The sequence below is a fragment of the Apodemus sylvaticus genome, chromosome 12 (assembly GCF_947179515.1).
Source record: "Apodemus sylvaticus chromosome 12, mApoSyl1.1, whole genome shotgun sequence".
NCBI lineage: Eukaryota > Metazoa > Chordata > Mammalia > Rodentia > Muridae > Apodemus > Apodemus sylvaticus.
In genome coordinates, this window is record NC_067483.1 from 57,677,941 (window position 1) to 57,822,119 (window position 144,179).

The following is a 144,179-nucleotide window of genomic DNA, read 5'->3' on the forward strand; positions in this document are numbered from 1 at the left end:
TTTAAAATATTTTTTAAAAAATTATATTTGCAAAAAAATAAAAAATGGAAAGAGACAAGTGGGGCTTCCGGGCAGCCAGCGGGGAGAAGTCGGTGTGCTCCAGTGAATCCAGCGGACCCCAGCAGGAGCCTTCAGGCGCCTGCTTTGGGATCTGAACAGCCTGGGACACAGCACTCAGTCTCCAGGAAGTGCTGGAGACCTGGTGTGCACCCAGAGGCAGTCTGAGAGCTCACAGCACAGCTCCTTCCTGTGGCACAGAGCTTAGGCTTCAGTCCTGAGGCCTCTGGTGGTAGCCCTCGGACCTCTCCACTTCCAGATCCAGATCAGCCTGAGCAGCAACACCACATCTCCAGGTCCTGAAAGAGGCAAGTGGGGCTTCCGGGCGGCCAGCGGGGAGAAGTCGGTGTGCTCCAGTGAATCCAGTGGACCCCAGCAGGAGCCTTCAGGTGTCTGCTTCAGGGTCTGAACAGCCTAGACAACAACACCCTGTCTCCAGGCTGTGCAGGAGGTAAGCTGTGCACCAGAGGCCACCTGGGAAGGGGCAGCTTGCATTGGTGAGTCCAGCATTGACAACACCAACTAACACCAATGAGAACTAGATGGCAAAAGGCATGGAATGTCACTAACAGAAATCAAGGCAATATGGCAACATCTGAACCCAATTCTCCTTTACCAGCATGTCCTGGATACCCCATCACACCAGTAAAACAAGATTTGGATTTAAAATCACTGGTCATGATACTGGTACAGGAACACATGAAGGACATACTTAAAGAAATCCAGGAGAAAATGGATCAAAAGTTAGAAGCCCTTGCAAGGGAAACACAAAAAGCATTGAAAGAAATCTAGGAGAATACAAAAGCCAATAATGAGGAAACACAAAAAACACTTAAAGAAATACAGGAGAACTTTGGTCAACAGGCTGAGGTCATGAAAGAGGAAACAAAAATCTCTTAAAGAATTACAGGAAAGCACAAACAAGCAAGTGAAGGAACTAAGCAAAACCATCCAGGATCTAAAATCAGAAGTAGAAACAACTAAGAAAACTCAAAGGGAGACAACTTTGGAGATAGAAAGCCTTGGGAAGAAATCAGTGGACAGAGATGCAAATATCAACAACAGAATACAAGTGATAGAAGAAAGAATCTCAGATGCTGAAGATACCATAGAAACCATGGACTCAACAGTTAAAGAAAATGCAAAAAGCAAAAAGCTTGTAACCCAAAATATCCAGGAAATCCAGGACACAATGAGAAGACCAAACCTAAGGATTATAGGCATTGATGAGAGTGAAGATTTACAACTTAAAGGGCCAGCAAATATCTTCAATAAAATTATGGAAGAAAACTTCCCTAACCTAAAAAGAGAGATGTCCATGAATATACAAGAAGCCTACAGAGCTCCAAACAGACTGGACCAGAACAGAAATACTTCCCATCACATAATAATCAAATGTACTACACCAAATGTACTAAACAAAGAAAGAATATTAAAGGCAGTAAGAGAAAAAGGCCAAGTAACATATAAAGGAAGACCTATCAGAATCACAGCAGACTTTTCACCTGAGACTATGAAGGCTAGAAGATCCTGGGCTGATCTCATGCAGACTCTAAGAGAACACAAATGCCAGCCAAAACTACTATATCCAGCAAAACTCTCAATCACCATAGATGGAGAAACTAAGATATTCTATGACAAAACCAAGTTTACCCAATATCTATCCACAAACCCAGCCCTACAAAGGATAATAGGAGGAAAACACCAATACAAGGAGGGAAACTTCACCCTGGAAAAAGCAAGATAGTAACCTTTCATCAAACCCAAAAGAAGTTAACCAATCAAATTTAAAAATAACATCAAAAATGACAGGAAGTAACAATCACTATTCCTTAATATCTCTTAACATCAATGGACTCAATGCCCCAATAAAAAGACATAGACTAACTGACTGGATACGTAAACAGGACCCTACATTTTGCTGCTTACAGGAAACACACCTAAGGGTCAAAGACAAACACTACCTTAGAGTAAAAGGCTGGAAGACAATTTTACAAGCAAATGGTCTCAGGAAACAAGCTGGAGTAGCCATTTTAATATCAGATAAAATTGACTTTCAACTCAAAGTCATCAAAAGAGACCCTGAGGGACACTTCTTGCTGGTCAAAGGAAAAATACAACAAGAAGAACTCTCAATCCTGAACATCTATGCTCCAAATGCAAGGGCACCCTCTTTCGTAAAAGAAACTTAATTAAAGCGCAAAGCACACATTGCACCTAACACAATAATTGTGGGTGACTTCAACACTGCACTTTCCCCAATGGACCAATCAGGAAAACAGAAACTAAACAGGGACATAATGAAACTAATTGAAGCTTTGGACCAATTAGATTTAACATATATATATATATATATATATATATATATATATATAGAACATTCTATCCTAAAGCAAAAGAATATACCTTTTTCTCAGGACCTCATGGTACCTTCTCCAAAATCGACCATATAATTGGTCACAAGACAGACCTCAACAAATATAAGAAGATCGAACTAATCCCATGCCTCCTATCAGATCACTATGGAGTAAAAGTGGTCTTCAATAGCAACAAAAACAACAGAAAACCCACATACACGTGGAAATTGAACAATATTCTACTCAATGATACCTTGGTCAAGGAAGAAATAAAGAAAGAAATTAAAGACTTTTTAGAACACAATGAAAATGAAGACACAACATACCCAAATCTATGGGACACAATGAAAGCAGTGCTAAGAGGAAAAGTCATAGCCCTGAGTGCCTCCAAAAAGAAAATGGAGAGAGCATACACTACCAGCTTAATGACACACCTGAAAGCCCTGGAACAAAAAGAAGCTATTTCACCCAGGAGGAGTAGAAGGCAGGAAATCATCAAACTCAGGGCTGAAATCAATCAAATAGAAACAAAGAGAACCATACAAAGAATCAAGAAAACCAGGAGCTGGTTCTTTTAGAAAATCAACAAGATAGATAAACCCTTAGCCAGACTGACTAAAGGGCACAGAGAAAGTATCCAAATTAACAAACTTAGAACTGAAAGGGTAGATATAACAACGGAAACTGAGGAAATCCAAAAAATCATCAGATCCTACTACAAGAGCCTGTACTCAACACAACTAGAGAATCAGGAGGAAATGGACAATTTCCTTGACAGATACCAAATACCAAAATTAAATCAGGACCAAATAGATCATCTAAACAGTCCCATAATGCCTAAAGAAATAGAAGGAGTCATAGAAAGTCTTCCAACCAAAAAAAGCACAGGACCAGATGGTTTCAGTGCAGAATTCTATCAGACCTTCAAGAAGAGTTAACACCAATACTCTTCAAATTATTCCACAAAATAGAAACAGAAGGAACACTACCCAATTCCTTCTATGAAGCCACAATTACGCTGATACCAAAACCACACAAAGATCCAACAAAGAAAAAGAACTTCAGACCAATTTCCCTTATGAACATCGATGCAAAAATACTCAATAAAATTCTTGCCAACCAAATCCAAGAACACATCAAAGCGATCATCCACCATGATCAAGTAGGCTTTATCCCGGGAATGCAGGGTTGGTTCAATATATGGAAAACCATCAATGCAATCCACTACATAAACAAACTCAAAGAACAAAACCACATGGTCATTTCATTGGATGCTGAAAAAGCATTTGACAAAATTCAGCATCCTTTCATGCTTAAAGTCTTGGAAATAACAGCAATTCAAGGCCCATACCTAAACATAGTAAAAGCAATATACAGCAAACTGGTAGCCAGAATCAAACTAAATGGAGAGAAACTTGAAGCAATCCCACTAAAATCAGGGACTAGACAGGGCTGCCCCCTCTCTCCTTATCTTTTCAATATTGTACTTGAGGTACTAGCTCAGGCAATTCGACAACATAAGGAGGTCAAAGGGATACAAATTGGAAAGGAAGAAGTCAAACTATCATTATTTGCAGATGACATGATAGTCTACCTAAATGACCCAAAAAACTCCACTAGAGAACTCTTACAGCTGATAAACAACTTCAGCAAAGTGGCAGGTTATAAAATCAACTCAAGCAAATCAGTGGCCTTCCTATACTCAAAGGATAAGCAGGCTGAGAAAGAAATTAGGGAAATGACCCCCTTCACAATAGCCACAAACAGTATAAAGTATCTTGGGGTGACTCTTACCAAACATGTGAAAGATCTGTATGACAAGAACTTCAAGACTCTGAAGAAGGAAATGGAAGAAAACCTCAAAAAATGGGAAAACCTCCCATGCTCATGGATTGGTAGAATCAATATAGTTAAAATGGCCATTTTGCCAAAAGTAATCTACAGATTCGATGCAATACCCATCAAAATCCCAACTCAATTCTTCACAGAGTTAGAAAGAGCAATTATCAAATTCATCTGGAATAACAAAAAACCCAGGATAGCTAAAACTATTCTCAGCAACAAAAGAAAGTCTGTGGGAATCAGTATCCCTGACCTCAAGCAATACTACAGAGCAATAGTGTTAAAAACTGCATGGTATTGGTACAGTGACAGGCAGGAGGATCAATGGAACAGGATTGAAGATCCAGAAATGAACCCACACACCTATGGCCACTTGATCCTCGACAAAGAGGCTGAAAACATCCAATGGAAAAAAGATAGCCTTTTCAACAAATGGTGCTGGTTCAACTGGAGGTCAGCATGCAGAAGAATGCGAATTGATCCATCCTTGTCTCCTTGTACTAAGCTCAAATTCAAATGGATCAAGGACCTCCACATAAAGCCAGACACTCTGAAGCTAATAGAAAAGAAACTGGGGAAGACCCTTGAGGACATCGGTACAGGGAGAAAGTTTCTGAACAGAACACCAATAGCATATGCTCTAAGAGCAAGAATTGACAAATGGGACCTCATAAAATTACAAAGTTTCTGTAAGGCAAAGGACACCATCAAGAGGACAAATCGGCAACCAACAAATTGGGAAAAGATCTTCACCAATCCTACATCAGATAGAGGGCTAATATCCAATATATATAAATAACTCAAGAAGTTAGACTCCAGAAAACCAAACAACCCTATTAAAAATGGGGTACAGAGTTAAACAAAGAATTCTCACCTGAAGAACTTCGGATGGCGGAGAAGCATCTTAAAAAATGCTCAACTTCATTAGTCATTAGGGAAATGCAAATCAAAACAACCCTGAGATTTCATCTTACACCAGTCAGAATGGCTAAGATTAAAAATTCAGGAAATAGCAGGTGTTGGAGAGGGTGTGGAGAAAGAGGAACACTCCTCCACTGCTGGTGGGGTTGCAAATTGGTACAACCACTCTGGAAATCAGTCTGGCGGTTCCTCCGAAAACTGGGCACCTCACTTCCAGAAGATCCTGCTATACCACTCCTGGGCATATACCCAGAGGATTCCCCACCATGTTATAAGGATACATGCTCTACTATGTTCATAGCAGCCCTATTTATAATTGCCAGATGCTGGAAAGAACCCAGGTATCCCTCAACAGAAGAGTGGATGCAAAAAATGTGGTATATCTACACAATGGAGTACTATTCAGCCATTAGAAACAATGAATTCATGAAGTTCTTAGGCAAATGGATGGAGCTAGAGAATATCATACTAAGTGAGGTAACCTAGACTCAAAAGGTGAATCATGGTATGCACTCACTAATAAGTGGATATTAACCTAGCAAACTGGAATACCCAAAACATAATCCACACATCAAATGAGGTACAAGAAGAAAGGAAGAGTGGCCCCTGGTTCTGGAAAGACTCAGTGAAGCAGTATTCAGCAAAACCAGAACGGGGAAGTGGGAAGGGGTGGGTGGGAGGACAGGGGGAGAGAAGGGGGCTTACAGGACTTTCTGGGAGTGGGGGGGGGGCTAGGAAAGGGGAAATCATTTGAAATGTAAATAAAAAATATATTGAATAAAAAAATAAAAATAAAAAATAAAAAAATTATAATTGCAAATACTGGCTTCAGAGATAGTTCAGCCATTAAAGGTTCAACTTTTTTCTACAGGGCAGGATTTCAGTTCCTTGAATACATGTCCTCAAACACTGTTTCTCTAGCTTCCCTTAAAAGAGGCTGGCGGGACACAGTTAAGGGTAGTAGTTAAGAGTCAACTGTTCTTGCATAGGATCTGAGTTCAGTTCTGAGTGCCCGGGTCTGTGTCCTGGTTCCCATAACCCACACCGATAATCGAGCTATAAGGAATCCACTCTCACTGGTACCTGGCCCTCTTGGGCACCTCTACTCGCATGTTCATATTCACACAGACATACCCATCGCAGGTATCATTTCTTATCAATAGATTTTTCTTCAATTCCTTCCTTCTTCAAGTACTTCAAGAGACAGAGGCTTTGTAAAGTTTTTTGTTGTTGTTGGATTAGGTTGTGGCAGTACAAAATGGGGGCAACTTGTAAACTCTATTTTGTTCTTCCTGAAAGAAGGGAAGTGCGTTTTTGTCTGTTTGAAACAAGTTATTTTACTACTTTTATCACTTCTAAGTAAAGGTCTTAAGTAGAAATAATTCTAATCATAGTAACAGTGACAAAGACATGCGTGATTTAAAATTTAGTTCACTACTTTAAAGCCCCATAATCAGACTAATCAGACTTTATAATAACCCCAGGGGCTTTTATTCAAAAGAAATTAACTTAAAGCTTAATGATACAGAAAAGTAGGACTAAAGTACAACAAAGTGTATATAAAGCAAATAACAAATTTTAAAAACAATTATCACTAAGCTAAGATAAACAATCTTAAAAAAGAAAGAAGTCTTCTTGAGTATAGAAAGGATGATTAATGATGATGATTATAAATAATGATAACATGATACATGACACCTTGGATACAACTTCATACACACCTGTACCTAATGAAATGTTACAGAACGCATGCACTAATAATTACCTGAGTTTTAATTCTTGACTGCTGATGCAATGTGACCTTTCATGATGTGTAGACTTCCCACCATGCCTTCCCTCAAACTATAAGCCACATAGCCCTCAGACTACAAGCTCTTCCTTCCGTGAATTGCTTGTTGTTAGGTATTGTCATAGGAGCATGGAAAGTAAACAATAGGTAAGTTAGTGCTGGGATGTGAGCTGTTGCTATGATAAACCCAACAACATGGTACTTAGGCTTTTCCGACAGCTTACCAAGAGCAACGTGAAAGAGTTTGGATCTTGGGTTAGAAAAGTCTGTCAGTGTTGTAACCATTTTGTTTGCTCTGGTGATAAATACCAAAGTGAAAAGTAGCTTGGAAGGAAAGGGTTTATGTGGCTTACATTTCTAGATCACCACAATCCATCTTCGTGGGAAGTCATGGCAGGAGCTCAAGCAGGAACTGAAGCAGAATCCAAAGGATTCACTTACTGGCTTGCTCCCTCTGGCTCTCTGTCATTCAGCCGGCTTTGTAGGGAAGCTCATGGTTCAAGACACCCCAACACCAAATTCTTAGCTTAAAGGTTTAGGAAGTGGTTCTGATGCTCTGATTGGAAATGAACGCTATGCGAACACTGTTCCCCAATGGCTGGGCAGAAGAGGTGGGACTTCCAGTTTCCCAGAGGCCGGCTAGCAAACAACAGCAGAGAAGAGATTCGGCATGCTTATGAGGAAGAACCATCAAGCCATGGGAGATGCGGCGTGGGGTGCGTGGTAACCATTAGCCACTTCTCTGACCCGGCCTGGAGTAGCAGGCCAGAGATTAGAAACGCAACTAAGATGAGGGCAGATTTAGTTTGCTGAGCCAAGAGCAGCTAAAGTTGAGGGAAGATTTAAAGGTGTTGAGCTGGGAGTGAAAAAAAAGGGCATGCTAGCTGAGGAAGGCTTAGAAAAGCCTGCGCATTGAGCTAAAGCATATTCAAAATAAGTTAATGTGAACATGTGTGTGTGTCATCCTTGGATCCCAGGTTGATCCTGGGCAGGGTCTGGTAGAGCAGTCTGCCTAGAGCTTAAAGCGGGGTAGCAGAAACTACAGGCTACACAAAGGACATTTCTTTGCCCCAGAGGGACAGAGGAGAGGGATAAAAGACAAAGCCAGGAGATAGAGGAAGACAGAAGGGGAAGGGAACAAGAGAGAGGGGAGAAAGGCGGCACGGGAGAGAAGGAAGGATATTTTCCACAGAGTGGGACAGAGGACTGCCTCTGGATACGAAGGAGACAGATATGGCCTGTAGGCAAATGGCAATGATTTATAAAGGTAAAATGGGAAAGCGTGTTTTAACAAGGCATGGGGGTCAAAGCCATGTTCGTGAGCTGGTTAAGGACCCTTCAAGCTTTCTTATGGAACTCACACCCACTTCCCGGGCACCGTGCCACAGTGGGCTGGGGCCTCCCACATCAATAAACCATCAAGATAATTCAATCCGATCTGATGGAAGTGATTTTTCAATTAATCAGTTTCCCACTTGACTCTAGGCTGTGTCACCTAGACAAGAGAAATTGACCAGTGCACGAAGCTTAGTGGGTTATTCTGGAAGACGTTTTGGAATACCATAGACTGAAATAAATGTGGACTATGGTTTCAGGGAAGAACAAGCACTCTCTGGGGTACCAGGTTAGAGGTCATGTAGGTTACATTGTGACAAAGAAACTAGTTGCCTTCTGCCTGTGTCCTGAGACTGGAGGCCAAACTTAATAGACTAATGTGTTTAATGAAAGAAGTTTCAAGGCAAGGCAGCATCCAGAATGAGGCACGGTTATTGATTGCCACTCTTATCTCGATGAAAAAGATCAACAAGTATTGTAGAATTTTAAAAATGCAGTTTTTGAACATAGTGGGGCACGTATCCTTATTACATGCTGGGGAATCCTCTGGGTATATGCCCAGGAGTGGTATAGCAGGATCTTCCAGAAGTGAGGTGCCCAGTTTTCTGAGGAACCGCCAGACTGATTTCCAGAGTGGTTGTACCCTCCACTATGTTCATAGCAGCCCTATTTATAATTGCCAGAAGCTGGAAAGAACCTAGGTATCCCTCAACAGAAGAGTGGATGCAAAAAATGTGGTATATATACACAATGGAGCAATAATTACATAATATATACATAATGGAGAAACAATGTTTCTATTCAGCCATTAGAAACAATGAATTCATGAAATTCTTAGGCAAATGGATGGAGCTGGAGAACATCATACTAAGTGAGGTAACCCAGTCTCAAAAGATCAATCATGGTATGCACTCACTAATAAGTGGATATTAACCTAGAAAACTGGAATACCCAAAACATAATCCACACATCAAATGAGGTACAAGAAGAATGGAGGAGTGGCCCCTTTTTCTGGAAAGACTCAGTGAAACAGTATAGGGCAAAACCAGAACAGGGAAGTGGGAAGGGGTGGGTGGGAGAACAGGGGGAGGGAAGGGGGCTTATGGGACTTTCGGGGAGTGGGGGGCTAGAAAAGGGGAAATCATTTGAAATGTAAATAAAAAATATATCGAATAAAAAAAGAAAAAACAAAAAAATGCAGTTTTTCTAAGAAAAGAATTGAGGCAAATTTAAAGTTGCAGTCAAGGAATGTGCTGAAAAGAAACTAATTCTTTTTTAACAGAAGCCTCCTGCTCTGCAGAGGCAGAGAGGAAAGGTGCCTGGAGGACAGGATTCCGCCCAACAAAGGCTCCAACTTGTGATATTGCAAGCCTGTTTGAAAGAAAAGAGCCTGAACTCAGAACAACTGCCTAAAAAGTGCTTCCCCAGGGTCAGCACTCAAGGGCGGCTACAGGTGTAGTCCTAGTGGGACACAGTAGATCTTGAGCTGGCAGCAGAATTTGACAGTGTCATCTGCATGGTACTGGTTTCATAAGCATGAAAAATGCTACATTAGTGTGGCTCCATGGTTCCAGAAAGCCTATGAGGTCGAGCTATACAGGGACAGAGATACTGCAAGAGTCCCTGAGAGTGAAGGTAAACATGAGTTGGCAAGAAGGTCCCAGGATGCCTGGTAGACCCATGGACTTCCGCCAAAGAAATCTGCATTCATGGAACAGAGCCAAGTCAAGACAGAATCATGTGTTATGGAAGCAGGCAGAGCTGGGGGTGGAGAAACAGAGGCTACCTAAGCCCTTTGGAGCTAATATGTTACCATCTGTAATCAAAAATGGGGCTAGACAATTTGATATTTCTTCTGGATTTCTGTCTTGCTTTGGCCCGATCTTTTTGCTCTACTCCTATTGTTTGGCCATTTTATGTTGCTTGTCCTTTGAACAAGAATTAGCTTGTCCTTTGATCTCATAGGAGCTCACAGGTAAGAGATTAGTTTGGTTCTCAGAAGAGACTTTGGGCATCTAAGTAGTGTCAGTCTTAGTCATTAAAGGGACTTCAAAAGTTGAGATGGATATTTCACAACCAGATAGCAATAAACTGATGGGTGCTATAGGTGGGATGTTATAGTTTGAATGTGAAATGTCCCCCACATGCTCATGTTTGAACACTTGGTCCCAGGCTGGTGGTACTATTGGAGTGTAGAACCTTTTAGGAGGTGGGTTCATGTTGGAGGTACTTGGAGGTGTGCTTTATGACTTTATAGCTTGACCCATGTCCTGTCCACACTGCTCTGTTACTGAGATGCAATGAGACCAGCTGACTCATACTTCTGAACATACTTCGTCACTCGTGCCAGAGAAGAGAGGGTAAACCCTTATTAAAAATAAGTTACAAAAATTGATGCCTCCACTTCTTTTCTCATTCAGCTTCACTGGAATTAGATTCACCATTTTTATGCTAGAATTCCTAGCACATTAGTTTTTAAATTGTTTATTAAACAGGGCTCCCAAATACTGCTTGTTATCTATCTATCTATCTATCTATCTATCTATCTATCTATCTATCTAGTCATTGATTTAGCTACAGTGGATTTATAGTATATCAACTCACATTTTAAATACCATTCTCAATTTCTACATTTGAATCCAAGAAGATGGACTCTTGAGGGAAAGCAAGCACTTTCATTCATTTATAATAAATAACCTCAGAGGTAAATTTGCCATCTGGCAATCCCACTGTTTATGTGTTCATCCTGGTGACCCATTCTTTGCAACAAGTTTTCCAGATTTCCTTTTTTTTCATTTCTCAGATGCCTTTGGCAACTTCATCAAAATCTGAAGGTATCAGATGATATCACCTTCAGTTTATCATCGGCAAGTCTAACAGACCATAAACATCAGCATCAGCTTTCTCCTGCCTATGAACTACTGTGTCAGAAGCAGCATTCCTTCTCTTAACGCCAGTATTTATTCTTTTTAAAGTCTCCCTTCCTCACTGTCTGAGGAAGTTTACATGCATGTTTTCTTGGTTTGAAAGTTGTCCCTTCTTGATTCTACATTCTCAATCATTCTGTTATCTCAGGGTCTCCTTAATATAAAATCCATACATTTTTCTAGTTATTAGCCATTTGTAATTATTTATTAACTATTTAACAATAGCATACCTTTCCAACAGTACTAAGTTGAAAGTACAGAAAATGTTATTTAAAAATCAATGTGACAAAGGCAGCCTAGGATCTCAGCTATTAATATTCTAGAAGATTATCATGGGGTTAGGCATCTGGTATACCTACAACCAGATTGAATTTGACTAAAATAGAATCTGAGACCTGATTATTTTCATCTTGATTATTAAGTTCATTTCCCAATTCCTTAAACAAAATATCTTAAGGAACTGAACTAAATGAAGGATCTTTTCTAAACTGTCATGTACTAATTTAGAATTTTTAAATAGAGCTCTATGAGGACCATTATTTCAGAAGTTTAATAGCACAATATAAGCATCCAGCTTCATCTGATGATGCTAAGTATTTAATTTAAAAACATTCTTAAACCAAACCCCAACAGTATCATGGATGCCAAGAAATTCTTGCTGAAAGGAGCCTGATATGGCTGCCTCCTGAGAGGCTCTATCAGAGCCTTACAAATACAGTGGCAGATGCTCACAGCCAACCATTGGACTGAGTGCAAGGTCACCAATGGAGGAGTTAGAGAAAGGACTAAAGGAGCTGAAGGGGTTTGCAACCTCATAGGAAGAACAATATCAACCACTCAGAGCTCCCAGGGACTAAGCCATCAACCAAGGGGTACACATGGCTCCAGCTGCATATGTAGCAGGGGATTGCCTTGTCAGGCATCAGTGGGAGGAGAGGTCCTTGGTCCTATGAAGGCTCCATAGATGCCCCAGTGTAGGGGAATCGAGGGAGGGGAGGGGAGAGTGGGGTGGGTGGAGGAACACCCTCATAGAAGTAGGGGGCAGGAGGGTTGGATAGAGGCTATCCGGGAGGAGGGAAACTGGGAAAGGGGATAACATTTGAAATAAATATAGTATAAATATACTAAATATAGTAAATAAAGAATATAGCCAATAAAAAAAAGAAAGAAGAAAACTGGAAAAAAAAAGTTTTTACAAAGATGAAAACCAGGAGTAATCTATTTCTGATCACTGAGACAAAAATAAATTACTTGTCTTAGGGTTTCTATAGGCGTGATTTAAAAGAAGAAGAAAACCAGCCAAACAAAGACACCATGACAAAAAGCAACTTGGAGGGCAAATGGTTTATTTCATCTTCTAGTTTACAGTACATGATCAAGGAGAGTTAGGACAGAGACTCAAGACAGAGACGGATGCTGAGGCCATACTTGCTCACTCAGGATGCTTTCTGACACACCCCAGCACCACCTGCCCTGTGACGGCACTGCTGACGGTGGACAAGAAAATGGCTCATAAGTTTGCCTACAGGTCAATCTCATGGAGTTTTGAAGGGAGGTTCATCAAGTTGACATAGATAACACTAGCTTTTCTAAAATTGGCATAAAAACTAGCCAGCACATTACTCAAATATTTACTCTTCCTAAACAACAATCCTTCATCATATTAGAGTCCTGTCAACAAGCCTTTGTCCCACTTACAGCACAAATATTTTGTATAAATTAATGAGACAATGAATGCAAATATGTTTTCAAAATGATGAAGCAGAAACAGATCCCAGTCACTTTTATTGTTTGTCCTTAGTGACAAATAAATCAAAACCTATTAACATTAATATACCTTTACTACAGTATTACTTTTTTCCAATATATTTGCTCATCAGGCTAAAATCAGAAATGAAGAACAATTTCCTAGTTATTTGTTGTACTATATTTAGATATACAAACCCCTAACCTATATTTAGACAAACCCCAAAGGTAAGAATCAACCAAGCTTATGAGTCTGCCATAGAGCCTGTGTTAATCCCCAGGTGTTGGTAAGAACATAGTGAATTACAGATGGCTAGAACACCTTAGGGCTCATGCAAAGGGAAGAGACATTTTATGGGTCCACAGATTAGCACAACAGAGGAAGGCAAGCAACAGATTAAAAGTCAAGCTGTGATCAGTGCATATGTCATATTCCCCTTCTGAATAAAGACTTTCCTCCCCTTGTCTTTTGTTTTTTGGGGTTTTTTTGGGGGGGGGTTTGTTTTGTTTGGTTTGGTTTGGGTTTTTTTTGGATTTGTTTTTTTTTTTAAGACAGGGTTTCTCTGTATAGCCCCAGCTGTCCTGGAACTCACTCTTGTAGACCAGGCTGGCCTAGAACTCAGAAATTCGCCTGCCTCTACCTCCCAGAGTGCTGTGATTACAGGGGTGCGCCACCACCGCCCGGCCCTCTTGTCTTTTGATTTAGGCTTCTCCTGGAAATTAAGTTGACCGATACATGTAGTTAATATCATGCTCAGGAACTTCCAAGCCAGGGTTAAAGAGGAGTCTGTCTCGGTTGTTCTCTTGTTAGAATGTTCATGTTGGTGTTACTTCTTTGACCTAAGTAAGCATCATAAAAATGAAGAAACATAGCCATTAGGATGGAACTCCAAGCCAGATGCAGGCCTTACACAGGACTGAGATGTGACAGCTGGGTTCCCAGTTGAGAGCTACCATCAACTGTCAACCAGGTGATTGGCAATAGGAAAGTTATATTGCCAGAATATAAATAAAAACCTGTGTGCCTGTTACTTAGAAATACTGTTTTCAATGGATTTGTTACACATTGCTTCTCTCTTTGGCCATCATCCTTAACTTTTGTACCATAAAAAGAATTTCACTAAATTAAAAAAAGAGGGGCTTCACAAATCTAAAGGAACAGAGGTAGCTATACTGTGAACCAGCTGGTCAGAAAGATACAGTGGCAGATGGATTCCTGAGTTTCAGGTCAGCCTGGGGCACAGCGAGTCCAGACCCAGGTATGCTAGAAATAGTAATTTCAGGACGGGATCCCACCCAGTTAGCTTATCGTCTATGCTTAAGAGGCAGGCAGATCTCTGAATTATTTTGCAATATTAAAAGACAAAAACAAAAAAAAAAACTAAATGTGCTTACTGATGTCTAAGAATTAAAGGCTTTGATCACCAGATACCGATTCTTAAGATAATCAAAAGAGAACATGGGATAAATAAGTAAATAAAAAGCTGGGCTTTTGGTCTGCATGAGATGAGATATTTCTAGTGAGAGCTGAGATCTCTCTAGAGATCTCTGGAGAGTGAAAACAACTCAAGGATTTTTTCCTTAATAGTATTTCTGACTTGGTCAGAAGATGCAATAATTTTTTTGTAGCTGTTTTTCTGACTTTGGTCAGAAACTCCTGAGCTATCCAGACAGCTTTTAGATTAACCAGCAGAAAGCTGTTTCAATAAGAAAGTTTTTAGAATAGCAAGAAAAAGCTGTCTAAAGCAGAGCAGAACAGAAAGAGGGAGAGGGGTAGAGGAAGGGAGGGAGAGAGAGGGAGGGAGGGAAGGAGGAAGGGACAGAGAGGGAGGGAGGGACAGAGGGAGAGGGAGAGGGAACAGGAAGCCCAGAAAGCCATCTCAGCAGAACCTAAGCTTGGACCCACAAAAAAAAAAAAAAAAAAAAAAGAAAAAAGAAAAAATTCACCATGGAAAACTGTAATATAGCTTAAAACTTGCTTAACTTTACAAGCGGTACTATATACCATGGGTAGAGATGGCATTTACTTAATCATTTCTAAATAAGTTTTATTTATTTGAGAGAGTCTCACTATGTAGTGTATACTGTCGTTGAACTTGCAATCTTCCTTCCTGCTTCAACCGCTGGAGCTGAAATTACAGGTTTGAACCACGAAGCCTGAGTTAAATTCTGTGTTCGCATGTATGTCTGTTAAATACAATTACATCCCCTAAAATGTACTTATTTTTAATTAATAAATATTTAGATTATAGCCATAAACATTGCGTTCTCTTATAGTTATATCTTTGCAAGAATTTACCTAAGGAATATGCATGTGGAGAATATAGTTATTTAACTCTACAAGGCCAGGTGGCTTTCTGAGCGCCTACAGTGTGACAGTGTGAAGTGTGTTTTATCACACAGTTTTTTATTAGCATAGCCATGGCTTACTTAGCTTTTCAACCAAGTGAAGGTAAAATAGTATTAGTTATGGCCTTAATCAATGTCTTATGCAGGTAAATATTTTCATATGTCTAATCACCATTTTTTAAATGCCTTGGGTTTTTCGGGGGGGGGGGGGGGTTGGTATCTTTTTTTTATCAGTTTTTTTAAAGGATCATGAACAGAAAGTTAATACACATGCTCGTGCTCTTGGTATTTAACGCAAACATCTTTTTAATATAGTGCTGAGTTGACTTTCACATGCATTAAGGAGTGTTATTAACCTGTAGTTTTGTTTTCTCTGGCTAGCCCTGATTTTGACAAGTTATATGAGCCTCATACAATGACCTAGGGAATCTTCCCTCATTACATATGCTTTGAAAGTTTGAATAAGATTTTGAATAGTGGTATTGTCTTTAAAAGAGGGGTAAAGGCTGAGGCCGGTGTTGACAAAAAAAAAAAAAAATCATACTGAACAGTTCCACTTAGCTTCTGTAATTCAACTAAAATTTGACTTTGGAGAATTTAGTCTGTTTGATCCACTTTGTCCATTCATTTTCAGGGCCTCAGGTGTCTTTGTTTTGTGGTGAGGAAGCAGCCCAGGGCCTTGCAGCTGTGAGGTATGCAGCCACTGTTAATCTACCTTTCTGTTGTCCTGTCATGTCCCCCTTTATTTGTATTGCGACACTAAACTCCTTCTCGCTGGGATGTCTCCCCACCTATGTATTCTTTGAGAAGGTGGCCTTGACAGTAATTCACGTGGATAACCACATTTAAGCCTTAGCCTTAGGATCTGACGTGCTAGATCCTAGCAGAAGCTCCTTGAACGACTGGTTTAAACCACCCTCCTCCTATCTCTTGACCCAGATTTTTCCCAGTTATATCCTTATTTTAAAATTCCACATTAATGTTGTATAACAATATTTATTCATTGTTACATTTGTTTACAACTTCTATTACAATTTCTTTAAATACGTCATTATAATTGTTTTATACAAATAACACTTTAATTTACAATATTGATTGTTTTGTCTGCTCATTAACACTTCACTTTCAAATCTTGCTTGAGTAATTTTTCTTATCAAGGACCATCCTTGCTCAGTTTCTGTACTGAAGGTTTGTTTCTGAGTTTCACTTTGCACTGATTTTCAGTTCCCCTCACAACTATGGAGAGATTTACCACCTTCCCCTATACAGTTGCTACGGGGGTCTACTGCGTATGACTGATTTGGCTTTGCCGAGCATCCGTTTAGCCCCTTCCGCTTTTTAGGAACCTTGTTTCATACTTGTGGTTCACCTGTGGATGTTTTTATTTCTTTGTTTCTTCAATTTTAAGTCTGTTTGGTAACGAGCGTGCAGAAGCCTGTTGTCTAAGTGCTGCCTCTCTCTTATTCTCCCCTCCTGGTTCTCCTAGACCTTCACCCTCCTCCCTCCTCCCAGCCTTCCCGATGCTCCACCTTCCATTCTCTGAGTTTCCTCTCCTCATTCCGAGGAGCACTACTTGGCTTTCACTCCCACTATGGCTCTGCATTGTTGGGGTGAACCTTGGGAAATAACTTCAATGGTTCTTTTTCCTATAGTTTATTTCTTCCTGTCTCACTGAATCTTGTACCTCATGATATAGAATCAGGAAAAATATTGCTTGATTGTAACTTATGGGAGTCTTGGGCCTAAGTTAGGAGTTTCTAGTTTATTTCTGTACATGGGACTACATGGGAGAGCCGCTGAATATTAATTAACTGCCCTAACTTGGATAGCAGCTCAGATTCACATTTCTTTCTGGTCTGAGGCAAACAGCATGCTGCAGTGCTGCGGCTGGCATCTGCCATCCAAGAAACCACGGTCTGTGGGTATGCTTAAAGCAGGATCCATGGCCTCCAATTTAAACACTGCCCATAAAGTACTGCAAGTGTGTGCATATCAGAAAAGTCCTTTAGGATGAAGGTAATTCCTGATGATACATCAGCCATGGTTACCACTGACTGCTTAAAGTTTTAATATTCTAATCAATGTGTGATCCGGTTCAATAGCACTAAACTCTTTTTTTCTTTTTCTTTAGTACTAAACTCTTAACTAGCTCACATTTTGATCCTTCCAAAAATACATAATAGTGATTTGTTACATACAGTTCCATTTAGATGCATAGTTTACTTTTGCAAACCAAGGCCGGATAATAAAAGCAGGGCTAAACAAGGCAGCTGGTGATTTCATGTAAGTCAGAAATACATGTAGCAGACATTATCGAGCAGAGCTCGCGGGTAGCTTCAGTGCAGGTGGGCATGGACGTCTTTATTTCCCATAGCTGTCCATCAGTGATGTCTGGATGATCAGGCGCTCGCTGGGCCTCCCCCTAATCGCTGAAGTAATGGAAGGAGATGCCCGCAGCAAGCACTGCCACTGCCAGTGCGGCGATCACACCTAGGAGGGAAGCCAACAGAACAGTGCCAGTGGGGTGAGCAGGAGAAAGAAGCGCCACTGGCCCTTAGGCTCTGAGACAGGTAACATGGCCTAGACGATGGCACACGCAGAGATGTACACGTTTGCACACACTACAAAAATGTACGGATATGTACGGACTAAAATCCAGGGATGTCTTAAAGAAAAAGATGGCAGTGAGTAGGAAAACTAAGTCATAAAGATTGGACAAAGTATCTCTCTTACACAATTGCACACTAAGAGAAAATAGAAATATTTAAAAAATCTTCTGTAAATATATGTACAGACACATACATACATATAGGTACACAGGAACATACACATATACACACATACCCAGTATGCCAGCTGTCACATGCTCAGATTACATGGAAACACAGCTCCAGCAGGTAGTACTTCTCAATCATTATAATGCAAATTAATTTGTGTAGTTATCAACTTTGATAATACTCAGTAAATACTGTCTTAATCTAACATTTTGGTTAATTGAAATTAATTTTAAGATAAAAAGAAAACTCAAAATCAGCTCATTTGCAAAGTCATAAAAAAAAAAAAACACAAATACCTATGTTTTGCTGAATTTTCCCTCCTATGGTTTTCTTTGGTTGTTCTGGTTGTTCATCACTTGTGTTGGTCTGTGAAGCCTCACTAGTCACAGAGGAAGTCATACAAGCTGCAAGAAAGCGGGACAAACTCTATATAACTTGAAAACGGCCATTTAAAAATAACATAATAAAGAATATATACAATCAACAGCATTTTCCTTCCACTCACCTATTTTAAAGTATCTCTTTATTTTTATTTTAAAATGTTTATTTTATATGCATATGTGCATGTGTGTGTGTTTGTGTGTGTGTGTGTGTGCGTTTGCCTGTGTTTGCCTGCATCGATGTCTGTGTTGTGTGCCTGGTGCCTACAGATATCAGAAGAGGGCATCAAATCCCCTTTAGCTGGACTTAAAGACAGTTGTGAACAGTCACAGGGGCGCTGGGAACTGAACCTGGGTCCACATCTAGAGCAGTAAAGTACTCCTATCCACTTAGTGATCTTTCCTGATCATCTTTTATATAACATGAATTTGTTCATTATTCAATATAGGGGAACTAAATTTCATGGAATGCATAACAAAGTGACTTAGTTCTCAGTCGAACTGAATGAATACAAGTATGTAACTGAGGTGAGTCTAAGTACACATGTTCCAAGGTAGGCAGTGGGGTCTGAGGACAACCTTTAGGAGTTTGTGCTCTCCCTTAACCAAGGATACCTGAGATGGAACTCCAGTCATCAGACTTTTATTGAGATATCCCCTCAGCCCGAATGTAAGTTTTAGCATCATTATGCTGACAATAATTTATATACATCTCCCCTATGTGAATTTACTTAACTTTAATTAACAGAGAGTTCTGGAGACTCATTTGATATCCAAAAGTGATAGGGCAGTAACTGTAACAAAATTCTAGGAACTATGCTTTAAAATAAGTATTTCAGATTGATCCCTTATTAACAACTAGTATAGCTGTGTGTGTGTGTGTGTGTGTGTGTGTGTGTTAGAAAGAGAGAGAGAGAGAGAGAGAGAGAGAGAGAGAGAGAGAGAGAGAGAGAGAGAGAGAACATTAGAATAGGACACATTAAAGTATTTGCTTAAATTTAATTATTGTTTAAATTTAAAATGCCACCATGTGTGCATCTCATTACACTAGTATTGGTGCATAAGGATGACACATTAAACTATTCAAATAGGTATCTATGACTTAAGTCATAAGTATTGACAGCAAGTGCCATGTCATCAACCACATAGAACTTGAATTCTTTAAAGATAGATGAGCTCCCTATCCCTGTAGAACTATAGTCAACAATTTATTCACAAATATACACCATTAATTGCACATAGTGGTGTCACACACCTGCAATTTCAGTACTCAGGAGTCTGAGGCAGAAAGACAGCATACTTGAAGAAAACCTGGGCTACAGAAGCAGATTATGCTTTACAAAGGGACGGACAGTGGCTTGAGATGTAACTGAATGGGAGCCTGCCTTTCTGCCAAGCACCAGGCCAAGTTTATTCCTAGCACCACAATAATCAATCGGTATTATTTATTCCTCTGAATTACTACTGCTTCCCAGGCATGTGAATATGCATGGAATCAGGAAAAAGGAGTCCAAGGCCTGCCTGAATCACATAACAAGGCATGTCTGAAAGGCTAAGACATGGGGGTGTGGCTCAGCAGCAGAAAGCCTGCCTGCCAAGCGCAGAGCCATGGGTTCAACAACAGCATGGAAAATAATAAGTGAGTAAGTAAGGAATATTTAGGAACAAAGAATAATTGGATCCAATACCAGGACAGATTGACAAAGATGAGTTTCAGCATATTTTAAAGGTGTGTCCTCAATTTATTTTTCTTTGATACTCCAGACAGAGTACATGTGAATTACTAAGTTAATGTCTAGATGGCTGACACACATCGTCTCGATGCCAGGGTTATCCGTCACCATTGGTGAGTCAGTTTGACAAACAAATTGTATTTTTATCCCTTAAGTCCTTTAAAAGTATGTTATTTGAAGATATTTGCGTGGTAAAATATGTATTTTTAAACATAGCAACTACTTGACAACTACACTATGATCAAAAATAATAGTAATAGTCAAGAAAATAATTTCAAAACCTTAGAAATAATACCAAATACTTAGAAACTTTACTCGTCCTAAATGTGTAACATTTCCATTTCTGAATCAACGATTTTCAGTGATTTATTGTATATAGAAACCCTGCTATACTTATGCAAATCTGAGTCCATTACTAAATCTTATGTTCATACTTCACCACTGAGACTTTTGTTACTGTGTAGAAGTCCACTGAGAAGAAATTAATTATGTGATAAAGCACTGTACCAGCCTTCATTTATTATCTATTTCTTTTTAGAAAATACTCCAAAGGAAGTGGGGTTTAGAAGGGTTTTAGACAGGTTATACAGCTATTAGTGGCAAGCCTAGACTCAAAGCAAATCACAACAAGGCTTTCATTATCCATCTGAAAGAAAAAATAAATTTTGTTTGGGTAAATTAAATAAATGAATGGACAAAAGAATATAACCCCAAATAAATAGGTAGTTTAGCTAAAAACCCTTATTATACCCATCAAACCTGTGATTTTATTACCCTACCCCACAATAATAAAGACCACAGTCACTAGTGGTGGGAGGCAGAGCTCACCTAATCCTAGACAACGCTTACGCTTGACACACCTCATTCAGATCAGGGCTCAGCTCCTGAAATGCCTGCTCATTTTTACTTACTTCTTCCTTTAATAACAACTGAATTCAAGAAGTGTCGCCGAGGCCTATTGTGCCATTGGTGCATATCTGGCAATCTGTCCACTTTTCTATTACAGACCTAATTACCTTGTTCACGACAATCTATTTCTCTGGACATTCTACTTTGCTGCCAGAGTCTTGAGAAGTACCACTATATTGTACCTTTATAGTCCTAATGTTCAATATATTGTAGGCAATCAACACATAATAATGAATTTTATTAGCTTGATTATAATTCATTCCAGTTTCAAAAGATGGGTAGAGTCTAAAAGGTTATATTTACTAATGTGAAAGGTAATATTGTCAGTGCACGGTTCAATTCCAGAAACAGAAAAATAAGCACAGTCTACAAAGTTATAGTTTCCCATCAGTGTGGTTTCGATAGTAACATATTACACATCTAGGTATCCACACCTATCTGACAAACTACTTCTTTGTTCCCTTTGTTCCTGTAATATTAGTACCTTACTATATTCTCTGATTCTTTCTTTAAAATCAGATTATAGAATATCATTGTATTTTAACTCATTTTGCTCAGACAATAGAAATATTTTTTTCCTCCCAGTTCTGGAAGTTAGAAGCTCTGAAGAGCAAGGTATTGACATTTTTAGTCTCTTCCCAGTACAGCCTCCTTGGCTTACAGATATCCACTACTTCCCTTTGCCCTCACTGGCCTTTCCTTGGTGTGAAATCTTTCCTTGTGCCCCTTATATGTGAAAATTTCCTCTTGTTATAAGGATGCTAGTACAGTTTGATAAGAGCCTATGCTAATGATATCATTTAACAAAATCATCTCTTAAATATATTCAAATACAGCCAGACACTAAAGAACTTGAAATTAAAGCATCGATATACTGGTGAGAATGAGTATATAATTTTACCCATTCTGGTAATTAATTCTTGAGATGGTCTAGTATGTAGTATTTGGTAATGGTAATAAATAACTGTTGTCTTATGAATACATTACATGATGATATACTTTCGGTAATTATTTTATTTATTTTCTTTCTTTTTTATGACTCCAAATTTTTTGGTGTTTTTTTTATTGGTTATTTTATTTATTTACATTTCAAATGTTATCCCCCTTCCCAGTTTCCCCTCCACAAGCCCCCTACCCCCTTCTCCCTCTCCACTACCTCTATGAGGGTGTTCCCCCACTCACCCACCCACCTACCCATGCACTCCTGCCTCAGTGCGCTATCATTTCCCTATCCAGGGTCATCAAGCTTCCACAGAACCAAGGGGCTCCCCTCCCAGTGATATCTGCTACATATCCAGCTGGAGCCATAGGTACCCTCTATGTACTCTTTGGTTTGTGGTTTAGTCCCTGAGAGCTTTGGGGGTCTGGTTGGTTGATATTGTTGCTCTTCCTATGAGGCTGCAAACCCCTTCAGCTCCTACAGTCCTTGCCAGCTCCTACAGTACTTCTCCATTGGGTTCCCCGTCCAGTGTTTGGCTGTGTACATCTGCATCTCTATTGGTCTGGCTCTGGCAGAGAAAAACTTCCCTCACACATAAATAAGTGTTTGCAAGCTACATACTTCCACATATTTAAGGCTGAAATTGTCTCATAAAGATTCACTTGCTAGACTCAAAAAACATTTGATGTGTTTTAAGTTTGGGTAGTTTCCAAAGAGAACACTTACTGGTTTCATTGGGTTTTGTTTGTTTGTTTATGTATAGAAATCTGTTGTGTGTGTGTGTGTGTGTGTGTATGTGTGTGTATTTATACATGCCTCAGATAATACTACAAAGTATTAAACAGAATTAGCTTTAAAATCAAGACAGCGTGGTGAGTTTAGGTGTGGCTTAAGCAAATTTTAATTACCTGTGTTCGCTTCCTCTGCAATTTCCAAGTCTTCTATTTGAATCTCATGATCTAACATCTCTGAAAAGTGGTCCCTGATTTCTTCAGCTGATTCATCGTCAAATTTATAATCACATAACATTACAGTAGACCCAGGGAGCGGAACAAAAACTCGCTGAGGAAGTTCATACTCTGAAAAGAAATATTATAGTATTCATTTCAAAAATATAAGAATGTTGAAATGAAGTTTGAAATGACAGTAATGTCTTACTTTCTTTTTTGGGGGGAGGTGAAGACTTTTCTTATGATATTTTTCCTTTATTTACATTTTGAATGTTATTCCCTTTCCTCATTTCCCCTCCCAAAACCCCCTATCCCATCCCCCTCCCCCTGGTCCCTAACCCACCCACTCCCTGTCCAGGAATTCCCTTACACTGGGGCAACGAGCCTTCTCAGAACCAAGGGCCTCTCCTCTCATTTGATGTCTGGCAAAATTGCTTTTATTGAGTTCTTTCTTTCATCAATTCCCCTGGTCTTCAAAGAGCTGTAAGCAATATGCCTATGAAATATACACCCCTCCTGGCCCTTAATGAGGAGATGCTGTTAGTCACATGTCCTATGATGGAATGTTCCATCAATTTTATAACTCCCCAATAAAGAGAAACCTTTTTATCTGTTCTAATCTTGTAAGTATTGTGGATTTTATTGCCAAATTTTTCTCCATTTATGCATGTTCAAAGTCAAAACAAGGGCTTCCCCGCCTCTGCCTCCCTTACCCTGGGAAGAGAAGCCTATGCCGCCACATCTGACCTTATTCTGGCTGGTCATGTGGTCCTGCTTGGGTGCGAGCACTTTTGTCCAGTGAGCCATCTCCCCAGCTACCATGTTTCACCTTTCTTTGGATACTTGCAAATTAAGACTATATATCTCCAAATTTCTAAAATACTAACTACATAACTGCTATTAATCTCAAGATACAGCTCTTACAAACTAACACAAAAGCAGACTTCATTGTAAAGGATAACCACTTTGTATCAAATATGATTAAAAAGCTATCAATATAAAGATCAAGTAGAAAATTGGGGTCATTCTGTTAAGCAATGACTTCTCAACTCTTAAGCAACTTCCTCCTCAAGAAACTAGGGTTCCTTTATATAACTACAAAGAGAAGATGCTGAGGCAATCCTTAAGTTCATGGGGAACACAGAGACATAAACTAGATGATTCTTCCAGTTTCAGTGTACTCTTTGACCACACTGCCTCCTAGTGTTAGCATTATATAACTGCAGTTTGTAACAGCATGCAAAATTAGGATTGTATTATTTTCAACCAAACATACTTGAATCTTAAGTTAAAAATTCAAAGACGGCTTTAATATACATGGATAACTGACGTACAAAACTTTAAGTGCACTTCAAATATGGATTCTAGATTTGCCTAAAGAAAGACTATTATAAAACTGAATGCCAAAGAATTAGTCGCAATACACTTAGTGACTCATTAAAATAGAAAGGGGAAACTACTTAGAATCAGAAATTCACTCACCAGCAGAATAGTAGGGATGGGGACACAAAGGTGTAGTTCCAAAAAACATACTTAATACTACTTTTGAGTTTAAAATTATGTTAATTTTAAAGCCAGGACTAGAAGGTGTTATCCATGCTGCTAGACAGAAGAAAGCTCATCAGTCTTCCCCTGCTGTGAGCCCTGCCAGCCAGTGTCAGCTGGTCTGGTAAGACACGTCTACTATTGAAACAGGCACGAATGTCATGAGGGTAACCAATCAGTTTCTCACTGGACTAAGAGCTTGCTCCACAATTTGAAAGCCATATTCAGTACCAGGTCAAGGCCAAGAACATGTGGCTGGCTAGGTCATAGGCCCCAGGTCAGACACTATTATGCTGGTAAATGGGCATCACATTAAACTGACTGCTAATGACTTATTGTTATACTCTTACATTAGTGAGTCTCTCAACCAAGGAAGCAAGTCTTTTTGGAGTAAATGGCAATTAATGCAGAGACCCACAACTGGTCACGGTGCAGAGAATGAGAGACTACAGAATGCTCAGGGCTAAATGGGGCATCCACACCATAGCCCATCTTCTGACGGCTCTGGGGTTACTGCAGAAAAGGGGCAGAAAGACCGTAAGAGCCAAAGGTGATGGCTGGCTATAAAAACCAGTGTTTTCCAGACACAGCAGAGCAGTTGTGTGGATAAACACAGAGCACCTGTGAGAGCATGCATCCGATCTGTACACTCAAGCCATACAGTTAAGCATGCTCCAGTGGAAGGCAACTCGTCCAAAAACACATGCTCAGTACATCTATATGGGCTGCCAAAACAAATTTGGATGGGTAAGGAGGATATGGGAAAAGGTGATGGAGGGAGTGAATATAATCAAAATACATTGTAAGAAATTATCATGGGGCTGGAGAGATCGCTCTGCAGTTATGTGCACTGACTGCTCTTGCAGAAGTCCTGAGTTGAATTCCCAGACACCACATGGTGGCTCACAACCATCAGTAATGTGATCTGATGCCCTCTTCTGGCAAATAGAAGTACATGAAGATAGAACACTCATACAATGAATAAACAAATCATGTAAGAAAAAAATAGAAAAAAATCAAATAACTAATTTTAAAAATGAGAAAGAATGCGTCACAGAACACTAAATGGATCTTCCTTGGAGCTGACAAATGCTGATAGAAAGTGTTCAAAGCACAGTAGTGGAGGAAGAAGCAACTGAAAAGATTTTATTCAGCAATAAAAGTAAAAGACAGCTTATTGTTATAAAACATGCTATAGAATACGACATACATGCTGAATCTTGACATCTTAATGTATTAAAACTGCTCAAACAAACACAGAAAAAACTTATTTATAGGCATACTTTTTTTTTCTGGAATTTCATTCAAAAGCAGGTCCTCAAAAAGTATTTCACAGCGATCAGCAACTGTGTTCAAAATATCTCTCTTCACTGCCTATGGGGGGAAAAGCAAAAACACAGTAAGAAAGAAAATGCTTCAAACTTGAATTATTTCATTAGGAGAAAACCCATAATGTATTTTTCAGAGTAAGAATGTCCACTCAGTGAGTAACACATCATTCTACTTATGATTATTACGATTATTACACATTTAGCATATTCTTTACTATTATTTTAACACATTTATAGCTTAATGATAAGTTTATATAGCCTGCATTTAAATAGTAAATTACAGCCAAAGAAAGAATTAAATTTTTCATCAATTTTTCTAAACAAATCTTCCCAATATTCCAATGAGGAAAGGTCTACGAGGTAAAAGTTGGTCATCTTTTAAATTTCTGCATTCTGAAACATTACCTAACAACTCTTCTGGTAAATACTTAAGAATCTGAGCTTCAAAGAAAGAATAAATAAATAAAAGAATGAGCTTCCCTCAAAAGAAATATTTTAAAAGTACTGATATATTGCAAGGGTGGAACACTTATTAAGCCCACAGATAGTCTACACATAAAAGTCTAAAAACAGACCGAACCTTTATTAATTAAGGTCAAATTAATAATCATAAAATTAAGATGGAAAGAAAATGAACTCCCAGGATTGTTTAACGTTAGGTTGCGTTGTTTCGGATTCCCCGCCCGTCCGTCACTCTCTTGTACCTGCACAGCATCTTTAACCTTGGGCCTGTTGCTATGGATGTAAGCTCTGCACTTCACATTTCCCCGAAGGTTTACAGAACCACTGCAGATTTGGACTGTGGCTGTGGACCTGTGGTCCGAATTCAGGACCTGAAAGATAAACTCCCTTTTAGGTCTAACAGTTCTAACATTATTAATTATATGAAATATTTAACTATCATGTAATCATTTTATACAAAAAAAGTTTTTCCTGCCTAAATTTTCAAAAAATAATCTCTGTAAGTTACTAAAAGTTCTCTATATGTCTTTTTATAAATTGTATATTATTTCCTGGACATTCTTAATATAGATAGAAAATCAACTATATCTCAATGGTTTCTCATTAACATGAATATTTCAAATACTTAGTATATCCCCTAAAAATACATTATTTGTAGATTCCTCAGATAAGTATTATAAAGATAAAAAGATGCATAAAAATGACAATGCTGCAGTTGGAGTCACAGGGTATGGAATACAGGAAAACCACAACAGTATACAAATTAGGACACCATAAACATGGTAAAATTCTAAACAACAAATAGACACACATTTCTGTGCTTTCAATATGAAACTTTGCATTCCTCATGTAAGGACCTAACGCCATTAGAGCTGCCAGCAGAACGTGCTATCAAGGGTGTCAGAGGGGTGGCATGGCTGCTTCCATTTCACAAGTCCTACTGTCTTCAGGCTATGCTGTGCTCAGTGCCTTGTTTTCCAGATGCCTCAACATTTAAGTTATTATTATTTTATGCAACCGAATACACCTGTGTACATGCATGTGCAAGACTGAGAAGGCCAGAAGAGGGTGTCATAGCTAGAAATGGATGATTGTTAGCTGCCGTGTGAATGCCAGGAACCAAACCTGGTCCTCAGCAAGAACATCAAGTGATGTCTATCACTGCAGCCCCATCTCAGACACTTGAAATCTGATTGTCTTAAGTGCTGAAACAAAGGCAGCATGGTAACAATGAAAGTATTTCTCAAGGCCTAGCATCAGGAGCGAAAGGGGAAAAAAGATTAAAACAAAACCAAGTGTCAGTCCCAGTCTCTGAGCTCAGATCAGCCGTGCTCCTTCCCGGAAGTCATCTACCGCTTCCGCTCTCAGTCTTCCCACATCCTCCTCTGCATAGATAGGAGCCTTGAGAAGAATCTCATTTAGGGCAGAGTGCTCCAAAGACTCTCTTAACATTGCACGACTGTGGCGAGTTGCCATCTACTGCAGAAGGTCCTCTGAGGAGGGTGTGTAAATATGTCATTAGGACTCATAAAGTGATAACTGCTATGCTGCTCCAGCAGAATAATAGCAGGCTGTCCCTGAGGGCCCACGGCCTATCTAGTCTCAGGTCCCGACCTTCCGAACAGTGTCAGGCATGGTTCTATCTCTTGAAGGAGGCCTTAAATCCAATTTAAAAAAGAAGTGGCTGACCAAGTGGGCATACCTTGCAGGCAAGTCATTACTGTAGCTCCTGGGAGCTATGGCGGGGTGATACAGCATCATTTTTCTCCTCTGGCAGCATGTATAACACAGCCTCAGTGCACATTATAAACTCAGAGAGGCAGTGATGGCATGTGTAAGACCCAAACGAGCTCAAGCCAAACAAAATCCCAGCATGAGGAGACGCAGTGAGGATAGAGTACTCCTGCTAGGCAAAAAACTATTTGTAATTGCTAGCTGCTGGAAGAGGAAAACAATTCCGTTTTCTTCAATGGACTGACACTGGGTATATCAAAACACACTCCAGGAAAGGCCTATGCTCAGTTGGCCAACACGAAGCAGACTTAATTTGTATGTGCATGGGTATTTTGCTTACATGTATGTCTGTGCCACATGTAAGGGCCTGGTGCTCAGAGGCCAAAAGAGGGTGTTGCCTCAGAACTTGTGTTAACATGCAGTCGTGACCCTCCATGTTGGTGCTGGGAATCAAACCTTCCTAGATATGTTTAAGAGCAGTCAATGCTCCTAACTAATGAGGCATCTCTCCAGTCCCAGACTAAATTTTGTTTGCTTGGTTTTTTTTTTTGTTTTTGTTTTTTTGTTTTTTCAGTTTTTTTTTAATTTTTATTTTAGAGGCTTTTGTTCATTCATTTTGTTTTGTTTGAGAAAGGGTTTCTCTGTGGAGCCCTGGCTGTCTTAGAACTTGCTTTATAGATAAGGTTGGCCTTAAACTCACATAGATCTACCTGCTTCTGCCTCCTGTGTGCTGGAACTAAAGGTGTACACCACATGTTCACCTATCTTAGACTTTTAAAAGAGAGAGAAATCAGGAATTTGCCCAGGAAGCAGATCTGGAAGGACCTAAGGATAGGGAACAAATAATGTTCAAAATATATTGTATGAAATTCCCAAAGAATAAAAAACAAACACACAAACAAGAATAATACAGCAGCAGCAACAAAAACGAGTTATAAGAATGTAATTTTTGGAGAGAAGAAGGTTTATGGGACATATGGGGAGGGGGGATCCGGGAAAGGGGAAATCATTTGGAATGTAAACAAAGAATATAGAAAATAAAAATATTAAAAAAAAAAGAATGTAATTTTTGTCCCAAGTATACCTGGAATAAATAATTAACAACAAGGTCCATTCTTGGAAAATAAAGGTGAATAATAAAACTTGTGAAAAGTACTATGTGCCTATAAAACTATGTACTCAAGAAAACAGGGGGAAAAATGAAGAAGTAGAAAGAATATGGTCCTTAAAAGGCAGGAGCATTCAAGGTATGTAATTCACCACTACAACCCTCAAAAAAGTTATTTTAAAGCTAATTTTAAATATTTTTTTCAGCCGGGTGATGGTGGTGCACGCCTTTAATCCCAGCACTCTGGGAGGCAGAGGCAGGCGGTTTTCTGAGTTCGAGGCCAGCCTGGTCTACAAAGTGAGTTCCAGGACAGCCAGGGATACACAGAGAAACCCTGTCTCGGAAAAAAAAATTCTAGGTTACTTATTTCACTTTATGTACACAAATGCTTTACCTATATAGATGTGTGTACTGGATGTGTGTATATCACACGTATAACTGTTAATGTCCCTGGCACTGGGATCATTGATAGTTGTAAGCTACCTTAGAGGTTCTGGTTCTCTGTAAGAGCAACAGTGATTTCCTTTAAAGATATTTCTTAAAATTCATATTTAATCATTTTGAAGTTCTTATTAAGAAAAAAACCAAAACAAAACAGAGTCTGTTGGAGCTGGAGATCACTTAGTGTTAGTAGATCTTGCTGCTCTTGGAGAGCCTCAGGTTCAGTCCCTGCACCTACACAGCCACTCAGAACCATCTGCGCCTTCAGTTCCAAGGAATTTGGCACCCTCTATGGCCTCTTCAAGCATTTGACACTCATGTGGTACACATACACGCATGCACACCTCACACACAAAGTAAAGATTTTTAAAATGAAGCAGCAAGATGAAAATACTGATCCAATATTTGTATAAATTTCCCATGGTACATATAGAGTTCGTTGATCAGCTAATAAAGTAGAAAATAATAGGCTTTCCTCCTACAGCTCACAAATCTTTACTGTAGATGAAAACACTCTATTTTGGGAAAAAATATATTTTACATATGTAACATAATTTAAGATATGTTTTATCATATTTTAATAGTTATAATACACATGCATTAGGTACTATTTTCTAAAAAAGTCTATCCTATACAAAATACTTCATACACATGAAGAAGAATTTTAAAGGCTATAAGGACTGACATGCTGCTGGGTTCTACAAATGTCAAGGACTGCTACCTACATTTGAATATAAACTGTCTTACAGTCTTTAAGAATCTAATGGAGGATGGGCAGAGAGGCTGGAGAGATGGCTCAGTGGTTAAGAGCACTGATTGCTCTTCTAGAGGTCCTGAGTTCAATTCCCAGCAACCACATGGTGGCTCACAACCCCCTGGAATGGACTCTGATGCCCTCTTCTGGTGCACCTGAAGACAGCTACAGTGTGCTCACATACACAAAATGAATTAATAATTCCTTTAAAAAAAAAATCTAATAGGGGAAAGACTGAGCCATTGTTCCAGCCTCCTCTTTGAAGATTTTTATCAAATTAGAGTATAAGATAAAGATATACTTTAAATTAAGTATAAGACAATTCTCAGTATATAAATACATATCATCTTTCAGGTTTCTAAGAATTGTAACTTGAATTATCAAACCAACAGCTTAAAAATTTAAATATATACATCCATACTCATGAGATTCTATAATGCTTTTAAAATTGTTACCTACCTGCTTTAATAGCCTTGAGACAAAAAGGCTCAGAATGGGTTAATCAGAACAATGCTTCTTGGGAGTAACTTTCTTATAATTGAGTTCTTATATACCTTTACATCTTCCTATATTTTTTTTAGTTCGTATAATTATATTCACACTATTTCATTATGTTTGATGAAATAATTTATTTTAAATAAGTGGTTTTAAAAATATTTACCAAATGTGTTAGCACTCGGACATCAAAAGAATGAGCAGTTGCTTGCGTATTTCCTCTACTTTTTTTCTAAAAAATACAAATGAAAGCCAGACTGTTAAGGTTGCATACAAAAAATAAAGAACAATTAGGAACTACTCTATATTTTCTAAATAGCAAGGAGAAAATATGTCTTAATAATTTTAATGTTGCTTTTGTAACAGACATAATGCATTATATATTCTATATCAATTAATATCTTAAAAATTATTCCCTACCTCAATTTTTCTAGATTTGAGATTAGTACAGTACTTTCTGCAAGTCAAATTCACATTTCCACCTTTCTCTGTGAATCAAAATTCATTGGAGAGTAGAGATCATTTTTTATCTAAGGTTACTTAATGGGACAACAGCAGAGCTAACAGCTGCACTACAGTAACCTGTCTTCTAAAGCCAAAGCAGTTACCATTTGTCTTTTTCCAGTTTGCGGATCCCTGCTTTACAGGAAAGACTGCCTTCATCTAGGTCACAGGCACTTGAGAGACCCTTGTAGAGCCTTCCACACAGAACTATGGATTATAGAACACAAGCTACTTAGTTTTAAATAAGCTTTTAAAATTTAGAGATTAGACAGACTTTAGGTGCAGATGACATTTCTAATTCCAGGATTCAGTATCTTAAGTAAACCAGAAATAGCCTCTCCCTACCACTTTCTGAGAAACACATTTGTCCTTTACTTTAAAAGATACTGGAACTCAGGATGGTGGCGCTCACCTGTAATCCCAGGACTCGGGAGGGAGAGGCAAGGAGATCTTTGTGAGTCTGAGGCCTGGGCTACAGAGAGACCTTGCATGAAAATAAATTTAAAAACAAAGGATCCTAGAAATGAGTAAGCAAATCTGGTTTTAATGAAAACAAGGACTAAAGATAGATCTATTTTTCCTTTAAATTTTTTTTTGATAAATAAGACATTTTTCCTTAGCTCACCTGTCCTTCCAACAGGTCACAGTCGCTGCCTTTAGCTTGCCCGTTAATCAGATAAACACCATTTTCTATTTGCTTGGCCCAGCGCGTGAGTCCACTCTTAAAAACAATACAAACTTTTCAGATAAGGTTATCCTAAACAAGTCCCCCAGACTGTACTGTTCTCCACCTTCTACACTGAGATCTTGAAAATGTCCAAGTGACAATAACACAATGTGTAAATCCGGTCCTAATCTTTTAGCAAATTATCCATGTTTAATAAGTTTTCTGATCTGTTCCTAAAATGTACACCACAAATTCCAAAGTCTTAACTACATGAGCATAGAAATAAAATCCAATAGTGCCTTTGATCTTTTAAAATGTACAAATATGAGCCCTGTGTATCAGAAAGCAGTATTAAAGAAAATTTAGATGCAAACAAAAGATCAATGAAGAAAAACAAAGGAATGAAAACAGAAAGTCAGGGTCAACAGAAGGTCATCATTAGCTCTATAATTAACATAATTAAACTCTACATATGCTAATTAAGTTCCTGCTATGCTAAGCATATTGGTATTATGATATTAATTATGCTCAAAATTTTCTACTCCAGCCAGAGTAACAAGTTCTTTATGCATACAACAACAGTCATTTAACATAGAGTACAAGTTTTCTAACTTGTAGAAGAGGATTCTAACTGTCCCAGCCATATTATCAGCAGAGTGCCCACTCAGCCATCACTGAAGAAAGCGTATTTTACATTGATACCTTTGTGTTTTTTTCCAGAGTGTAACTGACAGAAGCAGCCGACAGTGGGATGTGAATGTTAACGTGAACAGTACAGTCTAGAGACAGCCATGAGGCAGACACTCTACTCTGATACTTCCAATCTGCAGGTCTTGCTGAACTCTTTATCGGGAAAGAGGTGGGAAAACAAAACATGATATGGCTTTGGTAAAAACACATGCATTAAGAAAATAATATAAGGTATAAAATCAGTAACTCAAACAAGCTAAAATCCTGAACTGCTGACCAAATTCCCTGACTTAAGGAGAACAGACGTAAAAACGTGATCATGCATCAATTTTAGAACAAGCTCAACAACCCTAGCAACTCTCGTGGGTAGGGAGACAGAGGAGGGAAAGCTGTGGAGAACTGACTGCTGCTCTCCGTCCCAGCCCCCGCTGGCCTCAGCAGTCCACTGTAAGGAGGCTGCAGCAGGCGCCCACGAGCTGCCCCAAGCGGCTGTGCCCTCCGTGGGGAGGAGAGGGAAGTTATGTCCACACTACTTTTAAGCAAATGCTGGTCTGGTTTCTGTAGCACACTGGGCACTGGCTGACTATGCCCTGCAGCTTCCCAAACTCCTCAGTCGCCTTTACCACCAGCCTCTCAAATATAAACCAGGAGATTAACAAAACAAAACCAAAAACCTGCAAGTGGTCATACACACTGAAAAGAAGTGATGGCACTGGAAATTAGTAAAACTAAAAACAAAGATGAATATTTACTTTTAAAACAGAAAAAAATCTTTCAAGAGTGATTTTTCTTACCTTTGGATCATGGACATCATAAGTTCGACAAGATATTCTTAAATAATTAAGGACTCCAAAAGAATTCTTGATAATAAAATATAATCCAAAAACTAAAAGTGGTACCTACATCTAAGTGCCTACAAATTACAGTATGTCATATACTTAAAATATATATATATATATGCCTTTATATATATATATGTATATATGCATATATATGTATTTATATATACATTTATGTAAATAAGTGTTTATGTATTATGTATGTATACTAATTGTTGACTATAGTACTTATGGTGCTTAAAAAAGCAAAAATACCCACAAATTTCCTTCTATTTATAAATATTGCTAATCATAATAAATGCAAAGAGAGCACTTGGGTCCTTCCTCCAGCATGCTCTACACAGCATAAAGGAGTGCTGTAGATGAGAACATGTGTTCTTACATGATAAAGAACATTTACTGATTTACTGGGTTGTGATACTTTCCAGGCAAATATCAAATATATTAAACACACATCTTCTGCAGTGAAAGTTTTCTTTTTGAATTTTGTCTTCTCCAAGTCCTAATGTAGAAGGTCCTTGGGTTGTGTCTTGAGCCACAGGGGACAGAGCCACTTGACATACAAAGGCATAAGAATTTCTACACTACCCAGCTCAATTCTGGGTGCTTCAAATTGCACATTTTAGCTTTAAGAAATGAAGGCAAAAATTATATTAACACAGCAAAAACCTTATTTGCTTAAGCTTGACTTTGGGAACCTACAGAAGCAAAATTATACATGGATAAAGAGCTGACAAAGAATTCAGACTCCTAAATCCTTTCTCTATCAAACTTTAGCTAACTCAGCATATGATTAATAGCCATTATTACTATTAATATCATTATTGGCATCCCTAATCAAAACGATGTGAGTTTTTTGATGTTGTTGTTGTTGTTGTTGATTTTGGAAGTAGAGTTTCCCTGTGTAGCCATGGCTGTCCTGGAACTCACGCCCAGCCTCAAACTCACAGAGATCTGCCTGCCTCTGCCTCCCAAGTACTGATTAAAGACATGGGCCACTGCTGACTGGCAACAAGGTGTTCTTTCAAGACAAACTTAATAGTCTTTTTTTTTTTTTCACAAGAATGATTAAAATAAATGTTGAAGGAAAGAACTGTGGGTGTGTGGTTTGCATAGCCCATGATTTTGTCGGGAGGAGAGGAATGGCTGGCTCATTGCAGGGTACACTGTGGGTGGTGTGGATTTGTCAACAACACTAGGACTTGACAGTCAGAACTACACACATTAACCATAAACACCTAAATAAAAGATACTTTTTTGTAGAAGAACAAATGTGAAGTGTCACGCGTTCTGAGACCTCGTCCTCTGTGACATTCCATAGTCTTTTTCTACTCATAGATTTTTCTATAGAAAATATTAGCTGAAAGACAGAAAAATATACATGAATCATTGCAAAATGAAAAGTATGGAAAAAGACAATGCTGATTTCATGAACTACATGATAGATCAACCACTTGTGACTTCACAGCATAATTCACATAAAACTGAGTTTTAACTAAAAAACCTTATTTCCTATAATTAATAGTTAACTGAATATGATAAATTACTTTTGAGCAACTTTTATTTATATGGAATATAAAATACAAACTTTATTTTTTTATAAATGGAATAAATGATATTTTAACCACAAAAATGAAGATGTTGCCCAGTTAGCATTTCTTATTTAAATTTCACAAAGCATGAAAGTAGTAAAAATTAGGAGAAAAAAAATCAGAATGGTTACCTAATTTGTGTCAGAAATATTAACTATAAAACACAGCCTTGGAATGAGATTAGAGGATCATGAATGTGGCTCTAGGCATTCTTACAACACTGTCATATAATTTGTCATCTAATTCTTATGGTCTATAGTCTGAAAACAACCAATCAGGAGGCCCACAGCTTTCCTGATACCAAAGAAAGTGCTTCATGAAATGAAGTATTATATAATGACCACAATTGTAGAAAATTAACAATAATACATTTTATAAAGCTATTCCTTGCAGTATCTCTCAAGATACACTATTTCTTTTCTATTTTTATTTTTAATTGAGAGAGTCTCATTATGCAGGTAAACCATACATTTGGAGAGGGCAAAGAGAGAACATAGAACCCCTGCTTGGGGATGTGCCATTCACAGTGGGCTGAGACTGCACATCACTTAACAAGCAAGATAACCTTGCACAGCCCCAACCACGGGACAATCTGATTTAGAACCACTTCAGTAAGACTTCTTCCCAGGGGATTTTAGGTTGAGGGAGAAAACCAAGCAGCATATGCACAGAGATTCAAAATGTATTCCAAACTGTCAAAAATGGTGAGCATCAGAAAAAGGCAAATTTACTTAAAATGGAAGAGTACAAAAGACTGAAAATATGCCAGGGAGGAAATACATCCTTTTCTTCCAAGGCAAAAACCGTCAAAGGCAAAGGTGAAAGATCTAAAGTGGAGATTACACACATAGAGGTATCCACAGTACAGCCAGTTCTGTGTTTCGGAATGGTATAAGGTCCCTCTGGCTCACAAGGAAAGCGTGTGTGAATCTTGAGCATATAAAGAGATGAAAGCTTCCGAAGACTGCTTTAGGTTTGATTCTGAGAGAAAACAGCTTGGGACTTTTACTCCTCGATCATGCTACCTGACTTTCTTATACAGTACCAAAACAAAACAAAACAAAAAAAGTTCTAAGAGGTGCAGGATATGCACCCCTTCCAGGAATAAAGAATAGTGTGTGATTGTTGTTTATATATTAATCACAGAACTTAAAAAAGATGTGACTAGCACAACTTTATATTAGTGCAATCACTTCCTAGTGAATGGAAAGTCCACAAAAAAAGTTATTGCACAAGAAAAACAGTTAAACCATTCTGACTCGTTATATAATGTTATGATATCATCTTTTGGAAAAATGTTTTAAGGGCCAGTAAGATGGCTCAGCAGGTATTTTCCATGGAAACCAGACAGCCTGAGTTCAACCCCTAGGATCAATGGAAAGACAGGAGAGTACTAAATCTGAAAAGTTGTCATCCTCTGACCTCCACAAGATCATCATGGTGGGTGCATGGCCCTCCCCCTACCATATGTACATGTATAATAAATAAACCTTAAAAAATATTTAAAAATATATTGCTTTGACTGAAAACTAATTTTTACACACACAATCTGCAAGCAAATAGATAGAACAAGCTATTTAAGCATAATTCTAGCATAAAGAGTTATTAATAGCAATATATATGTGCTTAAGGTCAATACATATGCATATAGTCAAGTAAAATATGTAACTTTGACATACATCATTAAGAGCTTCTGCTACACTGTACTTACTCTGCGCAGGGCATTTTGAAAATCACCTGCTACTTCTAAAGTTGAGATAATAAATATTCCGAGAACCGTGAGTCCTCCAGGGAGCATTCTGGACACCTAAGGGTAAAAAGAGAGTATAGCAATCCTGAGCACCCCAGTCTTTTCTATCTGACACAGTAAACTTTAAATCAGCAAATACCTACCCAGGACCAACTATACATAGAGGGCCAATCCAGGCAGAGGCAGCTCAACAACCCTACCCTGAGCGCCCTCAACTCTATAGCTTAAAATCACTTTTTAAATGAAACAATTTGATAACTTGTTTAGGTGCATTAATCCTTTCTCCTAAAATTTTTAAAGTTAGCTACTGAAATTTTTTCAATGTTCTTCCAACTCTCTGCAAAATAAATATTTTATCTTAGACTGAGATTTTAACCTTCCCAGAATCTGGCCAATGTGATGTTCAGAGACACTGCTGATCTACTTTCTCTGAAACATTCAAGCATCCTTCAGAGGTAAACCCTGTTCACCACATACGGCCCTAGGCTTTCTAATTCTATGCTTTCCTCAGGCTTTTTCCTCGGCCTAAATTGACTTGTTTTACCACATCTGAATTCAGTGAGATAACTTAAAGTCAACCTACAGATGTATTCACTGGTACTTCGATCATTGAACTTCCATAGGACTGCCCTGTAAAGTCATACAATCCTTGATATGCATATAGTAATCTGACCTCTATTTATTTTTTCCCTTTACATGATTGTGGCTAGTTTTAAAAGTGGCCCCTTGTTCTGGAAAGACTCAGTGAAGCAGTATTCGGCAAAACCAGAACGGGGAAGTGGGAAGGGGTGGGTGGGAGGACAGGGGAAGAGAAGGGGGTTTGCGGGACTTTCGGGGAGTGGGGGGCTAGAAAAGGGGAAATCATTTGAAATGTAAATAAAAAATTATATCGAATAAAAAATAAAATAAAAAAAAAGAATTCACTGAGACTAAAAGGTAATTAAAAAAAAAAAACTACGTTTTTCTCTGCCAGCCACATTCAGTAATGTGTACTTTCACTAACTTTTATAAATAGACTTAAGGTATAAGTGAATAATCATAAAGTTAAACCTTAAAAAATTAGATATTAAAGCCTAATTGTTAATATATCAACACTTTGTCAGCTCATAAATTTCATTTAATCAGTATAAAAAATATAACAAAGTTCCCATATTTATCATAGAGAACCTATATAGCTTTAAAAAAATCAATACAAAGTTAACTCTTTCTAGAAGTAAAAATATCAATTGCATGTAGAATTATATATTTGTATATATTCACTTTACATGTATTTGCATATAAATTAAGTAGGACACATTGGATTTCATAGAGAAGGTGGAGGTTTGCTCAGTGGTTCAAGCACTTACTGCACAAGCAAAAAAAATTGATGTTCAAATCCCAAGAACCCATGTGAATGCTGAGTGGCCCTGTGAGCTAGCCTGTAATTTCAGGAGAAGGATGGAATCCTTCAATCCCTTGAAGACAGGGATTCCCTAGAGCAAGTTGGGTAGCAAGACAAGCTGTATCACTGGGCTCTGGGCTTGACTGAGAGTCTTACCTAAAAGGATAACACGGCATAGTGATTGAGAAAGATTACTGTTATAAACCCTGAGCCTCTACTTACACATACGCAAATAAGCATGAGCATACACGTGCATGCATGCATGCATACTATAAACACAAGAAAAAAAAAGTTATAAGAAAGTAAAAGTAAATTTAGAACAGAACAATATTTATAAATACCAATGATTATTAAAGTATCTTCTTTAAAAGATAATAGTATTAATTCTTAGAATTTTTTTATAATTGTATACTATTGCCCAATCAAACATATATAACATTTATGCATCTTAGAGGTTTTTTGAGTTAAAAAGGAAATGCAGCATTTCTACTTTTATCTTATTCTAATGATCTTTATTATTATTCTATGCTATAACTAGTTCAAAAAATATTTGTAAGTGAGTTATCATATTTATTAGTTTTTCAGCAACCCCTAAATCCATGTCCTCCTCTCATGACAGCAATGTTGTCCTCGCTAACACCCAAGGGAAAAATCTCAACCAAAATCTCTGCCAGCCTTGGCTATTTGTCTTTTCTAAGTTCCTTTACTGTCAAGCCACTTAGTCACTGATTTTCATGACTCTAGTTCTTTTTCTGAAATTATTATGAAGTTTAAACCAATTTATTTACACAGTTTTAATCTAGTATTTTACAAGTCACATCATAAACCATGGAAATGCTGTGCTAGGCCCTTGGATTACAGCCATAAATACAAGAAATGTAACTCGTGCCCTCACAAAGCTCAGAATCTGGTTCAGGCTCATACTGCCATTGGTTTGAACTACTGCTTTAGATATACAGCTTCTCTCTGTCTCCAGACTCAACTCTCCACTAATACTGTGCCAATATCAATGTTACCTTATAAATTACTGGCAAATTAATCACTTTAACCTTTCCTAATATAAGTAAAAGTTTATCACTGGACTTCTTTATAATACTTTTATTAAAACTCTGAATTGCATGCGATATCTTTGATCATATCCACCCCCACTTTTCCCAGATCCAGCCCCAACACCCCATGTTCTTCCTACTTCCTGCCATTTGTGCTGGTTTGAATAGGTACAGCCCCGATGGACTCATGTGTTTGAATGCTTGGCTAACGCATGAAGTGGCACTATTAGGAAGTGTGGTCTTGTTGAGGAAGGTATGGCTTTGTTGGAGGAAGTGTGTTACTGTGGGGGTATGCTTTGAGGTCTCTTGCTCAAGCTCTGCCCGGTGTGGCACACAGACTCCTGAGGATCCAGATGTAGAACTCTCAGTTCCTTCTCCAACACCATACCTACCATGCTCCCACCGTGATGATTAAACAATAAACTTCTGAAACTGTAAGCCAGCCCCAATTAAAGGTTTTTCTTTATAAGAGATGTCTTGGTCACAGTGTTTCTTCACAGCAATGAAACCCTAAGACAACCTCTCCTTTTTTTTTTTTTTTAATAACCCAGTGAGTACAATTTGTACTGCCCATATACTCACGGGTATGGGATCATACAATGGAGCTGACAGATTTACTGGTGGCCACATACATATACTTTTTTTAAGGCTACATCCCTAAAAACCATGACTCTGCCTACCCTTACCAAAGGGCTTTTGTCTACCAAGTATACTTCTTAGGACTGCATTCCAAAGCCACCCATTTAATTACATTTTCCTACATGCTTTGTGTTTCAACTACCAAACTGCCCAATTGCTTGTTCTTTTTCTAGTATTGTGTCTGTGTCACTTACTCATATTGTATTACCCTTGATGTATTGAATGTGTTCTCTACTTCTTCAATTAGCAAAGTCCTAAGAACCATTCATGCTCAGAGCCTTCAGTAAAACTGTTTTAAATACAAACAACGGCACACATTTAAAGAAAAATACTCTTAAAGTTCTAGTCTTGTGACCCAGGAAACATTTTTTCCTTTTGTTTTCTCCTTTTATAATGAGATCGTATTACCTGGCTGGCATGTTCTGTGACCCATTCTTCATCCAAATTATCCAACTTAGCTCCTGGATGTTTGAGGTTGCCATTTTGTTCCTCTTTGGCTGGTGTTCTAGTGGCAAGAATCACATAATCCTTTTGTGAAGAACACTTTAAAAACAAATTGTAAAAGCTTATTACAGTTATATCTGATAAAAGAATTACATATGTCATGCAAAAACTAAATAGCATTTACAGCAATTTAAATTGTTAATACTCATTATGAAAGCTATACTCTTGGGTACTGATTTTAGCGAACAGCCCTGCAACATGTCTCACATATATATGCTGTTTATCTTTAATGTATGTAATAGCAACCATTGACTTGGATATCTTCAATATAAATTACAGAATGGTCTTTAGAAATGACTCTAGAATGGAGGGTGTAACTCAGTTGGTACAATGATCATCGAGCATGCAGAAAGCCCTGGGATCGATCTTTTGTTTTTGAACAGGGTTTTACTATAGCCCAGGCTGGAAGAGAAGGAATGCAGACAATGAAGAAATAAAGACAGTACGGAGCTGGTTAAGGTGGTTCACATCTGTAATGAGAACAGTAAGTTCAAAGCCAGTGCGGGCTACGACGTCCCAAAATGCCTGGTTGGAAAGGTGCTGAGTGAGGCAGGCCAGCATAGGAGTTAACTCAGCCTGGGACCCTATTTCACTTGGGTCATTGCAAACCTGACCCCTTTTATAATATATTTTGTAGCCTAGTCCCTTAACTGGCAGGAACCACACACAAACACCTCTCTCCTAGCAGCCTCACCCTCAGGCCCCTATCTGCATCAAACTATATAGTTCTTCCATCTCTAAGCAACAGTACAGACTTCCTTGTCCTTGGTAAGAATCACATTAGTCAGTTTCTATTGAAGTGTATTCCCAACATACCTGGTAAGGAGAATAGAAATGTCCAATGCGCCTAGGATGGTTTTAAGTGTGTGTGCAGTTTGATATACTGTCCATCAAGTGAACATTTCAGAAAAGAAATCTTATACCTATGCATTAAGTTGAATTTATCAGGTGGATTATGGGGAAAGGCATATACTTTGGGGAAAATGAGTATCAGACTTTATCTAACCTAGCAACCAAATAGACAGCCACTCAACCTACACTCTAGCCAGAATGCCCCTCTTTTGAACCCCATAAAACTAAGCCACAAATATAATTTGGGCACTTACCTCCCTCATGTGGCTGTAGTGCATCTGGATTCCTGCTTTTCTCCTTGCAAAGTTATCTTGCCACATTTGCAAATGTGAGTCCTTATTTTGAATTATTGGGATAAGAGGCCAAGAACTTGGAAAGAACTGGTCCTGACTTTGACCACTCTGACAGCCACCAGTAACACTGGGGGTGAAACCTAGGGCACTAGTTATGTATGTTGGGCAGATACCAACTGCACTGTGTATCCAGTCCAAACCACACAGAAAGCAAAATGTGAATTATCTGGTCAGGGAAGGCTTAAATTGTGACCTTTTGACATTATAAGTTACTTTCAAAGTACCAAAGAGAAAATGATCATACTTATTCAAGCTTCAGCCAGGCTTTCTACTCTTTCAAATGTTAACTCCAAGATCCACTTTAGGTTAACTTCTTAAGATTATGTTCCTTCTGAAAGGCCATCGAGAGACTGCCCCACCTGGGGATCCATCCCATAAACCAAACCCAGACACTATTGTGGATTCCAACAAGTGCTTGCAGACAGGAGCCTGTTATAGCTGTCTCTTGAGAGGCTCTACCAGCTCCTGACAAATTCAGAGGGTGGATGCTCTCAGCCAATCATTAGACTGAGCACAGGGTCCAAATGGAGGAGCTAGAGAAAGGACCCAAGGAGCTGAAGGAGCTTGCAGCCCCATAGGAGGAATGACAATATGAACCAACCAGTACCCCCAGAGTGCCCAGGGACTAAACCACCAACCAAAGAGAACACATGGAGAGACCCATAGCTCCAGATGCACTGGTTGCTCTTTTAGATGTCCTGAGTTCAAATTCCAGCAATCACATAGTGGCTCACAACCATCTGCAATGGGATCTGATGCCCTCTTCTGGTGTGTCTGAAGACAACTACAGTATACTCATATAAATAAAATAGATCTTTGAAAAAAAAATTATGTTCCTTCCACATCACAACTTTGAATTTACTAGTAAATGGTATACTTAATTTAAACTAATGAGTAATTTGTTTTTTATCAACCTGCAGAGTAGCAGACATATACATACCTGTCCTATCAAAAGACCAGAGACAAAAGGTTTTCCCTGTAGGTTGATGCTTGACAGATACTGGCCAACAGTCTCTTCTACAATGTAGGTTCTTCCCATTATTGACAGCCTTAATTACAAGATATAAAAGTTAGCACTTGGGGTGGGGGGCAAATTTTGATGTTTTAGCATTGGTGGACAAGCAATAGATCAAAAAAAGGGGCCCATTCCCAAAATTGTCCTATACCTTGCAGTGATCATTTACTGAATAGGGCATTCTTCTTTTATACAGCTGAAATGCAGCTTTGGGATTCTTAGTACAGTGCTGTAAGAAACAACCCTGTCGGGGCCAGAGTGATGGCTTAACGGTTAGCAGTGTTTGCTGTTTTTCCACAAAGCTTGAGTTCAATTCCCAGCATCCAAATCCAGTGGTGCACAAATGCCTTTAGCTGCAGCTCCAGGAAATCTGACTCCCACTTCACAAGTGTGCACTCATGTAGTACACTCACACAGATATACACACCAAACAATAATATGTCTAAAAATCCTTTCAGAAAAGAAAGGAAGGAAGGAAAAAGAGTCCCAGTCATACATGGTGGTGCAAGCCTGGAATTCCAGCAGCCCCGAGGCTGAAGCAGACTTGATGCCTTGGGTTGGAGGCCATTCACAGCTATATAGTGAGTTCTGGGACAATCTGATCGAAATAGTGAAACCTTGCCTCAAAAGGTTTCAGGAAGAAAACAAAACTAAAATAACAAATATCATAATTACCAATTAGCCATGAGAGAGCCACTCTTGGGATAAGGAAATAATGAAATCATTAATCAACACATCTAATTTCTTATTTTAGACTTACTTCTTAGCTGCATTCTCTATGACAATTTATTGGTGAACATTGATATTCTCATTTCTAATATATGAAAGCTGAATTTCTGATTAGTTCATTGAGAGGAGAGAGGATTGTAAAATGACTGTTTTCTATGAGACAACTCATAGTAAGAGCCGCTGAGGTAAACAGTAATGTAATGACAATTCTCTACATAGCTTCTGTTCTACATGGGGCATTTTTTCTAAGGACTTCACATGTATTAATATTTAATACAAATTCCAGCAAGGTAAGCACTATTTATTGTCATCTGTTTTATACATAAAGAAATCAAAAGGAAATGTTAAATAGTTCCTCCAAATTACAAAAGTAATGAGTGGGGAAAGCGGGGTTTACCTTCTCTCCATCTGTTTTGCTCACACTGGCAACGAATACTCAGCCCTTCAATTACATCGTTGCAAAGAACATCTCCTATTCTCTTCTTCAGCTTGTGAATGGAAACTAATATAATATCCCTACTAACTTAATCCCTTCCACCCCCTTCATTAAGAGAGAGCCTATTACTAACACAGGCTCTCCTGAAATAATAACCCAATTCTAATGCCTGAGATCACAAGCATGTGCTATCCTTATTTCCAATCAAGAAATTTTTCCAGAAAAGTAACCAGCCATGAAACAAAGTACATGGTCATACTGCTGAATCGTGATCTGGAAACACATGACAAGTGTCTCAATAAAACTGTCGTAAAATGTTTTCTTATTAAAAGCGTCAACATCAGACATTTGTCTGCAATGTCATCTTACTATGTAAACAACAAAAGTCTTCTTAATTTGTTTAAAATATTAACCAGATTACTTTAATTCGCATTAAATCATCCAGTACCTCATACCCACAAAACCATGTAGGTACGAGGTTTGACATAGGCTAATCTCCTCAGAACAGGGCTTGAGTGTGCACCAGAGTGACTGTCCCATATGTTCCCTATATCCTTTCTTTTCTCCCCCTGAAAATGAAGCTGTTGGTGCCCGAGTGCACAAACATTTCTTGGCCGACTCACTTGTTCTCAGAATGTGCACATGTAGCAAATCCCTCGAACTTTCTGTTAGCAAGAGAACTCGGGTTAGGGTACAAGTAGCTACCTTCAAAAGCCAGGTGCCACTCAGGTCCCACGTCCACAGACTATGATCTCATCAGAAAGCGACAGCAGACACTTCCTACTCCAAACGAGGGGCTCGGCACCAACGGGTGCATACTGATGACGCAAGCCGTCCCGCACCCTTCTCCGCAGCTCTTCTACCAAAGCGAGTGAGGCCTGCACCCCGCCCCTTTCCAGGTACCATTGAGATCGTGGCGGTAGCCCAGAGCCTGTCGAGACGCCCTGCCGCGATCCATGCCCTCTAGTGGCTCGGTTTCAAGAAGTGGCCACAGAGAAGTACCCATGACATCCCGGGGTTTTGACGGTAAGGTCGTCTTACTCCTCGGGGAAGGACGAGGGCTGCTGAGTACTTAGGTAGCGCCACCGCGCGGACATTCCTCACAGCCATAGGAGGCGAGCCGGGGGCGGGGAGAAAGAAGGAAGTGGAAGGGGAGGTGTGGGCTGAACTCGCAGAAGCGGATGAGAAATATACTACATTTCCCAAGAGCCTTTGGGTCTGGAAACCGGTGAACCTAAAGAAACTGGGACAGAGGCTGCTGTGAACTCGCATTCCCAGCGTGCATAGCTTCCGGCGGCTGCGTGCGCATAGAGGGCGCGGTGGCGCGGCCCTTACTGTGTCTAACGCGGGACTCTATTTCCCAGGGTCCCGCCGCGGGAGTCTCCGGAGGGCAGGCGCGCGGGAGTCTGCGAGCGAGGCAGCGGACGGGGCGGCTCAGGCGTCTGGGCTCCGCGCTTCTCCTTGCTCCTTCGCTTCTCCTTCAGCCGCTGCTGCCACCACGACCCCGGCCGACATGGCGGCGGTGTTGCAGCAAGTGCTGGAGCGGCCGGAGCTGAACAAACTGCCTAAGTCGACCCAGAACAAACTTGAGAAGTTCCTGGCCGAACAGCAGTCCGAGATCGACTGCCTGAAGGGGCGGCACGAGAAATTTAAGGTGGAGAGTGGTAAGTGAGAGGCTCTTGGCGCCCTCGTTTGGAGCTGTGGCCCGACCTTCCTCTTTGCACGCTTGCACTCTGCCCTGTGAGGTGTGCAGGTAGCATCTTTTCAGGCTCCGTGTGCATTGTAGGCCTTCACTTTTCTCTTCGCTGTGTGATTTTTTTTTTAAGGAGATGGGGGCAGGGATCCTACCAGATCTAATCCACCTTCGTTCACCTTGTTTTCCTTTTACTTAGCGTGGTCTTAGGTACGAGCTCCTTACGTGGGCCCACCGACAGAAACTGGAGAATTTGAGCCAGTTCGCACCAGACTTTCAGGACTATGCAATCCTAATCTAATCGTGTTTTGTTGTACTTTAATGACAGTAATTTCCCCTATTTTTTACTTAAGCTGGATTTATAAGCCTTTACCCATTTCACCTTTTCGATGCCTTGTTAGTATGTATATAACACCCTGTGGTCTGATAATGAGCTAGGTGGTCACATAGATGAATTTGTATACAAAAAGACAGCACTAGAAAAAGCGGTGAAATTGCACTAAATGAGTTGGATATATGTTTCTCTCAGAGCATTGAGACTTGATAGAAAACATATAATAAAAAGATCTACTTGTAAGTTCTCATACTTGCTTTTGTATAAGAAAGTTACAGACTTTCCTTGGAAGAAAGGAAATAGTAGTAATTTAAAAAACAGAATTTTTTGTTATACGTTTTGGTTTATCGTTAATTAAGGGACTGGAAGTCTGTATTTTGGTAGATTAATTAGAAATGTATACCTGATTTAATTTTTTTCTTCAAGCAAAGTTGATAATATCCAGGTATTTTATGACTCTGAGAATTTTGTATAATACACTGTATTCTGTTTATTAATTTACACAGAGTCAATACTGAGTGATTTATATGTCTCTATACTGGGATGAGGTAGACAAATGTCTCTTTGAGGGAAGTCTGTAGGTTTATTTTCACAGAATTTTAAGTAGGTAGCATTTAAATTACTTTTACATTAAATCTTTTAAAACAGTGCACTTTTTAATTAAGTATTTTTTATTTATTACATAACTTATATTTCTCCTGAAGTCTGGAGAAAATGCCAGGATGCATTGCCTGCCTAGATGAAATTAATTTATGAATCCCCTTTTAGGCAATGTGGTCTTTTGTTATATGTCAGTTGAGAATAGTGGAAAAGTCCTTTTCAGTGTTTAATCTGCTTATTGAGATTGTATTTTCCAATATTGTGTCTTAAGTTCTGCAGTCAGTATTAGAAGAAATAAACAGTGATACTAATACTGCTTTCAAGGTCATGTGTGCATGATGTTATTCATAGTGCTTGGACTTGTCTTTTGTAGAACAACAATACTTTGAGATAGAGAAGAGGCTATCCCAGAGTCAGGAGAGGCTTGTTAATGAAACCCGGGAGTGTCAGAACTTGAGGCTGGAGCTTGAGAAGCTAAGTAAGTATTTGATTCGATCTCTATAACTGTTCTGGGATGTCCAGTTACACCTTTGGAAATCACATAGGCAGGGCGCCTGCCACTGTTGGAAACAGGCTTTCCAGGTAGCAAAGCCCTAAACAGGGATACAAACAAGGTAAGAAACACCCAGCTCCTCTGCCTTCAGGCCCAGAGGCAGACCGATCACACTGTAGACTCCAAAGCTGTGTTGTTCACTGGAGAATTCTGATTTTAGTTGGAGTGTGGCTCAGCTATGGCACATTTAATGTGAGAAGCTTTCTGCTTGAGTGTTATAAACAGGCAGAGTAAGCAACCAGTTGACAGGAAATAAACATAGGTTTATTAAGAAAAGAACAGAGAGTAAGAGGGAGTTAGGACAGATAGAAAGACATACAGGAAGTAGAAGGAAGGAACATTTGGTTTGAAAGGTTTTTTTTTAAAGATATCTTGAGAGAGGGGCATTTGTTCTGGGACTTGAGCTGGGTGCTTTCTCTGCCTCTGTGAGCTTGCAGACTTTCACACCAGCATCTAGCCACCCTGCCTTCCAAGGACTCGGATTATGAATGTGAACTTCTATGACTGGCTGTAGACACTTTCGTAAAAGAAATTTTCAAATGTGTATTTTTCTTATATAACTGCATTCTAATTATTAGAGTTGTATACAGGAAGATAAACATATCATGAGTGTAAGACAGCACAAACATGATTCTTAGAGATTTAAAAAAACACATTTATTATAATATATAATGAATGTATTTTATGTAGTTCAAATTGTATTATGTTTATTGGTCCTAATCCGCTCGCTTTATTTTATATAAATTTACCTAGAAAATGGAATTTAAAAAATTGACATTACTAATTTTTCTACAAATTGGGAATAAAATATTTATATCTGATTGTAGCATACTTACACCTTTTAGTCTGTAATATAGTAAGATGGGAACATATTTGGAATATGGTCATAAATGAGTATGTGTGATGGTGGTAGTTGGATAAAGATACAAATTTTAAGTTAATGTATCTGTATTCATTACATCCCTTTTGTCTAGATAATCAAGTAAAAGTGTTAACTGAGAAAAGCAAAGAACTTGAAACTGCTCAAGACCGTAATCTAGGCATTCAGGTAAAAAGCTGATTGCATTATGATACTGAAAGTTTTCTATTCTGCTTTTAGGTATTCAATACTAGTCAGTGGAAGGGGAAACATTCCACTAGAAGCTGCCAACAATACATAGAAATGTGTGCATACATACACTTTCTCTCAGTTGGTTTTTATGTGTCATCTATTGAATAGCAACCATAGCCCAGCATTCATGGTATTTTTATATACTTGGGAGCTGGGCCACTCTACATTGGGGACTGTTCCTTTACTACGTAAGAAAAACATGCTTTCAGTTCTTTATAGGTGCATAATATACCCAAAATATTTTGGTAAGTTAATTTGCAAGGAATAAACAGTGCTTTGAGCCCTTTAAATTTCTTAATTTGTTGTTTAGGTTTTGTTTTGTTTGCCTCGATATTAAAAAGTTAGTTTTCAGAAAACTTAAAATACGTATTTATATGTGGAAGAATAACAGCATGTTGTTGTATGAGGTGGGTTCCAAATTAGTATAGGCTTTAATGTGAGGTCCTGATACACATTGTAAGTTTGATGAAACAACAACAGAGTGAAGTCTATAACCTAGAAAAACTGTGGACACACAAATAGATACAATTTAACAAAACAAAACTGGTAAGAGCTAGGAAATGATGTGTTTAACTGCCTTGTAGGCCAGCTTTCTGTTAGACACTGTAATAAAACATGGAACATACTTATTTAACTATATAAACATAGAGGTTTATTTTCATTGACAATTTTACAGGTTCTATCCAAGATCAGTTTGCTGTATTGTTTTGGGCCAAAGAAAGCCACACACCCATGGTAGGAGGATTTAGTGGAGGAAACTTGACCTCAGAATAGGAAGCAAATAGCAGGTAGCAGAGGGGCTGGTGTACTACTTTTTTCTTCAAAGGCACACCCTCAGTGATCTACAAAAACCTTCTGAAATTAATATCACTTAGCAATAATGCCACAGACTGGAACCCAAACTATGGTCCTTAGATGGCCATTTGTAAAGCAGCTGGTTTCTATTGAAAATAAGTAAACAATACCATTCGTGAAAACATTCTTAGGTGTATTTAGAAGTAAATGTTTTACAAGGTCACTAGAGAACAAAAAAGGGAAATTGTTGTTCTAATGAATAATAATGTTGCTTAGAAACACAAAATACAACAAAATGAATATGGAGTACCATCAATAGAAAATTGGTTTGGTGATAGTGGATTTGGTTTTGTTTTTTAATCTATTTATTTATTTATTTTTCTTTCTTTCTTGAAACTGTAAAACTGGAAGACAACAGGGGCAAAACTGTCAGCCTTTGGATTTAACAATGGTCTTTTTAGAAATCATCAAATGTTTAAACCATAAGAACAAAAATAATTATGACCATAACAAAAGGAAGACCTTGTGTGCTACAAAGGAAACAAAGCAAAACAGTAGCTACCCAGAATAGGGGACAGGGGAATAGCTGTAAGCCACTTATCTGATAAGAGCCTAATATCCAAGTTTTATAAAGAAGTAGTGGTAGAAATAAGTAATTTTCTTTGAAAGTGGACAAAAGACTTATTTTCAAAGAAGACAGAAATCAGGTATATGAAAGAGGTCTCATTTGTTAATTGTAAAAGAAGTAAGTAAAATACATGAACACACTTTGGTGATTACACATGGTTGTTATCAAAGATACGTTGGCAGAAATACAGAGAAAAGGGAACAGTTCTTATTGCTGATTATACATTACTGTGTATATGTACTGTGTACATACATTATGTATAGCTGGATACAACCAATGTGGGGAAAATATAGAGGTTCATAAACTAAATATAGAACTGCCCTGTAACCTAGCAGCCCTTCTCCTGGGTGTCCTACTCAGAGGAATCTCTACATTGTAAACGTAGGCTTACTCACATGGGTCAGAGTATCCAAAAGTTTGGAAACAACCTGTAGTTAGTCACAGACAAATGGATAAAGAAAATTTGCTCTGTGTACACACAGTATAATATTTGGTCTTTAAAAAAAAGTTATATGCCACAGAATGGGCAAATATGAGAACATGTGATAAGCCATTACAGAGAAATGATGTGGCTTATCTAGAGTCAGCTAAGCAATTCGTCAAATATGTGGAGACAGATGAAGCTGGTGGGTGGGGTGAAGGGAATGCAGGTTGGAGGAACAAATCTGTAGAATGAAAAGGTCTCACAATGTATATGAGGGTTCTAGTTAATAAAATTGGATTGCTAGGATTTGGAGAAATAGATATTTTTAGCTACTCTGATTAAAAAAATGAGATTGATTCACTTAACTATAATGATTTGGTATGGTTTTATCTCTATGTTATATACTTTTTTATAAACATTTATTTAAAAGAGGTTTCTAAGTGTGAAAGCATTTTAAGGACTTCGAGTGGAGCTGTGGATGGCTCAGCACTTAAATCACATGCATCAGGCTTGAGAACCGGGGTTTGAATCCCTAGAGCCCACAAGTGCTTGGTGGGTATGGCTGCCATTTTGTAATTTCAAGGACTAAGTGATCACTTGAACTAGACTGTAAAGACAACATGGACTGGCTGTCTTGGTGAACTCTAGGTTCAGTTGAAACATTACCTCAATGAATAGAGACCAATCAAGAATTAGCAGCCCGGCCTTTGTTCCCTGAGCTGTGGCTTTGGCCCTTGTTTTGTTTTGAGGGTGGTCCTAATATTTTTGAGTTAGGGTCTCTTTCTAAGTAAATTAATCTTTTAAAGAAACGTTAGAAATAAAGGCAAAGGAAATATGTATAGGAAATACATACATATATATATATATATATATATGTGGGTGTGTGTGTGTGTTTCTCACCTTGCAACAGAAAATGTAAAACTACATTTGAAGTTTAACATTCTCTACATAAATACTTGCATATAAGCCATTAAGTCTGTATAACATATGTCTTCTTTCAGGTGGTAAGGAAAGAAAAAGGCATGCAAAGGAAGTATGTTGCATAAGTAATAAATGAGAGCACAAAATGTACTAACAGAAAAATGCAGGTTAAAGCAATTGTAAGATAATTGTGTTTCACATCGTGTGTTGGCATGTTCCACCAGGCCCATTCAGAATGCTCAGTTGTTGGTTAAACGATTGGTATTGTTGCTTATAACTCTAAAACCCTCGTAAGGAAGCTTTCAAATAGTAATTTGAACCCAAACACAAATGCGTGATAGTTTCCACAGTTGATCTTTGAAGACATGCAAATTATCTATTACATACTATATGGCAATATAATATAAAGGCAATATAATATAAAGGCAATATAAATAATTAGGACATTTCAGTGTAATGAGTGATAATGTATTTATAAGCCTAGGAACAATGAATTTAAAACTCAGAAAGAGAGGTGTTATGGTTAGGAGTATTTGTTAATTTGTTGATACCTAAGTTATAAGGAAAGAAAGCAATAGTAGTTGAACTGATGATTCAAGTACCTGTATTGATTGTTTAACTTACATTCTTGAACTTCCTGTTTCTTGATATGACAGAGCCAGTTTACAAGAGCAAAGGAAGAGTTAGAAGCTGAAAAAAGAGATTTAATCAGAACCAATGAGAGATTATCTCAGGAAGTTGAATATTTAACAGGTATGAAAAAACATTTGTGACTTTAACTGCATTCTTTGTTATTGTTGGTGCTAGGACTTACCTCTAATGTTATATTTCTTTATTCTGTTTCTTCAGTGTGCAAGTTCAGTTTAAAAATACTGTTGTTCCTTCCATGTCCATATCTCCTAGCCATTATCCAGATGTCAGCCAGGCATCATGTCACCTGCTTTTAAATCCCAGGACTCGGGATTCAGTGGCAGGCAGATCTGAGTTTGAGGCCAGCCTATTCTACATAGCTTTAGGGCAGCCTGGGCTATACAGTGGAAACCCTGTCTTGAAAATTAATAAAAGAATAAGTCAAACTAGAGAATGGGCAGCTTACCTGACTGCATACTGAAGAAAACACCCTCCCTCGGCAACCATTAGCTGTCAGTACTTCAGGGAGGGGTGAGCCTCATGGGCCCACACCCTTCCATGATGTGATTGGTAGGCCTAGTCTCTTGGAAGTGTGGCCTAGTAGCACATGTTCATATTGCAGTGAGTTCATGAGTGGAAACAACTATAATTAAACTCAGTGGGCCATGAAAAGAAGACATGAGAAGGTTGGCAGAGATCAGAGTATAGACATAAACTCACTATAAAGGCGGCTATTAGCAGAAAAAAGAAGGACATACAAATGAAGTAACACTGGACAAAAATTATTAAAGTTCATTAGTCAGGTATAAAATGGTCTTAATTTTTTAAACAGAAACTGAGCTTAGGAGATAGGAATATAAAATGTATCACCATACCATGTTTAATATATTTGTCAAAATGATTCTTGCCTTTGGGCTTTTTTAAAAATGTAATTTCTGTAAATAGAAAAAACATTCACATGCTGTGTAGTAATACTCAACTTGGAACTTATTTTTTGGAAGAGTGACTTCTGAGTGCTTGCTGGTTGTGTTGATTAGCTCGCTGGTGGTAATTAGGATTAAATGAATTAGTTTCATAAAAACATGGTTATTGAAGAGCAGAAAAATATTAAATGTGTACATTTTAATAGACAATTTGTATATTTTCTTTTTTTTTTAAAGATTTATTTATTATTATATCTTAAGTACACTGTAGCTATCTTCAGACACACCAGAAGGAGGCATCAGATCTCATTATGGATGGTTGTGAGCTACCATGTGGTTGATAGGATTTGAACTCAGGACCTTCAGAAGAGCAGTCAGTGCTCTTAACCGCTGAGCCATCTCTCCAGCCCCAATTTGTATATTTTCATTACCTTTTAACTTAAGTACTTATAATAAAATGAAAAGGTTTTAGATAGGAATTTAGTTTATAATTATGACAGAATCAAGCTAAAACAGGGAGTTGAAAAGCACTTTGTGTTAAAGGCTTATATTTCTAATATATTTTCTTACTTAGTTTCTGTGAGTGTTAGCTAGTCATTATTTTCAAATGCTCACTCTCATCCTCCTTTTTAGAGGATGTCAAACGTCTAAATGAAAAACTTAAAGAAAGCAACACGACAAAGGGTGAACTTCAGTTAAAGTTGGATGAACTTCAAGCTTCTGATGTTGCTGTGAAGGCAAGTAATATTGATTCCCAGTAAATGCAGACTCAAATGCCTAAGGATCTATTTACTGTATTTTGTGTTATCTTATTTAATAATCTAATTTTTACTCTGAAATAAAGTCAGTGTCCCTGAGCTACATTTATTTAAAGTAAGTAAATATTACTCTAAAATTTTCTTTTTAGTATCGAGAAAAACGCTTAGAACAAGAAAAGGAATTGCTACACAATCAGAATTCATGGCTGAACGCAGAGTTGAAAACCAAAACTGATGAGCTATTGGCTCTAGGAAGAGAAAAAGGAAATGAAATTCTGGAACTTAAGTGTAATCTTGAAAACAAAAAAGAAGAGGTGAGTAGTGTAATTACCTTGCTTATATTAGAGGTGGCCTTTGTACATCAGGATGTGACATTTATGAGTCCTCAGATACAAAATTTGTGTTGTATGTGACAGCAGAGCTTAACTTTAACCTAGGGGAATGTTTAGAGGATTTTGTAATGACATTCTATACCACCCACTCTAATAATAAACCTTACACTTAAGAAGTAGCACCGAGTTTGTGAACTATGTTCAAACACATTGTTCCATCAGTTGATTTTTCTCTATTTTGACTTACAGTACACTATTAATTTGCATTGTATGACAATGGAAAAATGAACTCCTATTTATTTAATTTCCTTTTTTTGTGTGTGTCAATCTTGTCAATTTGGATAGACAATAAACCCAGAGCCTTTTCCTCTCTGTGTTACTATAGTGATATAAGTTCAGTTGACTGGTCTGTTTTCTTCCTTTATTCTTAAAGTGAGTCATTTGGTGCACTGAATGGTTGCATGCAAACATTAGGAGAATGCAATATGTGAATGACTATGATAATTCTGAAAGACTAAAATATGTTTCATGACAAGGCCATTTAAAGTCAAATAAAAAAAAAATGAGTATCGAGTAAAAGTTGACCAGTAAGAAGAGTCTCCATGTTTTCACCCATTGTTGATTTCTTACACTAGACCCTGTAGTGTCTACAGTTCATCTATGTTTCCCCTGGGGTATCAGGAGCTACTGTTACACACAATTCTCACTGTATAGATCAGAGTCCATAGTAATCATCTTACCTAAAACAGCTTTGACTAGGAGTTTGAAAAATGTTTTTGGATCAGGACTAATCTTTTCAGTAGAGTCAGTTATAATATGTTAAACAAAATGTTAAACAGATTTCTGATTGTAACCTAATTTATAATTGTGGCAAGGAAATATTCTACAGAGAAACCATTTAAAAGCATGTGCACCTGCTGGAAAACTAACAATGTCAAATTTGTGATGGGAACAACACTACCATTAAAATTTCTCAACAACATTAACCTTATTTTTCAACCATTGAGACATTGAGTTGCCTGGATAGGGCTGATTATTGTTAATTCTTTCTTTTCTTAGATTAAAATAAACATCCTAAGAGCCCAAACTAGATAATTCCCTATGGAGTCCTTATTCACTACAGGATGACTAATATGGAAGCATTTTGTCAACCCTGTATTCTAATATTAAGTGATTGTGTGGCTTTATGCTAATGACAACAGAATTAAAATTAAAAGTTTATCTGTTTATGGTTAAAATTATCTTTCACTTGAGTTTTCTTCAATTTTGGGCATAACTTAGCTGAACTGTTGTCTATAGTTTTTGCCAGTTTGAAATTTAAACAAGGAATTTATGAGCAAATCCAAAAGCCTGAAACCTTTAGAAAAACCTAAAGCCTGTCTAAAGGTCCAAGAATGTAATTTGAATGAATGGCTAATGATTTGGAATATCTGTCATGTGGTAAGCTAGAGTATCTCTAAGACCAAGCAAGGATTTGTATTTGGCATAGCATATCCAGTGTTCACCCTAAGCTGACTGAAGATAGTGTCGATTATAAAGTCTTGTTATGCATGAGCAGAGAGATAAGGCCTGTGGAAAAGAGGAAGAAGAGCAAAGGTTTTGTGGCAGAGAATTCTTGTTGCATCATCTCTAGGGCCCGCAGTGTTGCTGACTTCTGAGGAGGATTGCTCCTGGTGGGGTTTACTTTGAGGGTATAGTGAGCAAACACTCCCGATGTCTAGAGCATCTCTCTTGAGAAGCCCTGCAGTTTTTCCATAGTGTAGGTGGTAAGAAACTTGATATGGACCTCCAACAAGGTTCAGGAGTCTTCTCTGAGATGATTTTCAAGAGACTGTGTCCAGGTCACACAGTCTGAAAGGACTGGCCACCATCATGAAGTGATGGATTGGGTTTGCCTTCTTTCACCAGATACTGATCTTAATATTATCTGAAGCTTGTACTTGTATGGGAATCTTTTCAATGGATTTCCTTAAAAGTAAACCATTTTGAGTATATCCACTATCTGAACTACAGATGGTCCTTCTGCTGCTGTGGACCAAGCACTGTCAGTGGCATTGCCTGTATGAAACCAGAGCACTGTCTTCCGGTGGTAAAGGGCACAGTGGGGCAGTCAAGTGCCCTTTCTGGCCCTCTCTGCTCTTTCAGAAATTGTTGTAGCTAGACTTCAGATTCCACTGGGCTTTTAAACTACATACTCAGTAGACACAGTGGAAGGAGGCTGGAATGTATGCTAAAGGAGTTTCACCACATTGCATGCTGATGACAGAAGAATAAGGTCTTATTAATCAGAACCACATTTTCTTAGTCATAGCTATGTATCATAAATTTCCCTTCTTTTTGAAGGGGTTATATTTTACTTTTGACAGTATAAACTTCCTATCAAATTATCTCAGTTGTTAAAGACTCTTTCCCATTTGTTTATAGGTTTTGAGACTGGAAGAACAGATGAATGGCTTGAAAACATCAAATGAACATCTTCAGAAACATGTAGAGGACTTGTTGACAAAATTAAAAGAGGTATTTGATGATCACTTAAGAAAATTTTTGTTTTGATTTTATTGTTGTGGTGGTGGTTTGGTTTAGTTTGATCTCCCTGGGCTGTCCTTACAGCTTACAGTATAGCTAAGGATAGCCTTGAACTCTTTAAGCTCCTGTTTCTACCTCTGGAGTTCTGGCATTAGAGGTATACTTCCATCACACTGGTTTTTATACAATGCTGGGGTCAGCACACTAGTGAAGATTCAGCCAGTAGAGCTATGTGCCAATCCCTAAAATAAGTTTCACTTACAAAATTATAAAAGCATGTATATTTGTGTTATTTGACAAAATATTGTCAAATATTTTTGGTTTTTTGTTATTTTTAGATATCTTACTATGTTTTCCAGAATGGACTGACCCTACTTCAATAGCCTTTAAGCTGGCTTCAAATTCCTAGTCCTTCTCGGTTCATTGATGATAGGATTGTAAGCCTGTACTACCATATCTGTCTGAGACCATGTTTTCGTCTTTTTCCAACACTCGTAAAATGGCTCCAAATGTTTCTAGGCTGATAAAATCATAAATAGCAGTTAAATGCTTTAGACTAAGACTAGGTACAAAGCCAGTGCGAGGTAATTTTAATTTTATTATTGAAAAGCACTATTTGATTCTTAAAGTAATTTACTATCGGAAATCAGTTTTATTTGTAGTCTTTACAAAATGAACTTTCTGTCTTGATGTTTCATAAATATCTTAAATATTCAAGCTTTACTTGCTAGTATACACATATAAAATTGAGCTTTTACTTTGTTTTTAGGCCAAAGAACAGCAGGCCAGTATGGAAGAGAAATTCCACAATGAATTAAATGCTCACATAAAGCTCTCTAACCTATACAAGGTAACTTCTCTAGCACACACGTTAGTACCCTGGGGTTGGGTTCCTGACTGGTGGTGACTTGATGATTCCCTTTTAGAGCGCTGCTGATGACTCGGAGGCAAAGAGTAATGAACTCACCCGGGCAGTGGACGAGCTGCACAAACTGCTCAAGGAAGCTGGAGAAGGTAGGGCTTGCAGGACCAGAAGGTGGTTGTGTTGTACATTTCTTAGTTTAGGATAAGGATTAGCTTTAACCGTGACAGGATTTCATGTAGAAGAAAGAGCCTAGGCTAAGAAGATTGGAATTATATTTTAAAGTAATTAGTATATTTGAAATTAGAGATGCTAAGGTGGTGGATGCTTTTTTCTTCCTTCATCTTTGGGTACTGTCTTGCACTGTCAGTCTGCAAGTTTAGTCAGTCATCCCATAGTGCATGTGCTGTGTTAAATAGAAATCCATATGTGATCTTAGAGGTACTGAACTTGATCACATAACAAACCTCAGGTACTCCAAGTGACTATTTGTTCACATTATATACCTGGACCTTCAGGCTTCCAGGTCGGTGGTAGGCTCTTAGATTCAGCAAGGATTCCTTGTTGAAATTTCAGACTAGCAAAAGCTACAGTTTTGCAATTAAATAGTGCCAAAAACTGAAGAAAACTCAAGGAAGATACCATTTTTAGCATATGTAGATAAACTTATATCTCAAGAATTGGTGGTAGGACCCATCTTTGATACTTAAAGATCCTTGGTTCTCTGATTTAAAGTGGTCTAGGCCTTGCTTGTAACCTGTATGCATCTGCGTGCCTGCTGTCTTAACTCAGCCTTAGGTTTTTCTCAGTACTTAGTGGAGTGTAAGCAGGGCCTGCTTTATTGTTTTGGGGGTGATGGGAAAATGGTTTGCATTTTCAGTTCAAATACTACTTTTTTTTCTCATTATTTTCAAGCCACAGCTGAATCTTACAGGTGGAATCCAGGGAAATGCAAGGCCAACAGGGTTTAGGATCTTTATCTTAATGTTTATTTATCTTTTCCATTCATTTTTTCTGCTTTAAACTAAAGGCCAAAATTGATTCCAAAGATGTACATAGTGGTCCTTCTCTGCTATTCATACTCTCTACTGGTTTTGTTGGTGAGAAATATTAAAAAGAGACTCAAGCCAGGCGGTGGTGGCACACGCCTTTAATCCCAGTACTTGGGAGGCAGAAGCAGGTGGATTTCTGAGTTCGAGGCCGGCCTGGTCTACAGAGTGAGTTCCAGGACAGACAAGGCTATATAGAGAACCCTGTCTCACAGAGAGAGAGAGAGAGAGAGAGAGAGAGAGAGAGAGACAGAGAGAGAGACAGACAGAGAGAGAGACAGACTGAGACTCAACCAGACTCATCAGAATTTAAAGGCCAGCAAGTGAAGCCAGGCCGAGTGGACAGCAGTCCTCAAGCGTAGCCTCTAGAATGTCATGTTGTCTCTAGAAGGAGAAAGGCTTACAGCGTTTTAGTTAATAAACTGCAGTATTTTAATGATGGTTTTCAATATTTTGTGTTTTAAAATGTTTAGCCAACAAAACAATACAAGATCATCTTCTACAAGTGGAAGCATCTAAAGATCAGATGGAAAAAGAAATGCTTGAGAAAATAGGAAAATTGGAGAAGGAATTAGAGAATGCAAATGACCTGCTTTCCGCCACAAAACGTAAAGGTGTGACTAAGACACTTGTTTGTTCCTTCAGCTCCTTGAACCTACCTGTGTGGTAGCTTAAGTTAAAAGGGCGGCGTTTCTGCTTTATGCTTAAGCAGTTATTTGTATTTGTATTTGTTGCCATATATATTTGTGTTATATTTGAAATATAATAAGTAAAAATATATTTAATGTCACTATTCTTCACTTTAAATATTCATTAGTGGTTTTCAGTTTTGTGGTTTTGCAAAAAAGCAAAAAACAAAAACAAAAACAAAAACTTGTGTTTGCACAGGAGCTATATTGTCTGAAGAAGAGCTGGCAGCCATGTCTCCCACCGCAGCAGCCGTGGCTAAAATCGTAAAGCCAGGCATGAAATTAACTGAGGTAAGAATGATGCTGGATCATGTTTCATTATTACAGAGGTGCTCAGGGGTCTCTGAAACTTATCTCCCCCTCCCCCAATTTATCTAATCACCTGATAATTAGCAGGCAATGTTTTAAGAGGTTTTCTTTGGCCAGTAAGGCACTTCCATGTGTAAAACACTTGAGCTGTCATTCTCAAAAACTTATTTCTGCCCTCAAAACCTGTGTTGAGAGAAGCAGCTTACGCAATTGTCATATGACCTCCACATACACACTGGGGCACGTGCCTGCACTCATAGATACATCTTACACACACACACACACATAATTAAAATAAATAAGTCTAAACAAGAAATGAACTTTTTAACTGTTTAGTTTATAGTTTATGTGGCAAATAACAAATAGTTCCTTTTATGTAAGTGGTAAAGGGATGTTCATTATGAGCCCCCCCCAATATGTTGCACTTGAACTTAGTGAAATGACCACCTTTTCTGTTTCCAGCTATATAATGCTTATGTGGAAACTCAGGATCAATTGCTTTTGGAAAAACAAGAAAATAAAAGGATTAATAAGTACCTAGACGAGATAGTAAAAGAAGTGGAAGCCAAAGCACCAATCTTGAAACGCCAGCGTGAAGAGTATGAGCGGGCACAGAAAGCTGTGGCCAGTCTGTCTGCAAAGCTTGAGCAAGCTATGAAGGTTGGTTCCGTTTCTGAACGTGAGCTTTAGGCACAGCTGCTAATGAAACATCTTGTACTGGGTGCTTTTTTCATAACAGTCTTTGCAGTAGAAAAGCTTGAGGCTTTACACTCCCACCATGACAGATTTTCACTCCGACTCTGCTAAGTTGTGAGAGGCTTTTACTTACGTTAAGGCGATTGAGAGGGAACTCTCCTTGGATCACTCTTCAAATGTTCTCATAGTGCATTAGAATATCAGCTAATTTAGCACAACCATTTTTTCCTGAGGGTTTTGATAAGCCTTTCTAGAAATAATCATAGTTTGATATTGGGTTGAAGATTTTTATATCAGTTCAAAATTTAGCCTACCTTAGTATGCATTACTTTACAGAGAAGGCTTGAAGGCTTTATTGAGGAAATGTATATAAATTTATATCGTCTATTCTTAACTGATTTGTTTTATTCTTGGAGAATATGAGTAAATTGTATCCTTAATTCAAAATTAAGTCTTCTGTTATAATATAGATGGCTGACATTCAGAAGTAGCTAATAAAGTGTTTTGCATTAGAGTAACTTTACTCATTGTACCCTAAGGGACTGTTGTCAGTCTGACAAATTAGCCTTTGTATTTCTATTTCAGAGAGGTCTCTTGGGACCAATTAGATCTTTAAGTTTCTCTGTTAATAGGATATTGTCTTGATCTTGGTATGGTACATGTGGGTAGTTGAATGGCAGATAGACTGACCAATTAGAATAGCAGCTTTCGTTTTATGAAACAGTTTTTTTCCTTCATTATCATATAATAATAATTGAAGGGTTTAATGGCCAGTTCTGTGTTTTTTTAATAACTTGGCATTTTCTATCCACAACATGAGTCATGTGTTTTCTAGTGTAAATCTTCAGCTCTTATTTGTAGGGTTTTAATTGCAACTCAACTGCATGTACTTTGCATCTTAATTCACCTTATTTTGTACTTAGTAGATTTATGAGTGCGGTCTTTTGTGACTATTTGTTTTCACATGTTCCCTCTTGTAATTATGCATAGTTTCTTAAAGGTATATGAACTACTGAGATATATTTAAAAGTATGTGAAAATAACTGTGAACCTAAATATGCATAAATTGGAAGAAGACCACAGATTTCCCTTTAAAACATCTGACCTTGTGCTAAGGGGAAGGTTTTCCACCTCAAACCACTAATGCTGTAGTAGGGACTGCAGGGCCTTAGCTTACCCACTCGGTGCCTACTGTTTGGGTCGCTGCTGCTTTGCAAATTACTGCATACTTTTAGTGAAGTTGTCTGTGTCTTACCCAGCATATTTAACTTTGACATCTCAAGTGTTTCAGTCTAACCATCATTACTATTGATCCTTCTGATCATGGAGATTCTTGGGTCATTTAGTAACGCACTGTGAACTTGATATTTATTTGCAAAGTCGTACTTGACAACTTGTTAAGGGTAGAAAATGCTTGTCATAATATATATATTATATTTCTATTGTTATTATATCCTTAGTGACACTGAGTTTTCCCTTGCATTTATATTTTAAAGGAGATTCAGCGGTTACAGGAGGATACTGATAAAGCCAACAAACATTCATCAGTACTTGAAAGGGACAATCAGAGAATGGAAATACAAATAAAAGATCTTTCACAACAGGTTAGAACGTTTTGTATGATTTCCAGGTTTGTTTGTAATGTTGACTAGCTAGTAATGCTTGAGACTGCATCTTAATGTCTAAGGAGGGACCTTCTAGGAAAGGTGTATGTAGTTTAGTCCTTTATTAGGAATGCTCTAGCTCTTATAGTCTTGTCATTGTCTCCTCAGAGATTTTTGATTGATGTGACATTTGTTTTTTTTTGTTTTGTTTTTTGTGGATATAATTTTATTTACATTTCAAATGATTTCCCATTTCTGGTCCCCCCCCTCCCCGAAAGTCCCATAAGCCCCCTTCCCTCCCCCTGTTCTCCCAACCACCCCTTCCCACTTCCCTGTTCTGGTTTTGCCCTATACTGTTACACTGAGTCTTTCCAGAACAAGGGGCCACTCCTCCGTTCTTCTTGTATTTCATTTGATGTGTGGATTATGTTTTGGGTTTTCCACTTTTCCAGGCTAATATCCACTTATTAGTAATGAGCACACAAACAATTGAAACAGGAAGCGTTTTGTTGTTGCTGTCTTCCATCTCCCATCTTCCTAGCCTGCTGAGTCCCAGGGTGTAGCCAATGTTAGCAAGTTGGTGTGTATATGTTTCATGCCATTCATGTATCAATAAGTGCAAATCTGAACATATAAGTGTATTTTTGCTAAAAAGCTAGATTATACTGTGCATTACTTATTACTACTGTTTGTTGAGAAGGGGATTTGTTCATACTTCAACCCTGAATTCTAATCCTCCTTCCTCATCTTCCCGGGTGCTGGGATTTCAGGTGCACTCCACCATGTCTGCTCTTCCTCTACTCTACCATATAAAACAAGCACTAAATAAATTACTTGTAGTTTTGTGTTTAAAAAGTAGTCATGATTTTGAAATTGTACTTTTCTACTTTGTTAGTTTTCTTTATATTAAAAATAACTATTTCATTAAAATTTTTTATTAGTTTTTTTAACATTAAAGTGATAGATTTTGATGTTTTGTTTTTTAAGATAGTTTTGTGGGGGGTTTTGTAAGTGATGCTGTATTTAAAATTTTTGTTTCTTCCAGATGTTCCTGTAACCAAAGGTGGTAATACTATTTTATAACATTAAATTTTTGTTTCTAGATTAGAGTGCTCTTGATGGAACTGGAAGAAGCCAGGGGTAACCATGTAATTCGGGATGAGGAGGTCAGCTCTGCTGACATAAGCAGTTCGTCTGAAGTAATCTCGCAGCATCTAGTGTCTTACAGGAATATTGAAGAGCTCCAGCAGCAGAACCAGCGGCTGCTGTTTGCTCTTCGAGAACTTGGGGAAACCAGGGAACGAGAAGAACAAGAGACGACTTCCTCTAAGTAAGCAGCGACCCTGTCAGCGTGTTCACAATAGTTACTGGGCTTAGTGTGTCCTTAGAGACGCTGGATCCTGTAGGTCTAGAGCCTTAGAAAAACAGCAGTGAGCAACAGTACTGTGGAATTACTATTAATAAGAAGGTAAACTTGGATTTAATATGAATAGTGCTAAAATAGGGAAACTTGGCAGACTTCATTTAAGTTTCAAGAAAGAAGTCTTCATGGACAAGATGTCTGAGCATTACTTAAGAGTACTGAGGTTTTATAAAGATGTGTTAGGGAAGGAAGAATGGCATTAAAAGCAAGAAGATTGAAGTTTCAATAGGCTTAATGCTGAGAAAGTTTTTCAGATGCAGTTGATGAGTACAAGTACTGAAGTCGTCTGTGGTGGTAATTTTAAGAACAATTCTCGCAATAGCGACAGAATAAGAAGTAAAGAATATGAAAACAGTGAGCAGGAAGATAGATAGTATTTGGTTGGTTTATAATAGAAACTGTACTCCCCTCCGAACATGGACCTACAAAGACTTTTTTTCTGTAGGATTGCTGAACTTCAACATAAACTTGAAAACTCTCTCACTGAACTGGAGCAGCTCCGTGAGTCACGGCAGCATCAGATGCAGCTGGTTGATTCCATAGTTCGTCAGCGTGACATGTACCGAATTTTATTGTCACAAACAACAGGAATGGCCATTCCATTACAAGGTAGATTTTTATGTAATTACAAGACAATATTTTGTGAATGAACTAGTGAATAGGTTTTATGACAAAAGCAATTGCTACTCTAATATGGAAATTGAGTTCAGCTACTGTGTGTAACTGATTATAACATTGATTTTTAGGTGTCATTTTGACACTAAGAAAAAAACCAATATTGTTAAAAACCATACTTTTTAGACTTGGTGTATTACAGGGTTTGTTTTTCTGAAAGCAAGCAAAAATATCTTATCGGTCTTTTTTATTTTTCTGAAGCTTCAAGCTTAGATGATATTTCTCTTGTGTCAACTCCAAAACGTTCAAGTACATCACAGACTGTTTCTACTCCTGCTCCAGAACCGGTGATGGAATCCACAGAGTCAATAGAAGCAAAGGCTGCCCTTAAACAGGTAAAGACTGTACCTGCTTAAAGTCACAGCTTAGTTTAAACAGGTAAAGACTATACCTGGTTAAAGTCGCGGCTTAGTTTAAACAGGTAAAGACTATACCTGGTTAAAGTCGCGGCTTAGTTTAAACAGGTAAAGACTATACCTGGTTAAAGTCGCGGCTTAGTTTAAACAGGTAAAGACTATACCTGGTTAAAGTCACGGCTTAGTTTAAACAGGTAAAGACTATACCTGGTTAAAGTCACAGCTTAGTTTCAAGTTGAGTTTTTGGTGAAAATAGTGTCATCTAATGATCTCCAATGTTTAGTTGCAGGAAATCTTTGAGAACTATAAAAAAGAAAAAATAGACAGTGAAAAACTTCAAAATGAGCAGCTAGAGAAACTTCAAGAGCAAGTCACAGACCTTCGCTCACAAAACACCAAAATTTCTACTCAGCTAGATTTTGCTTCTAAACGGTAAATTTTCTTTTGTTCGGGAATTAATGCCATTAAACTCATAGTATTCTGACCAATCAGGTCCAGAATTAATTTACAATGGTGTTGCTTTTCTGTGTAATGTCTTCCATGACGGGAAAGTGTAATGCTTCACTCCTTAACATTGGCTGCGAATTCTCATGGTTAGGGCCAGGAGGGAACTAAAGACAGTGCTGTTAGCTTCCTTTCCTCAGATCAAGAAACATTATTTCTAAAGCTCTTTCTGAAGAAGTGGGAAGTGGGAATTTTTTGAGACAGGGTCTGACTGTGTATCTCTGGGTAGCTAGTACTCAAACTGGTGGCAGTCCTGCCTCAGCCTTGACAGTTTATGTCTCTCGCTATATACCCCTGGGTAGCCTAATAATCAGTCTAGCCGCAAACCTGTGGCAATTCTGCCTCAGCCTCCCAATACTAGTATTGTGTGACCTACCATGGCTGTCATTTCTGGAGCCTTTCTTCACGTGACCGTTATGCTAGGTCTTTACATTATTATTATTATTATTATTATTATTATTATTATTATTACTACTACTATCATTATTATTATTATTATTTTCAGTATGAATTTTTAATAAGTTATTCAATGTGAAATATTTTGTTATTTATAGTTTCAATTTTAACTTGTAAATAAGGGGAGTATAGAAGGTTGGACATTATTATACATTATTCTAATTTTAACCATGTAAAATTAAGTTTCTGTGAAATTCTTCAAAGACCTAAGAACTGGTCATCTTTATTACCAGTTATGAAATGCTGCAAGATAATGTAGAAGGATATCGCCGAGAAATAACATCTCTACAAGAGAGAAATCAGAAACTCACTGCAACTACGCAGAAGCAGGAACAGATCATCAACACAATGACACAAGACTTGAGAGGAGCCAATGAAAAGCTAGCTGTTGCAGAAGTGAGACCAACACCTCCTCACATTTGAAATCGCTAGTTATTTCTTTAATTTTGTTGTTGAAATAGCATGGTAAAGTGTTGTGTAGATTACGACACATATTTTCCAAATAGTTTACGTATATCTAGACAAGACTTCAAAATAAAATCTTAGTTGAACATTTACAAAAGAAGAATGTTCCCAACTAAATATCAAATTAGATTATGATAAAGTTAACACCCATCACTTTTGGCTTTTACTTATAAGCTAGGTACTATTTGTCATCTTTTATGAGAAATAGGTTCATTTGCTTCTTTGACAGTCATGAGAATCAGATCAGTTGTTTTTTTGAGTGTTTTGTTTGTTGTTGGTAGTGGTTTTTTCGGTTTTTGTTTATTTTTTTGTTTTGTTTTGTTTGTGTTTTTTCGAGATAGGGTTTCTCTGTGTAGCCCTGGCTGTCCTGGAAATCACTCTGTAAACCAGGCTGGCCTCCAACTCAGAAATCTGCCTGCCTCTGCCTCCCAAGTGCTGGGATTAAAGGCATGTGCCACTGCTGCCTGGCTGACACTGGGTTTTTTGTTTGTTTGCTACTTGCATTTTATGTTGCTCTACTTCTTGATGGGAAATAAGATTTATATGACTCAGGACTAAATCCAAATACTTTGAAAATATTGCATTTTTAACTCACTCTTGCATCTCTCCTGAGACTTAAAGATTGCAATCTTTAAGGAAGAAAGAAATTCTCACTAGATTAGTTATTGCTTTAAAAGAAGTCCTTAGAAACTATTTTGGCCTATAAATAAACACAATTCATAGACTATATAGTTACACACTTATATTTGTTCTAGTGTTTTCGATTTTGTTAAGGATTTTGCTTTCTTTTTTTTTCTTTTTTTTTTTTAATTGTTCAAGATGTGTGTCTTCATATAAGTTCAGATGCTTGAGGAGTTCGAAGGCATCGTGTGACCTTGAGCTAGAGTCACAGTCAGTGATGAGCTGCCCTTTGTGGGGGCTCAAACATCTGGAAGAATTCCAAATGCTTTTAACCACTGAGCTGTTCTCCAGCTTCCATTATGTTTTTAAAGAATACTTTGCTAGAGCTAAGTTATCCTAAGTATTGATGTTAAGTCCAATCATTTTAACTTTATATTCTAGTTCATAAAACAGGGAATTATATTTACTTAAACAAGAGTTGTAATCTAAATCATATTAAGAAATATATAGTAAAGAAAACATTACTTTAATTTTGTAAATGTATTACTTTTGACACAGTATTTCCCAACATTTATTTTTTCATTTATATTCATTTTAAGGTAAGAGCAGAAAATTTGAAGAAGGAAAAAGAAATGCTTAAATTGTCTGAAGTCCGTCTGTCTCAGCAAAGAGAGTCTTTGTTAGCTGAACAGAGGGGACAGAACTTGTTGCTGACTAATCTACAAACAATCCAGGTAAACAGATAAGTGCATGAAGTGATATTATCTTTTGTTTCTTAATTTTCCTAAGTAAAAATTTTATGTTACTTTTCTCATCCATTATAGTGATTTAAATTGGTGTACTAAAAACAAATACTTTAAAGGAAACTTAGAAAGAGAATTGATTGAAACAAAGTAGCTAACATGTTAGTCTTAGAATTATGTACTGTATAACTACTTCAATGTTTCTTGCCCTCACTCCCATACCAGTAAATAAATATTTAATATGAAATATACATTTAAATATGAAAAGTGGCCAAAATACTTCCTTTGTATATCTACAAAGACAATCTTCTCAATTCTAACTTCATCATGGATTATAATCTAATAATTTTATATAGCTTCTAATACTCTGTCTTGTTTAATTTCTTTACTGTTGAGCGAAGTGTTACCTTCACTTCTTCTAACATTAGGGCATACTAGAGCGATCCGAGACTGAAACCAAACAAAGGCTGAGTAGCCAGATAGAAAAATTGGAGCATGAGATCTCTCACCTGAAGAAAAAGTTGGAAAACGAAGTGGAACAAAGACATACGCTTACCAGGAATCTAGATGTGAGTACCAGCCTCTGGGTTTGTGTAATTTATAGTTACTGTTCTTTACAGAATCTTAAGTATACCTGGTAATTTTTAATATTTTTATTCTTTGAAAGCTTTGTACATTTATGTAATACATATAATCATATCTGTTCACTACCTCCTTCCAACTTCCCACTTCACCTTCCTCTCAACTTTCTGTTCTCATTTTCTTTTATTAATTTTATCAATAACTCCCAAGTCCAATTAGTGATCTCCATAAACCCATCACAGCAACTGCCTGCAGCCATATCCCCAAAGGAGAGCAATTCTCCTTCCTTTAGCAGCTAGCAGTTGCCAGTAGCTTCTTCCTCATCTACACTAGAATTGAACTGGCTTAATCTTGGGCAGGTATGTCTAGAATGTCTAGATAGATAATCTCAGCTCCTTCAAGATGATTGTGCAGTAGCCATGTCGTGACCAGCATCTGCATTTCACAGCTTCCTCCCAGCCACCTGCTCTTCTGTTCTTTCTGCCTCCACTTCTAAGAATCCCCAGAGTCTCAGACGGTAGGCAGTTGATTTAAGTGGCCTGTTCATGGCTGACCTCTTACAGGTGTACATTAACCACTACACACTGAGGAAGAAGCTTCCCTGGCCAGAGTCAGGAGCAGCACAAAGCAGTATATAAAGCAAATTATTTAAAGTGCAGTTTGGTCACATGACCATTTAGCTAAACAACAGTAAGTTTCCATCTGGGATCTATAAGCTTCCCAGTCCTGGGCTTTTGCCTGGGTTTGCAATACCAGGCATGAAATTCCCACTGTAGAGCAGGCCTTGGAAATCAGAAAGCAGTTTGTTGGCCCATAACCATCATGCCATTGTTGCACTGATATGGGCATTTCTTGCCAAAGTCAGTATTACACCCAGAAGGTCTAGCACCGGGTAAGCCCATTAATGTCTTTTCTCCCCCAGCAGCCCACATAGCACCATCTGGTATATAGTGTAGGCTCTCCTCCAGGGAAACAGTTTTCTGTTTGATTCAAGGTTGGCCTCCCTGTCCTGCAGCCAGAGTAAGGATCCTAACTGTCAACTTTATATGGACAACAAGTAGCAGCAGTCCCAGGACTTTCTGACCATAGATTTAGATAGTGGATATTTTGTTTTCTTTTTGAGTTTTCTCTAGTTTCCTTCTAGAAGGTAGTAAAGCTAAAATAGTTTGAGTATTGCTTTTAATGATGTAGTAAGTAGGCCCAGAATGGTTCTTGCTTTAACTCTAGTTATTCCTCAGCACTAATGCAAGACTTTTGTAGAGTACTGACTGTGGTGCTGGGAATGTTTTAGTGCTTTTGGCTGCTCTTAACTTTCACTATTAGGCCCTCTTCATGCTGAGCCTTTTGGTGATGTGATAAATTTACAGACATGCTCATCACTAATGTGCTGGACATTGAAGAGGCCCCGTTTGTCCTCGGTGCTCTAGGCGCACTCTCACTCTAGCATGGACTAGAGATGCTTTGGTCTTCAGGAAATCTGCTGAAATCTCTTCATTTTCTTGTGACATTTTCCAGTGCCTTATTTCACAGTGCTAGGGTATGCTTCTCTTTCTTACACTAGAAACCATGATTGTAGCATGTGCTTTGTCTTGTTAAGAATTTCAGGTGTGGGCTGGAGAGATGGCTCAGATGGTTGAGAGCACCGACTGCTCTTCTAGAGGTCCTGAGTTCAAATCCCAGCAACCACATGGTGACTGACTCACAACCATCTGTAATGGGATCCGATGCCCTCTTCTGGAGTGTCTGTAGACAGTGACCTCATGTACATTAAATAAATAAAATCTTGAAGAAAAAAAAAAGAATTTCAGGTGTTCTACTCTAGCTTAGTAAGGGTTGTAAGATCCTTAGAATACCACTTTGAATATCAAGTTATAAGAACCTATCTATAATCTTTATAGTGTTAATACATTTGTTTCTTACAGGTTCAACTGTTAGATACCAAGAGACAACTAGATACAGAAATAAATCTTCATCTTAACACAAAAGAACTGTTAAAAAATGCCCAGAAGGACATTGCTACACTGAAACAGCACCTTAATAATATGGAAGCCCAGCTTGCTTCTCAGTCCACACAGAGAACCGGTAAAGGTAAACAGAGTAGCTGGGTAGCATTAAGTAAAGCAGATATGTCTTACAGGTTACACTCTGTCTTGAAAATGAATCCCCTCTTCATGTATGCTAATGAAGGCTAGAGAAACCATTTACTTTCCAAATAGGAAACTTCAGTTGGGGCTCATAATAAATTTTGAAGACTTCGGAATTCAAACAATTGTTTGACACCACACTAAGCTGTGTGTTCTAAGTTTTCTGATCTTTGAAGCTATCTATGGGTATGGAGTGGTATATTTTTCTGTCAATCAAACCCAGAGCATCACATATATGTAAGACAAGTTCTCTGCAACACTGGAACTATTTATTGATACTTAATATTTTGCTTATTGATTGAAATGAGAACTTGTCTTAGAGTTGTTATTGCTGTGAAGAGACACCATGACCAAAGCAACTTTTACAAAGGAATTTAATTGAAGGCATACTTACAGGTCCAGAGTATTAGTCCGTTATCGTCATGGCGGGAATAGGCAGACACAGTGTTAGAACAGTAGCTGAGAGCTACATCCTGATTTGATCCTGGGAAGAGAGGGCCCTGGGCCTGGCATTGGCTTTTGAACCCTCAAAGCTTACCCCCAGGGACATGCCTACTCCAACAAGATCACACCCCCTCACCCCTCCAGACAGTTTACCAACTGGGAACCAAGCAATTTTTGGAGCCTATGGGTAATCAGTCTCATTTACTACCACAGAGGTTTTTACTAAATCTATAATAAGCCTAGAACTTATATGTAGACCATACTAATCCTGAATCAGCGATCTACCTACCACTGGAATTAGAGGCATGTGCCTGGCTTAGTTTTTATTCTGCTATTCAACTCCTGATTTGTGTTGATTAGTATTCTTGGATTAAATACTTCATTTGATTAGGATGTCTTATACAGATGTGCCATTTCAAATTTAAAACTTTTTGTTCCATATTATCTTTCTATATAGTTTTACTATTAATAGGAAAACAGTATTATGTGTATATATTTATGTATTAAATACAGATGTCTGATATATTTTTATAGATGCTTACTAGTAATCTATTGATATTTTGTGATAAAGTATTATTTTCATCTTTCAGTTTGCTCATTTTCCATTTATTTTAGCTAAAACAAAAATTGAGATAAACTGCAGTTTGTAGATTTGGTTCGATAGTCTTTCAAATAGTCTTAAATTTTGTGATGAGTTTTCAAACGTGAATTTTTGAAAGGAGTGAGACAACAGAAGAATTTTAGATCTTCCTTTCTTTTCTCTTCTTTCTTTTTTCCTCCTTCCTTCCTTTCTCAGACACTAGCTTCCATGGCTCTGGCCAGCCTAGAACTTAGGTGTAGACCATACCAACCCTGATGCCCTCCCCACCCCCTCAGTGCTGGAAGTAAAGGCATGTGCACCATGCCTGGCTTAGTTTTTATTCTGGTATTCAACATGAATTATGGATTAAATTATAATTTATAGATAATTTTAAGTTTAGTCCTGATATCATCTACCTTTGATAGGAGTCATCTTCATTATTATTTAAAGCATTAATTGAAAGTATATATTTTACTAGAGTGTTTTATTTCTTCCAGGTCAGCCTGGTGACAGAGATGATGTTGATGATCTTAAAAGTCAGCTAAGGCAGGCTGAAGAACAGGTCAATGACTTGAAGGAGAGACTCAAGACAAGTGCTAGTAACGTGGAGCAGTATCGAGCCATGGTGACCAGCTTAGAGGATTCTCTGAACAAGGAGAAACAGGTACATAGAATTCACACTGTCCTTAATTAAGAACTTGCTCGTATATAAAGCAGTGTGCTATGAGTTGGGCTGGCTCATTGCTCTTACTTTTAGAAAGTTCTTGGGTCTAATAAATCAAAACAAAAGCCACACGATTTAGAAAACACAGAGTAGGTACAGGTCAGACACTGGGGAGAATGGGTTATCTGCTGCATGTGCCTGGCTCACGTAACAGTTGACATGTGGGTCATCACAGACAGTAGGAGGCTGTCAAGCCTCAGTCGAGAGGGTCTTCAGATAAGTATGTCAGATTATTTCTGTGTTCTTACATGGAACCGTTGGTTCTTAATGTGTCATAGTTAGGAATTTTTCTTCAAAAGGCAGTGTAGTAGATTAAGGATATATTGTTGTAGAGAGTACAACAAGGAGGCCACCATTTTTTTTAAATCCTGTTGTGATTGGCATCAATCCATATCAATGTGTGAGGAAAATACCTTTTAGTGATAGACTGCTAAGTAGATTTGGGCAAATGGACATGAGGCTAAAAGGGGAGATTCAGATTTCAATATGAAAAACCCAGGTTGAAAGAGAAGTTATGCTTCTAGATTTATGTGGTTTATCTGCTTGGCTATTCAGCGTCTTAAGGATTCTTCTAGTTTAAGACAAATAGTAACTTTAGTTTGGTTGCAGTTTAGCTTAACATGGGAAAGTATTGCATATCGTGTTTATTTTTTCTGTTTCTGCTGCTTATGAAGGTGACTGAGGAGGTCCATAAGAACATTGAAGTGCGCTTGAAAGAATCAGCAGAGTTTCAGACACAGCTGGAGAAAAAGTTAATGGAAGTAGAGAAGGAGAAGCAAGAACTTCAGGATGACAAGAGGAAAGCCATCGAGAGCATGGAACAGCAAGTGAGTTCACTAGGATTCAGAGTAGCTTGCCTTTTTAAGAATTTGACTTCCCTTTATGAGTTCATAAATTATACTTTGGTTTATCTCATCAGAAATTGCTTGAATGCATACCCATGAATTTTAATTTTGTTTTGCTCAGTTCTGTGCATCTGTGTAAATTTCCTTTTGAAAAATTTAGACCACTTGGCAAAATTGCTTATTAGTGCTAATTTTTAGAAGCTCTGCCTCAGATTTTGTAAATAGTAGGCAGAGGATGTAGATTAGTAGAAACTGTAGATTACACCAGATTGAGGCTGTATTTAATTTAGTTAAGTGGATTGTTTAATGTCTGTCTTAAGGATTGTCCTAATTTGTAATTATCTCTGCCTTATTCTTGTTTAGTTAACTGAATTGAAGAAAACACTATCTAGTGTTCAGAATGAAGTACAAGAAGCTCTGCAGAGAGCAAGCACAGCTCTAAGTAATGAGCAGCAAGCCAGGCGTGACTGTCAGGAACAAGTAAGTCTTCTCACAGTTTCTGAGCAGTGAATTTTAAGCCTCAGGTTGGATTCCAGCGTCCAGACTTGTGAAAACCCCGTACTGTGGGAGGGGGAAGATTGCTGGGGTTGCTGGCTACCACAAGGGTGCAGTGAAAGATGGAGCGCTCTAGAACAGGACTTTCATGCAACGTCCTTTAGCCTCCCATATGTGTATACACCACATGTACATACACGGGAAAACTTGGTGTGTGTGTGTGTGTGTGTGTGTGTGTGTGTGTGTGTGAGTATTTGTGGATTTTAATCTTTGTCGATGGGGGAATTGTTAATTGCAGGCTAAAATAGCTGTGGAAGCTCAGAATAAGTATGAAAGAGAATTGATGCTGCATGCTGCTGATGTCGAAGCTCTGCAAGCTGCCAAGGAACAGGTTGCAAAAATGACGGCAATCCGTCAGCATTTGGAAGAAACAACTCAGAAAGCAGAATCACAGCTGCTGGAATGTAAAGCATCTTGGGAAGAAAGAGAGAGAGTGTTAAAGGTAATATTGTAGGTTGCAGTAAAATGTTTTGGAGAAATGGAAGGGTTTTTTCCTGTACATTTGGGAAACCGTTAAAATGGACCCTTGGCTTATAGGATGAAGTTTCCAAGAGTGTGTCTCGCTGTGAAGATCTAGAGAAACAGAACAGACTACTTCATGATCAAATCGAAAAATTAAGTGACAAGGTGGTCACCTCCATGAAGGAGGTTGTGCAAGCACCATTAAACACATCTCTCAGTGAAGAAGGGAAATCTCAAGAACAAATTTTAGAAATTCTTAGGTAAGTCAACTATATTCATGAAGTGGCTCAGTAATAAGAAAGGCACAAACACAGCCCTAAACCATTCATTCGGCCTCTGTTGGCCAAGGAGCCCAGTGCTCGCTGTGGGTGCTTGCATACATTAAATCAGTGGGTTTAAGGTTGGGTCTGATAGGAAGAACTTCAGCTGATTTTTCTGAGAAACTAAAGACCAGCTATGTGTGGTGATACATCTGAAATCCTGGCACCCAGAAGGCCAAGGTGGGAACTGGCCATTCCAGGACAGCCTGGGCTACATAACAAGATCCCATTTCACAACAGGAAAGGAAAACTAGATGTCTCATACATCATTTTATGTATCTTGATCTTCTTTTTCTCACTAACCCCAGCTGCTTCTCCCTCTCATGTGTTGGGAATGATTATGGATGTGTGTTATTGGATACAACCTAAAGATAGTCTATTTTTATTTGTTTATTTACATATTATTATTGAGTGTTTGTATGTGCATGTTGTGCACAAGTGTCTTTACTTCCATAGCCATTTTGCAAGCCCAGAATATGTTTCTAATGCTACTATCTAAGCCCAAAAGCTAATCTGTCATTGAAATATGAAAGTGAATACTAAAGTGATGCATTTTGTCATCTTAATAATTTCCCAAGTTTTAAAACACTAAATGTATAGTTTTCTAAAATTTTAACATGCCTTCTTGTAGATTTATTCGACGAGAAAAAGAAATTGCTGAAACTAGATTTGAGGTGGCTCAGGTTGAGAGTCTGCGATATCGACAAAGAGTTGAACTTCTAGAGCGGGAGTTGCAGGAACTGCAGGATAGCCTGAATGCGGAAAGGGAAAAGGTGCAGGTATGTACATATGCCAAGCTTAAAGAAGGATGGTGCCCGTGTGCCACCACAGTACACTGATTTCAGCACTCATCCTAAACTTGTGATCTACCCAGTATGCCTGAATGCGTGGTGATTAGCGGCTCAGTGCTAGCTGTCTGGTCTGGAATTGTGCTGCCATAGGAGGAGCTGCGTTCTGGACACTGCTCAGCTCCTGATCTTAGTCTCCTTGTCTGCAGATGAGAGTTAGGATGGAGGTTGTGCACATGAATCATCTAGACTGTGGTGTACAGTATATAAAATTCCACCTTTCTAATCTTTTGCAGCTGCTGTGCATAAATACCTTGAGAATCATTCTAAAATAAAGTTCTAGAGTCATTCTAGAATAGATTGAAACTTAGAGAATAATTTTTTCATCAAATAAGCAAAAAGAAAACAAGTGAAAAAGTAACAAGTGGAGAAAGGGCTGTTGTGAGATGTCTGTAGTGAGCTCACCATTGTAACTCCCAGAACCAGTGGCTCACAGCTCACTGCAGAGTCTGAACTCTTGCTCCCTGAGCCATTCTACAGTAACGTGACCGAGTGCTCAGAGAGTGTGCAAAGGGGGGAAGCCAAGAGTCAAAATAACATCCTAAAGTATAAGGGGAAATACAGGAAGGTTCCTGTGGTGGGTGCTGTTAGCCTCTGTTGGCAGCATTTGTAGTGCTTTTTTCTTCAAGTCTTGCAATTTTTTAAACTCATGTGAAATTAACATGTCTTCAGAAAAATAGCCTGCAAGCTTTCAAATTTTCAATTAAAGTTGAAATTTAAATTCTCTATACTTTTTTGGGTTGTTGGGGTTTTTTTGTCTGTTTTGGTTTGTTTTGGGTTTTTTTTGTTTTGGGTTTTTTTTTTGGCTTGTTTTGTTTTGTTTGTTTTTTTTTGTTTGTTTGTTTGTTTGTTTGTTTTTGGTTGGTTTAATTTGGGTTTTTTTTGGATTTGGTGTTTTTTCCAGACAGGGTTTCTCTGTGTAGCCCTTGCTGTCCTGGAGCTCACTCTGTAGACCAGGCTGGCCTTGAACTCAGAAATCCACCTGCCTCTGCCTCCCAGAGTGCTGGCATTAGAGGCGTGTGCCACCACTGCCCGGCTCTCTATAATTTTTTTAATAGGAAGATTGGAACTGGTTGGAAAAGACATGTCTGAATGCTGGTTGTTGATCTATGTGTTTGTGACTATCTGTTTCAGGTAACTGCAAAAACAATGGCGCAACATGAAGAACTAATGAAGAAAACTGAAACAATGAATGTAGTTATGGAGACCAATAAGATGCTAAGGGAGGAAAAGGAAAGGCTCGAACAGAACCTACAACAAATGCAAGCAAAGGTTTGTGCTTTACCAGTTAGAGCAGGAACTCTTATTTATGAAAATACAGATGAACTTAGCATTCGTCATACAAATCTCGGGACTCTTTTCAGGTGAGGAAGCTGGAGCTGGACATCTTACCCTTGCAGGAGGCCAACGCTGAGCTAAGCGAGAAGAGCGGCATGCTGCAGGCCGAGAAGAAGCTCCTGGAGGAGGACGTCAAGCGTTGGAAAGCACGGAACCAGGTCCGCAGTGTGAGCAGGCCACTAACAGAGCGGCCGCCAGGGTGTGAGACTGCCAGGGTGTGAGAGCTAGAGACGGAAAGATAGGTGGGAAGCCGGGGAGAATTGCACTGACCGTTAGAAGACTAACAGTTACACACGAGTATGTGGCAGAGTCCACTGTCTTAAAATCACTTATGTTTTATATAGTATTAAGAGTTCCTATTGTTCTAAGTAGCTAAGTGTTAGTTTTAGTTCTAAAATACATTTATGTGTAAAAAATACATGTATATTTTATTACAGCACTTTCAGAAAACATGTTCACTGGGCCTTTGGGGATGAGACCATATAGCATAGTGCATTTAGTGAGAAGTGTGCCTTAAATACTAGTTACAGCGTGTGACCTGCATGCGACTTTCTTAACTTTAACACTTCAAAGCAGTGGTTTGGTGACAGAAATTAAAGTCAGTTTCTCTGATACCCAGAAAGAAATAAATATTTTAGAATTTCAAAGCACTTTTATTCTTCATTGTGCTTTTTGTAGACACAAAGAGAAAAGTCCTCAAAGGAAGTTAAGCTAACCAGACCTACGAGCATTTTGTTAAGTTGGCCTAACTTTCATGATTAGTGGAATAAGTTGGCATCTAGAATGGTCTCACTAATGTTTAGACTATAAAACTATATTTTTCTCCATTACTGTTACTTCAGTGACTCCGTTACAGCTAATCCAGTGAGCTGATTTCCACACATGTTCACACACACACAGTAACATACTAAATGTTAAAAGAAAAAAAAGAGAAACTTAAGATTCATTGACATTCACAACTCTGCAAAAATGATAAACAGTTAATAAAATTTGATGTTTTCTTGCCCATCTATCTTGGCTAGACTTTGCTATCTTAATTAAAGCTTCAAGTAGTAAGTTTTGATACTTATTACTTTGTATGCAAGACAGTTAATGTGAAAAAACTAGATCTTTGACCACTTTATTGATTATAGCACTTTGTGTTTAGTGAACCTGACAAAGTATACATTTCTATTATTCTAGCATCTAATAAATCAGCAGAAAGATCCAGATACAGAAGAATATCGAAAGTTGCTTTCTGAAAAGGAAATTCATACCAAGAGAATTCAGCAGCTGAATGAAGAAGTTGGAAGACTAAAGGCTGAAATTGCAAGGTATTGGGAGCAAAAGTTTTAAAATATATGTGATGCACAATGTTTTAAGGTGAAATTTTATATATTTGTATTGTACAAACATATATTTAGTTTTTTTAAGAAATGTTTTCTCTCATTTTTTTCTCAAAGATCAAATGCATCCTTGACTAACAACCAGAATTTAATCCAGAGTCTGAAGGAAGATTTAAGTAAAGTACGAGCTGAAAAGGAAAGCATTCAGAAAGATTTAGATGCCAAAATAATTGATATACAGGAAAAAGTCAAAACGATCACTCAAGTCAAGAAAATTGGGCGCAGGTACAAGACTCAGTTTGAAGAACTTAAAGCGCAGCAGAATAAGGTATTTTGATGAAATTGATTCCCCACCCCAAATTTTGACTCTTAAATGATTTTTTATTCTAAACTCACATTTATTTGGCTTCAAGTTACTATTAACCCCCTCCCCCTTTTGAGAGAGAGAGTGTGTCTTTTTCTAGGGAAGGCTGGCCTGAAACTCAGCCTGCTGTTGCCCCCAGGTGCTGGGATTAAAGGTGCACACTACCACGCCTGGCTTTTCATATTGCTAATATTGTTTCTTTGCAAAGCTGATTTCAGAACTGTATTAGTTTCATTCTCATTCTTGTGACCCAGTATCATTGTATTTAGGGGATACAGTCCTTCGATGCTGGGACGGCATGACTTTTGAGTCTGGCAGGAACATGGGAACATGCTCCTGCATGAAATAGAGGAGGCGGAGCTTCAGCCCATGTGGCTTCTCGCTTTCCTTTCTTATTTAGCCCGTGGTGCCCACTACAGAACAGGATGTAGCTCCCCCCTTGGTTATTAATCCTTTCTGAGAAAGCCCTCCTCACGGGTTCTCCCTAGGTGGGCATATCGGGGTCTCACTCGAGTGTCTGCAACCGTGATCTAGTTGACAGTCCAGAGTTAACAATCACAGTGGCTCATTGTTAATTAAAGCTAAGGACGTGAACAGAGTGATGTGTTTTTACAACTAATAGATCATATATCGTTTTAAATGAGTTGTGTATGATAACTATCAACACTTTTTAATCCTTTCTGTACTTGTTAGCACTTTAGTGTGTGTTTCTTGGCATAGAACTTCCCAAGTGTGTCATTACATATGCTATCATATATGTCACTCTTTTCCATCTACATCATCATTAGGGGTGCGTTCTGTGTCAGAGTGCATTTACAAAGTGCCTTCTCTAAGGTCTACTTTATGGATGACCATAACTCATTTCCTACTCTGAACACTGAAATTGTTTTGTAGAAATGCACTTTAGTGTGCTCTTATAAGTAATTTTGTACAGTTAGGATTGTCTCTAACCGGCAGCAGTAGAATTACTAAATAAAAATGTGTTGTTATTCCTACACACCGTCTTAGGCTATGGAGACTTCCACTCAGTCTTCAGGAGACCATCAGGAACAGCACATCTCTGTCCAGGAAATGCAGGAGCTCAAAGATACCCTCAACCAATCTGAAACAAAGACAAAGTCACTTGAGAGTCAAGTAGAGAATCTGCAGAAGGTAGGAATCTGCGGGCTGTGGAAGGCAAATGTTCCTAATTCTCTCTGAAGCCTCCAGTTTAAACACCGACATTCCGTTACCATGTAGAGCTTGTAAAAGTGTTCCAATGCTTTATAAAATACATACTTGAGCTGATTTGACCGAGTTACATGATACTTCTTTTTTTCCTTAAAAAGACATTATCTGAAAAAGAGACAGAAGCGAGGAGTCTCCAGGAACAGACCGTGCAGCTTCAGTCTGAACTGTCACGCCTTCGTCAGGACCTCCAGGATAAAACCACAAAAGAGGAGCAGCTGCGACAGCAGATGAATGAAAAGGACGAGAAAACATGGAAGGCGATTGCAGTAGCCAGATCAAAGATTGCACAACTCTCTGGTAATTTCATGTAAATGCCACAACTTAGTACATTGAGACTTGGTTATACAATACCCACTTATGTGTTTGAACTTGTTAGGTTTATTTAAGACAGAGAAGTTTTTAGCGCTTTATTTATTTATTTATTTATTTATTTATTTATTTATTTTATAGGTATAAATTTTTTTGCCTGCATGACATATACATACATATATACATTTGCAGACACATACATACATATGTATGTACATACGTACCACATTTGTGCCGGGTACCCACACAGCCCAAAAGAGAGTGTTACATATCCTGGAACTGGAGTTATAGATAGTTGTAAGCAAGCCACTAGATAGGTATTGGGAATCAAACTTGACTCCTAGAAGGTCAGCCAGTACTCTTTAACTAAACCATCTCTCTAGCCTCAGAAAATATAATTTTCAAATGTTGTGTTTGCTGTGCTTATAAAGACCACTGGTAATTAGCTTGGAGGATTGTTCCCCTTTTTTGGTCATATGCAACAGTCCTACCTGTGACATTCTTTAAATCCAGATTTCTGCCTACCTGCTTTGCAAACAACACAGAATGTTTTCTTACCAGCCTAAGGGCTTTTTTGTACCTTTGGTAGAGTACTCCCATGGACATTCCTAGAAGGTAGTATATCACATTCGTGAGGTTCCCAGTTAAATGGCAGGTCACTCTGGTTTTACTGTCTGATTATTTTTCACACTTTCTAAGGTTATTTCATAGCAACTTCAAAAAAAAGTACTGTTTTGTTTTGTTTTGTTTTTGGTGTGGGGATTGGGACCAATTGTTTCTCTGTGTAACAAACAGCCTTGGCTGTCCTAGAAATTGCTTTGTAGACCAGGCTGGCTTCAAACTCACAGAGATATGCCTCCTGAGTACTGGGATTAAAGGTGTGCACCACTATACCTGGCTTCACTGGTCTATTTTTTTAATATATACTATATAGATTGTGTGATATGAATGTTTTGTAATTCCTAGTGACAAATAATATTCACATATAAACAAGCTCCTGCACAAGTTAATTCACATTAACTTATATTTTTTAGGATAATTTACGTATTTTTATGCTGGAGTAAGTAATAAACATAGATATGTTTAGAGATTTGCTTACTGAGATAGGTAGTGGGTATATCAAAACTAATATATAGCATAGGACAAAATCTTATAGTATCTATACATTCCATTTAAGTGCATAATGTTTCTGATGTCTGATTATAATTATATGCTTATTTTAGGTGTGAAAGATCAGCTAACTAAAGAAAATGAAGAGCTTAAACAAAGGAATGGAGCTTTAGATCAGCAGAAAGATGAACTCGATGTCCGAATGACTGCTCTTAAGTCCCAGTATGAAGGTCGGATTAGTCGCTTAGAGAGAGAGCTCAGAGAGCATCAAGAGCGGCACCTTGAGCAGAGAGATGAGCCTCAGGAGCCCACGAATAAGGTGACTCGCTGCTTGTGCTTACATGACAAACCACTGTGTATATTTTATTTGGAAGTGCCTGGTTACTTAGGAGTCTGTTAGAATTTGGACTAAAGTTTCAAGTATACAGACAGTTGATAATAAAGAATTAAGTAGACTGACTTCTTTGTTCAGTGGACTTTGGGGTGTAGTAAACACAGAAGTTAATGCTTTTCTTCTTTATAGGCTCCAGAACAGCAGAGACAAATCACACTGAAAACCACTCCAGCTTCTGGTGAAAGAGGAATGTGAGTTTTTAGTTCTTTTATAGTCTGCCTTAAAAGTTCCAAAAAACTCGTGTGATGTAGTTTTCAAATCTTGTTTTCAGTATGCTTTCATTCCTACACTAAAGCTTTAGTGACAAGAAAGAAACACCTTGTGGCTTAGTTCGTGGTGGGTTTTTAAGATAAGCTCCTACTCACTCCTTGTCATGTTCATGACAACTATAGAAGTCTAGAGAGAGAGCTCAGAGAGCATCAAGAGCGGCACCTTGAGCAGAGAGATGAGCCTCAGGAGCCCACGAATAAGGTGTCTCGCTGCTTGTGCTTACATGACAAACCACTGTGTATATTTTATTTGGAAGTGCCTGGTTACTTAGGAGTCTGTTAGAATTTGGGCTTGGAGTAACGATGGCTTTCCAGTTAAGAGCTGGCTGTACTTCAGAGGACTCGGGCTTCACTCCCAGCACCCGTGTATCTCACAGCCATCCATAACTCCCAGTTCCAGAGGATCCAACACCCTCTGGTCTCTGGGCACCAGGCACACACGTGATGTCTGGACATACATGCAGACAAACATCCATACACATAAAAAATAAAATATTTTAAAAATTTAAGGTCGGGGTTGAAAGATTAAGCAACTCAACATTTAGGTGCTTTTTCTATATTGCCAAATTATACCACTTTAGAATATGCCCTATAGTTTTTAGCGCTTGAATTCAAACCTTTATTAGTAAAAGCTTTAGGAATTCATGCCTAAAAAATAGCTATAGTGATTGTCTTTACTACTACCTATTTTAAACCTACTAAGTATATCCAAAATGGAGTTCAGGAAAATAGTAAGATTTGAACTGTGTTAGGTAATGCCTACTGAACAGTCACTTTTAAAAGGGCATGCCTTGCTTTTCACAGGGCACATAGATTTTACAAGGGCTCATCAATGTAATTCTGACTGGGTTAATTTGGATTTTTCTTCCATTAAGTGCCAGCACGTCAGACCCACCAACAGCCAATATCAAGCCAACTCCTGTTGTTTCTACTCCAAGTAAAGTGACAGCTGCAGCTATGGCTGGGAATAAGTCAACACCCAGGGCAAGTATCCGCCCAATGGTTACACCTGCAACTGTCACCAATCCAACCACTACCCCAACAGCAACCGTAATGCCTACTACACAGGTGGAGTCACAGGAAGGTGAGTGAAGTGCACGTCTGATTGGCTGACTGTATAGATTTCATTTGAGAGGATAAGAGTAGCTGCAAGGATGAGTGTAGCATATAAAGTTTAAGTCAGATGTCATGACAAGAGTAGCTAATATTTTCAAGTATGTGATTCCTAGGACATTTGTACTTGATTTTTTTTGAATAGTCATCAAACTCAGGTAAGTTTTTTTTGACTAGCCTATATTCTCAGCCCCATTTATTTGTTTATTTATTTTTGAGTCTAGGCTGGTCTTCAAACGTGATCTTTCTGCCTCAGGCATGTGCCATCAGGGCTGCCCAAGACACTATTGTAAATATAGTAAATTTCCTCCTCCTCTTCTGCTCTTTATGCTAACAAAGAGGGAAAATATATTCCTAAGATCCATTGCTTTGCTTTCTGGAATCACATGTTCTCTTCTAATGATTAAGAAAAATGCTGTAAAATCCATTTTGAAAAACCATAGTACAAAATTGCTTGTTCAGACCAAATAATCATTCTTTCACTGAAACTCCCTGTACTTCTTGATGCTTTCTCTACTCTGCTCCCGTTGTAATTGTAATAATTCGATCATTGCACTTGATTTTACATGTATCTTCTTAATCTACTAGATTGGGAATCACAGAATTGGGTTTTCTTAGTTGTTTATTCTCTCTCCTTAATTCTAAAGTAGATATTCAATAAAATGTTTGCAAGATCTTAAACTACTTTGACATGTTAGAATTGAGTAAATGTACAGTGTAGCTGATTGACTGTTGGTGTTATACACCTTTTATCTCATCAATCAGAAGCAGAGGTAGGCAGCTAGGTATCTAGTTCAAGGCCAGCCAAAGTTCTACAGTAAGACCATGTCTCCAAACAATGTGTCTTAGTCATGGTTTCTATTCCTGCACAAAACCTCATGGCCAAGAAGCAAGTTGGGGAGGAAAGGGTTTATTCAGCTTACACTTCCACACTGCTGTTCATTACCAAAGGAAGTCAGGACTGGAACTCAAGCAGGTCAGGAAGCAGGAGCTGATGCAGAGGCCATAGAGTGATGTTTCTTACTGGCTTGCTCAGCCTGCTCTCTTATAGAACCCAAGACTACCAGCCCAGGGATGGCACCACCCACGATGGGCCCTGCCCCCTTAATCACTAATTGAGAAAATGCCCCACAGCAGGATCTCATGGAGGCATTTCCTCCTCAAGGGAAGTTCCTTTCTCTGATAACTCCAGGCTGTGTCAAGTTGACACACAAAACCAACCTTACACAAAGTATAATGTAAACACTCCAAAAATGTATATATATCCACCATTCAATAAAAGATTAACAGACTACCAAACTGACCTCTTGTGTTTTCGGCCTGAGAAGCTTGTTTTGATGTTTTGGGTGGTGGTAGGGTTGAACTCCAGGCTCACACGACTGCATGGTTTCTCACCATTTAGCGTCTTACTGTTGACTGCATCTGGTTATTTTATTGGACCAATAAATACTACAACATGTTCAAATATGTACTTACCCACCAAATATTACATATTACTATATTAGACACATAGGCACTACAATACAGAATATATAATTTCTGCCCACATTATTTTTGTGTATTAAATGGTAAGATATATAGGAAAACCAGTTAATACAATGTATGTCAAAGAATAGGGTAAAATAACTCAGTTTTGGTAGATTAGAAGGCATACTTACTAAATATTGTAATTACTTTCAGCAGCCATGCAGTCAGAAGGGCCTGTGGACCATGTTCCAGTGTTTGGAAGCGCAAGTGGATCTGTCCGTTCTACTAGTCCTAATGTTCAGCCCTCCATTTCTCAGCCCATCCTAACCGTACAGCAGCAAACACAGGCCACAGCTTTTGTACAACCCACGCAACAGAGTCACCCTCAGATTGAGCCTGCAAACCAAGAGTTGTCCCCAAACATAGTTGAAGTTGTACAAAGTTCACCAGTGGAGCGGCCATCTACATCCACAGCAGTATTTGGCACTGGTAAGGTTTCACTTGAATATTGTCTGTTGTTTGAATTAATGTCTGTATGTTTGGGTGCCGTGTGCATGCCGGGTGTCCACAGAGGTCAAAGGAGGGCATCTTATCCCCTGGAACTGGATACCACATGAGCCCCCATGTGGGTACTGGGGATTGAACCTGGGTCCTCTTGAAGAGCAACCAATGCTCTTAACTGATTGCTTAAGATGGCTAAGCCATCTTATAGACTGGCAAGATTAATTTTTAAAATGAAGCTGCAGTAGACATATATACTTCAAATTTCTTAGACATCCTGACTATTGCCTATAACAGTTTGCTTTCTATCCTGTGTTACTGTAAAGAAAGCAAATATTTTTATTTAGTTTTAATCATATTTAAACAATAGCTACAAGAACAGTTTCAAATGTACATTGATGTAGCTTTAAAAATTAAATTTATTGTAATAATTTAAATTATTAGAAAATAACATTCACATTTAGTTCAATTTCAGTCAGTTTTTATCATTAAGTAAAACTCCCCTCGCCCCCGATATTTTGGGCTGTCTTTAAAGGGGAAAAATAACCAATTTATTATATGTAACTTAATGTGAATCCTGAAAACTAAAGCTGTTCGTATTGTTTAGCATATACAATATGACTTTTCTTTTATGGAGTTCTGAATTTGATGAAAAGTCCTATGTAAACTTTGTAAATAGCAATTTATCAGTACACTTATAATGAGTCAGATGAGTCATACGAAGTTCTAGTTTTAAGACTGGTTCAAATATTATGTTTGTCTAAATGAAGTTACCATGATCCTGCTTTTGAGGTTTAAATTGTATGATCTGAAAGTTTCAGCTACCCCAAGTTCCTCCTTGCCTAAGCGCACGCGCGAGGAGGAGGAGGACAGCACCATGGAAGCAGGAGACCAAGTCTCTGAGGACACAGTGGAGATGCCTCTCCCGAAGAAGCTGAAGACGGTCACACCTGTGGGAACCGAGGTCTGTCATACTGCTTCTGCATGTCTCCATTGCATCTAGCATAAGGGCTAGCTGTCAGTCATACTCAGTGTCACATTAAGTCTTGGGAGATTATCCTGAAAATTCCTGAACTATAGCAAATTGAATTGTTTTTATAAGGAAGTTTAGTCATTGGCATTCTGCACATTAACATTACTTGCCATGTGTGTTTAAGATTAAGGCCAGCATTCTTTTTCAATGATAGACTGTTGTATAACCACAGGTAACCATACTAAATGTTATGTGTCTATATCCACCAATGTTCATTAAAGAGGTATGCTATCTGAGTATGTTTCCATATAAACATTGATGGCATAGCTTCACAGAATCGTAGGTTAAACTTTTTAGAGAAACACTGGCAGAACGGTTACGATTCATGTAGCTCACTGATCCAATAAGAAATAACCTATTATGACTTAGGAAGAAGTTATGGCAGAAGAAAGTACTGATGGAGAGGTAGAAACTCAAGCCTATAACCAGGATTCTCAAGATTCCATTGGAGAGGTGAGTAAAAATATAAAACTATTAAAAATAAATTGGTTTTAGTAACTAAAGTTGGCTTTGACATATTGAAACACTATTGAATTTTTAAATTTGTTTTGTTTTGCTTTTTGAGGCAAGTTTTTACCATGTAGCCTATGCTAGCCTTAAATTCAAAGAGCCCTGCCACAGCCTTTTAAGTGTTGGAATTACAGGCAAATACTAACTTGTCTGACACTTTGTGCTTTAAAACAGGTTCTTAAATTTGTTTCTTTGATTTTATTGTTATTGTATATTGTTTTATATTATATTGATTGTGGTTGTCATTCATACATTTCTTAACTCATAGATGTTACTGATTCATTTGAAAAAAATAGATTTACTGAGTACTTAAGCCAAATGGTACATTTTTAAATTAGTGTCAGAAATTTTTGTTAATACAAGTTTATTTTGATAGCAAGCAAAATGTGGAAACTGTGCAAAGAATTATTTTAGTATCTAGCATATACTGAGTATTGAATATCCCTTATCCAGTACCAAGAGCATTTCATGCAGTCTTTGGAGTATCTATCTAGAGACCAGCAAAGAGCACCATATGGGGGCGCTCGTTACTGTCGGTTTAGACTGAAGTTCTTCTAAGGAGTTAAGGCTTGAGCACTTCATATGCTGAGCACTTCTGGTGCCTTGGCTTACATATTGAGCTGTACTCCTGAGAAGGAGCCTGATCTTTAGAGTGCAGAGCTTTGTTCTATGCCAGTCTTTACCACGTTTAGACTGAAAGGGTTAACCATCTATAAATTACTTTTTATTTTAATTCTTTTATTTTTTAATTAAAACATAATGATATCACTCTAAGCTTTCTTCAGCTCCTCTAACTCCTTCCATGTGCCCCTTCCCTCCCCTATCACCCTGTTTATATTATATGTTCTATGTATGTATGTATGTATGTATGTATGTATGCATACATGCATGTGTATACAAATACAGAAATAAAACCTACTGGGTCTGTGGGTGTGTGTCTGTGTGTGTCTGTGTGTGTATGGCTTCAAGGTTTTCTGTATATTGGACAACAGGTGTGTGCTCATCCCAGGAATAGACTAACTCTACCTCTCAGCTGTCATCACTTGCCTGTAGTTTCATTTCCCATAGGTGTGACCTTGTGAGATATTCTTTTATTTACTCACTTACTTACTTGCTCTATTGCTGTATATTCCTGCTCCATAATCCCTTCCTACTCCACCTCTGCTTCTTTCATTGTTATGTGAGTGTTCAGAAAGTTTTAGGTTCCAGTTTTCAGGATGCAGATAGTAAGCTTATGTGTATATTGCAGTGTTTCAAAACATAATCAGTGTAATAGGGTAACATTAATACTTTTGTTTTTGATTTTAAAACAATATAAATATTTTACTTTATTCCTTATGTATCCAGATTATTTCTAGTTTGGGTAAAGAACATTTTTAACTTTTAAAGGGAGTCACCCAGGGAGAGTATACACCAATGGAAGACAGTGAAGAAACGTCACAATCTCTACAAATTGATCTTGGACCACTTCAATCAGATCAGCAGACTACTTCCTCTCAAGATGGTCAAGGCAAAGGAGATGATGTAATTGTAATTGACAGTGATGATGAAGATGATGATGAAGAAAATGACGGAGAACATGAAGTGAGTTTAGCATTGAAAAGATCAAGTATTTATCAGCCTTTCCTCTGCTCCCTTCCAGAGCTAGGGCTCAAAGCCAGTGCACTGCATGTTGGCCTTGAGCTCTGAATCCTCTTACCTTTACTGTGTGCTGGTTTTAACCTTAGTGCTTTAAGTCTTGGGTCCTTCCAATTCTCATTCCCAGTCAGTTTTAGTAGGTTATCAGGTTCTTCTTTTATACAGATTCATCCAGGAGTGTAGGCTTGTGTGTTAGAAGTAAAAAGCCAATGATGGATCATCAGTTTTTAAACATTTTGTTTACCTTCTTTTGGCAGCATTATCTTGTTACTTATTGGAGATAGGATCTTGGTATATAGCCCAAGCTTGCTAGGAGGTCCTAAAACTTCTGCTTCAGTCTGTTGAATGCTGGGATTATAGGAATGTATGGCCTGCCCAGCTTGTTTGTAAATGATTGCTGTACTACTTAGGATTTGTTTCAGATTTCATCTTTAGTCTTAATAAAAAATGGCTATATGAACCTGATGATCCATGCTCTTGTTTCTGGAAATAAAGAAGAAACAGGAGTTAGTGGTTGTTTTATTTGTTTGTTTTTCCTTTTGGCACCCTGTACCATTTCCAAAGTAATTAGGCCATCACCTATATCAGGTGAGTTTTACGGAGAATTTGATATTTTTTTTCACTTTGGGATTTAACTCTATATTTCTTCGGATTCTTTTGTCAAAAACACATTTTTAAAACTAGTATGGTTTGATTTTATTCTTTAGTATCACATTTGGATAAAAATAAAGTTAACACTTGATGTTTGATAGACTATTACTTTTGCACAATTTTATGTAAACGGTTCAGAATCAACCACTGTTTCTTTCTTTAAAATGTTACAGTTTTTTTTCTTTGCTGTGGAACCGTCAAAACTAAGTCGTTTAAAGGAGCTGTTAAGATGTACAAAGGGAGTGGGCGTGCACTGTATTGACACTCGGACGTCTTCTTCTAGGATTATGAAGAAGATGAAGATGATGATGATGATGAAGAAGATGACACGGGGATGGGAGATGAGGGTGAAGATAGTAATGAAGGAACTGGTAGTGCAGATGGTAATGATGGATATGAAGCTGATGATGCTGAGGTAACTGGTTAGCATTGGGACTGTCTCCTTAAGAGCTGTGCTTAGAAAGCTTGCTGTTTTCCTGTCATATAGAAAAGCTTGTGTTACCAGGATAATAAAAGTCTTCATACCGTTGGAGTTTTGTTTGTTTGGCTTGCTTGGTTTGGTTTTCCTCTGGTTTGTTTGCTTTTAATCATTTGGTGTGGCTTTTTGGTACCCTAGTCATTTGATTTGCTTCAGTCATTACATTTTGTTCTTAGGGTGGTGAAGGGACTGATCCAGGTACAGAAACAGAAGAAAGTATGGGTGGAGCTGAAAGTAATCAGAGAGCTGCTGATTCTCAAAACAGTGGTAAGAGCTTTGGTCTCCGGAGAGAGTTGGACTTCTGATGTGGTACAAGCTAGTAAACTGCTAGCAGGACGGGGTCTGATTAACAGTTTTCTGCCCTCCTGATGTGGCCTATTAGATGCCATTATACTATCTGTCTGCCTCATTGATCTTGGACTCTCTAATGTAGCACAACACCATTTGGGTTAATTAAAGCAGGGATGGGTAGCAACTCACAGCTAGCAGAGGTCAGTCCAACCAAAACCATGTTTTAAAATTTGTGTGTAGGTGTATCTTTAGATACTATCATTGAAAGTTTTTTTGGAAAAGACATTCTTAGCCATTTTTCCCAAATATAACACATACTTATATTCTGTAAGACTTCTTGAGGAGAGGAGTGGGCATTTTTGTAATCGAGCAAAATTAAGTCTAGTAGTCTAAGTAAAACTAAGGTTAAAGTTGGTCCATTTTCCAGTTGTTTACAGGCCTAGAGAGATGGTTCAGTATTTAAGAGCACTTGGCTGCTCTTGAAAAGGCACCAGATTCAGATGCCAGCACTCATGTGGAAGCCACAGTAATTCCACCTCCAGGCAACCTGGCACCCTCTTACGGCCTCTGTAGACACCAGGTGTGCATATAGTAGTACACAGACATACATGCAGGCAAAAAGCTCAAACACAGGAAATAAAAATTTCTTTTTCTTTGTGACTAGTTTTATCCATCCTGAATTCTTTAACTAAATTTAAGTTAATAATTTGGATTATGGAAAAGTGAAGTGTTTTAAATACCAACTGTCAGGACAAGGTTCTGATTCTACATCAGATTTATAATCTATTCTCTGGTATCCTACATTTCTTAGAGAACAGACGATCTAGACACCTGAGTAGCAATTGGAATTTAAAGCTTTTCCTTAGTCACCTTGATTGATTGATGTGCTGTTTCTCTAGAAAGAGTTAAGTAGTTTGTACAATGATGAAGAATAATATTCGACTAGAGAGAGAATTCAGTGGTGAAGAGCAGGCATTGCTGTCAATAGATCTGAGTTTGGTTCCTGTATTAGGTGGTATATAGCCACCTGTAACACATGCTCCACTCTCTTCCAGCTTCCATAGGCACACAGGCACACATAAGCACACTTAAATATTTAAGAGAAGTAGCATAAGCCAAAATGCAGTAAATATCAGCTTGATCATGTCGGGCAAAGTGCTTACATCTGTCGCTTGAGTCTTGAAGGGAGAGTACTTACTTGCCTATTTGTTTACCATCCAGAGTGAGACGGGGATGTGTGTGTAATCCCAGTACTTGGCAGGTAGGAGGAGCTGGAGTTCAATCAAGGCCAGCCTGCTGCATAGCAAGTTTGAAAAGAGCCTGGACTCTGCTACAAGAAAAACAGATTGGAGGTTAAGGCCATGTAATTTCATAGTCTGGGCTTGGTTTTAAACTGAAGTCTTTCTTCCGTAGGTGAAGGAAATACAAGTGCAGCAGAGTCTTCTTTCTCTCAGGAGGTTGCTAGAGAGCAGCAGCCCACATCAGCGTCTGAGAGACAGACCCCACAAGCACCACAATCACCAAGGCGCCCCCCCCATCCTCTTCCCCCACGCCTGACCATTCACGCCCCACCTCAGGAGCTGGGACCACCAGTTCAGGTATTAAAAGAAACCAGATTCTGAAAAAGGCACTTGTGAAATCTCTTTTCCATGACGTGGAATTTTCTTCCTTCCTTTTTTCCCCCCAAATATTAGAATTTTAATGTTTTGACATGTTGTAAGATATTACTTTTAGTTGAAGCTAATCTCCAGTTTCTAAAATGATTTGGCATTTGAAGACACAACTTTCTAAAAATTGTATATTAAAGTGATTATAGTCCTGGCAAATTAATTGCTGCTTGTTGTTATTAAAGGCTTAAAATTTCTTAAATTTTATTTAATGTAAAATATATTTTGCTAGCTTAGTAACATTTGTTTTGAACATTTCTTAAGGTTCATGTATTTTTTTTTTGTTATTCTACCTAATTTTTTTTCACATTTATAATCAAATTTTTCTACTTAGTTAATTAATGATCCTATGTATTCAGCATAGAGTAAGTTCATTTATCTGGCTTGGTTCTTACTCCTGACATGATGAGTGTATTGAAAACCAACCATTATATATAATAATAAAAGTAGTGGAAATTTATTTATAATAGATATATTAGCAATTTAGAAATGTCCTGTTAATTACAAATCTTCTAAAATTAGTTATTACAAAAGTAATAAACTATATCTTTGATGTTTGTTTTATTGCTTAAATCTTTAAAGCAAATAAAATTCTTTTTCCAACACAGAGAATTCAGATGACCCGGAGGCAGTCTGTAGGGCGTGGACTTCAGTTGACTCCAGGAATAGGTGGCATGGTAAGTATCTACCCATCATATGTGAGTAATTCAAATATGTGTGGTTGGGCTTGTTAAATACTGTGTTCTATATTTCAGCAACAACACTTTTTTGATGATGAAGACAGAACAGTTCCAAGTACCCCAACGCTCGTGGTGCCACATCGCACTGATGGGTTTGCTGAAGCTATTCAGTAAGTTGATGAAATGAGAATGCTTGGTAACTTGTTAGCTGATTTCTCTTTACCTCATAAATTGGTTTTTTTTTTTTTTTTTGGATGTGTTATTTGTAGAATCCCACCCTACATGTCCATTAATCTGTACATGTAATAAGAGGATCATGAAAAAGTGTTGAGTAAGACTATATAGGGTGAATAAAATATATACCTACTAACAAGACAGTATTATAGTGCTTAAGGTGGTTTCTAGATGGGCGGTGGTGGCACACGCCTTTAATCCCAGCACTCTGGGAGGCAGAGGCGGATTTCTCAGTTCGAGACCAGCCTGGTCTACAGAGTGAGTTCCAGGACGGCCAGAGCGACACAGAGAAACCCTGGCTTTGGGGGGAGTGGTCTACAATCAGAATGTATCCTCACAATACAGGCTCTGTGCTGTCCCTTCTGTTAGGAATGTAACAGTAAAATGTAATCTCATTTTACTGATAATACAGTTGTGCTTACATGTTTAGATATTACCTGACACATATAAGTAAATGCTGGGGATGGTGTTGGTTATTAAAGTGATCATGATAAGTGGTTTATTGTAGAAGCTCAGGGTATGAGTAACCATCTGTAATGCAACAGGCTAGGAGTGTGGCAGTGTAACTGATGATATCATTAAGCCAAATGAAGTAATTATTCCAACAACTAATAAGTGAGCACTTATTAATTTACATTTTCTAATGATTACTTCGAATTTCTATGTATTATTTAATCCTTATAACTCTGATGATAGATGCTAGTGTTGCCTCTATGACATTCCACTCTACTGATCCTAATGTCACCAATTTAAGCAACCAGTTCTGCAACATGGAGCTTTTATGAAAAAAATCAGAGTTTTTCATAAAACCACTTGAGATTTGGGGCCAAATAAACAGCCTGGAAATTAGAGGCATAGTACAGGATGGGTGCTCAAGGTTCTGTTTGAAAATCAACCTGAAGGGAAAGGCTTTAGCTAAAAGTATACTTTAGAGTGAAAGCATTGGGATACATGATATTCTTGGTAGGATGTGGGAACAGTCATCTAGTCATCTGTTGGTAGGATTTTTCTAAATCTTAGAGCTAAATTTTGAACTTAGAATAGGCTAGAGTAACTTATTTTGTATTACTAAAAAGTGAAAACTGAAATTTAAAAAAAAAAAGAAAGAAAAGCTTCCTTTTGTTAGACTTCATGTTGCCTGGGTCTGTTTCAAACTAGTTGAAAAACAGCATAATTCAGGGAAGCTAAAAGTTAAATATAAGTTATTCACATTACTACATTGACAATATCTTTGCAAGAAACCCTTTATTGATTTATTATTTTCATTGTTTCCTTCCCTGTTTATTGTTTTTTTTTTTTTTTAAACAACCTTATCCCCTTATGGTTTCAACAGGCAGCATTAAATTTCCCATCAAATTAATAATTTTTGTCCATTTAGTTCCCCACAGGTTGCTGGTGTTCCTAGATTCCGGTTTGGGCCACCTGAAGACATGCCACAGACAAGTTCCAGTCACTCTGATCTTGGCCAACTTGCTTCTCAAGGAGGTAAAAATAGCCAAAAGCCAGGGGATTCCTAAGTGTGTACACTAGGTAGGAGTTAGTATGCTGATTTTCTTCAGCTGCTGTCTATATAATCCCGCCCTAATTTATAGTTACTGCAGTTGCATTGCCTTTTCTAATAAATACCTTTTCAGCAAGGTTCTAGTTCCTTTAGCCTGAAGACTGACTTTTATATTTCTTTATTGTCTTAGTTACTGTTTTATTGCTGTAATGAAACACCATGACAAAGGCAACTTATTTTTTTAAAAAGGACATTCAGTTGGTTTGCTTAGTTTTAGACAATTAGTTCATTACTGTGGCAGGCAGACATGGTAGTGGAAAAGTAGCTGAGAGCTTTACATTCTATTCTACAAGGGAGTCGGGGAACACTGGGCTTGGTATGTGCTTTTGAAACCTCAAAGCCCAGCCCCAGTCACACACCTCCTCATACCTTGTCCTACACGGCTGTACCTCCTAATCCTTCCCAGACAGTTCAGCTATCTGCGGACCACGCACTCATGCACAGGAGTCTATGGGGGCCATTCTCATTCAAGTCTCCACATAATTTATGTTGAACCAATAAATACTGCTAAGAAATGCTAGCTGTTTTCAAATTTAGGAGTACAGTGTACTTTTTGCTTACAATTTGAGAGTTGTGGCATACCTAATTAAATATATGACTAATTAGATTTTTCCCTAGCAACATTCATCTTAAAAATAAAGTTTGAGGCCTGGCGGTGGTGGCGCACGCCTGTAATCACAGCACTCTGGGAGGCAAAGGCAGGCGGATTTCTGAGTTCGAGGCCAGCCTGGTCTACAGAGTGAGTTCCAGGACAGCCAGGGCTACACAGAGAAACCATGTCTCAAAAAAAAACCAAATCCAATAAATAAATAAATGAATACATACATACATACATACATACATACATACATACATACATACATACATACAATTTGAGACATAAAATTAAGTAGTAGTGGTAGATGATACTTGTATGTGAATAATGCAATTTGTAGAACTAATTACCATTTAGTCCACAGGTGAAATATTTCTGGGAAACTAGCATTTTGCAAGTGAATAGAAAAGGCTAATAAGCCACTACTAAGTTGATTTGTAATGGTGGGGGAAGTTTAATTAAGTTTCTTTAGCAGAAAGAGTTGGCAGTTAAGTGAGGAATAGATTTCAACATAGGACTTGTTCATATTTGGATATTCCATAAAATTAGCAGTTATTTAGGGATGCTTTAATTAGTGTTAAAGAATTTAAAAGATGTGTTGAATATGCACTGAGGAACTTGATTTTTGCTTGATAGAGCCAACTACATTCTGAGCTTCAAGAAAATTGTACACTTTGTACTAATTCTTTTCTGAGGCATTTTTATGTTCTTTCATCATTCACTGATACTTAATTTTTCTCTAGGTTTAGGAATGTATGAAACACCCCTCTTTCTGGCTCATGAGGAAGAGTCTGGTGGCCGCAGCGTTCCCACTACACCTCTCCAAGTAGCAGCCCCAGGTTGGTGCCAGACAGAGGGCATTTTGTTTTATTGGTGACATAGAACACCTTGAAACCTCTTCTGGCTCAGAATTAATGAACAGAGGTAAAGTTATTTGTTCTTCTTTTTAAGTGACTGTGTTTACTGAGAGTGCCACCTCTGATGCTTCAGAACATGCCTCTCAGTCTGTTCCGATGGTGACAACATCTACAGGCACTTTATCCACGACAAATGAAACAGCAGCAGGTGACGACGGAGATGAAGTATTTGTAGAGGCGGAGTCTGAAGGGTACGATTTTATTGTGTGGTTTTTGTTTGCTGTAGGTTCATTATGTTCTAATTGTTTTAGTAAGAAAATATATCAAAATCTGTTTCAATGCTATCATGCCCCATGGAAAAGCCAAAGCACAGATTTAGAAAAGCTACCTTGCATTCAGAACTAACCAGCTTCGGAATTTAGGGTTACAGCCGGGCGGTGGTTGCTCACGCCTTTTAATCCCATCACTTGGGAGGTAGAGGCAGGTGGATTTCTGAGTTCGAGGACAGCCAAGGCTACACAGAGAAACCCTGTCTTGGGGGAAAAACAAAAAACAACAGAATTTAGGGTTACTCTGAGAGAGGCAGTTTAGAAAACATTGAAAATTTTGTTTTGTTTTGTTTCCTAAGGAAACAGAAATAATTTGCTAGAAAAAGCCCATAAGCAATAGTTTTGAGTTAAATCTCAAACCTGGGATCTTAATTCTTATAAACTAAGAAGTTTGTACAGTTTAGTGGTTGGGAAGTAGAACACAGATTTCAGAGCTCAAGGACTTGATGCAATTTGGCAATGCTTCGTAAGCGTAGTCTGTTTGTATTCTTTAATGTCAGTGTTTAATTGAGGGGAAGTTACAAGCTAATTATATATATATTTTCAGGTCACTTTACATTTGTCGTTCTAATCCACACACTCTTCCTAAAATTAAAATGTATTACTTCCCATCATAGAAATTAAGTTCAGAGATGTTAGCAATAATGTGCTTAGACTATTCTAGTGGCAACCAGCTCAGTGAGAATTAAAGTCTTAACCTCAGTCCCATGTTATTACATGTCCCTATCTTGCAGCCTTAGGGGTCTCAGGTAAGTTGTTACTAGTAACTGCACTAATATTTGCAGATGATTTTTAAAAAAAGTAAAGATTAGGTCAGAATCAGGTTTTTTACTATCTACTGTCCTGTGCTTCTTAAAAGGAGAAAGATGAAAATATAGCCGCTGAGCTAGAAACTCTATGCCCATAGCTTGTTAGGTCTGGGTTAGTACTCTGGGTGACTTACTGATCTATTGTTACTAGTTATGTTTGGGAGTTTATCAAAGTCTAACATTCCTGTGAGTGTCAAGATCATAATAAACATCTTGTCAAATGGAAAAAGAAGGGCTGTTAAAACAGTGGTAAAACAGAAAGTAAAATTGGTGAATATCAAAAAGGGGTGAAGGAAAAACAGCTCATCCCTTTCCCCTGCTCCACCTTATCATTAAAAAATAAACACACTCGACAACCTGTAACTGATTCTAATTCTTAGTTAACTAGAACTCTGAAAGTAGTTATAAAATAAAAAGAACTTAGGAACATTTAAAATAAATTCTAGAATCATCTTTACATTTTCTAATCTGTATGTATTTCCTAGTATTAGTTCAGAGGCAGGCCTAGAAATCGACAGCCAGCAGGAAGAGGAGCCTGTCCAGGCATCTGATGAATCAGATCTTCCCTCCACCAGCCAAGACCCTCCGTCCAGCTCCTCCGTAGGTAAGCACTGTCTCCATGCAGCTCGTGTGCCTTGCCCTCGTCTATACAAAATATACATGTGTGGCTATGGCAAGTTTACTTAAATTTCAACTGCAGGATTTGGTAATGATTACATTGGAGGTATTAGACAAAGCTCCGAGTCAGGTATGTTACAATATTCTGTCTTCTCAGGACCTGATTCTGTGTTGCCACATTTGTTCTCTTGTCTCTGGCACCTGTGTCCACCTGAGTAGTTGCCTTAAATAAAAACCTCCTAAATTAGTCAAGGAATTGAATAAATAAACTCAATTTTTTTTCTCCAAATAAAGTTTGTGTGAGCTTGTGTGATTGCGTAGCTTCACACTCTTAGAAGCAGATTTGAATGTGGAAAACAAATGGCACATTTGTCTATGTTGATTTAATAATTATAGCTGCTTTCCTGGTTTTTTAACTTGCTTTCCATATGTCATGATGCTTTCTTTAGATACCAGTAGTAGTCAACCAAAGCCTTTCAGACGAGTAAGACTTCAGACAACCTTAAGACAGGGTGTTCGAGGTCGTCAGTTTAACCGACAAAGAGGTAAGTTTCTGGCATACTGTTCACTTGGTATGTGGGATAATAGCCTGTGTGTATCAAGTTCCTAAGGTAAATCTAAGGATTGAGTTATGATTACATGTTGATCATGTGACACTTAACCAGAAAACTTCTTTTAGGCAGTTTGTTATAGTTACAAAATGAATGTGTTCTTAAAATTGGTGTGTTTTCTTTCATTAGATCAAAAAAAATTTTGGAAAATCAAGTGTTAGCATGCTGTGCATTCATAGTAACTCTACCTGTATTCTTTCAGTGTTAAGTATTTTTTTTTCCTGCAATGAAAGTTTTGTGGCTATTGTAACTACTAAAAGAAATAGAACATTTTAGTATTTTCACATTCTCCAAAATAACTCATTAGATGGGATTAACATTATAAATCTAGTAACCTATTTATATAATTACCAATTAACATGGAGAATATCTTTTTATATCCATATCTTATATATTTCTACTGAACATGAATTTTATTATTTCCTTCTGCAGGTATAAGCCATGCAATGGGAGGAAGAGGAGGAATAAATAGAGGGAATATTAATTAAGTGATCTATAAACTGTGACACTTGTGAATAAGATTGAAGAATCTGTTTTAATATAATGATTGTCAAGTTGAAAAGTGTTTTGTATTTAAATAGGTATGCTCATTTCAACATTCTTTATTAATAAAATGTATTTCAATGTCATAAGGTATCACTGTTTTCTTCATTTCATTTTGATGACTCTTCTTTGCCAGTCAGTTCAAGGACAGTTGTACCAGATTTTGGAGAGGGTCTGCCCTGAACGAGTGGTAACTGCTCTTGCTGTTCTAGTAGGCACATCAATGTTATAGTATTGATCTAAATAAAAGAGAAAACATCCTTTTAATTAAAAAGAAAGTAAAACATTTAAGTTTGTATTGAGTACTGTATTCAATGTCAGTATCATTTCAATATCAAAAGTGGATTTCATTAGCTTTCTGACAAAAAATAATTTGAGTGATGGAATGAATAATCTTTCAGCATCCGCCAGTTAATATTAGGTTCAACACTTGTTGAAATAAGTATTTAAAAATAGTTAATTGGTAGGAGTTGGGGAGGAGACCAGGAAAGGGGAAATCATTTGAAATGTAAATAAAGAATATATCTAATTAAAAAAAAAAGAGGAAAAAATGGTTAATTTAAAAAATATATATAATATATAAGAAATATAAAAAATATATTTCTTAGGCATTCATATTATAGAATCATGGGCAGAATAATTTAGATGACTGGTCTTTCCAAAGTTAAGTATCCTGGGCAATAAGCTTCACTTAATAAAACTGGGTTCCATGAATGTCTTGAACACCTTGTAGACTATAATAATACATACCATCTTAAGAGTCACTTGTGAGAGCAGCAAATACTGTTTCTCCTAACCAGTTTTCTTCTGATGTCCTAACAATGCAGTAAAACTGCTCTGCACTCCTTCTAGTAAATAAAATTAGTGCAACAGTCTTCCTTCATATTGAGTAAGCACTGAAGTTGGGTTTCTTATTTACAGTCATAATTGCACACTTGCTGTTTCCACTTAAATTACATTTGTGCTTCCTCGGGTTAAGATCAACTTGAAGTTCACAAAACTGTCCAATCAACTTACCTTTGGAAAAGGCGTAGTAGTCATAGCCGTCAGGTTTCCTAATGTTAGGCAGTGTTATCACTGAAGTAACAACATTTGGAAACCCTCTCCACATGGTGCTCACTTTGACTTCATTGTGGAGGAAACCTGCGAGCAGAATTTTTAATAAAAGGTTTGAAAGAGTTTACAGCCTTAGAGCTACACAAACCTAGGTTTTGAGTTTGTTCTCTGCCGTGACATTACACCTCACTTGTAGGGCTGTCTTGAGGGATAGAGATTTGTATACAGTGCTTGTTGTTTGCTATTAACTGTCTTGAGTAAACTTTGTTTACCAACAAGAATTGATCTTGGTTATTACTCAGTAAGGCAAATGGATTTGTTTTACATCAATAATCCTAAATGGTTAGTACTTTTATGGCCAATATTTATATTTAATAAGGGTAACTTAATAGGAAAGTATTACTCTTCATGATCAGCATTCTTGACATGGTGAAAATTACCTTTGTCTTGATAAGAGACTCTGGGTACCGAGTAATGGATCCTGAAGGTGTGTGTCTGGAGAGGTCCAACAGCACGCTCAAAGCGGCGCCTTCTCACCTGAGCCGCCTCCCCATACACTGAGTAGCTGACGGCAGGCCGCCTCCCTGTGCACTTCCTCACGGGCTCCTGTTTGTAAGTGTACTGCTGAATGTTGCCACCTGGTACACAGTGGAAAGGCACAACTCAGGGCAATCCACCCAGAAAGGAGCGGCTTACGATTGCCTCACGTTTTTTTTATTTTTTATTTTTGGTTCTTCACAAATATATGCTTAATAATGGCTATTGTTAATGCTGTTCTTGAAATATAGTAATAACTAAGACCTGAAATATGTGTTGAACAAACGAATCCAATAAATTGCATTCTTTTTATCAGTGATTTGAAAGTCCAGATGTGTTATGGTTCACATTGCAGGAGATCTAAATACTTCTTATGGCCTGAAATATTTATTCATTAAAGCTGTTTTATTCCTGCCATTAAGAATACTTTTTGATAGTAATCCTAGCAATTAAAAAGAAAAGACTCCTTAAAGAAGTAATGTCACACTGACAATTGTGTAGTACATACCTCTCTTGAAGAAGTACACAGATTCAGGCCTGTCCTTGTACTTGGCTATGGAAAGAGCAGCCACTACCTTCCCTGTTAGTCCTCCAAAGCCTTTGACAATCTGTTTAGGATACCCAGCATCTGCTACGTCGTTAGTGAAGCGCCAGTACTGAGAATCCTGGTTGTTTACAGGAGAAAATGATGTTAAAGGTTTTGTAGGCATGTTTCTGGATTTCATCCTCAGATTCAAGTATAGGGAGAATACAATAAATTGGTTGAATTTGAATAAGCAGGTCATAAATAGTATCAAATTGTCATTTTTCAAAAAATATATATGATTTCCAAGTTGAAGGTAAGATTTTGTTATGACAAGGGCAACTGCACTGTTTTTTATTCTAAACAGCTTTTGTGTTACCTTAAAGAAGAAAGTCTTTCCTTCGCAGTTGCATCTAGTAAAAACAGTGTCAATAGGAGAGGGAATACCCCAGACTTCAGTAATCCTGCGTGGTGGAGATGGTGGTCTGAACGGATTCAGCATCCAGAAATAATGACCTAAAAATTAAAAAGACTTGTCAATCTGCAGTCTAAATACTAAACTATGTCCCCACAGAAAAGGAAAACACAGAAAAGGGTGATGGTTATAAAGAAAAATGGAGTTAATGTGTTAAAAAAGTACCTGGACATAGAGCCAGGTGAAAAAGAAAATTTGTGTATTTCTAAGCTATTTCTTAGATCCAAAATATAACAAAAGATACTTTGAGATAGTTTAGTTTCTAGTTTTATTTTTTATTTAATTGAAATTAAGGTTGTTTTGAGACAATCTGTACACCTCCCTGGCCTTGAACTCAGAGAGCTCCACCTCCTGGGTGTTGGGATTGAGGGAGTTTGTTGCCACACCCACCTTGATTTTAATTTGTTTTTGTTTTTTGTTTTTTGTTTTATTTATATGTATCTGGGTTTGCAGGGTCCATGTGGAGGTCATGGAGCAACTTGTGGTTGTTGGTTCTTTCCTCCCTCAGTGTAGGTCTCAGAGTGGGAGTCGGTTTTCTCCTGTCTTGGTGCAGGTCTCAAAGGTCAATACAGGCACGGGCCTGATGGTCACCACCCTCCTCCACTGAGTCAGCTATCAGCTCCTTTCTACTTCCCTAAAAAGATCTTTTTGCCCTTGTGACTTAGAGCTCTTGGGTTTCAGTGGTTTATAGAATTGGTGTTAGAACTTAATGACTACTACAATCTATTGAACCTTTACTGTGTACAATTTTTTATTCTTTCCTAATCTGCATTCTAAGACTAAAATAACAGAAAATCCATGGGAAATTTACTAAATTTCCATATTTACTTAATAACTCCAGAACAAAAAAAGTACAGCTTTTCTTACTTCACAGTGGAAGAATAATTTTCTAAGAAAATTGTTCAGAGAATGCAAATTTCTATCACTTCATTTAATTTGAAATTGAAACTTTGAAATCCTATCCACATACAGACATGCATGCGCACAGGCATATACACAGGCACAAAGAAACCTTAAGAGATAATAAGTTCTTTGTTGCATTTATGTACCTAGGTTAATAATGTTCTCATTTACTGTAGAATCATACAATTCAGTTAGCACCTTGTGACTTTGTTCTCAGAAAATGCCAATACAAAGCAGGAAGAAGCAGGTTTATATAATTCATAACTCACCTCGAAATGCAACTAGTGTCCCATTGCGCAGAGTAGTCAATCCATCCACTGGCTTGCCATTGCATAAATTGGTCTCATCTAAAAATCAACAAAAAATTAATACAAAACAAAAGGAAGAAATCAAAAGGCTTAATATAGAACAGAAGGAGGAAAGCAATTTGTTCTTTTCAAATCCTTACGAGATTCTGTTTCCTGTTTACCCTCTGAGTTCTAGTAATGAGAAAAGGAAGTGGTAATGTTCCATAGTTCTGCTTGCCTAACACCATTCAGGAATGTTACATAAAAGTAATAGTGAGGTGTCAGAGGCCAGGTTATCTTGATCTTCATGTATATGAGGTGCTTATTAGACATTGACGTTTTCAGTCACTGAGAAAAGGAGATGTTGCATTGTACTCTCTAAAGGATAATACCTAAATTATTTTGACATTCTCTACCCCATTTCTGCTCCCAACAGACATGTCTGGAGTTAGCCAACAAGTAAGTTTCTGTTGCTAAATACTACTCAGTCTCCTGGATAATAAATATTCTATGATCACTCCTAATCTCTACAGCTATAAGGAAGCTGCAACTAAGCTTGGTAAATTCACGGGTTAGAGTTTGAGATAATGAATCTCCATAGAGAGATACTAGAACAGGAAAGTGACTGAGGTTACCTGAAAGCATGGGATTGATGTGAATGCCTTGATTGAGTGCCCCAGCCAAGCGATCAGTGCCTGGGATAGCACTGGGGAATAGCACAGGGGGCCTGGGGAATAGCACAGGGGGCCTGGGGACCAGAGGCTTTTCTCCTTCACCTCCATCTGCATCTTCATGATTGGGATTGACTTCAGCTGTTTCAGAGTTTGGAGTTTGTTTAGGGACCATGGTGGTTGGCAGTGTGACTTCTAGAGGGGTGGTATTCAGTTCTGGTGTTGTTGAGGTCGTCTTTGGAGGAGATGGTGTAGTTTTTGGTTTTTTCACTCTTGTTGTCTTTGGCTTTTTGGTAGAGGTGGCCTTCTTGGGTGCTTTGGTTGGCTTTTTGGTAGAGGCGGGCTTGGGTGCTTTGGTTGGTTTCCGTGGCTTTAGAGTTGTCTTAGAATCATCAGAATCAGGTGCAGGAGTTGTTTCTTCAGGTTCGTTCTGAATCTCTTCTGCTGGAGCAGTTACTTTGGGTGCAAGAGTTGTTGCTTTCAGAGTAGTGATTTTGGGTGATGTGGTATCTTGAGTTGTAGATGTTATTTGAGTGGTGGTACTTGCTTTTGTTTCAGTAGTCTCTTCTGGTATGATTGTTGTCTCTGTTGTCCTCTTAGGGGCGACCGTTGTAGCTTGGGTTGTGTCTTTTTCTGTTGTCTTCTCTTTAGCAGTTGTCATTTCAGGTTTGTTTACCTCAGGAGTCTCAGTTGGTGGTACAGCGGGCTCCTTGGGATTATTTTCAAGAGCCTTTGGTGTGGGTGCCTCTGCAACCTCAGCTGTTACTTCATCAGGGATCTTGGGAGTAGTAGGTTCAAGCTCCTCAGGGAGGGTGGGTTCCGGCTCCTTGGGGGTGGTAGGTGCTGGCTCTTTAGGGGTGGTGGGTTCAGGTTCCTTGGGGGTGGTGGGAGCTGGATCCTTGGTTGTGGGAGCTGGTTCCTTGGGGGTGGTAGGTTCAGGCTCCTTGGGGGTGGTGGGTTCAGGCTCCTTGGGGGTGGTGGGTTCAGGCTCCTTGGGGGTGGTGGGTTCAGGCTCCTTGGGGGTGGTGGGTTCAGTCTCCTTGGGGGTGGTGGGTTCAGGTTCCTTGGGGGTGGGTTCAGGCTCCTTGGGGGTGGTGGGTTCAGGCTCCTTGGGGGTGGGTTCAGGCTCCTTGGGAGTGGTGGGTTCAGGCTCCTTGGGGGTGGTGGGTTCAGGTTCCTTGGGAGTGGTGGGTTCAGGCTCCTTGGGGGTAGTGGGTTCAGGCTCCTTGGGGGTGGTGGGTTCAGGCTCCTTGGGGGTGGTGGGTTCAGGCTCCTTGGGGGTGGTGGGTTCAGGCTCCTTGGGGGTGGGTTCAGGCTCCTTGGGGGTGGTGGGTTCAGGCTCCTTGGGGGGGGTGGGTTCAGGCTCCTTGGGGGTGGTGAGTTCAGGCTCCTTGGGGGTGGTGGGAGCTGGTTCCTTGGGAGTTGTGGATTCAGGTTTCTTGGTGGTGGGAGCTGGCTCCTTGGGAGTTGTGGGTTCAGGTTTCTTGGTGGTGGGAGCTGGCTCCTTGGGAGTGATGGGTTCAGGCTCCTTGGGGGTGGTGGGAGCTGGCTCCTTGGGAGTTGTGGATTCAGGTTTCTTGGTGGTGGGAGCTGGCTCCTTGGGAGTTGTGGGTTCAGGTTTCTTGGTGGTGGGAGCTGGCTCCTTGGGAGTGGTGGGTTCAGGCTCCTTGGGGGTGGTGGATTCTGGCTCCTTGGGGGTGGGAGCTGGCTCCTTGGGGGTGGTGGGAGCTGGCTCCTTGGTGGTAGGTTCAGGCTTCTTGGTAGTAGTGGGAGCTGAGTTCTTGGGAGTTGCAGATGTGGGTTCAGCATCTTTAGCAGATGTTTTCTCTGCACTCCGTGTCTCCTTAGCTGAAGTAGTCTTCTCTTTTTTACTGGTGGAAGACTGTTTATTTGTTTCAGTAGTCTCCTTTGTTTCAACTGTTGTCTCTTTATTGGAAGCTGAAGATGCCTCTTTAGAGGTCTCAGAATTAGGTGGAATGCTGGGTTTAGGAGTTACTGGTTTTGCAGCTGTAGTCTTGGGAGCTGTGGTGACTTTGATGTGTGGAGTAGTAGGAGGGTCCGGAGGTGGGGTGAGCCTGGGCTCCCCGTTGTCCAGTCCGCTTCCAGCTTCATCTACCACCGGTGGCTCTGGATTAGGTTTCTTTTTAGGGGTGTTTTTCTTGTTATCTTTTACTAGAGGAAAAAAATAAAATCTTGTTATTTTGAAGTGACAGCTTGAAGTCATCAAAGTGGTCAGTGGCATGAATGCATGTCTGTGTTTGTGTTCTTTGCCCCTCATTTGATCCACGCATGCCACCCACCCCCATTCTGTAGTGTTCAGTGTTGTCCCCTCCTTCCTGGAATCGTGACTCCAACCTCTAATAGCTTCTTTACACTAACTCCTACAAAGGTTCCTACTGAGGATTTGGTTCCAGTCTTTGCAACTAACTGGTTTCTACTGAACCTAGCTGCAATACATAAGGCTATGAGCTGCTCCTTTTCAACTGCGTTGTTAAACTCAATAGTTCACAGGACATCGGCAAGTAGGCTGTCAAGGCAATAGATTCTATTTAAAATTCCCCATAGCAACTACCCTTTATGGGAGCTACTAAGCCTAAAGAGCCTTTCACTGATAAGAGTTCTGCTTAGCAAATTTGTATTCCACTTCCATCAAGAGCAAGATTCTTGCAGTGACTTGAAGTTAGACTGTCTAGCTGGCAGACTGAAGAATGTTTCAGAGAAACTACCGTCACCCAGGGGAACTGTTGCTCAAAATTCTAGTACTTACTAGAGAAAGAATATATTTTAGAATTTCAGGAAATACAAATAACAGATCAGATGGAATCTCCTTTCAGGGAAAAACAGCCCATTCTTTAACTTGCAGAGAAAAAGTGCTACAGATGTGATTTTAAAAATAAGAAAATGGGGGCTGGAGAGATGGCTCAGCGGGTAAGAACACTAACTGCTCTTCCGAAGGTCCTGAGTTCAAATCCCAGCAACCACATGGTGGCTCACAACCATCCGTAATGAAATCAGATGCCCTCTTCTGGTGTGTCTGAAGACAGCTACAGTGTACTTACATATAACAATAAATAAATCTTTAAAAAAAAATAAAAAAATAAAAATAAAAATAAGAAAATAATAAAGAGCAATAACAGGAGTGATAATCTTGCCTTTCCCTGGAGGTTTAAGAGAATGTCAAGGATTAATGTTAGGAAAACACTACATATATTTATGTTAAATAAAATCATAGAAGGGAAAACAATAGCTGGGGGCAGAAAGGGAAGAGAAGACGGTGATCAGATAGGAAGGAATTGCAACAGACTCACAAACTACTGTCTCCAGTACCGTCCTATGTTTCTACAGTTACAGCATCTTCTAATCCCTTGCTGTGAAGCATTACTTAGCTACTTACCACTGATTATCTATAAGGACTATTCATTTGGCACTTTTTAAGCTATTTCCATAGTTACATACTCCCCAAATTTTGAGATCTCAAACTATTCTATCAACACACATTACTGTTTAAAAAATTATTGTTAACATGGCATTGATAGAGTCTTTGATCTTTATCAATGCTCAAACCTTTTGGGTTCTTCTGTAATTCTCTATTAGCTGAATTTTTGGAAGACTTGATTTTCCGAATAGTTGAAGAGGAAGAGGAGGAGGAGGAGGACTCTTGATTTTCAGAAACAGAATGTTCTATAAATCAAATAAAAAGTTTGATCACACCAACTGTGATTTAGAACAAAACAAAGAAAAAAAAATCCTGCTGGTCCACATGCAATAAGAAAGGCTGATAGCTGGTCTCCGAGCACTGGAGTGTGCTGTCACTTTATGGGTAATGCAACTACTTGCTTTGTAAAGCTGTCAGCTAAAAGCAAGGCATCTTAGTTCATCACATAAACTAACAGTAGAACTTTCCCCTGATTTTCCAATACCTGCTGAATTTTACATAATCTAATTCTGTGAAAAACAGAGGGAAAAAAACCTGAAAGTTTTCTTTCTTTCTTTTTTTTTTTAATGAGATTTACCACTTCTGAGAAGTCCCATGCTGGGTTTGGTAAGTAAGGGCTAAAAATATCCCAAAGGTTTATATTTTGGCTTAGATTTTAACTTAAATCAAATAAACAAAAAATGTGAGGAGTGCTTCATGATAAAAAGATGACGCTTTGAGGATATTCATATGAATAGTCCACCTACAGGTTATTTCAGTTACGAAATCGCCTGTAGTGATGGCTGTCATCTTCCTACCTTCTGTTATCTCCTCAGATTCTACAACTTTCTTAGTCTTCCTTTTTGGTGATTTGGGTGAGCGTTTGGTGGTTGATTTGATGGTGTGAGATGCTCCTGGAGGCGGAGGTGCAGTCTTTGGAGGTGGTGATGTGGGATTATGCACTGAGGCCAAGCAAGACAGATTGATTAGCATCCCATTTAGACTCATCAGCAGTGCTAACTGAAGAAGGTTGGATTCATGGGGTTTCCAGACGTGAAACTGATAAGTGTCAATAGAGGACAGCTGGTAGGTAGCCCAACACAAGGAACCCCAATAATTCAGAACATTGCTATAAAACAGTGATTCCCAAACTGGAAAATTATGATAGAAAAGAGTCCCAAGAGGTCAACGCTCTAAATGTTAGTTGTAGGCTTCTAAGTATCTACCTCTTTGACCTTGGAATAGAGGCCAAACTATTGAACATTTTCTCGGCTTTAAGTGAGATGTGTGTATCCCACAATGCTAAAGAGGAATACCCACACAAAACAAGTTGTAATTCTATGAGCTTCATCTATCTTGCCATCATTCCACAATTATAAAAATAATACTGCATATGGATCATGGGAAAAATCATGCACTAGGCAGCATAATAATTATATATTTCCTGTTTTCGTGTGAATTTAAGTCAAATAATGCCAGTGTGCCTTGATTATTATAAAAGTTGTGTGGGCATATTTTGAAGATTTCACAGACATGTTACCCTTCCCAAGTTAACACACACTAATAGTTTGACATGTCTTCTTTGCCTTTTATCCCTCCCCCACCCTACCCCACTCCTCGGCATCTAAAAGAGGAAGGAAGCATGGGGCATTCCTGGGAATTGGAAGAAAGGAGAGGGGTTTGAAGGAGAAGAAACAGCAGTGGAGATGGGGAAGAGAAGTGGTACAAACACCCTGATGTTCCCTCCATCCCTTCAGAAACCTTCCTATTTCCAGGAACTGGGCACCATACCTCACCCTCTTTCTCCTCCCCTTAACGAAAACGCCAAATTGAGTAACAGCTCTGCCGGGTACTAGTTCGCGATTGTGGCCAAAACAGATAACCTTTCAGGCTTCTCTCCACCCACCCACACTGGGAAGCGATTGGATTACTATGACTCCTGCCTGTTCTCAAAGTGTTACAATTTTTAGATAGATCCCAATAAACAGTACTTACAGCAACCCTGAAACAACTTAGTAGTAAGTTTCAGTGCTGTTTTAAATGAAATTCTGAAGCTCTGGAGTATTATTTCATTTTTAGTTGGGACCCTATCTACATGAAATCTGTGAATGGAGTGGCCTTACGCTGCCTCAGTTCCTCTGCGTCCTACCTCAGCTGTAGGTATACTTCAGAAGCACAGGGTACTGGGAGTATTTACTATGATGATGACGGTCTCTCTGTGACTCATCCCCCAATCTTCTTCCCTATCCATCCTCTGTCAAAACAACTTCTTGGGGTATTCGGGAGGTAGGGTGTTGTTTGGTTTGGTTTGATTTGGTTTTGGCTTGTCTCGTGGCCAAAATAATTATCAAGGTAGTGAGAAAATAGATATCCCCATCATGGTGCCTTCTGAAAACAGCAGGAATGCTAAGCTCTGGGGTTTTGAAATAAGGGCGTTGTTTCTAGTATTTTTAGAACACTTCCTGTAAAAATATTGACCCGCTAGGAAACAGCCCTCAACTCTGCTGATTAAGTTTCTAAAAAAAATTAGGAGGCACAACCTAACTAAAAAACATGGTCAAATTATGCAAGCAATACTTATCTCAAATTTGCCTCCACAGATACTCACATTTTGACAAAGAATGGTTAAGAACAAACATTGGAGATGAAGGCATTCTATCATTTTAAGTTTTAAAAAAAGAGGCCAGGTGGTGGTGGGACACACCTGTAATCCCAGTACTCTGGGAGACAGAGGCAGGTGGATTTCTGAGTTCAAGGCCAGCCTGGTCTACAGAGTGAGTTCCAGGACATCCAGGGCTACCCAGAGAAACCCTGTCTCGAAAAAGAAACGAAATCCCGCCCCCCCAAAAAAGAGGCGGGGCAGGTTATACTGTGAAAGTATTGCTTCAAGGTGTAATGGCCAGAGATGATTTAAATAAGACTGTCCCTCTCCCTTTTATTGACTTTGTCACTCACCAGCTTTGTGTAGAGACTGCTGAAGGGACAGGAAGGATAGGAAGGAACATATAACTAATTAATTGAGGTACTAACTTTTTAGCATTGTTGCCTGTAAAGTTGGTGACTAGTTAGTTTATATGAAGAAGGTAGAAGTGTTCAGCCTTTAAATATATACTCAGACATTAAAACTCAAAGCACAGAGAGCTCTAAGGGTAGCTGATTTTGTGAAATCAGTACCATTAGGTGGGGACAAGTTTTCAACTGTAGAGGAGGCACCTTGGAAGATAAAAGGTTGTACACTCAGCCCCTGTCCCCCTTGCTAGAGAACCAGAGATCCTGGTGCTTCTAGAGCTTTGGTGAGGCTCCTGTTGAAAGACGCTTTCTTTCATTTGTCTTTGTGAAACAAAAGTATTATGAAGCAGCTTATACATTCGTAAAATCAAGAACTCAGCTGTGCATTAGCCATCCGTGAAGCCAAGGCATGGACTGGGCTGACTGTGCCCAGTAGCACTGCCTCGGGGCCCTGGTTCTTACCTTCCTCACAGAAGCTGGCATAATCTGGACAGCACTTGCCAAACTGCTTACACTGGGAGTCACAGTCACACTCCCTTCCTCGTGCGAAGGACTCGAAGCAGCGTCCTTTGCAGGATAGCTCTGCCCAGAGCAAAACAGATTATTAAATATCATGAATTATTACTCACAAAGCAATACTTACAGATCTCGTAGCATTTCTCATCTGACAGCTGCCTAGAGTCCCAAGGATGGGGTGCTTCTAAGTCTCCAATTTGGAATTTGGAGTACACACATCATCAACTATGAAAAACTAACTTTAAAGGGATGATGTCCAAATAAAGACCGCCTAAGTTAGGGAAAAAATTTGATGAACTGGGCCATTGTTCTTTCCCCTGTAACACACCAAGAGACAGCCCAGTGCTGCCTGAGAATTACGTATGTGAAGACACAATAGAAAGCTAGAAAAGAGTTATACAGCAAACTGCCCTCATATGAGGTCCTTCATCTTTTCACACCACTGACACCATTTCTTTGTAATAAATTTGTGCTAATTGAATCTTCATATTTTAAAACAACATATCCCAAGAAACTAGTTGAGCAGGCCACTACTCAAGTCAAAAGTCACTTACAATGCGGAGACTCTTAAAATGACAAACTGGGCACAGAATAAGATTGAAAGATTTCAGTTAATCCCATGGTGTGGACTGTGCTAGGAGGCCTGCTTGTTCCAGAAGGAAGTTTGGTGGGAAGTCGAAATACTTTACCCAACACAAAAACTGTACAACACTATAGTTAACCATCTCCACATGCAAATGCTAACGCAAATATAACTTTTACAGCTTTTAGTTATAGCATTTATAAATTGAATATTATGTGTCTGAATCTATTACAAGAAATGACTCAAATTTTGTTCAATAGTAATACTCTCATAATTTAGAACTTTGAGGCTTTGAAATTAATCATTCAAGCCTGGAATTCTCTTGATCTTTAAAATAGTCTCTTCAGGAGGCAGAGGCAGCGGATCTTAGAAACACATTTACTACCAAAAGTTCAAATAGTATATGTAAAAGTTCTATGCCTATTGATCCTTTTGAGGAAACTCTTTGAAAGGCTCATCTCTAAGCAATCAAAACTTAACCATCAATGAAGAAGTACCTTCCTTTTTACTTGATACCTACCTAGTCACAGTGCTAAGTCTTCACTTCGAACATTTCACATGCAAGCAGTCAACACATAGGTGCAAGTGGCAAATGCTTCTGTTCACTACCCCGGTAATCAGAAGCCTTGAAACCATCGTTAGGTATATACAGTGCACTTCAACGTTTGTGCAAGGAAAGGCACTTCAACAAAGGAGGTGGGAGGAAGGAAGGACAGAGCTGCGAAGGGGTACAAAAGCAGGCTCAGGACAGACAGTGCGCTGGACAGACAGTGCCAGCTTTTAGAACTTACCTGTAGTGCAGACTCTCTTGAAATCAGGACAGCACTCCATGTAGTGTTGACAGTTATAATCACAGTTGCAGGTGGCATCTCTAGAATACCCTTCCCCACATCTCCCTGCACAGCTTGATAAATCTAAAAGTACACAATACTAGGGTAAACATGGCCAAACCATTTCGAACAGGAGAGACCTACTAAGGGGAACAAGGCCACCAGAAAAGGGGAGTTTTAACCGCCGGGCAGTGCTGGGAAGAATGCACACTGATGGACGTAGCTGATGTCTGGGCGAGCCTTTATGTAACCTTAGTGATGTTGCTTTATTCTTCACTAAACTGGGATTATAGATAAACTTTTGAAAGTCAAGCTAAGTATGCTTACGTAAGGAGTGGTAATTCTGAGGGAAGGGGGCAGTGATAACTGTAGAGATTAATGCTATCATGACTACTAGTGGCCATTTTTGAACAATCTTATGCCAGGGACTGAGTCATTTGTTCTCTCCAAGACTTACAAAAATGTTTCTAAAAAAGTATTACTAGCCGTATCTAAGGTGAAAATGACACAGGCCAGATGCGGGAGCATATGCCTTTAATCCTAGCACTTGGGAGGCAGAGGCAGTGGATCCCTGTGAGTTTGAGGTGAACCTGATCTACAGACCAAATTCCAGAACAGCCAGGGCTACACAGAGAAACCCTGTCTTGGAGGGAAAAAAAAAGATAACAGAAATTTTAATAACTTCTCCAATGACATACAGTAAGTTACTGAATGTATATGTGTATATGTATATATATATGTGTGTATATATATATATATACACACAGAGTGTATATGTGTATATGTGTGTGTATATATAGATAAATATACAGCTATATCTGTGTGTATCAACTAATAGATATCAATTGATATATATGCATTATTTGCACATCCCATTTACTCTCATAAATGCCTGACTATATGATTATCCTGAACAAATAACCCATTTTGACTTCTCAAACTCATGTATCTGAATTTGAAGCAGAATTCTTCACTAATTCTATTGCCCCTCACTTCTATAATAAAATTAGAACATGCTGGTTGGTCCAGCACGGACTCTCCTAAGTGCTCTCTGTTGGGAGTAGTGAGAGAGACCTCTTGCAATAGGATCGGGGTGTGGACATAAAGGTCGTGAACTTGGCGTTTGGGAACAAGCAAACAATAGCGATGGGATGGAATAATTAGACTCAAATATTTCTAAACACCATTTGGCAGACATCACTGCAAAATCTTCCCCAAAAGATAGCAGCATGACTGTAACAATGGAATCCACCTCTGGAATGTCCCAATCCATAGGCAGACGTTAAAACGCACTGAAAAAAATCTCGAGAGAATCCAGGAAGGTTAAAGTCTTAATACATACACAAACAATAAAGAGCAGGATAGCTCTGAGAAGGATTGCTTACACACATATGTGCACAGTACATACAAAAATGCGTATAGTGTATGTATATAAATACATATATATAAAGGGGAAAGAATGAGAAGAGGTTGAGAAGGCAAGACAAGCAGACAAAACAACATCAAAAGATTATGCTTTTACACTTAGCAGATGTCTAGAACAAATCCACGTATTTTTCATAGGTGGTCTGTTATAATCTTAAGCTTATTGGTATTTACTTAAATCACTAGAGTGTGATGGTGTGTGTGTGTGTGTGTGTGTGTGTGTGTGTTACATGCATGTGTGCATGCACATGTGGAGGCCAGAGGACTGTGTCTGCTCCTCTCTGTCACGTTCCGCCTCATCTGCTGGGCAAGGATGTCTCACTGAGCCTGGAACTTGTCATCGGAGTTAGTCTGCTCTGCCACTGAGCTCCAGGATCAGCCTGTCTTGACTCCCAGAGCTCGGATTGGAGGCATGCACTTCTGCATCTAGCTTGTCACATGGGTGCTGGGATCTGAAATCCAGTCCTCATACTTGTGCATCCGACAGTTTACCCCCAAACCATCATCTCCCAGTCCCACTGATTGTCATATTAATTTTCATAAACTTTCATTGTTTCACAAAGAAAGGGAGTGTCTTAGAACACAGCCATGTTGTGAATCTTAATACCGCATGAGAAAGCCTAAGGCTTTGAGACAGGGGACTGTGGCCGTCATTCCTAACTCAGCATTTATATTTGGTTTCTGTGGTTCCCCACCTGGTTTTATCTGAGTGATTCTGAAACCATGCTCAAGCAAACTGTGATCTATTGTGTTCCAATTCAATGAGAAGTTTAGAGATTTTACCAGAAATGTCTCTTTTAAAAATAAAATGCCACTGTAATAATTATGGATATTTGTTTTCCTCCCTCTCATGTCCAAGGGAACACACCACACTTTATTAAAGATGTATGTTACCAGGACCAAGTAACGTAATCCTCGTTCTGAACGTAAGCCTCGTTCTGAACGTAATCCTCATTCTGAACGTAAGCCCCGTGCTGTCTGCTCTCTCCACCTTGGCTGTGCTGAGTGTACAGCAGGCTCTCAAAATAGGACTTTACTTGGAAGGACTGAACTTTGCAATATTATAACAAGAAATGGCATTCAGATTTGTAGGGTGAATAGTCCCTGCAAGGAAGAGAGAGCACTTAAGGCTAATGAATTTCCATTTGGAACACTATAAATATGCACTATAATATGCTTTCTATGTCAACATGATGCTCAAGTAAGAATTTATTACCTTATAATGCTTTATAAAAATCTATTCGATGTAGAAGTTTGGTTAAATTTGTCAACATACCTACTTATTTTAAATATATGGTAGTAATATAGGTTTATAAAATGTGAATCTTTTCTTTATAAGTTTTCTTGGCCAACATATCAATATTTCCTTATCCTATCAAAGGAATTCTTGTGGCTTGTTAAATCTTATCTCCTGTGATTTCTTCAGTAGCTCATGCAGTAAATATAGAATGACACAGAGAACGTTCAACTGTCCCCTCCACAGAGATGATCGTGAGCCAATCCATATTTTTACAGGCAAAATATGTACAAAAGCACTATCATAATGAAACCAATTACTCTGCATGATAACTTAAAATGCTAATAAAACATTTTACTTTAAAAAGGTGTCAACATATAACCAAGTTTGTCAACATACAACCAAAACCTGTTATTTAAATATTACATTTTTTTCATTTCTTTTGATGGTATTATGTATCTCCAGCATGATTTTATTATGTAAATGTCTGTATTTTACTTTTTTAATTCGGGTAAAAAAAAAAAACTGAGGGAACAGAGGAGGGGCATTATTTTTTATCAAAACTCAGAACTCCTTCAAAGCTCTCACAGTGCAGCAGGAAAGATGAGAATTCCAAAAAACACGCAGATGTATTGTGTGATTTCAGGTTTAGGGCTGCAACATGTTAAACTCCTTGAAACGCATAGGCTTAGGAATATATTGTTGTCTTTGTTTCCATAAAAGCCAACTGGGTGCTTAATAGCAATGATTGAATAGAAGCGCTTTTTGATGCTGGAGTTACCTTGAGATGAAACTTGCTGAATCAAGAAAACAGGAAGCAGCAGCGACAAGCAGACGGGAAGTATTTTCCACCCCATGGTTGTTCTCAGCTGCAACGCCCTTGCCTGAGATAAAACAAAAGCATCAGAAACCTTGCTCTTTAATCTCACCACTAATAATGTGTCTGTCATGCACAGCCTTCAGAAACTTTCAAAATGTGATTCAGTAACAAGCCACTCTGTTCTTAGAACGAAAGCCATGGGCCATCAGCTTGAATTCCTGAGAAAGCAGTTGTTCTGTTAATATAATAAAAAAGTAAGCCACCTCAGTTAAATTACCGACCACTGTGATACCTCAGAAGAATAGCAGAAAGCAGGCTTATTTTAGAACATGTTGGAAGAGTAGTCTGTACTCACAGTGCGAGGCTTAAATCGTGTCCTGGAGATAAAAATGAGCAGCTTCAATAAAATTGAGTTTAGCAATAGCAGCCAAGCTGTCTTTCCAACCTTCCAACCTTCCAACCTAACTCAGTATCAATTCACAGACTTCTGACAGGTATCTCACAGAAGTATGATTCTTTTCAAAACTTTCTAACTACTGTCCTTTTTCGAACACACTTAAGGAAGGCACACTTAACTCTACGAAAAGCATATTAACCCCAACACTTACCTGTAAAAGGAGAGATGAATTTCTCCAGCGTGCTGGAAGTCTTATATAGCAGTGCAGATGGATTGGGATGAACCAATTAGTCCAAAGGTTAGGCAAAATCAACAGTGACAACCTATGAAATCAAGCTTTCCTCATTCGTTGGATGGAGGCCCAGACGACTAGACTTAGGCAACATCTGGAAAACACTTCCATTAAGAAAAATGACTACTACAAAATAAAGTTAGATTTATTGGCCAAAACACATTTCTAATTTCTAAGTGAAGTGAACAAATTGTTCTGAGATGGTAACCCATTCTGGAAGCCTTTGAGTAGCATGCAAGGCAGCCGGCTCTAAACGCCTCAAGCCGGCGCTGTTCCTTCCTTCTTGGCATTAATCTAGTAAGGTGCTTCTGATGCATCTCTAATGTTAGCCTGGGATGAAAAGGGTCATGAACTTATATCAATAGTGTAACATCATGCTTCTTCTTCCTCCTCTTCCTCTTCCTTCCCTTCCTCCTCCTCCCCCTTTCTTCTTTGAATTCCCATTTCTGTAGGGCACAGAAAAAAAAATACCCTTCATTCACCCAAAGGTAAAATATCCACACACTGGGGTTTCAGGCTTCATTACCATGAAAAAGCTTGCATTAAAACACTATTGAAAACCTTCCTCGCTGACGCCAGCCTGTAGTCCCATCTGCTTTTTGGGAAACTGAGGCAAGAGACTCACAACCCTAAGCAGAGGAACCCAGATTGAATATCACAGTTGGACTCTGCCTCAAAAAAGAAAAAACCCATAAAATGAAAACTGTATTTCCCATAGTCCTTTTATTTAAGGACTAGACCAACAGTGTTTAGAAAAGATCTTTTTAGTTTCTAGTTAGTTTCCCTGCCTGAGGAAGTGTAAACCCGCAACCTTTCAGCTCAGCTGCAAGTTTTATTCCATTTGCACATGAAACGTCCTTGTTCATACTGTTCTTACCTCACATAAACTTTCATCCAGGTCTCAGCACCTTCCAAACCCTTGTCCGGCGTCAACCCAAATCACATTTAAGATTACAGTCAACAAATGTAATGCATTGTATTGGTATCAGCTGTCCATTTGTCTCTGAACACCAACTGACATTGATTTCCTGAAGAATATATCTGGAGTTTACTGCCAACCTAGGGCCTAGTGCTTCACTGAGATTGTGTGTGTGTACAAGACATGTTTGGTGAATCAATCCTGAATTTTGCCATCTACAATATATTTAGAAGACTTTGCATTTAGTAATCACAGAATACCTTTACGTAGAATTATCATCACCTATATTTAATAAATAAGAAGATAAAATAACTAGCAAAGAATGTGGCCATCCTCAGAACCAGGATCCAAACCCATGGCTTGTATGAGTGCCCTCCTCTTTCTATAGTATCCCATGCTGGAGGAAACCCATCACTTCAGTATGTAATCCTTACATTTGAACGCATCTCAGATGAGTATATAAAGAGAGCATAGAGGCTGTCTACCCAGCCCTCTGGCAACACCTCGGAATCCACAGTTATTTCCCTTTAGTTTCTGGTTTACATATCAGTCACTGCTGTTAAGACAGAGAGGAGGAGTTTGAACTATGTTGGATCAGTGTTTCTTTCTCATGGAGACTTGGAGTTAGGATGCAAAAACTATAGGTCCTTCTGCCCACAGAGATCTGTGATGCACAGATTTCTGCTCATGCTCTAAAGAAAGTTCTTCAGACAAAAATGATGTGAATGAGTGAGGCAGCTACAAGGAAAGAGTTCTAGAAACCTTCTAGATCCTGAATACAACAGGTTCAACTTCCTGTTGTATATTTATGGTACATTTTTCCTTTGGAGCTGAAGCTAAGGAAGATTTTTGCTGCTTTAAATCATTAAAAAAAAATTCTTATCAGGTACATAAAAGGCCTTGCTGGATGAACTTAAACTAAAAAATCTTGGTTCTTAGACTTACCAAATATTAGAGTATTTTATTTGGTAAGGAAGCAAGGGTGAGATTAAGATTGTGCTCTGATTTGTGCCTTTTGAGCTATCTGTATTATCATCTTCCGTCTTCATATGAATTCAACAGTGGTAAATAACCACATTTTGGGTGTTGGGGGTGGGGGAGGGCTTCCTGCCTGTGCACTCACAGGAAGGCTAGAGGAAGACATCACCTGTTTTGCTTTGTCTCTTTTATTCCCTTGAGACAGGTCTTTCATTAATCCTGAGCTTAACCATAGGTCAGCAAGGCCCTAAGACTCTTCTGTTTCTGGTACTGGTAGAACCAAGGTTGCAGGCTTATGGACGATGAGGCACAGATTTCTATGTGGACATTGGCAATTTGAACTATATGGCGAATGTTCTTATCCAGTACACTATCTGTCGCCAGCAAATGATGTTTTAAACTTAACTGAATACTATGTACTTGTTCTTAAGTTCAAATCTAAGCTGCTAGAACTGACAAAGAAAACACGTACAGACACATATGCATAACCAGTGTAAGCTATCACTTTAAGCATACCCATTAATGTATTGTTATTGACACGTTAATTTTCCAGATGTGTCAGAAAGAATGAGAAACTATTAAATGCTAAGATTAGATTTATCTCTTTATTTGCCTTCAATTCAGCTATTTTTTTTTTTTTTTTTTTTTTTTGGATAACGAGGTTATCCGGGGTAAGTTTATCCTTGGAATGGGGAAACCTTTTTTAATCTATGGACTCAGCTTTGACTTTCTGTAAGCTTTGGTGCATTGAGCTCTCTTTGTTACACAGCAATTGTCCTACTGCATTATAAGATTTCCCTTTGAAATGTTACCCCCCCCATTAAAAGATTTTCGCTAATGTTTATTTCAATCTCATTTAACTGGGACACATGTCATCTCAGGATTGGTTTTGCTGTGGAGGGCTGGGGAGAGGGGAATAGGCAGCAACAGAGAGAACGTATATGCCTGGAATCATGTCCCTTGTCCCTCCATGCGGAAAGGACACGGGTCTGCATGGGTACCCATCTGAGCATCAGTTCCTACATTCGCAGGAGGGAGTGCAGTGCCACCTTCAGAGGATACTTGGAGGGGCTTCTGTGGGCCAGAACATCTCAGAGTATGCTGCCTCTTCTGTTCTGTCTGTTCTGTCTTCATCTGAGCCGAGCCATTAGCTGTCGCCTTGTCCTGTAACCAGCCCGTCCGTGCCTCATGGCTTCCCTCCCCTTTTCCATGACTTTGATGTGCTTTCTTCCAGCAGAAGCCCAGGAAAACCTAAAGCATGCCAGGGGGAACTACAGATGCTTGTTCCTCACTGCCACATTTTGTGTGTGATGCTAGATCAGTGTCTCCTTGAGGTGAAATAGTTCCTCCCCTCTCAGAGGGAATAGACATCCACATTTGGGGACTACTTCAGTCTCTTCTGTTAAAGGTATCATCACACACTAGAAAGGAGCGTGTGCCTCTGTGTGTGTGTGTGTGGTGTGATTTGTATGTCTATGAGTGGTGTGATTTGTGTGTATGTATGTGTGTAGTATGGTGTGTGTGTATGGTGGCATGTGGTGTGTGTGTCTGTGTGTGTGTGTGTGTGTGTGTGTGTGTAGTAGAGTGTGTGTGCATATGGTGGGGTATGTGTTTGTGTATGTATGTGTTGAGTATGGGGTGTGTGTGTGTGTGTGTGGTAGTGGTGTGTGTGTGTGGTATGTGTGTGCATGTATGTGTATGTAGTATGGTGTGTGTGTAATATGGTGTGTGTATGTGATGTGTGTGTATGTGTGGTGTTATGTGTTTGTGTATGTAATGTATGTATGGTGTGTGTGGTGTGTTTGTGTTTGGCGTGTATATGTGTATGTGTGTGTGTGCACACACGTACATACTCATATGTGTATTTTCCTGGATATTTGACCAAAAGTCTAACCATTAGCTCAGTAAAGGAGTTACTAAATTTGTTTCAGAGGTCATGGTCTCTGTCCTGTCCATCTTTTGTAGCTGTGCCTAGAGACTTCATCCCAGCTTCCCATTCCAGTAGGTGTGACCTCATAGTTGCTGTTTTCTTTGATGAAATACTGGTAGGAATAATTTGCACAATTTCCGTCTGTTTCCTAACAAGAACTGCTTGTTCAGCTTCCTCTTTTTTCTCCTTTCTTATACCTTGGATGGCAGACACTAGAGACCAGCTGTGGCCAGCTAAAACAACAACAACAACAACAAAAAAAAAACAGCCAGTGGTCCTTGTGAGGTTCACATGCTATCTGATTCTCTGCAAAGTCCATTTTACTTGAATAAATTTAATTGAAGATTCTAAATCATTCTAAAACAGCATTCTAACATAGAAGTAGTAAGTTCCCAGTGTTTACGAAAATTATTTCCTTAAAATTAGAATTGTATTCTATACGACAATGTTAAAGAATGGCTGGTGATAACGTTCCGGCACAGAGGATGGAGATTAAAACCTGTTGACTGCAGGGGACAAGACTGAGCATGTAGAAGATGCTAAGAGTCCCTTGTGAGAAGCGGATGACGAAGCTGATCAAAGGCACAGCACACCAGGACGAGACCCATGCTGAGGCCTTATTGATCAGTTGACAGATGTGAATGAATAAAAAACAATCAAACTTTCTAGGAATAAATTATGAATTGCGTTAGTCAATTTGTTCATTTTCTCTTTTCCTTTCATGTTTCAAAAATGATTTTCTTTTTACGCATATGGGTGCTTTGCTTGCATGTCTGCCTGTGCACCTGAAGCATGCCTGCTGGACAGAGAGGCCAGAAGAGGGCATCAGATCCCCTGGAACTGGAGTTAGAGAAGACTGTGAGCTGCTAGAAGACTGTGAGTGGGTGCTAGGAAGTAAGCCTGGATCCTCTGTAAGAGTCGCAAGGGTTCCTAACCACTGAGCCATCTCTCCAGGCCCCTTGTGTCTTATCTTTTGGAGAACAAATCTCATTCTGTAGCTCACAATGACCCAGACCAAGAAGGTAACACAGACTGGGCTTTAATTTGCAGTGATCCTGCTGCCTTGAAGCTCTGGGATTAAAGGCATCTGGCTTCACTTCTACTGCTATAACACTTGGCCTCTATCTTCTTTGTGCCCCTACACGACTATATTATGTATCTTTACAATGCTACCTAATTTCTCAATCTTTCCCATTATAGTATAAGGAAGCCAGAGAGGGCATTGGACACCCTGGAGCTAGAGCTTCCGAGGTTGTGTGCTGCTTGATATGATGCCGCAGTCCAGCTCTGGTCCACTGGAAGGGCAGCGAGGGCTGTTAACTGCTGAACCTTCTCTCCAGCCTGAGGAGAATGATTGAATGATTATCTTCCGTCCATTTTTCTAGATTTGTTTTCAAAGTGTGTGTGGTTTCTTCTGTTAAACTAAGGTCACTTGCTTCTACTAGAAATTCCACTGTCTTGGCTCCGTTTTCTAGCCTATATGCTTTATGTCCACATCTCTTAGATTCCAGAATATCAAGGAGACATCCTAGAATGTGTAACAGCTCAGACGAAAACATTACAAACTGATTTCGCGGTAGCCTACGACATGAGTAATTCCCACAGAGCCCTGTGAGTGAGTGAAAGTGAGTCTGGGTGAGCTGTAGCTCAGTGACACACGCTCGAGAACTGGGAAATTCAGAGCTGGGTGGGGTTGAAAACCCACTGGCTAGGTGGGACAGGAGGAGAGACTCTCGAGAGTCTCAGTGAGTCATTCTGAGACTGGAACACCAGGCCCTTCAATGTGATTGAGGACAGCACAGTTCTGGCTGATTCTAAGCATTGCACAATGATTACCTTAACATCAGTTTCTGTGTGCTGGTGGGTAATTCCTGCAGAAAACAGGGCATTGGGAGCAAAGCTTTTCTATGAAGATTTAAAAATATTAAATATATATATATATATATATCCAGCAATCCCCACCCACATACACACACCTTAACATTTTTTTGGAAAGCGATGATTTCTTGGGAAACTGGACTTGGTGGGATGTATATATCTCACTCAATAAATGTGAGTTAAATGAGATTATAAACAAATGTTACTGCCAGTGTTAGACTTCCTTTGCCTCTCCCTTGGACTGAGGGTCAGGACCTTGGTATTGGTGAGCCAGCTGGTTCTTTGTGTGTGACATTTAGTTCTCAAGGCTGAAGGAATGGAGAAAACACATGGGCTATTTGTTCTCTTATTTGTATTCTGCACCTTCTGCAAAGAAATCACTTACAAAAAGGGCACCCACTGGTAGTGGACAGATGCTCTTTTCTTAAGTGCTTGAAGAAATATGTTCTTGCTAGGGAAGAACTCAAGGTCACAAACACACCTTCAAGAAGTCTATTCCAGCCAACCCATTGTGACCCAGACCTGAAACTCCAGCCTCAGGAATCTGAGGCAGGAAGATCACAACTTAAATCTATTAATGAGATTCTGTATCAAGAGTAAAAGGCAGGGATAGGGCTGGAGAGACGTCACAGTAGTTAAGAACACTGACTGCTCTCAGAGGATCTGGGTTTGGTTTCCTGAAGCTACATGATGTTTCACAGCTATTGATGGTTCCAGTTCCAGTTCCAGGGGATCCTACTTCTGGCCTCTGTGGGCATCAGACACCCATGTGGTACACATGTATACATGCAGCCCTCACACATATACATAAAATAAATTATATATATTTAGTTTTGTATATGTATGTGTATATATATACATATATGTATTAAAGGATGGAGAGATGGTTTAGCTATTAAAGGCTAGGCTTACAACCAAAATAAATAGTTAAAACAAAGTGAGTAGAAAAGAGACAAGATATAGTTCTCTTGATGGTAGGGTATTTATCTATCCAGGCATGGTTTAATTCCCGGTACTGAGGTAGGAGAAAGGGATCCTGTTCTAGGATTTGAACAGTATTTCCACACAAATCAGCATGAACAGAGGGTCTGCTCCGTACTCTGATCAATGCAAAGTAAGCAGAAAATCAAACAAAATAAGACAAAGTATTGAGGCAGTTCTGACTGTTATCCTCTTTTGACAAATAAAGACCCATGCAGTAAACGTTCAGTAACTCACTGTGAAGATACTAGGAACAAGATTTTAATGCACATCTGTCTGGAAAGATATAGATTTCTCCTACTATTGTTTTTCAGGTGATACCCCTGAATCATTAGTCAGACCTTATGAAGTTCAGGGGGAATTTACTTTTTTTCCTTTCAGTTTATTTATTTATTTATTTATTTATTTATTTATTTATTTATTGGTTTGGATTTTTGTTTGTTTGTTTTGGTTTTGGTTTTTTGAGACAGGGTTTCTCTGTGTAGCCCTGGCTGTCCTGGAACTCACTCTGTAGACCAGGCTGGCTTCGAACTCTGAACTCTGCCTGCCTCTGCCTCCCAAGTGCTGGGATTAAAGGCATGTGCTACTGCTACCTGGCTCTGACTTGAAGTTTTAGTTTATTGCTCTTGAATTGGTGAACAGACTTTGGTTCCCACTAATGACTTGTTAATTATCTCAGAAGTCCACACGCAGTTGAAACAGCATAATGTAGAAGGTACTGTGGTGGCCTCCATCTGTATACTCAGCACTTGTGGGACTGGGGCAAGAAAATTGCCTTGAGTTTGAGGCAAGCTTGAACGATAGAGTGAGTTCCAAGGCAGCCTATGTTATAGAATGAGATCTGGCATCAAAAATAACAATAATGACACAGTTGGGCCTGGACTATAATTGGTGGATTGCTAGCCACAACTCATAAAGCCTTGGATCCGTCCACCACAGAAGCCAAGGTGGGAGAGCATTCTTGGACTAACAGCTCTTGGCAGGTGGAAACAGAAGGGTCGGAAGTTCAAGGCCATCTTTGCTCCTTAGAATAAAGGCCGTCTTGAGCTGTCTCATATACCCAAAAACGAGCTCACGCTGAACTACAGAAGGATTTCTGATGGCTAGAGGTTAGATAAAACCAGCCTTCCTCAGGAACTTGGGAAGCAGGTTTCTATCCGCCAAAAAGGAGTCATTTCCTGTGGGACAGAATGACCCTGGGTTACAGAAGAAGGGTCAAGAGATCTTCAACCCTGATACCTCAATCATGAGGAAGGCAAGTGTTTGCCTACCTCCTCCCTCCCAGCCTGGAGCCATAAAGCCCTCTCCCACCATCAACAGTAGTTTGTACCCCTGCCGGTTTTATCAGGTGTCACTTGTTTGATCTTACAAGGCTTTTTTCTCCCAGACCCTACAGCTTCTGAGTATGCAGATGAAGTATCTTCCAACACCCTTGTCCAGCCAATAGTACACAGGCACACAAACCTTGTCCCAGAGACCCTGGCCACCTTCTCAGGGGGCATAACACCCACGCCACCTGCAAGGAGCCGAACCAGCTCTTGGAAACTGTTCCCAGAGGTGCTCTTCGCCCTTGTGCTCATCGACCAAGATTCTGCACTGGCCCCATCAGAGAGGGCCCGACTAAGCTTCCCTCTCTCCTGTCCAGCAGGGTGCAAATCTGGCCCGGCTACCCTGAGAGAGAGCTGGCAATTCCCCTCAGCTCTAGCAGAACCAACCGAGGCACTTAGCAGTGTATCAAAGCTGACGCTGGTCTCCGGGCTTCCCACGATGACCTGTGCATGATAAACACTTCGAAGTCCGTGCTAAACATCCAGACTCTTCCTTCCTCCCTTCCCCCAGTCCTCCTTAGACTTAACGGAATTTGTTCATCTCTCTCCCGTTGTTCTCCCCCTCTTGCCTCTTGCTATCTCTCTCTCCATCCCTACTTTCTGCCCCCACTGGTGCTCTTGCTTCTCCATAGCCCTGACCAGTCAGTCTGTTTTTCTTTTCTGTTCTGAACGCTTCCAGATGCCTCTGGTTGCTTTCTCTTACCAGCAATAAAAACCTTTCTCCCAATAATGGAGAGGTTAGCAGTTCAGAAGTTTATTTACTGTGCCCCCTTGCATCTGATGACTGTCCCAAAGTAATTAATAATAATAACAACAACAGTAAAATGATAATTTAATTTCATTGAGTTTTCTGCCATGAGAATTTGGGGTTATTAAAAAATATAATGTGCACTTTTTTCTTATTAAAGAAAACAGGGGTTTTGTGTAGAAAATACACAGGAACTTGTATATCTGTATGTTTGAATGCTAGATACAGGAGTCATAAAAAAACCTTACCTTTTATGCAGAAATGTAAACTTTGAATCTCCCCAAAGCTTTATTACATATACCTTATAATTAACTGCTCCTGAAAACCTTTTTGTCAGAAGCATTTTACGTACTTTCTTAGTTGCTAGTATATAATTCTGTGGAAAAGAAATAGCTTCTCTTTAACCTAACTTCTGTAAATTCCATGATTCTATACCTTATGCATATTTATCCTAAATTATTTTGTTAGCAAATGAATTGTGTGTTGTTTAAAAAAATGCATGAGAATAAAGATGCCTTTATAAATAAAGTGAATAAAATAAAGCCAACAGTAACAGTGAAAAATGTAAAATAATTCTTGTCCTATTCTGACTTTATGATTCATTGTTGTTGGTTTTGATTTCTTTCTGTCTGTCTTTCTTTTTCTTTCTTTCTTTCTGTCTTTCTCTTTCTTTCTTTTTTTCTTTCTTTCTTCCTTTCTTTCTCTTCCTTTCTTCCTTCCTTTCTTTCTTTTTTGATTAAAAGCCTTGCACATAGTAGTAGGTCACTTTATCATTGACCCATCCCCCCAAAGGCCATTCATTGCTTTAAAAGATGGCAAGGCATGCAAGGCATTTCAATTCTTTTTTCTTTCTTTCTTTCTTTCTTCTTCTTCTTCTTCTCTCTCTTTTTTTTTTTTTTTTTTTTTTTTTTTTTTGGGTTTTGGGTTTTGGGTTTTCAAGACAGGGTTTCTCTGTGTAGCCCTGGCTGTCCTGGAACTCACTCTGCAGACCAGGCTGGCCTCGAACTCAGAAATCCACCTGCTTCTGCCTCCCAAGTGCTGGGATTAAAGGCGTATGCCACCACTGCCAGACTGGCATTTCAATTCTTAATTAGCATTACAGACATCTATTCAACTTTTTTGGTTAATTAATGCTGTAATGAACTCTTTTTTTTTGTAACTGCCCAAAGCTACATCAAACGGGGGGGGGGGGGGGGGAAGGGAAGGGGGGGCGGGTTACCTGGAAGGGAAGTGGAGGATTCATGGGAAGGCGGCGAAAAAAGCTGGAGAGCTGGAGACTAAGACAACACCAGCTGCTCAAAGTCTCGAGGTTTAATGGAGGACTCAGAAATTTAAGGTTTCAGGCAAGACCCTGCCCCCAAATTCCAGGATGTGTTCTGGGGAGCTGGTCTGGCTGATCACTGAGTGTTGGCTCCACTGCTCAGACAGCTGGGCGGGTCACCTGTTTAATTCAGGAATTCTTAGACCTGGAGGAACAAAGAACTTCACCTTGGTCGAATTGCTCCACCCTAGGTGGTGGTGGAAGTGGTGGGGATTATGGCTAACGAGGGAGTTCCTGCTCAAAGGCTGGGAGAGGAACTTCACCTTGGTCAGTGTCAAGTTTCTGCCACAAGGCTCTCTACAATTTTTCACGTAACTAGAATTGAAAATTACCTTTAAATTATTGGAAGTAAAGTTTTATAATTCTTCATAAATACTCTCAAAATATTTTCTTGTTTAGAATGCAAGGCCATCAAAGGCTAGTAGCAAAAGTCTTGGCAGTTGATCATCATTTGATAATAGACTGGGTTGAATTTGTGAAACTAAAGGGCTGACCTTAGGGTGACAAGCACTGACAAACTTGTTTGGTTTTACTTTTTTCTCCAACAATGGAAGTGGGTAGCATACCTACATATACATACACAAACATACACACACATATACGTACATACATGAAAGAATAGAAAATACTGCCTAACTCCAGCCTTCTAAGGAGCCCCAAACACTTCATATTCCAGAGCCTGCTCTTTGTACTCTGTGTTAGAAACTAGGTAAAAGGTAACAGTCCAAAGCCCACCCTTTAAGAGCTAGGCAGAAAGGCCTTGAATAGGTGATCCTGGCCCCTTAAGGTAACTGGACATGGGCTAAGCTTATCTTGATTCTGTAAACTGCTTACTCCATTACTCCTATCCAGGAGTTCATGTAGCTATAGACATTCAAGAAAATAGGAAACTAATTGGTTCACTGAGCGTGGGCTCCGATAATTTAAACTGATTGGCCTAAAAACTATGGAGTGGTACAAATTGATTGGTTCGTACTTCGAGGGCTCTCCATGCTAAGAAATGATTGGTTTGTGATTCACAGGCTTTGTTGTAAACTTATAAAAGCTGTCGCCATTTGGCCCTCGGGGTCCACAGTCCTCTGGCCCTGCGTGGTGTACGGCTTTGGAACCCAGAATTCTGGAATAAAGAAATCCTCGTGTTATTGCATCGAGACCATTTCTCAAGAGTGATTTGGGTGTCACCTTCCGAGGTGTGGAGTGCTGGGACACCCTCGGTTTTTGGGGGTCTTATACCCATACATACATACACACATACACACATATTCACACACATACACAAACTTAAATACACATACATATACACACATACACATAACAAGCTTACACATATACACACATACACACACACAGTCACACACACACTCACACTCACACACACACACACACACATACACACACACACCATTCTTACTTTAATAACAGCTGTTAGTGACAGGAGACTGACTGATGACTGTGACTTTGGAGGCTCTGTGTCCCGCAGTCTTGTCTGGACACCAGCCCTCTGTTGTGCTTTTCCTATCTTCTCTTACACCATATGGTTATAGAGTCAACTGAGCAGATGAATACGAAAGGTCAAAGTTTAGGCAAGTAGCCAGAAACTAGTTTCTTTCCTGCTACTTTTATCTCTATTTAAGGAGAAAAGAAATGAAAGGCCAAGGAAGATAAGCCCTGAAGTAAACAGTGCAGCCCTGCAAAAAACCCTCTGTCATGGCTGGTAGAAAACATGTAGGACTTCCTGAGGGAGACGGGTAGAACAATTTATACAGACACCAATCAGACCAAACTTGGTCTGAATCTTCTGGGAAGCCAAGTGAACCACTTGTGGTTGTTTTTGCACCTAGAAAATTCAAGAAATACAAAGAAAATGCTCATAATATAATGTAACGACCTGGAAAACTATTTTCCTGAGTATCCACTCAGTTTATATCCCTCTGTTGCCTTTCAGAGCAAGACTGATTCCATTAAAGCAAGAATTTGATAAGCCCTGGGAAAAGTAGCAACTTTCAATAGGGAGAGACTGACTGTATAATAAAGGGAGTGACTGTAGGCCAGTGAGAGGGTTTAGTGAACAACAGTCTGCTGCAAACCCTAAGCTAAGTTAGGTCCTCGGGATGCACTTGGAGGAAGGAGAGAACCAACTCCAGCAAGTTGTCCTTTGACCTCGACACCTGTGCCCCCCAGCCCAGTGCACAAACACATAGAAATATACATGTCATAAAAATTCTTTTTAGCCGGGTGGTGGTGGCGCATGCCTGTGATCCCAGCACTCTGGGAGGCAGAGGCAGGCGGATTTCTGAGTTCGAGGCCAGCCTGGTCTACAGAGTGAGTTCCAGGACAGCCAGGGCTATCCCTGTCTCTAAAAAACCAAAACCAAAACTAAAACAAAAAAAAAAAAAAATTCTTTTAAAACAGATAGGAGATGATAAAGGAAGCGAATGGCAGGTTTTGTTGTGAGTGGTTGGGAAAGACCCGGAGCGAAAACACAGTGAAGCTAAAGAAGAGATTTGGGTAGATTAAGATGGGCAGCAGTGATGAATGGGAGCCATACGCTACGGGTATGCAGTGCGAGGTTTCCTGTCGTATTTGGCATAAAGCTTGCAGTAAGTCTCAACGTTCTCAAATGCTTTTGGTTATCAGTAGATTTAGTATGGTGATGATGAACATGGAAAGGCGAATTCTTAGGCACACATTTTACTTGTGGTTATGGTTAGCAATGAACAAAACAAGGGCAAGAGACACTCTGAAAAGTACTGATTAATGAGATTGCATCTACCATGTGCAGACTGGAGAAAAGGATGCCCTGCTTTCAGAAGAAGGGTCAGGTTAAAAGCCTAAAGGGCTTGATGCATTAGAGAATAGAAGTAATGCAAGTGATCGACAAAGTCTGGCATGGAGGACGGCAGGACCATTTCCGGGAGCAGAGGCTCGGGAGGTAGACCCTTGTTCTATCCCATAAGGCTACTATAGCCTAGGTTAAGATAGCAAAGAACTTAAGAGAGCAATTTGAATTTTTGTTTCTATATCATCTTGCCATTGAGGAAAACAATGTTTAAGTATGATCTATAACCTAACAGGTGAAAATAAGTTGAAATATGAAAACTGCTTTAACGCAAAAAAAAAAAAAAATAGCGTGTTCACAGATGGTGTCCAGTTCCTTGTTTTCTGTCGGTGATTCTGATAAATGATGCGCTGTCACAAATGGAATCATGTCTACTGGACAGAGTGACTCACTGAAGGCATGATGGGAAGTTCGTCAACAAGCTACAGCAGCTTTGGGGTAATGGGCCACATTATATCTTCCGGCAATAGCCCCCTGCCTTCTCCCTGTGCTTCTAGAATTTCACCCGAACATCCTGATCTCGCTTTATTGGATCAAGGGAAGACGGGCTCCATTCTTACTTATAAAAGTCTCTTACAGGAAGCAAACTAATGCCTCAGAGATTCAGCGGGTGACCTAATTGCGAGTCTAGGCTCCCAGCCACTGGCATCCCTTCACTCCTCAGATTTCTTTTTAGAAGTTGTGGCCGCTAATTATTTCCAGCTGTCGCTGAGCTTGCTGGGACACCCTGATATGCTCACCCTGGGAGTTTGGCTGACCAACCAGCATAGATAAAACTATGGATCAGCTCCTGTGCAAATCAAAGATCAGGGAAATATGGACATCATGGGAGGGTCATCCTGAGAGAAATCTCAGTATGCACGGGTATTTTGCCTAAAAGCCAGCTGGAGACTTGTGAACTTTAAAGAGTCCCAATAGGAATTGCCCAACATAATAAAAAATACTGATCATGGAGCAAGGATTCCGGAAGAGGAGGCCGAGTCACCACGCCGAGGCTTGAATCTAGGAGAGCAATGGCTCCCATGGTGGCTGGCTGGAGGAAGGCACAACCCAGCCCCTCCGGGAAACCAAGAGTTACAGTAGTGACCTTGGAGTAGGGTTGGGACAAAACCTACCAGGAAATTCAGCTTAGACCCTGGGAAGGCTATCTTGAAGCTTGAAAAAGGAAGAGCCTGTGTTTGGAGAATAAGAGGTAGTTAGGGGAGATGAATGTCTTTAAATTTAATTTTCTTTTATTATTTTAAACTTTATATTACTTTTGATTTTTTGTGTGTCACAGCTTGTTAGTGCTCAGAATTATAGTTTAGTGATTAACTGCTTGTAATGCTAACGAGCACTCCTATGTTTTTAAAAATAGATAAATATAGTTGTGTTCAAAAATACAAGTTGTATAGTTCATGTTAAGGTATACTATGCCAGTCTTTCAGAAAGCAGGTATAGCAAATTTATTTTTAAAGTGAACAATTCTTCTCTAAGAATAAAGATTTGCTACAAAAAAACACACATTCTTATTAGTGGGTTTTGATAACAAGAGAAAAGAACACACTACCATCAGACTCTTCGAGGGACCAAAGGACACAGGTTAATGGGTTGCCCCAAATGGCCAATGGGCAAAGGGTGGAGATGACACAAAACCTCTATCAAGTAGAATTTTCATTTCTCGAAGGCTAATCATATCCAATCATAACTTATGGTTCAGGACAGGGCAGTTTCTTGTGTAACCTGATTGCTGTTTTGTTGCTTACTTCATTTGAATTTTTCCCCAGTAAATGTTGAACAAATGTGAAGACACCTTCATTCCCAAAACTATGAAAATTTTTAAGTTGGACTGAGTCTGCACCCTTCATCACAGTATCCCTGAGGGCACTTGGTAAGCCAGACTTCTTATCTAGGCTCTAAGCTCTGGAGTCAAGAGATACCTCTCTTTTCTATTCAGCAGAAGACAAAGAATTAGATGCAGAAGTTGGTTCCTGACTACTGAACTATCAATTTATATCACAAAATAAGTCTCAATAGCATAATGCTTATAGGCAAGTCCAGACATAATAAACCACTTAATTATGAATATTCTGTAATATCTAAGATTTTGCCATATTTTCAAATAACAAAATAAAGTAGTATAGATACATTGGGTGGTTTGGTTTGTTTCTTTGTAACCCCATAGAGGCTTAAAGGACTGTTTGGTTATGTATTGTGCACTAAGAGGGAGCTGTGAATCCATAATTTAGTTGGTGGACTATCATTTTGAATTAGTTTGGTAATTTTCCATGATTAGCAAGAATACTATATAAAGAGTCTTATAATAAAATAACAGAACGGAAGTTGTTGCCAGTCACGGTCTGTGGGAACTTAGCTAACTCATTTGACCACGCTATAGAAGGAATACCTACTATAGAAGAATGGTAGAGTGATCCGTATAGGTAGTGAGTGCATACAGAGTTTAGCATAACAATATCTGTGTATTGACCTCTCAGTGCAAGTTAGCGTTCATTGTCATTTTTGTTATACTAATTTATTGACTGAAACAACAGATCTCATGGTAAAGAGACTTAACAGGTGGTCATCTTGGAAAGTGTTAGATGAGGTGTCATTTTCCTGGACAGATCACGCCAAGGCAGCACAGTTCTCATGTGAGAGGTTTTTAATTGACAGAGGCGCTCCTGAAGAGGGGGTGAAGGAAAGAAGTGAGAAAGAAAGCTACGGGTTGGGGTCCGTGTCTTTTATGCCAGCCATGTCACAGGTAATGCAGGTGATGGCAGGTAACTAACGCCCGTGACGTGTAGATGATGCAGGTAACGCATGCACAGGGGGCGTCATGGCAACAGAGGCAGGAGGGGATTGTCGCTCAGGGATGATGTCAAAGTCCAGAAGCTTCCGGCTGTCGATGGATGGTTCTGATGTGGATAGAAAGCATGACATTTTTTCAGTGGTGAATGGCTGAAAGGGAGAAGATGGCACAGAAGGCTGTTATAGTGTATGACATCATAGCTTCCCATCACTCCTCGTCATATCTGACTCCTGATTCAAACCTGAATGTGAAGCTCAACTCTTTCAGTGTCAATAACGACATAATCTGTACGCACGGCCTTCTATAACCATAGTTACTTATGTATTTATTTCTTGTGTGTAAGTGCGCGGGTTCATGTGCCAAGGTGAGTGGGTGGAGCTCAGATGACAGCTTGCAGGTGTTGAATCTTTCCTTTCACCACGTGGGTCCTGGGGGTTTGAACTCTAGCTGTCAGGCTTCGTGGCAGCTTTACCCACTGAGCCACGTCGTTCGCCCATGTGCAACACTTTTATTTTTAAGGCTGTGACGTTTTTCCAGGAAATAAAAAGGAGATTCTTTTGTTCCTTCTGTCAAATCACTACTTTTCTTCTTTAGTCTCCATAGCCTTCCCAGATATTCTATGATAATGATTGGTTTTTCTTTCAATAATCTCTAGTGTTACTTATGTCTTTTCAGCTTAGCCATTTATTTGCCATGACTCATTATGTTTAATTAAAAAAAAAACCCTAGAATTTGAAACTATTCATATTGGCTGCCATAAACATTAAGGTATATTTTAGGTTAACCAGAGTAAGAGTCTCTTTAATCACACACTTGCTCTAAGTAGCGTGTAAATTGACTGTAAACAGTAACTATGCTCTTTGTTATGAAATGAGAAGGTCCTGTGGGATATGTGCAAGTGGGTTAAATACACATCATTATCCTACCTGCTGTGTTAAATCAGGATGAACAGAGAATAATTTTGGCAGAGCAAGTGTTATGACGCCAGTGTTAGTTTCCTCCTCACATTCTTCAGTTGAAATACTAGTCCCCAGTATAATGGTGTTCAGAGATGAGGGCTTTGTGGGTAATTTAGGCTTTGAGGGATAGAGCTTTCATGAATGAGATTAGTTTCTTTACTAACAGGAAAGAAATTTGAGGATACTTCAGGGTACCTACTGCCATGACTGTTTGCTAGACTCCTCCCAGGGACCTAACAACTTACTCACATTGTCACCTGCTGCCTTACTTATATCATCATCGGTTGCCGTGCTGACATCATCACCTGCTGCCTTACTGACATCACCATCTGTTGCCTTACTTACATCATCACCTGCTGCCTTACTTACATCATCACCTGCTGCCTTACTTACATCATCACCTGCTACCTTACTGGCATCACCATCTGTTGCCTTACTTACAACATCACCTGCTACCTTTATTTCCCACTAGGTATGGTTGGTACGTGGGTGGCATATAAAAGGACTTCTTGCCACCCCATCTCTCTCTCTCTCTCTCTCTCTCTCTCTCTCTCTCTCTCCTTCCCTCCTTCCCTCCCCTCCCTTCCCCTCCCCTTCCCCCCCTCTCCTTCTGTCCTTTCTGTCCTTCTCTGTCCCCCCTTTCTAGCCCTATGGCTCTGCTCCCGTCTGTCTGCCTCTACCCCTTCTCTATGACCGCACTCCCTTCCCTTCCACCAAACAAACCTACCCTATACTACTCAAGGTATCAGGGGATACCTTGGCATGGGCCTACTAGGTACCCCACTACCTGCACACCAGCCACATTATATCTCACAACATTGACCCTACATAATGACAAGAAGGCAGTCTACATTTAGAATTAGTTCCTGCATTAGCTGTGTCATGAATTACACAAAACTTTAATTATGTTGCAGAAATCTATAAGAATTATTTTTGAGAGCAATTACCATAGTCTGATTAGTACGGAAAAGAAAAAAAACAACAAAAGCAAAACAAACAAAACAAAGAAACACTACTACCACCACCACCACAAAATACAACAACAAAACTCCAAAACAGTAGAATGTGAACTGTTTATTTTCTGGTGAAGTAGAGTGTACCCTTGAGATAAAATTGAAATGCATTCCCGTCTCTGGTGAGTAATTTTATGAAGTGTTTGTGGCAACTGGAAAAAAAAAGGAAGAATGGAAAATTTTTTTTTCTTGAATCAATCTGGGTAGTGTCTTTTTAGCCTCACCATCCAAAACTGATCGAAGACTTCCACATTTGGGAAATCTCAGAGTTACTCTAAGAGACTGCACCGTTAGCATGCCACAAGGCCTTGCTGTTTCCCAGTCCCAATTATCCCTTTTTATTGAGGATGTAGTGCAGTCAAGTCTTACCAAGTCGGTGGGCTCAGAAGCAGAGGCCACTTTCTAGCACAGAGGAAAGAAGGGATTGGACAGATTCTTAGTACCAGCGTTCTATGGGAAGAGTCTGTCAGGCAGTGTCTTTTGGTCTCCATCTTGAATATATCAAATGGTGGGAGCTTCTCTCGTGGTTCAGGAAGCTGGGATAGAAGAGCAGATAGAGACACAGGGGAAATGAAGGGACATGGCAAGTCAAATAAGCCCCTTCCTCTGACTAAGAATCTGCAGCATTGCTTCTCAACCTGTGCGTTGCAAACCCATGGGACTTGCAGAGCAGATATTTACAATATGATCTTAACAGTAGCAAACGTACAGTTATAAAGTAGCAATCAAATAATTTTATGGTTGTGGGGGTCAGCCCAACATAAGGAGCTGTATTAAAGGATTGCAGCATAAGGAAGGTTGAAACCACTGATCCACAGCTTTAACATAACAGCAGGAAGTTGAAATTGCCTATAAAGTCAGTGCTGGCCTTCCTGGAGGCATTCCAAACAAAGATGAGGGAAGTAACACGCTGCTTATGACACCATGTCCCTCATGAAGTCACCTAACAATTTAATTCACAAGAGAACATTCCTCAAGAAAAATGAACCAGTTTCTGAATTTTTTACTCAACTTTTAAACTTTAACTAAGCTTGTTAGAAATCACACGTTTTGTACAATGTGTCTTACAAAGCCACAAAATTATATCTTTACCATGTGTGAACTGAAGAGCCCCAAAAAACCAAATACCTGTGCTAAACATTCTACCAGGCCTGGATTACTGATGAAGACCAGTGATTGTGGCATGCTGGTACATTACACATTAAGAGTCAAATTATCTTAGCCCTTAAATTAACCACTTACTGTGAATTACCTAACATTCTTGTGACTAGTAGGTGAATCTTTTTGGAATGCATAAACAGACCCTTAGCATCCATAACCTCATGGCTAAGAATGTCTTCAGAAAGTCTGAGGCCTGCAGCAGCGATCCCAGTGTGTGGTAAACTACCTACTCGGAGAACCGACCAACACACTTGAAATTGTGTTGCTTTACGACTTTGCTCCATTTCTATGAAACACTGATCTGATGATACATTGAAATGTGGCGTTTGGCCTGCCGGAAATCTGTGTTTCTGCACAATGCTCATTCATATTTGGCTCCTGAATAAACTATTATTCCCTTTGAGGTGAGGTCTGAGAGCCTCCTCATTAATGCCAGCCACCTAATGGCCTTCCTCTCTCTAAACACTCACATTTAAATCTAAAGCTGAACTCGACTTTCTCTTAATAACCTCACTATTCTTGCTTCAGTCAGCTTGTCCAGAAATAGTTCTGTGCCAGGAAACCAAGGATCAGGTGGAGTGGGGGAAGGGAAGGGATCTATCTCCTCAGGTTGCTATGGCAGCAGCTGGTTTCCCCCACTACTTCTTACAGGATGGTGTTGAGAAAGAAGTAGTTCCTATAAAGAGTCCTAAGATAAAAACTGCAAACTCCTAAAGATTCTAAAACAAGAGGCTCTCTGTACAGAGTCCTGCCTGTTCTCCTTGTCCACAAAGGCCTTCCGAATGAATGCCGTGTGGAGGATATCCGGACCTCTGCCTTCTGGCTCATCTCTTGCACACCCTCACTCCTTTTCACACTGGAACCCTGATTTCTCCAGTTCTCCACACCCTTTCCCTGTGGCGTCTCTCTTTGTAGCTGTTCCCTTCTCACGGCCGGATATTTCCCGTTTGCTCAGGACTTGTTAGTTGAGCAAAGGTTCCATGAGGCAGCTGATTGATGAAGGAAATGGGGCTTTGCAAGGATTCAAGTAATCTGACCTTTGCAGCCTTCCCTTAGATGTCCAGTCCACCTGGAAGCCATCTGCTGAATTTGGTTCATCCACGCGCTGCCAGAGCCCTATGCCAACACTTTCCCGTTACTACACTTTATTCAAGTCCAGCTCCAGCTCCAGTCACACCACACCTCACACTAACACACACACACACTAACACACACTAATCCTCACACTAAAGACACACACACTCACACACATGCTCACACAGACACATACACTCACATACACTCACACTCACACACACTAATACATTAAAAAAACAGGAATACTAACACACACACAAACATCCACACTAATATACTCATTAAAAACACACTAACACACATACACTCACACGTATACACACACACACACACACACACACACACACACACACATTCTCCTCAGAGATTCCTGAAAATTGAGCCCAAACCTTATTCATCCTTATAACCTGTCAAGTCTTGGTGCTCAGGAAGTTGCCAAGTACCTGAAGAAGTACATCACAACAATCACCAAAATAAAAACTGAAAAACACCCCACCCTCCTAGTCTGCTCTAGCCTGAATATTACATTTTTATGATCTTTTTGATTTTTTAATGTTGCTATTGATAGTCATCTAAAACATTTCTTCCATATTAACTTGCACAATAAAATATAGATACATGCTTAATTAGAGTCAACTAATTTATATTCTGTGTGCTCAAGTGTGTAGGCATTCATAAACATGTTGCAGTGAGCATGTAGGGGTCAGAGGACAGCTAGAGGTCCATCTGTTATCCATGTATCTACTTGGTATGCACACATTTTGATAAAATCAGTATCTTAATTTTGCACATCCACAGTGATGGCCACAGGGTTGGCATAATAGAAGCTCAAAAAAGTACTTGCTATATTGCAAAATATGCCAAGGGGGGGAGGAAGCAAGCCCTTCCATGGGGAACGATTGCCAAGCCATCTGGCTTCTTCAGACCCCAGGGCACTTTACCATATCCTAGTAAAGGTAGTGCAGATAGATGTGCCCGACATAAAGGCCAATAGCAGCCTAGCAAAGCAGGGATCGTGCCTACCTGAGTACATCAATGAGTCAACTATTCTTTCCAGGTTGTTCTAAAAATAATTAAAATCATAATATAAATCGAAAGTGAGATGTGGTGCAAAGACCCAAAAGGGAGACAATGTAATAGAAATGATGTCAGGAGTCAAAGGGTGTATCTTATGATCTACACTTGAGTTGAGAACAGAAAAGAGAATTGCTTATTAGAAGGTGATTACGGTGCAGTAATGGAACCAGGTTTGCTCATTGCTTCAGGGTCAACTTCTGATAGAGTTTCAAGTTTGGGGCCAAAGGAGCAAGTTCATTTCTTTGTTTGTTTATAAGTTACCTGTAATTATCAGAATCTCTGCTCCTAGACTGATCTCATAATTTTGAGCATGCATTTGGAGTAGAAAGGGTGAATGATTTATAATAAAGAATAGTGTGGGTTGAGGCAAATACAAGTTTCCACTCTTGGCTTCCTTTGGTCCTTTTAGAATATTGCTAATAACCCCACATCGGTGCCAGCTTCTCAGTCTGTGCAACTGCTTTCTGGTTGCACTCACATTTCTGGTTTTCTGTTATGACAAACAGTCTAATATCAAGCCCTTCCACAGGGAAAGATTGCCAAGCTATCTGGACTTTTCCAAAGACCAGAGCATTTTACCATATCCTATTAAAGGTAGTGCAGGCAGATGTGCCCTACATAAAGGCCAATAATATCCTACCAAAGCAAAAGGAGAGCACAAATGACCCTTAGGACAATAAATGATCTGCTTAAAGAAAAACCAGATCTGGCCTTTTTACAGCAAGGATGTTGTGTCTCCTGGAATGCACTGAGCCGCCTTGGGTGTGTTGTGATGCTCTGAATTCCTTCATCGTCATCATCGTCCTTTGTGGCAGGTTCACATGAGCATTTTCTATGTCCAGCTCTCAAACATTAGCATGCATCCAGGTCACCTGAAGGCTTAAGTCAAACTGCCGTCCCACTCTGGCGGGAACCCAAGGATGGACTGAGTCTCATTACATTGAATCCATTGTGGCCACTGCTATTTAATCCCGATTAGCACTTTCAGAAGTGCAGACTAAGGATGACTAGTTACCCATTGAAATTCTCCAAAGTCAGAGCTGGAGAGGTGGCTTAGAGGTTAAGAACACTGACTGCTCTTCTGGAGGTCCTGAGTTCAAATCCCAGCAACCACATGGTGGCTTAGAACCATCCATAATGAGATCTGACGCCCTCTTTTGGTGTGTCTGAAGATAGATGTAGTGAATAATTAATAATAATAATAATAATAATAATAATAATAATAATAACTCTTTTAAAAAAAGAAATTCTCCAAAGTCTCATGCTTATTTATTCTAGAAATGATGGCAATGCCCATAACTATAGAGAAACATGAACTTACAGTGTTTTATTGCTTCAAATTGTGTCCCATTGATTTTTGCCTTAGTCTTTTCTCTGAATGTGCTGTGGGCTTGGACATCTGATTTTTTTTTAACATTTTTTTTAGCTTATTTATTTATTTACTGGAGACAGAGTCTCACTATGTACCTCTGACTGTCCTGTATACACCAGGCCTTAAGCTCACAGACATCTACCTGCCTTCGGTCCATGAGTCCTGAGATTAAACACATGCACCATGATGCCTATGTATTTTTTATTTTAATTTTTTTATATATTAGCATATAATTATACTCACTGATAGCTTCCCTTCTGGCACTTTTATGTAACTTTAATTTTTCAAACCTTGTTTTTAATGATGGGTCTTAAACACTTTAACCTCCCTTGTAGCCCACTACCCACCAGAGGCAGTGGAAAAGAAAGGATATGGGGGAAGTGGACCTGTTTAGAAAGGTTCTTTGAAGCAACTCTAGTCCGGAAAGCAGCAGTTCAGTTCACAGGTGAGCAGGCAGCTCTGTCCACTTGCAAACACTTCAGTGATAACACCAGCAGTCAGGTTCAGGAGAGTCGGCTTAGCAACAGCAGTGACTTAGCAGACACAGCCTCAGCCTCACATGTCTTGTCCCAGCACATGAATCTAATCAGCCCAAGTCTGCAGAAGTGGCAAGAAACTGCAGCACATCACCAGAAGTTTTTCGGTGCATGTCTCTCTATGGAGTCCCAACAAATGCAGCTCAGCTACTCAATGCAAGGCAGCCCAATACTTGCACACGTGTTGCTAGCGAAGAAACCTTCCTCACATCCTCCTCTCACTGCCACGCCCCTTTCTCCCCTCAAAATTTCATATATAAGAGAAAGCACACAATTCTTATTTTCAGAGTCTGTCTTACTTTGCCTAATCTCCAGTTCTCTCCATCTGTTGAAGAAGCTGATGTTCCCTTGGAAGCTTTGACAAGAATCACAGGGTTGAAATTGTGTGAGTTTATTTCTGGGACCTTTATTGTATCCCATTGGTCTATGTCTGGTTTTGTACCAACAGCATGATATTTTGTTACTATGACTCCATAGTTTAATCTGAAATAAGGTTTTGGGGTACCCCCAGTGTTGCTCATTCTGTTTAGGGTTGCTTTGGTTATGAAGTTCTTTTCTGATCCAGTTTCAGGATGTTTTGTAGTTTTATTATAGATGCCAATGATATTTTGATGGTATTTCGTTGAAGGATCACTTCCAGTAATGTGACTGCTGTAAGAATATCCACTCCACTGATCTTCAGCTTCTGTTGTCAGGGTTTGGCAGTTTTCACAGGAGAGGATTTTCTCCTTCCGGGCTAGATTTTATTCCTAGGCATTTTATTCTCTTTTAGCTATTGTGAGATTGCTTTCCCAATTTCTTTATCACAGAGTTCATTATTGGGATGTAGGGAAGCAACTGACCTTTGTGTGTTGGTTTTGTATCCTACTTTGATGAATTTGTTTACTAAGCTTAAGGATCTTTTGGTAGATTCCCTAGAATCTTCTAGTTATAGGATCATATCACTTGCAAATAGGACTTGTTGGACTTCATCCTTTCCTATTTATGTCCCTTTCATTTCCTTCCTTTGCCTTATTGATTCAATTAAACTTTTAATTGATGTGTTGGATAAAAGTGACAAGAGTAGATCTCTTTGTGTTATTTGTGATTTTAGATAAAAAGCTCTAATTTCTTCCCATTCAGTATGATGTTGATGATGGTTTTGTGGTCTTTTATCATAAAGTATGCTGAATTTTGTTTTTGCTTATCAGCTTTTTTTAAAATTAATTTTTATTTATTAACTTTACATCCCAATCAAAGCCCCCCTCTTCTCCCAGTTCCTCCTTCACATAGATTCTCACTCACTCCCCCTCCCCTTCTCTGAGACAGGGAAGGCCCACAAGAGTATCACCCCAACTTGGCAATCAAGTCACTGCAGGACTAAGCTCATCTTTTCCCAGTGATGCCCAGTTAGAGGAGCAGAGTCCACAGGCAAGAAACAGATTCAGGGACAGCTCCTGTTCCAGTTGTTGAGGGACCCACATGAAGATCAAGCTGCACACCTGCTACATAGGTGGGGTGAGGTGGCTGGATCCACCCAGGTTTGGCCTGTGGTTGGTGGATCAGTTCCTGGGAGCTGCCATGGCCCAGGTCATTTGACTCTGTGGCTCTTTTTGTGGAGTGCCTATCCCTCAGTTCTTCTCCCAACTCTTGCACAAGAGAACCAGAGCTCCATCTAATGTTTAGCTGTGGGCCTCTGCATCTCTTTCCATTGGCTTCTTGCTTGTTCCTTGTAACTAAAGACCTGATAAAGGCAATGTAGGGAAGCAGAGTTTATTTTGGCTCACACCTGGAACACACAATCAATCTAACCTGGTGGGGAAGATATTGCCGCCAGAGACAAGGCATCTGGTCACACTGTATCTGCAATGCAGAAGCAGAGGGAGATGGGTGCTAGCATTCGGCTTGCTTTCTCCCTGTCATCTGGTCCCGGATCCCAGCCTGTGCAATAATAAGGTAAGGTGAGTCTTCCTGCTTTAATCAACCTAACATAGCTAATTTGTCATAGCCATGACTAGAGGCAAGCCCAACTTGGACCATTTCTCCCAGGCATGCCTTCAAGGCTTGTCTCCTGTAGATTCTCTCAAATAGACAATTGCTATTAATCACCACATCCCTCTCCTTCACGATACACCTTGAATAAATCTGATTTCCCTTCTACCAACAGCTATTTCCTACTATTAGATTGAGTCATAAGTAGCTTAGACCTGGGTTGGGTAAAAATAATGGTATTTTTATCTTTTCTTACTGCTGAGCCAAACAGAGGTCATTCTATGGCTATGTTTGTTTATACAGCCCTTGTTGAAAACTCTAGCTTCCAAGTTTTGGCTATAACAAGTAATGCTACTGTGTGCAATCAGAGACAAGTATTTTTCGATTTTTTTGTTGTTGTTGCTCTTGTGTGTGTGTGTGTGTGTATGTGTGTGTGTGATATACATACAGGTGTGCCCAAGGAGACCAGAAGAGTCCATTGGATTCCCTAGAGTGAGAGGCAGTGTTGAGCTGTCTAACATGGGTGCTAAGAACCGAACTCAGGTCCTCTGGAAGAACAAGTATTTCTTCCTGCTGAACCATCTTTCCAGATAGCAAAGACAATTTTTTTGTGTGTGTAAACAATTGAACCCAGGACCTCACATATGGCGGACAAATATTATGCCTCAGAGTTGCAAGTCAGTCTATTTTATGTTTTCAGGTATTAAAAAACATTTTTCTAAAGGTTGAAAGTTTTATACCAGCAGTTTGTGCTGCTGCGCCTGTCCCCCTGTCCCCCACCCTGCTACAGCTTGTTAATATGCACCCATCTTACTGAACAGACAAGGGTGCTGTGTCATTATGGTGTTGATTTTTCTTTCCCTGAAAATGATCATTTACTGACATTTTTCTTGTCCTTTTTTGTGATCTTCTTGAACGGTTAAATTAATAGATATTTATCTGTTTTAAAATTGAGTTATCTGCCTCTATTACTATTGTTCATAATCATTTTTCATAAATGTCCTTCTAGTTAACTTACAGTGTTCTGGAAAAGTATATTTTTATAGTTTTTGGCCAGTATTTTAACAACTTTTATAGAGGTTCAGATTTTCCAAGCCTCTCTGCTGTTACAGAAACACTTTCCAGGGCAGATTTTATAGATTATAGAAGCTTAGAAGTTTTCATTTTTTTCAAATGCTTTTTGAGCTGTGGAATTGTGGCTTTATTCTGAAAGTCGATCAGGGCATTACTTATCTGTTTTTTGTTTTCTTTTTTGTTTTAGTTTTGTTTGACTTTTTTTAAATTCGATATTTTTTTTATTTACATTTCAAATGATTTCCCCTTTTTTGGCTCCCCACTCCCTGAAAGTCCCATAAGCCCTCTTCCCTCCCTCTACTCCCCCATCCACCCCTTCCCACTTCCCTGTTCTGGTATTCCCCTATACTGCTGCACTGAGTCTTTCCAGAACCAGGGGCCACTCCTCCGTTCCTCTTGGACATCAATTAATATGTGGATTTATGTCTTGGGTATTCCACATTTCTAGGCTAATATCCACTTATCAGTGAGTGCATACCATGATTGATCTTTTGAGACTGGGTTGCCTCACTTAGTATGATGTTTTCTAGATCCATCCATTTGTCTAAGAATTTCGTGAATTCATTGTTTCTGATGGCTGAATAGTACTCCATTGTGTAAATATTTTTTGTATCCATTCCTCCATTGAGGGATACCTGGGTTCTTTCTAGTTTCTGGCTATTACAAACAGGGCTGCTATGAACATAGTGGAGCATGTGTCTTTATTGCACGCTAGGGAAAACAGGATTTCTTTGTGTAGCTTTGACTGTGTTGGAACTAGAACTTGCTCTATAGCCCAGGCTGACCTCAAACTGAGATCCACCTGCCTCTGCCACCGAGTGCTTGGATTAATTTACCAGAGAGAGCCCCTGAGTGGACCATGCAGAGACAGGAATCGATGGAAAAAGCAAGAGGATTTTTATTTATTATCCAGCATGCTGGGGTCGCCCTGCACACGGAGACAGAAGGACCCGTACTCGGGGCTGTGTGGGCCTTTTATACAGTTCTCAGGGCAGCCACCAGTAGGCACAATATGATTGTCAGAACAGTGTTACCTTTAAACTAATTGGTTGATAGGGGATGAGGTAGGTGGCCAACAGACTCTGGGCCTTTCCTAGCCGCAGGGACCACCCTGTGGTCTGAGGAGTGTAATTTAGGCTCTTCCCTTCTGGGAGGGGCCAGTGTTCTATGACCTTTTCAAAGGTTCTGAGTTAACCCCTTCAGTGTCACCATTGCCTAGCTTGGCATCTCTTGTCTTTAGCTAACTTATGTTTCAGTGAACACAGAATTTGGGTAAAGATGACGACGAAATCATCCAATGAAAATATTTCTTCAGCATACAGTGGAGCTATTATTGAACAGGGAGAAATAGTTAAGCAGAAGTCCCATGTTTTTGTGTTGATAGTAGGAAACATGTTTATTATAATGATACTTTCATGAAAAGGAAAAACATCAGCACTAACATGAATTTATTTATTTGATAGTAAGAAACGCCTGCTTTTTACAAGAACAAGCCAAAATCTAAATGTCTTGCTTTTGGTTTATTTTTATTTTTATTTATTTATTTTTTTGGCATAGAGTGAAAGCAACATAAAATTTTTGTTTTAAATTTTTAATTTATTTATGTATTTGTTTGTTTACTTTATTTTCGTTTTCGAGACAGGGTTTCTCTGTGTAGCCCTGGCTGTCCTGGACTCACTCTGTAGACCAAGCTGGCCTCAAACTCAGAGATCCGCTTGCCTCTGCTTCCCAGGTGCTGGGATTAAAGGCATGTGCCACCTCTGCCTGGCAGTAAGTCATTGGTCTTAGGCAATCATGGTTTGCTTATAGAACTTACAGATAATTGGAAAGGCACTAGAGTCAGGCTTGCCGATATAAATTGAGGAAAAATTACTTCCCTCTGTCCTTCAAGGTCTTTAAAAAAATGTTTGTTTAGTTTTTTTGTGGGTTTTGGGAGATGGGGAGGCATCTGGGCTATAAACAAAATGAACCTAAGATAGAGTGATAAAAGAAAAACATTAAATTATGTATATGTACAAGTAACTAAGTCTTTATAATACAATTAATAATTTTCCCTTTTACGGGGTCTGGGCCACTCTCCCACTTAAAGTAGGAAAATCAAAGAGCCTGTTCTTTCTTTAGAAACTCAGAGGAAAGCGGAAAAGCCTAGCCTCACTTGCTTTTAGTTAGCTGCCTCCGTCTCTGCTCTTAGAAGTTACTTAACTAAACAGTGAAGTAATGGGCCCTTGCTTGTTTTACAATAAACACCTCCAGCACTTGATCTGCTCAGTGATCAGCTGTTTTTCTTAGAAATTTGGAGACAGCTTTTTCTAGCTCAAACTGGTTGAAGCCTCCAACTGCCTCTCTTGACCAGAACAGACAGCCCTTTCAAGTCAGAGGACCAAATTGCCACTATGTTTTGGGGGGGGGGTCATAGGTCAGAAGTCTAACTTGGGGTGGGGGGAGTTGGGTCTCTCAGCATGTAAGATTTGCTGTCGGCCAGCTTGATAGTCTAATCAGAGAAAAGATGCATCGAATCAGAAAGGATCGAATTCACACTGTGGATAGCTCAACAAGGGGCGGAACTAGTGACTGCCTTTTAAAGGTTGCCTCTGAGGTGTCTGTCTGTAGCCCTAGTCACAGACTAGGCTAGGCACAGGCTGTAGCGTGCAGGCTCAAAAGGAAGGAAGCAAGAAGTATGTAGAATGAAACAGTATTGAGCAAGCTGAGGTTGTGTTAGTCAATATCTCAAGTCCTGTTCTGCAGCGTTCTGCTGGTGTCATGGAAACCATTGATGGACAGGGAAGTTTGGCTCCCCTAGTGAGATGATTGCTCGGAGTCAATCAGCAGGCAGCTTTGTTCCCATCAAGAGATGACTGCATCCAGAGCTCACCATCCCTAGAATATGAGATATGCTGGCAAGGAGAAAAGATCCAGAGGTGGAGAATAGAAAAGCAAAATGGAGTGAGTCAGGACAGTGACCTTGTCCTCCTGCAGACTTAGGGAAATGAATGATTGGGACTCCTATGTGTCCGCACTGACCTGTAACAGGACAGACTCAAAGACGCTGGTTATAATGTTTCTGTAAGTCTTAAAAACACCTTACTCTTTCATTGATGTCTTTAGCCTGAAGTGGGAGGAGGAAGATTAGAACACTTAGCACTGCTAACCAACAATTCCACTAGACTCCTCCCAGGAACCTAGCAACAGGGACCTAAGGGTGGCTTACAGCATCACCTGCTGTTCTATCCCCTTTACTCTCTTTGTCCCCATGTATTCCTGGTCTGGCCTCTCTTCCCTTTTTTCTCTTGTCACTTTCTCTCTTTCCCCTCTCTCTTCTCTGGCTCTACTCCATTCCAGGTCCCCTTCCCTTCCTCCAATAAACTTCCTTTATACTAGGCCTGCCACATGGCCTGATTGTTCAGGGGACACCTCAGCATGGGACTCCTATTGGACTGGGCTTGGGGTCTCCAAAGGAGGTGGTCCGGAGGAGCTGAAGGGGTTTATAGCCCCATGGGAAGAACAATGACTTCAGATACCCAAACACCCCAAGACTCCCAGGGACTGAACCATCAACCAAGGGATATACATGGTTCCAGCCAAAAATGTGGCAGAGGAATGCCTTGTTGGGCATCAGTGGGAGGGGTGTCTTTGATCACGTAAAGGCTCAATAGAGGCCCCAACAAATGAAAATGGATGGGGTGGAGGGTGGGGGGTGGAGGGAAGGTGGGAAGGTGGGAGTGTGTTGGGTAGAGGGACTAATGTTCTTTATTGATGTGATTTTTGTTTGCAAAAGGAGGATTCTGGACTGAAGGAGGATGTCTATGCTCTAGCTTTCTTTAGGTTTTCCTGGGAAATGTAAGCTAGGGCCTGAGTAAGCTTAGGATTGGGCGGCTGTCATTGACTCCTGCTGGCACTAGTAACTCTCAGCCCCTGGTATCTGGTTCTAGCGAAGAGTTTTACTATTTCTATGAGTTGGCTAGCCCCGGGAGGAGCAGTCTCTCAGCCCGTCAAGGTTTTAAGATGTAAAAAAACATGATAAAACATAGAAAACTTAAAAGAGAAACCGTGACCGACGCACGCAAGACAATCAGTTACTTTTCCTTTTAAGTTGGTTGTAACAGGGTTGGCCCTAACAGTCAATGTCAGTTCTCAGGGTTCTTTAATGATGTCTCGACCACAGAGACCCCAGGAATTCCAAAGAAATCTTTAAAAGTTCTTTTTTGTCTAAGAAAACGTGGGGTCATGAACGGAGGAGGAAGGCAAATCTCCTTTTTTTTTTTTTTTTTGGTTTTTCGAGACAGGGTTTCTCTGTGTGGCCCTGACTGTCCTGGAACTCACTCTTAAGACCAGGCTGGCTTCAACTCAGAAATCTGCCTGTCTCTGTCTCCCATGTGCTGGGATTAAAGGCGTGCACCACCACTGCCCTGCCAAATCTCCTTTTTAAATCTGTAACTTTGAAGATACAATTAAAATAAGGCTTATAGCAGCTGGACAGTGTTTCTAAGATCAACAAAGCAAAATTTTTGTCTGATTATAAGCTTCATATTTTATATTTCTAAAATCCATCCCACCCCGTTTTTAAAACGGTTGAGGCTTCCATAAGTCCCATGTTTTTAGAGGAATGTTCTTATGGCTGGTTGTGCAATCAATGGTGTCATCTAGTGGCAATTCACTTAAATT

At 39.2% G+C, this 144,179-nt stretch overlaps 3 protein-coding genes across 13 annotated transcripts; 1 reads left to right on the forward strand and 2 right to left on the reverse strand.

Annotated features, from left to right (window-relative positions):
* Nucleotides 1-12,554: 12,554 nt before the first annotated feature.
* On the reverse strand, nt 12,555-44,686 carry Odr4 (odr-4 GPCR localization factor homolog). 3 transcript variants are annotated; one of them, XM_052200578.1, is made up of 14 exons: nt 44,588-44,686; nt 42,643-42,751; nt 40,402-40,536; nt 36,886-36,981; nt 34,836-34,942; nt 33,538-33,574; nt 32,756-32,896; nt 32,012-32,107; nt 31,049-31,114; nt 26,593-26,721; nt 25,841-25,931; nt 22,971-23,141; nt 18,397-18,504; nt 12,555-17,813 (listed from the first exon to the last, which is right to left on the reverse strand). In XM_052200578.1, the coding sequence occupies exons 2-14, from the start codon at nt 42,739-42,741 to the stop codon at nt 17,746-17,748; spliced, it is 1,344 nt and encodes a 447-aa protein (XP_052056538.1). In that variant the 5' UTR covers nt 42,742-42,751; nt 44,588-44,686; the 3' UTR covers nt 12,555-17,745. The 3 variants fall into 3 exon arrangements, with proteins under 3 accessions (XP_052056538.1, XP_052056539.1, XP_052056540.1); XM_052200579.1 differs by having other exon boundaries at nt 44,506-44,594; XM_052200580.1 differs by lacking the exon at nt 44,588-44,686 and having other exon boundaries at nt 40,402-40,498; nt 42,643-42,737.
* A 141-nt stretch (nt 44,687-44,827) lies between these two features.
* On the forward strand, nt 44,828-96,680 carry Tpr (translocated promoter region, nuclear basket protein). Of its 4 annotated transcripts, none has more exons than XM_052200567.1 (52): nt 44,828-44,908; nt 45,247-45,546; nt 46,883-46,987; nt 48,037-48,110; nt 51,598-51,694; nt 53,128-53,231; nt 53,402-53,566; nt 56,009-56,101; nt 56,880-56,960; nt 57,037-57,124; nt 58,495-58,635; nt 58,910-59,001; nt 59,482-59,679; nt 61,212-61,319; nt 62,423-62,649; nt 63,188-63,351; nt 63,619-63,752; nt 64,057-64,205; nt 64,967-65,129; nt 66,419-66,553; nt 66,991-67,131; nt 69,067-69,232; nt 70,810-70,976; nt 71,711-71,863; nt 72,245-72,361; nt 72,675-72,878; nt 72,974-73,158; nt 73,850-73,997; nt 75,201-75,338; nt 75,431-75,562; nt 76,587-76,717; nt 76,847-77,057; nt 78,102-78,245; nt 78,422-78,620; nt 79,856-80,061; nt 80,266-80,327; nt 81,281-81,489; nt 83,199-83,474; nt 84,302-84,450; nt 84,889-84,972; nt 86,419-86,613; nt 87,602-87,733; nt 87,973-88,063; nt 89,501-89,685; nt 90,363-90,431; nt 90,510-90,604; nt 92,047-92,153; nt 93,568-93,663; nt 93,776-93,932; nt 95,305-95,423; nt 95,887-95,982; nt 96,481-96,680. In XM_052200567.1, the coding sequence occupies exons 1-52, from the start codon at nt 44,839-44,841 to the stop codon at nt 96,534-96,536; spliced, it is 7,308 nt and encodes a 2,435-aa protein (XP_052056527.1). In that variant the 5' UTR covers nt 44,828-44,838; the 3' UTR covers nt 96,537-96,680. The 4 variants fall into 4 exon arrangements, with proteins under 4 accessions (XP_052056527.1, XP_052056528.1, XP_052056529.1 ...); XM_052200568.1 differs by having other exon boundaries at nt 83,202-83,474; XM_052200569.1 differs by having other exon boundaries at nt 69,067-69,226.
* Prg4 (proteoglycan 4) lies at nt 96,636-113,562 on the reverse strand. 6 transcript variants are annotated; one of them, XM_052200573.1, is made up of 13 exons: nt 113,234-113,301; nt 112,840-112,942; nt 109,358-109,480; nt 107,930-108,049; nt 105,277-105,420; nt 102,568-103,215; nt 101,008-102,453; nt 100,355-100,432; nt 99,087-99,223; nt 98,693-98,849; nt 98,088-98,285; nt 97,609-97,734; nt 96,636-96,830 (listed from the first exon to the last, which is right to left on the reverse strand). In XM_052200573.1, exons 2-13 carry the CDS (start codon nt 112,913-112,915, stop codon nt 96,733-96,735), a joined length of 3,351 nt encoding a protein of 1,116 aa, XP_052056533.1. In that variant the 5' UTR covers nt 112,916-112,942; nt 113,234-113,301; the 3' UTR covers nt 96,636-96,732. The 6 variants fall into 6 exon arrangements, with proteins under 6 accessions (XP_052056533.1, XP_052056532.1, XP_052056531.1 ...); XM_052200572.1 differs by lacking the exon at nt 113,234-113,301 and adding an exon at nt 113,487-113,562 and having other exon boundaries at nt 101,008-103,215; XM_052200571.1 differs by having other exon boundaries at nt 101,008-103,215.
* Between the last annotated feature and the right edge of the window lie 30,617 nt (nt 113,563-144,179).

Bases quoted from the DNA above. Each gene is read 5' to 3' on its own strand.
- Prg4 (XM_052200572.1), bottom strand. From the start codon at position 112,915: ATGGGGTGGAAAATACTTCCCGTCTGCTTGTCGCTGCTGCTTCCTGTT. The intron at 103,216-105,276 runs GTAGGAAGATGA...TTTTTCCTCTAG, and splicing joins ATCTGAGGAGATAACAGAAG to TAAAAGATAACAAGAAAAAC. The intron at 96,831-97,608 runs GTAAGTTGATTG...TCTTTTATTTAG, and splicing joins CTACTACGCCTTTTCCAAAG to ATCAATACTATAACATTGAT.
- Tpr (XM_052200567.1), top strand. From the start codon at position 44,839: ATGCCCTCTAGTGGCTCGGTTTCAAGAAGTGGCCACAGAGAAGTACCC. The intron at 59,680-61,211 runs GTTGGTTCCGTT...TATATTTTAAAG, and splicing joins AGCTTGAGCAAGCTATGAAG to GAGATTCAGCGGTTACAGGA. The intron at 64,206-64,966 runs GTAAATTTTCTT...CTTTATTACCAG, and splicing joins CTAGATTTTGCTTCTAAACG to TTATGAAATGCTGCAAGATA.
- Odr4 (XM_052200578.1), bottom strand. From the start codon at position 42,741: ATGGGAAGAACCTACATTGTAGAAGAGACTGTTGGCCAGTATCTGTCA. The intron at 34,943-36,885 runs GTAAGTACAGTG...TCTGTCTTTCAG, and splicing joins TTCAAAATGCCCTGCGCAGA to CTAATATTTTCTATAGAAAA. The intron at 18,505-22,970 runs GTAATTAAAATT...GCTTTCTTGCAG, and splicing joins TGCAGAGGAAGCGAACACAG to CTTGTATGACTTCCTCTGTG.